Source organism: Chiloscyllium plagiosum, unplaced genomic scaffold, assembly GCF_037043375.1.
Source record: "Chiloscyllium plagiosum isolate Xiang-an unplaced genomic scaffold, Cpla_swu_hap1 HiC_scaffold_48, whole genome shotgun sequence".
Classification (NCBI taxonomy): Eukaryota; Metazoa; Chordata; class Chondrichthyes; order Orectolobiformes; family Hemiscylliidae; genus Chiloscyllium; species Chiloscyllium plagiosum.
Window position 1 is genome coordinate 39941898 of NW_028270186.1, and position 144179 is coordinate 40086076.

The window sequence follows — 144179 nt, forward strand, 5'->3', positions numbered from 1 at the left end:
AGAGAGAGGGGGTGTGAGAGATCAGAGTGGAAGGGAGAGGGGGTGAGGAAGAGAGAGGGTGTGAGAGAGAGACAGGCAGAGAAAGAGAGGGTGAGAGAGAGAAGGTGAGAGAGAGGTGTGAGGGGGGGGGATAAGAGAGAGTGGGGGAAAGAGGGATAAGGGTGAGAGGGTGAGACAGAGAGGGAGGATGAGAAAGATTGGGGTGGGGAGAGAGCGGGTGAGAAAGAGAAAGGGGGTGAGTGACAGTGGGAGAGAGGGGAGAGAGAGGGCGGGAGAGAGAGAGGAGTTGAGAGAGAAGGGGTGAGAGAGAGAGGGGGTGACAAAGAGAGAGAGTGAGTGAAAAAGATAGAGACTGTAAGTGAGAAAGAGAGAGAGTGAGTGACAAAGAGAGAGCAGGTGAGAGAGATGGGGTGTAACAGAGAGGGGGTGAGAGAGAGGTGTTGGGAGAGGGGGATGAGAGAGAGAGGTGTGAGAGAGTGAGAGGGGTGAGAGAGAGGGGTGTGACAGAGAGAGGGGTGTAAGAGAGAGAGGGGTGAGAGAGAGGGGTGAGAGAGAGAGGGGAGTGAGAGAGAAAGGGTGAGAGAGAGGGGGTGAGAGAGGGGGGGTGTGACAGAGAGAGGGGTGTAAGAGAGAGGGGGGATGAGAGAGAGAGGTGTGAGAGAGTGAGAGGGGTGAGAGAGAGGGGTGTGACAGAGAGAGGGGTGTAAGAGAGAGAGGGGTGAGAGAGAGAGGGGAGTGAGAGAGAAGGGGTGAGAGAGGGGGGTTGAGAGAGAGGGGGTGTGACAGAGAGAGGGGTGTAAGAGAGAGGGGGGATGAGAGAGAGAGGGCCTGAGAGAGGGGGTGAGAGAGAATGGGTGAGATAGGGAGAGGGATGTGAGAGAGAGCGGGGGTTGAGAGACAGGGTGAGAGAGAGGTGTGTAAGAGAGAGGGGTAAGAAAGACAGGGGTGAGAGAGAGAGGGGTTGAGAGAGACAGTGGGTTGAGAGAGAGGTGTGTGAGAGAGAGGGGGTTGTGAGAGAGAGGGGCTGAAAGAGAGGGTGGGAGAAAAGGAGTGAGAGACAGAGGGTGAGAGACAGAGGTGAGAGACAGAGAGAGGTGTAAGAGAGAGGGGTAGGAGAGAGAGAGGTGTGAGAGGGAGGGGTAATGAGAGAGAGGGTTGAGAGAGAAAGGGTGAAAAAGAGGGGTGAGAGAGTGGCGGGGTGTGAGAGAGAGACAGGCAGAGAAAGAGAGGGTGAGAGTGAGAAGGTAAGAGAGAGTCGTGAGAGAGGGGGTAAGAGAGAGAGAGGGGAAAGAGAGAGAAGGCTGAGAGAGTGTGAGAGAGAGAGGGGATGGGAAAGATCGGGGTGAGAAAGAGAAAGGGGGTGAGTGAGAGTGGGGGAGAGAAAGGGGGAGAGAGTGGGGGAGAGAGAGGGGTAAGACAGAGAGGGGGTGAAAGAAAGAGGGGTAAGAGAGAATGAGAGTGGTGAGAGTGGGAGGGGTGAGAGAGAATGAGAGTGGTGAGAGTGGGAGGGGTGAGAGAGTGAGAGGGCTAAGAAAGAGAGGGTGTGAGAGTGAGGGGGTGAGAGAGAGGGGAGAGAGGGAGGGGATGACAGATAGAGCGGGGTGAGGGAGAGAGGGGGTGAGAGAGAGAGAAGGGTGCGAGAAGGAGGGGTGTGAGAGTGAGGGGGTGAGAGAGGGGGTGTGTGAGAAAGAGGGGTGAAAGAGAGGGGTGTGTGACAGAGAGGGGATGAGGGGGGGTGAGAGGGAGTAGAGAGAGAGGGGTGAGAGAGAGGGGGTAAGGGGGAGGGGTGTGTGAGGGAGAGGGGTGTGTGTGAGAGAGAGGGGTGTGTGAGAGAGAGAGGGGTGTGAGAGAGAGGGGTGTGAGAGAGAGAGGGGTGAGAGAGAGAGGGGACCTGAGAGAGAGGGTATGAGAGAGAAGGGGGTGAGAGAGAAAGGGTGAGAGATAGAGGGGTGAGAGAGTGAGAGGGACTGGAAGAGATAGCCTGAGAGAGGGGGATGAGAGAGGCAGTGAGAGAGAAGTGGTGAGAGAGAGAGTGTGTGAGAGAGGGGGGTAAGAGAGAGGGGTGAGAGAGAGAGGGTTAAGAGGGAGAGGGGTGAGTGAGAGAGAGGGGTTAGAGAGAGAGAGGGTGAGAGAGAGAGAAAGGTGTGAGAGAGAGAAGGGGGTGAGAGAGAGGGTGAGAGAGAGAGGTGTGTGAGAGAGACAGAGGGTTGAGAGAGAGGTCTGTGAGAGGGGGTGTGAGAGAGAGAAGGGCTGAAAGAGAGAGAGACGTGTGAGAGAGAGGAGGTGAGAGGGAGAGGTAAGAGAGAGAGAGAGAGGGGTGAAAGACAGTGAGAGGGTGAGAGAGAGAGGGTCTGAGAGAGAGAGGGGTTGAGATAGAGAGAGGTGTAAGAGAGAGAGGCGTGAGCGAGAAGGTGAGTGAGAGAGATCAGGTTGGGAGAGACTGGGTAGAGCAAGAGGGTTCTGAGAGAGAGAGAGTGGTGTGTGTGAGAGAGAAAGAGGTAAGAGAGAGAGGGGTGAGAGAGAGAGGGGTGAGAGAGAGCGTGTGTGAGAGAGATCGGAGTGGAAGAGAGCAGGTGAGAAAGAGAGAGGGGATGAGAGAGAGACAGGCAGAGAAAGAATAGGTGAGAGAGAGAAGGTGAGAGAGAGGCATGAGAGAGGGGGGGTAAGAGAGTGAGAGGGCTAAGAAAGAGAGGGTGTGGGAGAGTGAGAGAGGGGAGAGAGAGAGAGGGGAGACAGATAGAGCGAGGTGAGGGAGAGAGGGGTGAGAGAGAGAGGGGTGAGAGAGAGGGGGTAAGAGAGAGGGCGTGAGAGAGAGGGGGTGTGAGAGTGAGGGTGGTGAGAGAGAGGGGGTGTGAGAAAGAGGGGTGAAAGAGAGGGGTGTGAGAGAGAGGGGGTGAGAAAGAGGGGGTGAGAGAGAGCGGTGAGAGGGGGCGGTGAGAGAGGGTATGAGAGAGAGAGGGATGAGAGAGAAAGATGTGAGAGTGAGAGCGGGATGAGAGAGAGGGGTGAGAGAGAGGGAGGTGTGAGAGAGAGAGGGGGTGTAAGAGAGAGGGGGTGAGAGAGAGGTGTGAGAGAGAGGGCCTGAGAGAGGGAGTGAGAGAGAATGGGTGAGAGAGAGAGAGAGGGTGAGAGAGAGAGGAGGGTGAGAGAGAGAGGGGTGAGAGAGAGAGGGTGAGAGAGAGAGGGGTGAGAGAGTGAGAGGGGCTGAAAGAGAGGGCCTGAGAGAGGGGTGAGAGAGAGGGGTGAGAGAGAAGGGGTGAGAGAGAGGTATGAGAGAGCGAGGGTGTGAGTGAGAGGGGGGTGATAGAGAGGGTGTGAGAGAGAGGTGTGTGAGAGAGAGAGGGGTAAGAGAGAGAGGGTGTGTGATAGAGAGAGAGGTGAGAGAGAAAGGGTGAGAGAGAGAGAGAAGGGTGTGTGAGAGAGGGGGGGCTGAAAGAGAAGGCCTGAGAGAGAGGGGGTGAGAGAGAGGGTTGAGAGAGAGGGTGAGAGAGAGAGAGAGAGAGAGAGGAGTGTGAGAGCGACAGAGGGTTGAGAGAGAGGTGTGTGGGGGAGGTGGGGTGAGAGAGCAATGGGCTGAAAGAGTGGGCTTGAGAGAGAGGGGCTGAAGAGAGTGAGAGAGAGTGGGATGAGAGAGCGAGAAAGGGGTGAAAGTGAGAGACGGGTGAGAGAGAGAGAAGCGGTGTGAGAGAGAGGGGTAAGAGAGTTTGAGGGTGTGAGAGAGAGGGTGTGAGAGAGGAGGTGAGAGAGAGGTGTGAGAGAGAGTGGGATTAGAGAGAAAGGGATGAGAGAGAGAAGAGCTGAGAGAGAGGGGCTGTGAAAGAGAGGGTGAGAGAGAAGGCGTGAGAGAGAGAGGTGTGTAAGAGAGAGAGATGGGTAAGAGCGAGAGACTGAGAGAGAGAGGAGTGAAAGAGAGAGGGGTGAGAGAGAGAGGGGGGTGAGGGAGAGAGAGGGGTGGAAGGGAGAGCGGGTGAGAAAGAGAAAGGGGGTGACAGAGAGACAGGCTGAGAGAGACAGGGGGTGAGAGGGGGGTGAGACAGAGCGGTGAAACAGAGCGAGAGGGGTGAGAGAGAGAGGGCCTGAGAGAGGGGGGTGCGAGAGAGGGGCTAACAGAGTAGGGGTGAGAGAGAGAGAGGGTGAGAGAGAGAGGTGTGGGAGAGAGGGTTAAGAGAGAGAGGGTTGAGAGAGGGGGGTTGAGAGAGAGAGTGGTGGAAGAGAGAGCGGGTGAGAAAGAGACGGGCTGACAGAGAGACAGGATGAGAGAGTGAAGGGGTGAGAGAGAGAGATGGTGAGAGAGAGTGTGTGAGAGAGATCAGGGTGGGAAAGACTGGAGTGACTAGGTGGGCTGAGAGAGAGAGGACTGAGAGAGAAGGGGTGACAGAGGGGTTGAGAGAGAGGGTGAGAGAGAGGGGTAAGAGAGAGGGGTGAGAGAGAGAGAATGAGAGAGATGTGGGTGAGAGAGAGGGGTGAGAGAGAGAGGGATCAGAGAGAGAGGGATGAGAGAGAGCGAGGGGTGAGAGAGAGAGGGACTGTGAGAGAGATCAGGGTGGGAGAGACTAGGGAGAGAGAGAGGGGCTGAGAGAGAGATGGGCTGCCAAAGAGAGGGAGAGAGAAGGCGTGAGAGAGAGAGGCTGAGAGAGAGAGAGGTGTGAGAGAAGAAGAGACGGGTTAGAGAGATAAGGTTGAGAGAGGGGGTGACAGATAGAGGGGTGAAAGAGAGCCAGGAGTGAGGGAGCGAGGGGGTGTGAGAGAGATAAGGGGTGAGAGAGAGAGACAGCCTGACAGAGAGAGAGGGTGAGAGAGAGAAGCGGTGTGAGAGAGAGGGGAAAGAGAGAGAGAGGGTGAGAGAGAGAGAAGGGTGTGACACAAAGAGAGGTTGAGAGAGAGGGTGCAAGAGAGAGAGAGAGGGCCTGAGATAGAGGGTGTGAGAGAGAGTAGGTGAGGGAGAAGGGGTGAGAGAGAAAGGGGTGAGAGAGAGGGTGAGAGAGAGAGGGGGGAGTGAGAGAAAGGGGGTTGAGAGAGGGAGGTGTGTGAGAGAGAGGGGTGAGAGAGAGGGGGGCTGAAAGAGATGGCCTGAGAGAGAGGGTGTGAAAGAAAGTAGGAGAGAGAGAAGGGGTGAGAGAGAAAGGGGTGAGAGAGAGGGTGTGAGAGAAAGAGAGGGGTGTGAGAGAGGGGGGTGAGAGAGAGAGGGGGGCTGAAAGCTAGGGCCTGAGAGAGAGGGGGTGAGAGAGGGTGCAAGAGAGATGGGGTGAGAGAGAGAGAGGGTGAGAGAGAGGTGAGAGAGAGAGAGGGGTGAGAGAGAGAGAGGGGTGTGTGTGTGAGAGAGAGAAGTGGTGTGAGAGCGAAGCGCTGAGGGAGAGTGAGAGAGACGTTTGAGAAGAGAGAGGGGTAAGAGAGAGAGGGTGAGAGAGAGAGACAGGTGAGAGTGAGAGAGGGCTGAGAGAGAGAAGCGGTGTGAGAGAGAAGCGCTGAGGGAGAGAAAGAGAGAGAGGTGTGAGAAGAGAGAGGGGTAAGAGAGAGAGGGGGTATGTGTGAGAGAGAAGGGGTAAGAGAGAGAGGGTGAGAGAGAGAGGGGTGAGAGTGAGAGAGGGCTGAGAGAGAGAGTAGCGGTGTGAGAGAGAAGCGCTGAGGGAGAGAGAGATAGAGAGGGGTGAGATAGAGAGAGGAGTGATAGATAGAGAGGACCACATCGGCTGTGTCCCGAACTGCACTCACCATGATATATCTCGGGATACTGGTGGTTAGGATTGTAAGCTGTAACAGATGGGTACGATCATGGTGAATAATACCTGGACACACCCCCAGGGGCTGGAAGGTAGATGGAACTCCCCGGGCGATCACCTTAGTTTCATTCATTTGCAGCGTTTGAGTGTTCCTGGCTGGGCCCAGTATTGATTGCCTGTCTGTAGCTGCTCGGGAGCTGGTTTTGGTGGTGAGCTGCCTCCTTGAACTGTTGCAGGTGGTGGACCCACAATGCCCTTCGGGAGGGAATTCCTGGAGTTTGAGCCAGCAGGTCTCATTCCCTTGCATTTATTCTGCTCACTGGATGTTGGCTATGCATCCCAATTCTGTATGGATTCTCTAAACGGAATATATTTTGTCGAAACAGTTAGGAGTGCCACAGTCGCTCAGTGGTTAGCACTGTTACCTCACAGCGCCAGGGTGGGTTTGATTCCACTCCTGAGCGACTGTCTGTATGGTGTTTGTACATTCTCCCTGCATCTGCATGGGTTTTCTCCCACTGTTCAATGGTGCACATTTTTGACAGATTGCCCATAGTGTCGAGGGATATTCAGGTTAGCTGGAATAGCCATGGGAAATGCAGGGTTTCAGGGATATCATCAGAGGATGAATCTGAGTTGGATTCTCTTCAGAGGGTCATTGTGGACTCGATGGGCTGAAGGGCCTGTTTCTGCTCTGTAGGAATTCTATGATATCACTTATCAGCCATATGACAATCGGTTTGACCAATGTACAAAATGGCTTTCGCTCAAACAGCAGGCTACTCTGACAACAAACATAACCAGCTTTTAAAATTAGGTTTGTAATTCATTGTATAAGCTTCTTTCCAGTCAAAAGACTGGGTGGGGGAGGGGGAATGGGTGAAGTGTTGCAGCCTCCTTGCTAAAACACAGATAGACAGCCAAGAGATGCTGTGTATATTGGACAAGTTATACTCCCAAACCACAAAAGCCAGACAGCAGCCAGATGGTTATCCCATCAGCATAATGTCAAAGGCAGCAGGTCCCCTGGGCAGGCATATCCCTAACAACGTCTCCACCAAACAAAGGAGGGCCCAGACAGGAAGGCACCAGGTCCTGCTACACAAAGAAACTAACATCCAAATGATCAGCAACACTTCAAACTATTAACTGATTCTCCGAATTGGCCAGAAGTATAGAAAGTTCTGGTTAACCATCCAGAAATGAACAAAACCAGGGATCACCTGCAGACTGATCTCTTGAATTTTCTGGAGGCTTTCTGAGGTGACCAACATGGCAAGGGACAGAGACCAGCTCACCATCCAGAGAGAGGGAGCGAGAGAGGGAGAGAGACAAGCTGAAGGAAACCTCAGGAGCATGGGAGAGAGGAAGTGTGAAAACCCATTGAGAGAGAGGGAGCTGGAACCAACTGGAATACTGAGTGTCCCCCCTTCAGTCTGTCCATGCTTCAACGCCTGTTTCTCTCAGTCTGACTTCCCCTTCTCTCTTTATCCTTCTCTCTCCCTGTCTGTCTCTTTCTCTCAATCTGCCTTTCTCTCACACCCTCCCTCTCACTGTCTGTCTCTGCCCCATCTTTCTCTCATCCCCTTCTCCATCCCCACTCTCTCGACCTCTCTCTCTTTTTCTCAACCTCCCTTTCTGTTTTTCTTTATTTCAGACCTGAAAGTGCTCACCTAATTTTGAATCCCCTAAAAACAATTGCCCATCATTTTCACTCTCCTCCCAAATTTATTCCCTTCCCCAAATACCTTCCCTCCAAAATACCTACCTCACCAACTGTGCCCCCCTCAAATATTTTGCTGCCCCCAACATTGCTGTGAGACCCACTCCCTGGGGCAGAGGGAGTTGAGTGGAAAAGTGTGGAGCTGGAAAAGCCCAGCAGGTCAGGCCTGAACCATCGACTCTCCTGGCTGACCTGCTGGGCTTCTCCAGCTCCACACTTTGTAACTCTGACTCTCCAGCATCTGCAGTCCTCACTTTCTCACACCGGTAAATGAGTCTGGGTTGACTGACTGGTCTGTGACTTATTTTAATGTACAGCAAGATCCCAGCCCGAGAATTACAGAAGGTTTGCATCACAGATGGAGTCCTTTCTGCCCATCATCCCCCTGCCCCATTAAATGATCCTGATCCGGTTCAGGATCCTCAGGATTGGCCCCTGAATGGCCTCATTGACTATCCTTCGTGTGGAGACCTCTTCTCCACCCTGTCTCAGACTTTGCATCACATGCTATCCCTCCCTTCATCTCTCTCGGGCAACAGCCCCTCCTTTCTCCACCAGCCCCAAAGCCCCATCAAACCCTCCCCCTGTCTCTCGCTGTCCCATCCCTCCGTGTCTCCCACTCTCCCCCTTCCCATGCAGACTCACAGCCCCTGGGCTGGAGGACATAGTGCAGACTCTAACTCACCTTTTGACTGACTGCTGTAATGCACAACAAGATCCCACTCTACAACCATCGCAAAGTACACACACTGTCCTTCTCCCTCCATATATGTCCTTCTCACTCTCTCTCTCCCTGTCTCTCTCACTCTGTCCTTTTCTCACTCCGCCTCCCTGACTCTTACTGCCCATTTCTCTCTCTCCACTTTCTCCATCTCAACTCTCTCTATGTCTCTTTCTCTTTTTGTCACTGTCCCTTTCTCTCTTTTTTTCTCTATTTCAGACTCACTCAGAAAAGTACTTCATGTTCCTCCCCTACAGTCGGGGTAAAACCTGAGAGAGACCAGGCACTGAGGCAAACTCTTCCCAATGCCCCTTCCCCAGTCACTGGGACAGAGCAGAGGGGTCCAGGGAGAAAGAGGGAGAGAAACTACAGAAAAGAAAGAAAGATGGACGGACAGACAGTGAGAGGGAGGGAGAGAACAAGAGAAAGACAGGCAGGCAGAGGTGGGGGGGGGGAGAGAAAGTGAGAAGAACTGAGAGAGAGCAGGAGAGAGACAGACAGAGAGAGAGAGACAGTGAAACTCCAGGAAGAGAAATACAATGTCAGACAGATGCAAGGTGAAAATGGGGAGAGAAAGACAGGGAGAGAAGTTCAGGCAGACAGCAAGACAGAAATCCCAGGGAGAGATATAGGACAGAGAGAGAGAGAGATGAGTTGCAACAGCAGAGAGATGGAGCTGAGAGAATTGGGTGGTGGTGGAGGCTGCTGTGATGTGGCTAGAAGGATGTACAGACAGGAATAGCAAGATCCCACCGAGCAGAGGGACAGATGCAGAGAGAGAAGAGCAAGGTGTTAGTTTTGTGAAAGACTGAATGATTAAGCATTCCTTAAAAATCTGGTGAGGTGACAAAGGAGGAAGGGAATCTACTGGGAAATGTAAACAGGACAGAGATGTGAAGGATGTTGAGAGATAGGGATTGAAGGAAAGATGTGGGAGAGAGAACTGGGAACACAAAAATAGACATGAGAGCCGCAGAGAGAGAGGGAAGCAGTGAAATCTGTGGGATCAGATCCCTCTCTAGCATTTTGCTCCTTTGTCTCTTTTGTCTCTCCCCGTTCCCACAGACGGCTTGAATCCCACAATTCGTGTGTGTGTGTGTGTGTGTGCGTGTTGTGTGTGCGTGTGCGTGTGTGTGTGTGTTGTGTGTGCGTGTGTGCTTTAGTCTGATGATTCCTCATGGCAGAATAATTTGATTCTCTGTCTCCGTATTGTCCTAGTTTCAGCTCCCAAATCGAATGTTGAATCATCCACGATCCTATTGAATACCAGAGCAGGCTCGAGGGGCTGAATGGTCTCCTCCTGTTCCTATTTCGGATGGTCTTATGTTGTTAACACTACCTCCCAGCTCTTGGCCCCCACACTGGAGGTTAGGACGACACAAGGGCCTGATCTGTAGAGTGCTGCCCTCTTCTGTGAGTCTCGGAGGGAACCAGCCTGATTTGGATTGGAGTTGCAGCCTCTCAGTGAGAAGTGAAATCTCCTTGAGGTTCCCCTCAGTCTCTCACTGTAAGGTGGAGCAGGGCAGTCACGGGGAAGCAAACAGCAGGCCAGATGTGCCCTGTCCTCCAGCTCCATTTCAGAATGCAACATGGGAGGGGCTTGTTTCCTTCATCAGCTTCCCGTGCTCTCCCTTCTGGGTTAGAGTGGGGCCGAATGGCCTTGCTCCTAGCTCCTAATAAGGTGCAGGCTGGCTATGATTGGGTTATACAGGGCATGCCCCTGGAGTGAAGTCAGTTAGCTCAGTTGGCTGGGCAGTTAGCTTACCACACTAGCTAGAGTTACTCTGAAGGACTTTTCTTCCCAACCTCTCCCCTCAGCCGGGCCATGGTGACCCTCTGTTTAAATCCCCACCAGACACCGTTCTGTAATGCGGAGCTGCCCCATGCTCTGGTAAGACTACGGTGACATTACATTGGTTTGTACCTTGGGCACTGTGTGCAGGATTAGTCACTGCATTGCCAGAGGGATATTAGTGTGTGGGGAAGGTTTACTGGATGAATCCCCACTGGACTGAACAGCACTCCCTTTCCCCCAGTTAAGTCACTCTTGCAGCTTTTGTGTCTTTGGAGACACAAGGACCAATTCACCTGAAACAGCTGCTGGATTTTATATTTATGGGCACCCAATAAGATTGGCTAGTTTACATACACACACATACATACACACACTCACACACACACACACAGACACACACTCCCTCAAATACAAACACAGACACACTCTCACAAACACATACACACAGGCACAACTTTCTCTCTCACACATACACACACAAGCACACACTTTCTCTCTCACACACATATACGCTCCCTCAAATACACACCTGGACACGCTCTCTCACACATACACGCAGACACACTCTCTCTCACAGACACACTCTCACTCACACACACAGACACTCTCTCTCACGCACACACAGACACACACTCTCTCTCACACAGACACACTCTCTCTCACACACACATACACACACGCTCTCTCATTTACACACACACTCTCACACACACAATCTCATTCTCTCACACACCCACTCACTCTCACGCACACAGACACACTCTCTCTCACACACGCACACTGTCTCTCACACACATACACACAGACACACGCTCCCTCAAACACACACAGACACACTCTCTCACACACACATAAACACACAGTTACTCTCTCTCTCACACACATACACACGCAGACACACGCTCCCTTAAACACACATAGACACACTCTCTCTCACACACACACACTGACACACTCTCTCACGCACACAGACACTCTCCCTCACACACACAAAAACACACAGTTACATTCTCTCTCACACACACGCAGACACACACTCCCTGAAATATACATAGACACACTCTCTCTCTCACACACACACATTGACACACACACACTCTCTCTCACACACACACATGGACACACAGACTCTCTCTCACACACAGACACACTCACTCTCACACACATGCACACACACACACTCTCTCACACACACATACACACTCTCTCTCACACAAGACACACTGTCATACACACCCATAGACACACAGACACACACACAACTAGACACACAGACACATTCTCTCACACACAGACACACTCTCTCACACACAGGCACACTCACACACACACATACACACAGACACACTCTCTCTCACACACCCTCACTCACACACATGCACACAGAGACACACACACCCTCAAACACACACACAGCCACTCACTCACATGAACATGCACTTTCTCTCTCACGCACAAATATACAGACACACAGAGATACACATGCATCTACTCTTTCACACACACAAACACGGGCAGTCTCTCTCTCTCTCTGTCTCTCTCTCTCTCTGTCTCTCTCTCTCTCACACACACACACACACACACATACACACAGCAGTAAAGGAATGGTTGAGGTTTTGATGGAGAAATGATTTCTCCGAGGACTGAGCCATGATCTCACATGATGACTGCTCCAGGGAGACAGGCAGCAGCTGCAGAGACTTGTTGGATCTTCCTGTGCACCACCTCTTGCATCGACAGCATTAGTCTGTTTGGGTGCTGCTTTTCTAAAATGTCTCCAAGCAACAAGTAACAATAGATTGATGAAAGTTTTCCCCCAAACCATGTTTCAGACACATGCTGCTGTTATTTTTCACTGATTGTGTAAAATGATCTGAATCTTCTGAAATGGGGAGTGGCTTCCATTTCAAACTACGACACCAGAGTGCCTCGGGGACCCTGAGGAAATGATCAGGGAATTGCATCTATTCCTTTCTATCCTCTGCACTCTGTACCAGGAGATAGTGCTCCCTCAGTACCTCAGATAGTGCTCCCTCAGTACCTCAGATAGTTCTCCCTCAATACCTGAGATAGTTCTCACTCAGTACCTCAGATAGTGCTCCCTCAGTACCTCAGGAAGTGCACCCTCAGTACCTCAGATAGTTCTCCCTCAATACCTCAGAAAGTGCTCCGTCAATACCGAAGAAAGCATCACTTTGATGTGTTTAACCCCCAAAGCCCCTCAGACAGTAGTTCCACAAAACATTCACATCCTCAACACTTCAGGGCTCAGCCCAGCTCCCCCCTCAGACTGTGTTCAAACCCCTTCAGACTGTAAGGACCCACATCCACCCCTGTCCAAGATTGGAGCCCAGGTCCCCAGAACATTACTTGTCTCTCTGGATTAATTTTAGAATTCCTACAGTGTAGAAGCAAGCCATTCCGTCCATTGGCTCCACACTGACTGTCTGAACAGCATCGCACCCAGACTCACATCCTCTACTCTATCCCTGTAATACTGCATTTCCCATGGCATCTTTGGGCGGTGGGAGGGAACTGGATCACCCTGAGGGAACCCGCACAGATACAGAGAGAATGTTTAAACTCCACATAGACAGTCACCGGGAGTTAGAATCAAACCACTGAGGCACCGTGCTGTCCTCTCTCCTTGGATGCCATCTCATCTAACCTTATACTAAGCAGTCTCCCATGTGAAACCTTCTCATCTGTCTCCATGGTCTACCCTTCAAAAGCTCTATCAAGTTGGGTACATCATTTCCACAAACAAAGCCAAGCTGACCATCCCTAATCAATTCTTGCTTTTCCAAATGCATGTAAGTTGTCTCTCAGAATGCCCTCCAACAGCTTACCCACCACTGCCATCAGGCTCACAGCTCCATAGTTCAATGGCTGTTCCTTGCAGCCTTACTTCAATAATGGCCCATCATTAATCACCCTCCAGCCTTCAGGGACCTCACCCGTTGTCACTGATCGGTCCATCTGACAAGGCCATCTCCATCCTTCTGTAACCTAAGGCTATCCTCCTCAGTATTTATCACCCAACCAATCCCCATATCATTCATGAACCCAATGATTAACCCTCCACCATTCAAACCTAAATCTTTTCTAACAACCACATCAGCAAGACCCCAACAGTGAGACATGAACAGACAGAGATTTCTAACTGGGCCATCACTGTCTGCTTCCTGCCACTCAGCATTCTGCACCAAATTCCTTGGATCTTGAGTTTTTATGTTCACTATCAGTTTCCCATATGGATCCTGATAAAAGCCTGACTGACCTCCAAGCAGACGACAGGAAAGTATTGCCCTTATTTACACACCTGGTCACCTCCTTAAAAAGTGCAATCCCATTGGTCAGACCTGCCCTCCCCTTAACACAACCATTCTGACTGTTCATCATGAACTCCAGTCTCTGTAAATGCTGATTAATTCTATCTCCCAAAATTGCTTCCAACAGACGTCCCACCCACGATATTAGCCTGACTGGCCTGTAGCTGCCTGGTATATCCCATGTTCCTACTTGAATAACAGTACCACATGGTCAGTCCGACGGCACCTCTCCTGTGGCCAGATGGGATTTGAAAATGTTTGCAAGTGTCCCTGCTACTTCCTCCATCCCCTCATTCGGTAAACCGAGATACATTTCCACCGTCTTTGGAGATTTATTGGGTTGTAAGCAGGCCAGACCACTCAGAACCATCTCTCTCTCTATATATGCTAATACATTTAATTGTATCACAGAGCATCTCCACGATTTCATACCGTCCCTGTCCCAATGAGCATTGACAAAATGCATCCATTCACTGTAGCCTCTGGGTCCATGCACAACTTCTCACTGTGTTCCACAACCTCCTCTTTCTCTCATTATCAATTCACCCTTAATGTCACTGTAAAGTCCTTTCAGATTTTTATTTCCTCTCTTAACACTCCTCGCTCCCAGGCAAATAGCCTGCGATACGATTTGGAGGAGTGTGGCATGTCAGTCTGGATGTGGATTAGCATTGGGAAGCTCAGAAATAAGGAACACACGACTGTGCTGAGTGTGGGGCAGTGGGATTCATTTGGGATGAGCAGACGGAAGCTGAGGAATGAGCCTCAGCCCTGTCGGCTGCAAAGGGACTTGGATATGATGCAGAGTTGGGCTGAGGAGTGGCAGATGGAGTTCTACCCTGCCAAGTGTGAGGTTGTCCATTTTGGAAAGACAAATAAGAATGCGGAATACAGGGTTAACGGTAAGGTTCTTAGTAAGGTTCTTAGTAAGGAGCAGAGGGATCTTGGGGTCTATGTTCATAGATCTTTGAAAGTTGCCACTCAGGAGGATAGAGCTTGTAAGAAGGCCTATGGTGTATTAGCGTTCATTAGCAGAGGGATTAATTCAAGAGTCGTGAAGTGATGTTACAGCTGTACAGGACTTTGGTTAGGCCACATTTGGAGTACTGTGTGCAGTTCTGGTCGCCTCACTTTAGGAAATATGTGGAAGCTTTGGAGAGGGTGCAGAGAAGATTTACCAGGATGTTGCCTGGAATGGAGAATAGGTCGTACAAGGATAGGTTGAGAGTGCTAGGCCTTTTCTAGTTGGAACGGAGAAGGATGAGGGGTGACTTGATAGAGGTTTATAATATGATCAGGGGAATAGATAGAGTAGACAGTCAGAAACTTTTTCCCCGGGTACAACAGAGTGTTACAAGGGGACATAAATTTGAGGTGAAGGGTGGAAGGTATAGGGGAGATGTCAGGGGTCGGTTCTTTACCCAGAGAGTGGGGGGTGGGGGGGGGGGGGCATGGAATGCGCTGCCTGTGGGAGTTGTAGAGTCAGAATCTTTGGTGACCTTTAAGTGGCAATTGGATAGGTACATGGATGGGTGCTTAAGCTAGGACAAATGTTCGGCACAACATCGTGGGCCAAAGGGCCTGTTCTGTGCTGTATTGTTCTATGTTCTATGTTCTATATCCTCTGACAGTGCAGCGCTCCCTCAGTACTGACCCTCTGACAATGCAGCTCTCCCTCAGCACTGCTCCTTTGACCCTGCAGCACACCCTCAGAAATGACGCTCTGACACAACAGCTTTCCCTCAGTACTGACCCTCTGACTCTGCAGCACTCTCTTTGTTCTGACATTTCCACTGTGCAGCATTCCCTCAGTACTGACACTCATACAGTGTGGCATCCCCTCAGTACTGACCCTCCGACAATGTGGCACTCCCTCAATACAGATGCTCTTACAGTGCAGCACTCCCTCGGTACTGACCCTCCGATAACGTGGCATTTTCTCAGTACCGACCCTCCGACAGAGCAGAACTCCCTCAGTACTGACAATCTGACAGTGCGGCACTGCCTCATTCCTGCACTTCTGATAGTCCAGCAATTCCTCAGTACTGACCCTTTGGCAGTGCAGCACTCCCTCAGTACTGACCCTTTGGCAGTGCAGCACTCCCTCAGTACTGACCCTCTGAAACAACACTCCCTCAGAACTAACACACTGACCGTGTAGCTCTCCCTCAGTAATGACCCTTTGAGTGTACATCAATCTCTCAGTACTGACCCCCTGGCAATGCAGCAATCACTCAGTACTGACTGTCCGACAGATAGCATGGCACTCCCTCAGTACTGACCCCTCACAGGGTGGTGATCCCTCAGTACTCATCCCCTCAGAGTGCGTTGCTCCCTCAGTTCTAACCCTTTTTTCAGTGCAGCGCTCCCTCAGTTGTAACCGTCTCAAAGTGCGACACTCTGACAGCATGGCCATCCATTAGTACTGACCCTCAGAGAGTGCGCACTTCATCATTACTGACCGTCTCCCTGCACAGCAATCCCTCCATCCTGACGTTCTGACAATGCAGCACTCCCTCCACACTGACCCCCTTACAATGCTGCACTCCCTCCATACTGACCCTCTGACAATGCTGCACTACCTCCACACTGACCCTCTGACAATGCTGCACTCCCTCCATACTGACCCTCTGACAATCCTGCACTCCCTCCACACTGACCCTCTGACAATGCTGCACTCCCTCCACACTGACCCTCTGACAATGCTGCACTCCCTTCACTTTGATCCTCTGACAATGCTGCACTCCCTCCATACAGACCCTCTGACAATGCTGCACTCCCTCCACACTGACCCTCTGACAATGTTGCACTCCCTCCACACTGATCCTCTGACAATGCCTTACACCCTCCACACTGACCCTCTGACAATGCTGCACTCCCTCCACACTGACCCTCTGACAATGCTGCACTCCCTCCATACTGACCCTCTGACAGTGCGGCACTCACTCAGTACTGACGCTCACACAGTGCAGAACCTCCTCAGTACTGACCATCTGACACTGTGGCAGTGCCCCCATACCGACCGTGTGACAGTGCGGTACACCCTCAGTACTGACCCTCTGGCAGTGCTGCTCTTTGACTGAGCAGCGCACCTTTAGTTCTGAAATTCTTACAGTGCAGCGCTCCCTCAGTACTAACTCTTTGAGAGTGCAGCACTCCCTCACTACAGACACGCTGACAGTGCTGCACTCTCTCAGTAATGACCCTCCGACAGTGCAACACTCCCTCAGTACTGACCCTCTGACAGTGCAGCACTACCTCAGTACTGAGCCTCTGACAGTGCAGTACTCCCTCAGCACTGACCCTCTGACAGTGCAGCACTCCCTCAGTACTGACCCTCTGACAGTGCAACACTCCCTCAGTACTGACCCTCTGACAGTGCAGCACTCCCTCAGTACTGACCCTCTGACAATGCTGCACTCCCTCAGTACTGATCCTCTGACAGTGCAGCACTCCCTCAGTACTGACCCTCTGACAGTGCAGCACTCCCTCAGTACTGATCCTCTGACAGTGCAGCACTCCCTCAGTACTGATCCTCTGACAGTGCAGCACTCCCTCAGTACTGACCCTCTGACAGTGCAGCACTCCCTCAGTACTGACCCTCTGACAGTGCAGCACTCCCTTAGTACTGATCCTCTGACAGTGCAGCACTTCCTCAGTACTGACCATCTGACAGTGCAACACACCCTCAGTACTGATCTTCCGACAGTGCAGCACTCCCTCATTACTGACCCTCTGACTGTGCACCGCTCCCTCAGTACTGACCCTCTGACAGTGCAGCACTCCCTCAATACTGACCCTCTCACAGTGCAGCACTCCCTCAGTACTGACCCTCTGACAGTGCAGCACTCCCTCAGTACTGACCCTCTGTCAGAGCTGCACTCCCCCAGTACTGACCCTCTGACAGTGCTGCACTCCCTCAGTACTGACCGTCTGACAGTGCAGCACTCCCTCAGGACTGACACTCTGACAGTGCAGCACTCCCTCAGTTCTGATCCTCTGACAGTGCAGCACTCCCTCAGGACTGACCCTCTGACAGTGCAGCATTCCCTCAGTACTGACCCTCTTTTCTTCTATTTCATAGAGTCTTGTGGAAATTTGGAGACATTGGGTCTGCAGATTCTGAGGAAGCCTGAGAGAGACACACAAACCAAACCATGTCTGAAACTCTCTGTAATAGACTATTCAGAGGCACAGAGTCACAGAGGTGCACAGCTTGGAACCAGTCCCTCCTGTCCAACTCGTCCATACCCACCTGATATTCTCATCTCAATTCATTCATTAGCTAGCACTTGGCTGATACCCCTCTAAACCCTTCCTATTCACATACTCATCCTGATGCCTTTTAAATATCACAATTGTACCAGCCCCCATCACTTCCTCTGGCAGCAACCTGCATGCCCTTGAATAAGTGCTCAAACATTCATACTGTCGATACAAACTCTAATAAACACCAACCTACGAAAGCTATCATTGTCAATTTCAACCCACCCTTGGCTTCTTCATTATGCTGATTTCAACACAGGGAAAGAAACAGAGTTAGTGACCATCCACCGTAACCCTGTTATAAAACTTATTTTCACATGTGGCTTGTATGTGATTCCCACACCCTCTAATAGTTGCCTGGAAGGTGGGGGGTGAGCTGTACTCTCCTGCTGCAGTCCTTGGGTGTCCCCCAGTGATGTTAGGGAGGGAGCTCCAGGATTTTGACCTGGACCACGTAAAGAGCTCTCTTACTGTAGTGCCCTTTTAAAGTTGGGAAGATATTATAGACCAGGAGGACCCGAGAGCTGCTGTCTTGTCAGAGAGAGAGGCCTGGTGGGTCACCTCAGGTGAGGGGCGATGTTGAGAAGCTGGGGCCTTCATGGTAATTTCAGACATGATAGAGATTGAGCCAACAATGTTGGCATCACGAACCTGTTAGCTGTGGGACGTGATCCTCCTTTGTAGCAGAGGGATTCAATCCCTTTAATCGACCAAGCTTGAGAATTCAACCCTAAAATCAATCTGTATGGACGCGCTGGAGACCTGAACCATCAATCCCGAGATTGCTGAAGAAACCTAACATGTCCGGCAGCATCTCTGAAGGGAGAGGGAGAAAGAGACAGAGACAGAGTTCACCTTTCAATCCAGTGATTTCTGCGGGAAGGTTCCATCAGAACAGACCGTTTGAGGAAGGGTCACTTGAAATGCGAATTGTTCCTCTCTCTCTTCACCGTTGCTACCTGCTGAATTCTGCTGAATTTCCCCACCATCTGTTTGCTTGAGAATTTGACCTGATCCAAGCGTCACTGAGTAATTCAGTCTGTGTTCAATGTCCTAAGGCTGCTCCTGTAGAAAGTTGACAAACAGGTTTAAGGCTTTGTAAGGTATTGTATTCGGAGGGCGGGGTACATGGGAGAACAGATACAGAACACAGACACTTCACAAAGATCCTTCTCAATGTAACTTTGTGATGTTAATTCAGAAGAAACAGCTCAGACCTAACATTTCAGTTTATCAGCCAAGGGGAGTATATATGTCATGGCAAAGACTTGTTTTAAAGACTGTACAGAACAGAACTTTAGTGACTATGTTTGTACGTAAAGTTTTTTTGTGAATAAAGTCTCTTTTTGAAATTGATATAAATATTTTTTCGAGGGGGACCAAGCATCTTGAGCTTGTGGAGGCATTGCCCTTGTCCCTAATCTTTCTTAAATAAACGCTAGACAAGTTCGATACTCCCCGGGTACAGACATCAAACGGTCATCAACGGGGAGGAGATGGTGGGATGGTCACGGGGGCTCAGTGTTGCCTCACCCCACCCGGGTTCGATTCCAGCCTTGGGTGACTGTCTGTGTGGAGTTGGCACATTCTCCCCGTGTCAGCCTCCGGGTGCTCCAGTTCCCACCCACTGTCCAAAGATGTGCAGGCTGGGTGGGTTCGCCAGAGGGAATGAAGGGATCCAGGGACAGAGAAGGTGGGTGGGATGCTCTGCCAAGGGTCAGTGCGAACCTGATAGGCCGAATGGCCTGCTTCCATGTTCTATGATCAATCCAGAAACTCAAATACTGTTCTGGGCCCTGGGCTCCAATCTTGGAGGTGGCTGTGGGTCATCACAGTGAGAACAGGTTTGGGAATGAACACGGTCCAAGGGGGCAACAGGTTTGCTTTCTGAGCTGTTGAGGGCATGAATGTTCTGTCGAGGTGCTTTGGGGATAAACATACTGAGGGGATGGTTTCTAAGGTATTGAAGGAGCACTATCTGTCAGTGCAGGGTGCAGATGGTCGAAAGGTCCAGATACACTTCACAGAACATAGAACAGTACAGCACAGAACAGGCCCTTCAGCCCACGATGTTGTGCCAAACATTGATCCTCATGTAAGGGAAACCTAAAGTATGAACACTCAAATTTCTGTGACCATATGCATGTCCAGCAGTCTCTTAAATATCCCCAATGACCTTGCTTCCACAACTGCTGCTTGCAACGCATTCCATGCTCTCACAACTCTCTGCTTAAAGAACCCGCCTCTGACATCCCCTCTATACTTTCCGCCAAACAGCTTAAAACTATGACCCATGGTGTTAACAATTTCTGCCTTGGGAAAAAACAGTCTCTGGCTATCAACTATATCTATGCCTCTCATTATCTTGTACACCTCAATTAGGTCCCCTGTCTTCCTCCTTCTTTCCACTGAAAAAAGTCCGAGCTCAGTCAACCTCTCTTTGTTAGATAAGCCCTCCATTCCAGGCAGCATCCTGGTAAACCTCCTCTGAACCCTCTCCAAAGCATCCACATCTTTCCTATAATAGGGCGACCAGAACTGGACACAGTATTCCAAGTGCGTTCTAACCAAAGTTTTATAGAGCTGCAACAAGATCTCACGGCTCTTAAACACAATCCTCCTGTTAATGAAAGCCAAAACACCATATGCTTTCTTAACAACCCTGTCCACTTGGGTAGCCATTTTAAGGGATCTATGTACCTGCACACCAAGATCCCTCTGTTCCTCCACACTGCCAAGAGTCCTGTCTTTAATCCTGTACTCAGTTTTCAAATTTGACATTCCAAAATGCATCACCTCCATTTATCCAGGTTGAACTCCATCTGCCACCTCTCAGCCCATCTCTGCATCCTGTCAATGTCCCGCTGCAGCATACAATAACCCTCTATACTGTCAACGACACCTCCAACCTTTGTGTTGTCTGCAAACTTGCTGACCCCTCCTTCAATCCCCTCATCCAAGTCATTAATAAAAATTACAAACAGTAGAGGCCCAAGGACAGAGCCCTGTGGAACACCACTCACCACTGACTCCCAGGCAGAATATTTTCCTTCTACTACCACTCGCTGTCTTCTGTAGGCCAGCCAATTCTGTATCCAGACAGCTAAGTTCCCCTGTATCCCATTCCTCCTGACCTTCTGAATGAACCTACCATGGGGAATCTTATCAAATGCCTTACTGAAGTCCATATACACCACATCCACAGCTCGACCCTCATCAACTTGCCTAGTAACATCCTCAAAGAACTCAGTAAGGTTTGTGAGGCATGACCTGCCCCTCACAAAGCCGTGTTGATTGCATTAAATCAAGCCATGCTCTTCCAGATGGTCATAAATCCTGTCCCTCAGAATCCTTTCTTACTCCTTACAGACGACAGACGTGAGAGTGTGTGGTCTGTAATTGCCGGGGATTTCCCTATTTCCTTTCTTGAAGAGAGGAATTATATTTGCCTCCCTCCAGTCCTCAGGTATGACTCCAATGGAGAGCGAGGATGTAAGGATCTTCGCAAGCAGCGAAGCAATCACATTTCTCACTTCCCAAAGCAGCCGAGGACAAATCTGGTTTGGCCCTGGCGACTTGTCAATCTTAATGTTTGTCAAAATGTTCAGCACATCAACTTCCTGAATACCTATCTGTTCCAGCATGATTACCTGCTCCTCAATGGTTTCATTCACTACAAGGTCCTTTTCTTTAGTAACGACAGAAGCAAAAAACTCATTTAGGGGGTTCCCCTGCCTCCTCAGACTCTACACACAAGTTCCCTATGCTATCCCTGAGCGGCCCTACTCTTTCTTTGATCATTGTCTTACTCCTCACATCCGTGTAAAATGTCTTTGGATTCTCCCTAATCCTTCCTGTCAAGCCTTTTTCCTGCCCCCTCCTGGCTCTCCTCAGGCCATTATTGAGCTCCTTCCTCGCCTGCCTGTAATCCTCTAGAGCTGAGCAAGACCCTTCCTTCCTCCACCTTACGTAAGCTGCCTTCTTTCTTTCGAAAAGAAGCTCCTCCGCTCTCGACATCCAAGGTTCCTTTATCTTACCCCTTCTTGCCTGTCTCAGAGGGACATATTTATGCATCACTCGCAACAACTGTTCCTTAAACCGTCTCCACACGTCTACAGTGGCCTTGCCATGGAATAATTGCTCCCAGTCCATGGTTCCCAACTCACGTCTGATAGTACCATAGTTTCCTTTTCCCCAATTAAATATCCTCCCATTGTGCCTGCTTCTCTCCTTCTCCATGGCCATATACAATGTGAGGCAGTTGTGGTCACTGTCACCAAAATGCTCTCCCACCGCAAGATCTGACAGCTGCCCCAGCTCAGTGCCGAGCACCAAAATCAAAATGGCCTCTCCCCTCGTCACCCGCTTCAATGTGCTGAGTTAGGAAACCCTCCTGAACACACCTTACAAAAATAGCTCCTTCCAAACCATCTGCTCGAAGGAGGTTTCCAATCTATATTGGGAAAGTTAAAGTCACCCATTACAACAACCCTATTACATTCACTCTTTACCAAAATCTGCTGACCTATGCTTTCTTCAATCTCCCTGCTGCTGTTGCGGGGGGGTGGGCCTGTAGTAAACCCCTAATAAGGTGACTGCTGCCTTACTGTTTCTAATTTCCACCAATACTGACTCAGTAGGCAGACCCTCCTCGACAATGGTAACTTCTGCAGCTGTGATACCCTCTCTGATTTCCTTTCTGAATTCATTGCATGTGGTGTCCCTCAAGGGTTGGCCAGCACGGTGGCTCAATGGTGAGAACTGCTGCCTCACAGCATCAGGGACCCAGCTTCGATTCCAGACTCGGGCGACTGTCTGTGTGGAGTTTGCACATTCTCCCAGTGTCTGCGTGGGTTTCCTTCGGGTGCTGCGGTTTCTCCCACAGTCCAAAGATGTGCAAGTTAGGTGAAATGGCCATGCTAAAGTGCCTGTAGTGTTAGGTGCATCAATCAGTGGTAAACGTAGGGGAATGGGTCTGGATGGGTTCCTCTTCGGAGGGTCGGTGTGGACTTGTTGGGCCGAAGGGACTGTTTCCACACTGTAGGGAATCTAAGGGTCTATCCTTGGACCCTACTTTTTCTCACCTACATACTGCCAGGAGGTGACATTGTCCGAAAGCACCGTGTTAGGTTTCACATATACACTGACACTGCCCAGTTCTCCCTCCCCATCATCCCTCTCCATTACTCCACTGTTACTCAGTTATCAAACTGCTTATACCGCTCCCACTACTCGATTAGCTGAAATTTTCTCCAATGGCTACACGGTGGCACAGTGGTTAGCACTGCTGCCTCCCAGCGCCAGAGACCCAGGTTCAGTTCCCGCCTCAGGCGACTGACTGTGTGGAGTTTGGACGTTCTCCCCATGTCTGCGTGGGTTTCCTCCGGGTGCTCCGGTTTCCTCCCACAGTCCAAAGATGTGCAGGTCAGGTGTATTGGCCATGCTAAAGTGCCTGTAGTGTTCGGTAAGGGGTAAATGTATGGGTGGGTTGCGCTTCGGCGGGTCGGTGTGGACTTGTTGGACCGAAATGCCTGTTTCCACACTGTAGGTAATCTAATCTAATCTAATTGTTATGGTTAAACCCATTGCCTTCAGTTGCTATTACAAATTCCTTTCCCTTCCTGCTGAGCCCCTCCCTCCCACTGGGAAATATCTGAGGTAGAACTCCATTCTTTCCAATATTGCTGTAATATCTGACCCCAAGGTGACCTTCTGATCAGACATCCACACAATCACAAACATCAGGAATTCCATTCTCTAAAATGTTGCTTGTCTCCCGCTCACCCCTGCTCCATTGCTACTGAAACCCCTTACCTGTGTCGGTGTTGCCTTAAACTTGATGAATCTGAAGCCGAACCCTTGATTCCGTGACTGACCCAGAATCTGCGAGCTTTCTGTGTTTCCTGCACAATTCCCCCTGGTCCCTTTGTGGTGCCACTTTCTACAGTTTCCACCATTTAAATAGCACTGTTCTTTTATTATCTCCCCCAAAATGACCAATTCCCATTTTCCCAAATTATACTCCATCTGGCAACTTGTTGCCCCCTTCTCCTGTGCATCTCTCTCTCTCTTCACAATCCTCTTAGACCTTTACAGTTATGCCTTTTCTGACAGATTCCCCCCACCCCCCAATTCTTCTAACCGTTTACTGGGAACCCTGGGCAGTGGGAAGCGTGCAGTGTTGCTCTGTTTTCCGTGAGACTCTATGGTATGACTGGGAGGAGCTTGCTGCCCATTGGTCAGAATGGAGACAACTTGCCCATCGAGCTGCATGAGCCTTTCACCCCCCATGTCTTATTGATGAGGCACAGCGGCAACATGGAAGGAAAGAAAAGGAAGGAAATCCTGCTCTCCGCATCTCACTGACTCTTGGATCATTCTGTCCCATGTGTAAAACATCTGCCCTGTTCAATCACATGAAATTCCAAGGTGGAAACTCCTAGAAAGCCACATAGATTTCCCCCTGAACTAACTGCTGACCTCCACAAGGGGTAATGTGTCCAGTCATCCTGGGCCAGGAGGAGGGGATGGTGTGAGTTTCTAACCTGAACTGACAGTGATGGATTTTATAAACTTGTATTACAGGATACTACACGTGGGTATTCAGATGGTAATCTCAGTCATTGTAACACCAAACTCTGATTGAATTAGTCAATTCATCAGGACCTGGATATTTGCATTGTGTGTGAGTATTGTATTCCATCTGAATCCCATTTGCTGCATAAAAGTTCTCCTTTCAATCATCCCATTCTCTCAATAGTTCTCCCCACACCTTCAATGTGTCCTGTAATCCTTGTATAATGAGCTGATGGGTGTCAGGTTTATTATTATAACGGGTAACTTTTGTAAACCCCTCTGTCACAGTTCCCCTCAATTTCCTTTGCTGCAAGGAGAGCAATCTCAGTTTCTCCAAACCCCTGATTCCCCAATGTCTGTTTGCTCTCTATAAGGTACACATCAGAGTTGTGTTGGAACAGTGTCCACTCACCTACATCAGTGCAGCCCCCCTCCCCCCCCCCCAGCAATGTTAAAGAAAGTGAACATCCTCCAGGACAAAGCACTGTGCCTGAGTGGTGTCCCATCCACCACCCTCAGCATTCCCTCTCTCTACCCCCGAGGTACAGTGACATCACTGTGTAGAGGCAAAGTCAGTAATGTCCTACCAGACCACAGGGCTGCTCTCTCATTAGGGAGAGATGACTGGTGGTGGTTTAACCTGAAGGTTACCCCAGCCCAGGCAAGGGGAGAGGTTGGGAAGGAGAGTCCATCTATTGTATATCGATATTATCTACCCAAAGTATCAGCAACAACTATATCATGCCAATGAATAATGTAAAATAATATCCAAAACATGCTACTACAATCCCCCATTCCTTGAACCATCCTGGTAAATACCCTGTGCCCCATCTCAGGGACCCTGCCATCCTTCCCAATGTGTGGGCGATCTCTGGTTTGCACAGACCCAGCTGCTCTGTGTTCCTGTGGGTGACGCCATCATCGAGCACCAGTTGCACTAAACCTCACTGTCTGGGAGGGTGGGAGACACAGAATTCCCAACAGCATTTAAGGCATATTTAGGTGCACACTGTGATACCAAGACAGATGGTGCGAATGACAGTGTATTGGAAAATGGATCAGGATAGTTTGGTTATAGTTTTCTTTACTGGCACAGACTCAATGGCCCACAGAGCCTTTTTCTTTGCTGTCAACCTCGAGACACTTAATATAGGAATATGACCGGCCACCTTTGAAACCAGGTCAGAAAAAATGATAGGAGAATAGATGACACATGATTGGTCAATGTGTTTGGTAGGAAAGTAAGATGGAGCGGTCTAGGAGGAAATTCTGGAGCTCGATGCAGGAATCTGAAAGGGCCGTCATCAAGTGAGAAATAAAAATGGGATATCCTCAAGGCTGGAATCAAAGAAAGGCACATATAGCACAGCTTTGAGAGACTGGAGGGGATTAGAGTTAGGGAGGTGTCTGAGGCTGGAGAGGAATTATTAGAGATAAGGAAGATGTTCGCCGAGCTGGAAATTTGTCTTGCAGACGTTTCGTCCCCTGTCTAGGTGACATCCTCAGTGCTTGGGAGCCTCCTGTGAAGCGCTTCTGTGATGTTTCCTCCGGTATTTATAGTGGCCTGTCCCTGCCGCTTCCGGTTGTCAGTTCCTGAACCACTATAAATGTCGGAGGAAATATCACAGAAGGGCTTCACAGGAAGCTCCCAAGCCCTGAGGATGTCACCTAGACAGGGGACAAAACATCTGCAACACAAATTCCCAGCTCGGCGAACAGAACCACAACAACGATCACCCGAGCTACAAATCTTCTCAAAAACTTGGAAGATAAGGAAGAGTTGTGAGGCTGGGTGAGGTGACAGAGATAGGGAGAGATGTGAAGAGGGAGGGATGCAGAGATAGCAAGAATTAGAGTCGTAATGTTATGTAGCATGGAAACAGACCCTGTGATCCAATCAATCCATGTCAAACATAATTCCAAACTGAGGTAATCTCACCTGCCTCCCCTTGGTCCACATGTATCCAAACATTTCCTATTAGGTGCCTGTCCAAATGGGTTTCCCGTAGAGTCACTGTGGTGTGGAAACTGGCCATTTCGAGTCAGAGTCATTGAGATGTACAACATGGAAACAGACCCTTCCATCCAACCCATCCATGCTGACCAGATATCCTAAGCTGAAAATGTGTTGTTGGAAAAGCGCAGCAGGTCAGGCAGCATTCAGGGAACAGGAGAATCAACATTTCGGGCATAAGCCCTTCTTCGGGAAGCTTATGAGAAAGGTGGTAAGGAAAAGTCAGCAAACTATAGACCGGTGAGCCTGTAGTCAGTAGAAGGCAAGTTGTTGGAAGGGCTTATAAGGGGTAGGATGTACATGTAATTGGAAAGACAAGAATGATTAGGGATAGTCAGCATGGTTTTGTGCACGGAAATCACTAACTTGGATTTCAGAAAGATGGTCAGCAAGGTTCCACATAACAGACGGGTTAGCAAGTTCATCACCATAGAATACTAGGAGATGGGGAGACTTGGATACAAAATTGGCTGGAAGGTCATAGAGTCATAGAGATATACAGCACAGAAATAGACCCTTCGGTCCAACCCATCCATGCTGACCAGGCATCCCAATCCATTCTAGTCCCACCTGCCAGCATCTGGCCCATATCCCTCTAAACCCTTACAAAGCATGTTCCCACCGACAGAGGAACCTCAATTATGTGAACGAGTTGGGTGGGCACTAATTCATTCGGACAATCAATGATTCGGTGAATTGATTAAATGCCTTTCCTCTGGGGCTCGGAGTTTTCAAAGTCTGCTCCCCATTCAGGAGACTGCAGCAGCACACAGCACGATTGCCCACTCACACACAGCCCCCAGCCTGACCCTCACTGCCATCCTCACACCGCCCCCAGCCTGACCCTCACTGCCGCCCACATACCACTACCAGCCTGACCCTCATTGCTGTCCAATACCTCCCCCAGCTTGACCCACACTGCCGCCCACACACCGCCCCAGCTTGACCCTCACTGCCGCCCACACACCAACACCAGCCTGACCCTCATCGTCGTCCAACACCGCTCCCAGTCTGACACTCGCTGCTAACAAGATTCCGCCTCCAGCCTGACCCTTACTGCCACCCACACATTGCCCCACAGCCTGACACTCACCGCTATCCACTCACCACCCCCAGCCTGACCCTCACTGCTGCTCACACAACACCCCCAGCCTGACCCTCAGCATTGTCGAACACCGCTCCCAGCCTGAACCTCAACACTGCCCACACATTGTCCCACAGCCTGACACTCACTACCGTCCACTCTTCGCCCACAGCCTGACCCTCACCATCATCCACCACCGCTCCCAGCCTGACCCTCAATGCTGCCCACACATTGTGCCACACCCTAACCATCACCACCCCCCGCCTAACCATCACCAGCATCCGCACACCACCCCAGTCTCACTCTCACCGGAATCCACATTGCCCCCAGCCTGATCCTCACTGCCATCCACACACCACCCTCAACCTGACCTTCTCCGCTGTCCACACATCGCCCCCAGCCTGACCTTCACCGGCATCCACACACCACCCCCAGCCTGACCCTCACTGCCATCCACACACCGACCCAGCCTGACCCTTACCACCGTCCACTGTCCGCACACCACCCCAGTCTGACTCTCACTAGAATCCACACTGCCCCCAGACTGACCCTCACTGCCGTCCACACACCGCCCCCAACCTGACCTTCGCCGCCATCCACACATCGCCCCAGCCTGACCTTCACTGGCATTCACACACCACCCCCAGCCTCACCCTCACTGCCATCCACACACCGACCCAGCCTGACCCTTACTGCCATCCACACACCGACCCAGACTGATCTTCACTGCCACCCAAACAATGCCCCCAAGACTGACCCTCAGCGCCATCCATACACCGCCCACAGCCTGACTCTCACCACCTTCCAAAGACCTCCCCCAGGCTGGCCCTCACTGATGCCCACACACCGCACTCAGCCTGACCCTTACTGCTACCCACAAACCACCCCATCCTGACCCTAAGCGCCATCCACACACTGCCAACAACCTGACCCTCACCACCATCCACACACTGCCCTCAGCCTGACTCTCAGCGCCGTCCACACACCGCCCCAACCTGACACTCACCACCCTCCACACATTAGCCACAGCCTGACCCTCACCACCGTCCACACCCTGCCCCCAGCCTGACACTCACCACCGCTGACACTCCACCCCCAGTCTGAACCTCACTGCCGTCCACACACCACTGCAGCCTGTCCCTCACTGCCGTGCACACACCGCCCCCAGCCTGACCCTTACCACCGTCCACACACCGCCACCTGCCCGACCCTCACCACCGTCCACACACCGCCCCCAGCCTGACCCTCACCACCATCCCCACGCTACCCCCAGCCTGACCCTCACCGCCCTCGACTCACTACCCCCAGCTGGACTCTCACCGCACCCTGCCTGACCTTACTGCCCCCAGCCTGTCCCTCACCGCCGTCCAACATTGCCCCCAGCCTGACCCTCACCGCCAGCCTGACTCTCACTGCCCTCCACACACCGCCCCCAGCCTGACCCTCACTGCCGTCCAACACCGCCCCCAGCCTGACCCTCACCGCGAACCACTCAACGCCCCTAGCCTGACCCTCAGCACCGTCCACACACAGCCCCCAACCATGCCCTCACTGACGCCCACACACCGCCCCCGTCCTGACCCTCACTGCTGTCCAACACTGCCCTCAGCCTGGCCCTCACTGCTGCCCACATACCACCCCAAGCCTGGCCCTCACTGCTGCCCTCATACCATCCCCAGACTGACCCTCAATGCCATTCACACACCGCTCCCAGCCTCACCCTCAGTACCATCCACACACTGCCCCCAGGCTGACCCTCACTGCCACCCACACACCACCCCCAGACTGACCCTGAATGTCATTCACACACCGCCCCCAGCCTGACCCTCACTGCCGCCCACACACCAATCCCAGCCTGACCCTCATCGTCGTCCAACACTGATCCCAGGCTGACACTCACTGCTAACGACATTCCGCCTCCAGCCTGACCCTCGCTGCCACCCACACATTGCCCCACAGCCTGACACTCACCGCCGTCCACTCACCACCCCCAACCTGATCCTCACTGCTGCTCACACAACCCCCCCAGCCTGACCCTCAGCATTGTCGAACACCGCTCCCAGCCTGAACCTCAACGCTGCCCACACATTGTCCCACAGCCTGACACTCACCACCGTCCACTCTTCGCCCTCAGCCTGACCCTCACCATCATCCAACACCGCTCCCAGCCTCACCCTCAATGCTGCCCACACATTGTGCCACACCCTGACACTCACCACCCCCCCGCCTAGCCATCACCAGCATTCGCACACCACCCCAGTCTCACTCTCACCGGAATCCACATTGCCCCCAGCCTGACCCTCACTGCCATCCACACACCACCCTCAACCTGACCTTCTCCGCTGTCCACACATCGTCCCCAGCCTGACCTTCACCGGCATCCACACACCACCCCCAGCCTGACCCTCGCTGCCATCCACACACCGACCCAGCCTGACCCTTACCACCGTCCACTGTCTGCATACCACCCCAGTCTGACTCTCACCAGAATCCACATTGCCCCCAGACTGACCCTCACTGCCGTCCACACACCGCCCCCAACCTGACCTTCGCCGCCATCCACACATCGCCCCAGCCTGACCTTCACCGGCATCCACACACCACCCCCAGCCTCACCCTCACTGCCATCCACACACCGACCCAGCCTGACCCTTACTGCCATCCACACACCGACCCAGACTGATCTTCACTGCCACCCAAACAATGCCCCCAAGACTGACCCTCAGCGCCATCCATACACCGCCCCCAGCCTGACTCTCACCACCTTCCAAAGACCGCCCCCAGGCTGGCCCTCACTGATGCCCACACACCGCACTCAGCCTGACCCTTACTGCTACCCACAAACCACCCCATCCTGACCCTAAGCGCCATCCACACACTGCCAACAACCTGACCCTCACCACCATCCACACACTGCCCTCAGCCTGACTCTCAGCGCCGTCCACACACCGCCCCAACCTGACACTCACCACCCTCCACACACTAGCCACAGCCTGACCCTCACCACCGTCCACACCCTGCCCCCAGCCTGACACTCACCACCGCTGACACTCCACCCCCAGTCTGAACCTCACTGCCGTCCACACACCACTGCAGCCTGTCCCTCACTGCCGTGCACACACCGCCCCCAGCCTGACCCTTACCACCGTCCACACACCGCCCCCTGCCCGACCCTCACCACCGTCCACACACCGCCCCCAGCCTGACCCTCACCACCATCCACACGCTACCCCCAGCCTGGCCCTCACCGCCCTCGACTCACTGCCCCCAGCTGGGCCCTCACCGCCCCCAGCCTGACCTTACCGCCCCAAGCCTGACCTTACTGCCCCCAGACTGTCCCTCACCGCCGTCCAACTTTGCCCCCAGCCTGACCCTCACCGCCGTTCAACACCACCCCCAGCCTGACCCTCACTGCCGCCCACACACTGCCCCCAGCCTGACCCTCAGCGCCGTCCAACACCGCCCCCGCCTGACCCTCACTGCCGCCCACTCACCGCCCCTAGCCTGACCCTCAGCACCATCCACACACAGCCCCCAACCATGCCCTCACTGACGACCACACACCGCCCCCGTCCTGACCCTCACTGCTGTCCAACACTGCCCTCAGCCTGACCCTCACTGCTGTCCAACACTGCCCTCAGCCTGGCCCTCACTGCTGCCCACATACCACCCCCAGCCTGGCCCTCACTGCTGCCCTCATACCACCCCCAGACTGACCCTCAATCCCATTCACACACTGCCCCAAGCCTCACCCTCAGTACCATCCACACACTGCCCCCAGGCTGACCCTCACTGCCACCCACACACCACCCCCAGACTGACCCTGAATGTCATTCACACACCGCCCCCAGCCTGACCCTCACTGCCGCCCACACACCACCCCCAGACTGACCCTGAATTTCATTCACACACCGCCCCCAGCCTGACCCTCACTGCCACCCACACACCACCCCCAGACTGACCCTGAATGTCATTCACACACCGCCCCCAGCCTGACCCTCACTGCCACCCACACACCACCCCCAGACTGACCCTGAATGTCATTCACACACCGCCCCCAGCCTGACCCTCACTGCCGCCCACACACCACCCCCAGACTGACCCTGAATGTCATTCACACAGCGCCCCCAGCCTGACCCTCACTGCCGCCCACACACCGCCCCCAAACTACCCTCTATATCGGCCACACCCCACCCCACAGCCTGACCCTCACCGCCCCGGATGCACTGCCCCCAGCCGGACCCTAACGCACCCAGCCTGACCTTACCGCCCCCAGCCTGACCCTCACCACTGTCCAACATTGCCATCAACCTGTCCCTCACCACCATTCAACACCACCCCAGCCTGACCCCCACTGTCGCCCACACACCGCCCCCAGCCTGACCCCCACCACCGCCCACACACCACCCCCAGCCCGACCCTCAGCGCCATCCACATACCGCCACCAGCCTGACCCTCAGCGCCATCCACATACCGCCACCAGCCTGATCCTCAGCACCATCCACACTCCGCCCCCAGCCTGGTCCTCACTGCCGCCCACACACCGCCCTCAGCCTGACCCTCAGCGCCGTCTACACACAGCCCCAGCTTGACCCTCACCACAGTCTACACACTACCCAAGCATTACCATCGCTGCCACCCACACACCACCCCTAGACTGACCCTCAGTGCCATCCATACACCACCCCCAGTCTGACCCTCGCTGCCGCCCACACACGGTTCTCAGTCTGACCCTCACCACCACGCAAATGCCGTCTCCAGTCTGATCCTTTCTGCCATCCACACATCACCCCCAGCCTGACCCTCGCCGCCGTCTACACTCCATGCCCAGCCTGACCCTCACAGGGTCCCTCACAGGGACAGCGGTGAGGGTCAGGCTGGGGGCCATAAGGTCAGGCTGGGTGTGGTGAGGGTCCGGCTGGGGGCAGTGCGTCTGGGGCGGTGAGGGTCAGGCTGGGGGTGGTAAGGTCAGGCTTGGGGCGGAAAGGTCAGGCTGGGTGCAGTGAGGGTCCGGCTGGGGGCACTGCGTCCAGGGTGGTGAGGGTCAGGCTAGGGGGTGGGGTGTGGTGGAGCAGTGAGGTTCTGGCTGGGGGTGGTGTGTGGACGATGGTGAGGGTTAGTTTGGGGGTGGTGTGTGGGCGGCAGAGAGGGCCAGTCTGGGGGCGGTTGGTGGTTGGCGGTGAGGATCAGGCTTGGATGGTGTTGAATGGCGGTGAGGGTTAGGCTGGTGGCGGTAAGGTCAGGCTGGGGGCGGTAAGGTCAGGCTGGGTGTGGTGAGGGTCCGGCTGGGGGCAGTGCGTCCGGGGCAGTGAGGGTCAGGCTGTGGGGTGGTGTGTGGCGGAGCATTGAGGGTCTGGCTGGGGGCGGTGAGTGGACGATGGTGAGGGTTAGTTTGGGGCGGTGTGTGGGCGGCAGTGAGGGGCGGTGTGTGGATGGCGGTGAGGGTCAAACTGGGGATGGAGTCTGGGCAGCAGTGAGGGTCAGGCTGGGGGCGGTTGTGAATGGCATTGAGGGTCAGTCTGGGGGTGGTTTGTGGGTGGCAGTGAGGGTCAGCCTGGGGCAGTGTGCGGATGGCACTGAGGGTCAGGCTGGGGGTGGTGAGTGGACGGCGGTGAGTGTCAGGCTGTGGGGCAATGTGTGGGCGACATTGAGGGTCAGGTTGGGAGCGAGGTTGGATGACGGTGAAGGTCAGGCTGGGGGTGGTGTGTGGGTGGCAGTGAGGGTCAGGCTGGGGGCGGTATTGAACGGTGGTGAGGGTCAGGCTGGGGGTGGTGTGTGGGTGGCAGTGAGTGTCAGGCTGGGAGCGGTATTGAACGGTGGTGAGGGTCAGGCTGGGGATGGTGTATGGGTGGCAGTGAGGGTCAGGCTGGGGCTTTTGTTGGACGGCGGTGAGGGTCAGGCTGGGGGTGGTGTTGGACATTGGTGAGGGTCAGGCTAAGGGCAGTGTGTGGATGGCAGTGAGGGCCAGCCTGGGGGCGGTCTTTGGAAGGTGGTGAAGGTTAGGCTGGGGGCAGTGTGTGGACGATGGTGAGGGTCAGGCTGGGGGGCGGTGTGTGGACAGTAGTGAGAGACAGGCTGGGGGTGCTGTGTGAACAGCATTGAGGGTCAGCCTGGGGGCGGCGTGTCGGCGGTGGTGAGTGTCAGGCTGGGGGCACTATGTGGACGGGGGTGAGTGTCAGGCTGGGGGCGGTGTGTGGATGGTGGTGAGAGTCAGGCTGTTGGCTGTGTGTGAGCGGCAGTGAGGGTCAGGCGGGGGGCAGTGTTGGATGGCAGTAAGAGTCAGGATGGGGTGATTTGTGGGTAGCAGTAAGGGTCAGGTTGAGGGCGGTGTGTGGGCATCAGTGAGGGCCAGCCTGGGGGCGGTCTTTGGAAGGTGGTGAGGGTCAGGCTGGGGGCGGTGTATAGATGGCGCTGAGGGTCAGTCTGGGGGCATTGTGTTGATGGCAGTAAGGGTCAGGCTGGGGGTGGTGTGTGGATGCCGGTGAAGGCCAGGCTGGGGCGATGTGTGGATGGTGGAGAAGGTCGGGTTGGGGGCGGTGTGTGGACGGCGGTTAGGGTCAGGCTTGGGGCAGTGTGGATTCTGGTGAGAGTCAGACTGAGGTGGTGTGCAGATGGTGGTAAGGGTCAGGCTGGGTCAATGTGTGGATGGCAGTGAGGGTCAGGCTGGGTTGGTGTGTGGATGGCAGAGAAGGTCGGGTTGGGAGCGGTGTGTGGACGGCGGTTAGGGTCAGGCTGGGGGCAGTGTGGATTCTGACTGGGGTGGTGTGCAGACGGTGGTAAGGGTCAGGCTGGGCGTGGTGTGTAGATGCTGGTGATGGTTAGGATGAGGGCGGTGAGTGTCAGGCTGTGGATCAATGTGTGGGCAGCGTTGAGGGTCAGGCTGGGAGTAGTTTTTGACAATGCTGAGGGTCAGGCTGGGGGTGTTGTGTGAGCGGCAGTGAGGGTCAGGCGGGGGGGGTGAGTCTACGGCGGTGAGTGTCAGGCTGTGGGGCAATGTGTGGTTGGCAGTGAGTGTCAGCCTGGGAGCGGTGTTGGACGACGATGAGGGTCAGGCTGGGGTTGGTGTGTGGGCGGCAGTGAGGGTCAGGCTGGGGGCGGTGTGTGGGAGGCAGTGAGGGTCAGGCTGGGGACGGTGTGTGGGACGCAGTGAGGGTCAGGCTGGGGACGGTGTGAGGGACACAGTGAGGGTCAGGCTGGGGACGGTGTGTGGGACGGAGTGAGGGTTAGGCTGGGGACGGTGTGTGGGATGGCAGTGAGGGTCAGGCTGGGGATGGTGTGTGGGGTACAGTGAGGGACAGGCTGGGGACGGTGTGTGGGACGGAGTGAGGGTCAGGCTGGGGACGGTGTGTGGGACGCAGTGAAGGTCAGGCTGGGGACGGTGTGTGGGACGCAGTGAGGGTCAGGCTGGGGACGGTGTGAGGGACACAGTGAGGGTCAGGCTGGGGGCGTTATTAGACAGCGATGAGGGTCAGGCTGGTGCTGGTGTGTGGGTGGCAGTGAGGGTCAGGCTGGGGGCGGTGTGTGGGAGGCAGTGAGGGTCAGGCTGTGGACGGTGTGTGGACAGCAGTGAGGGTCAGGCTGGGGGCGGTGTGTGGGACGGAGTGAGGGTCAGGCTGGGGACGGTGTGTGGGACGGAGTGAGGGTCAGGCTGGGGACGGTGTGTGGGACGCAGTGAGGGTCAGGCTGGGGACGGTGTGAGGGACACAGTGAGGGTCAGGCTGGGGACGGTGTGTGGGACGGAGTGAGGGTTAGGCTGGGGACGGTGTGTGGGATGGCAGTGAGGGTCAGGCTGGGGATGGTGTGTGGGGTACAGTGAGGGACAGGCTGGGGACGGTGTGTGGGACGGAGTGAGGGTCAGGCTGGGGACGGTGTGTGGGACGCAGTGAAGGTCAGGCTGGGGACGGTGTGAGGGACACAGTGAGGGTCAGGCTGGGGACGGTGTGTGGGACGGAGTGAGGGTCAGGCTGGGGACGGTGTGTGGGAGGCAGTGAGTGTCAGGCTGGGGACGTTGTGTGGGACGGAGTGAGGGTCAGGCTGGGGACGGTGTGTGGGAGGCAGTGAGTGTCAGGCTGGGGACGGTGTGTGGGACGGAGTGAGGGCCAGCCTGGGGGTGGTCTTTGGAAGGTGGTGAGGGTCAGGCTGGGGGCGGTGTATAGATGGCGCTGAGGGTCAGTCTGGGGGCATTCTATGGGCGGCAGTGAAGATCAGTCTGGGGCGGTGTGTGGATGGCGCTGAGGGTCAGCCTGGGGGCATTGTGTTGATGGCAGTAAGGGTCAGGCTGGGGGTGGTGTGTGGATGGTGGAGAAGGTCGGGTTGGGGGCGGTGTGTGGACGGCGGTTAGGGTCAGGCTTGGGGCAGTGTGGATTCTGACTGGGGTGGTGTGCAGACGGTGGTAAGGGTCAGGCTGGGTCAATGTGTGGATGGCAGTGAGGGTCAGGCTGGGTTGGTGTGTGGATGGCAGAGAAGGTCGGGTTGGGAGCGGTGTGTGGACGGCGGTTAGGGTCAGGCTGGGGGCAGTGTGGATTCTGACTGGGGTGGTGTGCAGACGGTGGTAAGGGTCAGGCTGGGCGTGGTGTGTAGATGCTGGTGATGGTTAGGATGAGGGCGGTGAGTGTCAGGCTGTGGATCAATGTGTGGGCAGCGTTGAGGGTCAGGCTGGGAGTAGTTTTTGACAATGCTGAGGGTCAGGCTGGGGGTGTTGTGTGAGCGGCAGTGAGGGTCAGGCGGGGGGGGTGAGTCTACGGCGGTGAGTGTCAGGCTGTGGGGCAATGTGTGGTTGGCAGTGAGTGTCAGCCTGGGAGCGGTGTTGGACGACGATGAGGGTCAGGCTGGGGTTGGTGTGTGGCCGGCAGTGAGCGTCAAGCTGGGGGCGTTATTAGACAGCGATGAGGGTCAGGCTGGTGCTGGTGTGTGGGCGGCAGTGAGGGTCAGGCTGGGGGCGGTGTGTGGGAGGCAGTGAGGGTCAGGCTGTGGACGGTGTGTGGACAGCAGTGAGGGTCAGGCTGGGGGCGGTGTGTGGGACGGAGTGAGGGTCAGGCTGGGGACGGTGTGTGGGACGGAGTGAGGGTCAGGCTGGGGACGGTGTGTGGGACGCAGTGAGGGTCAGGCTGGGGACGGTGTGAGGGACACAGTGAGGGTCAGGCTGGGGACGGTGTGTGGGACGGAGTGAGGGTCAGGCTGGGGACGGTGTGTGGGATGGCAGTGAGGGTCAGGCTGGGGATGGTGTGTGGGGTACAGTGAGGGACAGGCTGGGGACGGTGTGTGGGACGGAGTGAGGGTCAGGCTGGGGACGGTGTGTGGGACGCAGTGAAGGTCAGGCTGGGGACGGTGTGAGGGACACAGTGAGGGTCAGGCTGGGGACGGTGTGTGGGAGGCAGTGAGGGTCAGGCTGTGGACGGTGTGTGGACAGCAGTGAGGGTCAGGCTGGGGGCGGTGTGTGGGACGGAGTGAGGGTCAGGCTGGGGACGGTGTGTGGACAGCAGTGAGGGTCAGGCTGGGGACGGTGTGTGGGCGGCAGTGGGGTCAGGCTGGGGGCGGTGTGTGGGAGGCAGTGAGGGTCAGGCTGTGGACGGTGTGTGGGACGGAGTGAGGGTCAGTCTGGGGACGGTGTGTGGACAGCAGGGAGGGTCAGGCTGGGGGCGGTGTGTGGGCGGCAGTGGGGGTCAGGCTGGGGACGGTGTGTGGACAGCAGTGAGGGTCAGGCTGGGGGCAGTGTGTGGGCGGCAGTGGGGGTCAGGCTGGGGGCGGTGTGTGGGACGGAGTGAGGGTCAGGCTGGGGACGGTGTGTGGGACGGAGTGAGGGTCAGGCTGGGGACGGTGTGTGGGACGGAGTGAGGGTCAGGCTGGGGACGGTGTGTGCGACGCAGTGAGGGTCAGGCTGGGGACGGTGTGAGGGACACAGTGAGGGTCAGGCTGGGGACGGTGTGTGGGACGGAGTGAGGGTCAGGCTGGGGACGTTGTGTGGGATGGCAGTGAGGGTCAGGCTGGGGATGGTGTGTGGGGTACAGTGAGGGACAGGCTGGGGACGGTGTGTGGGACGGAGTGAGGGTCAGGCTGGGGACGGTGTGTGGGACGCAGTGAAGGTCAGGCTGGGGACGGTGTGAGGGACACAGTGAGGGTCAGGCTGGGGACGGTGTGTGGGACGGAGTGAGGGTCAGGCTGGGGACGGTGTGTGGGAGGCAGTGAGTGTCAGGCTGGGGACGGTGTGTGGGACGGAGTGAGGGTCAGGCTGGGGACGGTGTGTGGGAGGCAGTGAGGGTCAGGCTGGGGACGGTGTGAGGTACGGAGTGAGGGTTAGGCTGGGGACGGTATGTGGGAGGCAGTGAGGGTCAGCCTGGGGGCGGTGTGTGGGACGGAGTGAGGGTCAGGCTGGGGGCGGTGTGGGGGACGGAGTGAGGGTCAGGCTGGGGGCGGTGTGTGGGACGGAGTGAGGGTCAGGCTGGGGACGGTGTGTGGGACGGAGTGAGGGTCAGGCTGGGGACGGTGTGTGGGACGCAGTGAAGGTCAGGCTGGGGACGGTGTGAGGGACACAGTGAGGGTCAGGCTGGGGACGGTGTGTGGGACGGAGTGCGGGTCAGGCTGGGGACGGTGTGTGGGAGGCAGTGAGTGTCAGGCTGGGGACGGTGTGTGGGAGGGAGTGAGGGTCAGGCTGGGGACGGTGTGTGGGAGGCAGTGAGGGTCAGGCTGGGGACGGTGTGAGGTACGGAGTGAGGGTTAGGCTGGGGACGGTATGTGGGAGGCAGTGAGGGTAAGGCTGGGGGCGGTGTGTGGGAGGCAGTGAGGGTCAGCCTGGGGGCGGTGTGTGGGACGGAGTGAGGGTCAGGCTGGGGGCGGTGTGTGGGACGGAGTGAGGGTCAGGCTGGGGACGGTGTGTGGGACGGAGTGAGGGTCAGGCTGGGGACGGTGTGTGGGACGGAGTGAGGGTCAGGCTGGGGGCGGTGTGTGGGACGGAGTGAGGGTCAGGCTGGGGACGGTGTGTGGGACGGAGTGAGGGTCAGGCTGGGGACGGTGTGTGGGACGGAGTGAGGGTCAGGCTGGGGACGGTGTGTGGGAGGCAGTGAGGGTCAGGCTGGGGACGGTGAGTGGGACGGAGTGAGGGTCAGGCTGGGGACGTGTGTGGGACGCAGTGAGGGTCAGGCTGGGGAGGGTGTGTGGGAGGCAGTGAGGTTCAGGCTGGGGACGGTGTGTGGGACGCAGTGAGGGTCAGGCTGGGGACGGTGTGTGGTACGGAGTGAGGGTCAGGCTGGGGGCGGTGTGTGGGATGGAGTGAGGGACAGGCTGGGGGCGGTGTGTGGGAGGCAGTAAGGGTAAGGCTGGGGGCGGTGCGTGGGAGGCAGTGAGGGTCCGGCTGGGGGCGGTGCCTGGGAGGCAGTGAGGGTCAGGCTGGGGGCGGTGTGTGGGACGGAGTGAGGGTCAGGCTCGGGGCGGTGTGTGGGACGGAGTGAGGGTCAGGTTGGGGACGGTGTGTGGGACGGAGTGAGGGTCAGGCTGGGGACGGAGTGTGGGAGGCAGTGAGGGTCAGGCTGGGGGCGGTGTGTGGGAGGCAGTGAGGGTCAGGCTGGGGACGGTGTGTGGGGCGCAGTGAGGGTCAGGCTGGGGACGGTGTGTGGGAGGCAGTGAGGGTCAGGCTGGGGAGGTGTGTGGGACTGAGTGAGGGTCAGGCTGGGGACGGTGTGAGGGACGCAGTGATGGTCAGGCTGGGGACGGTGTGTGGGACGCAGTGAGGGTCAGGCTGGGGACGGTGTGTGGGACGCAGTGAGGGTCAGGCTGGGGACGGTGTGTGGGACGCAGTGATGGTCAGGCTGGGGACGGTGTGTGGGACGGAGTGAGGGTCAGGCTGGGGACGGTGTGTGGGAGGCAGTGAGGGTCAGGCTGGGGACGGTGTGTGGGACGGAGTGAGGGTCAGGCTGGGGACGGTGTGTGGGACGCAGTGAGGGTCAGGCTGGGGACGGTGTGTGGGAGGCAGTGAGGGTCAGGCTGGGGTCGGTGTGTGGGACGGAGTGAGGGTCAGGCTGGGGACGGTGTGTGGGAGGCAGTGAGGGTCAGGCTGGGGACAGTGTGTGGGACGCAGTCAGGGTCAGGCTGGGGACGGTGTGTGGGAGGCAGTGAGGGTCAGGCTGGGGACGGTGTGTGGGACGCAGTGAGGGTCAGGCTGGGGACGGTGTGTGGTACGGATTGAGGGTGAGGCTGGTGGCGGTGTGTGGGACGGAGTGAGGGTCAGGCTGGGGACGGTGTGTGGGACGCAGTGAGGGTCAGGCTGGGGACGGTGTGTGGTACGGAGTGAGGGTCAGGCTGGGGGCGGTGTATGGGACGGGGTGATGGTCAGGCTGGGCATGGTGTTTGGGAGGCAGTGAGGGTCAGGCTGGGGACGGTGTGTGGTACGGAGTGAGGGTCAGGCTGGGGTCGGTGTGTGGGACGGAGTGAGGGTCAGGCTGGGGGCGGTGCGTGGGAGGCAGTGAGGGTCAGGCTGGGGGCGGTGTGTGGGACGGAGTGAGGGTCAGGCTGGGGTCGGTGTGTGGGACGGAGTGAGGGTCAAGCTGGGGGCCGTGTGTGTGGGACGGAGTGAGGGTCAGGCTGGCGACAGTGTGTGTGACGGAGTGAGGGTCAGGCTGGGGACGGTGTGTGGGAGGCAGTGAGGGTCAGGCTGGGTACGGTGTGTGGGATGCAGTGAGGGTCAGGCTGGGGATGGTGTGTGGGACGCAGTGAGGGTCAGGCTGCGGACGGTGTGTGGGACACAGTGAGGGTCAGGCTGGGGTCGGTGTGTGGGACGGAGTGAGGGTCAGGCTGGGGACGGTGTGTGGGAGGCAGTGAGGGGCAGGCTGGGGGCGGTGTGTGCGACACAGTGAGGGTCAGGCTGGGGGCGGTGTGTGGGACGCAGTGAGGGTCAGGCTGGGGGCGGTGTGTGGGACGGAGTGAGGGTCAGGCTGGGGACAATGTGTGGGACGGAGTGAAGATCAGGCTGGGGACTGTGTGTGGGACGGAGTGAGGGTCAGGCTGGGGACGGTGTGTGGGAGACAGTGAGGGTCAGGCTGGGGACGGTGTGTGGAACACAGTGAGGGTCAGGCTGGGGACGGTGTGTGGGACGCAGTGAGGGTCAGGCTGGGGACGGTGTGAGGGACACAGTGAGGGTCAGGCTGGGGACGGTGTGTGGGACGGAGTGAGTGTCAGGCTGGGGACGGTGTGTGGGAGGCAGTGAGGGTCAGGCTGGGGACGGTGTGTGGGACGCAGTGAGGGTCAGGCTGGGGACGGTGTGTGGGAGGCAGTGAGGGTCAGGCTGGGGATGGTGTGTGGTACGGAGTGAGGGTTAGGCTGGGGACGGTATGTGGGAGGCAGTGAGTGTAAGGCTGGGGGCGGTGCGTGGGAGGCAGTCAGGGTCAGGCTGGGGGCGGTGCGTTGGAGGCAGTCAGGGTCAGGCTGGGGGCGGTGTGTGGGACGGAGTGAGGGTCAGGCTGGGGGCGGTGTGTGGGACGGAGTGAGGGTCAGCCTGGGGGCGGTGTGTGGGGCGGAGTGAGGGTCAGGCTGGGGACGTGTGTGGGATGCAGTGAGGGTCAGGCTGGGGACGGTGTGTGGGAGGCAGTGAGGGTCAGGCTGGGGACGGTGTGTGGGACGCAGTGAGGGTCAGGCTGGGGACGGTGTGTGGGACAGAGTGAGGGTCAGGCTGGGGGCGGTGTGTGGGACGGAGTGAGGGTCTGGCTGGGGACGGTGTGTGGGAGGCAGTGAGGGTAAGGCTGGGGGCGGTGCTTGGGAGGCAGTGAGGGTCAAGCTGGGGGCGGTGCGTGGGAGGCAGTGAGGGTCAGGCTGGGGGCGGTGTGTGGGACGGAGTGAGGGTCAGGCTGGGGGCGGTGTGTGTGACGGAGTGAGGGTCAGGCTGGGGACGGTGTGTGGGACGGAGTGAGGGTCAGGATGGGGACGGTGTGTGGGAGGCAGTGAGGGTCAGGCTGGGGACGGTGTGTGGGACGGAGTGAGGGTCAGGCTGGGGACGGTGTGTGGGACGGAGTGAGGGTCAGGCTGGGGACGGTGTGTGAGAGGCAGTGAGGGTCAGGCTGGGGACGGTGTGTGGGACGGAGTGAGGGTCAGGCTGGGGACGGTGTGTGGGACGGAGTGAGGGTCAGGCTGGGGTCGGTGTGTGGGATGGAGTGAGGGTCAGGCTGGGGACGGTGTGTGGGACGGAGAGAGGGTCAGGCTGGGGACGGTGAGTGGGACATAGTGAGGGTCAGGCTGGGGACGGTGTGTGGGACGCAGTGAGGGTCAGGCTGGGGACGGTGTGTGGTACGGAGTGAGGGTCAGGCTGGGGGCGGTGTATGGGACGGAGTGATGGTCAGGCTGGGCATGGTGTTTGGGAGGCAGTGAGGGTCAGGCTGGGGACGGTGTGTGGTACGGAGTGAGGTTTAGGCTGGGGACGGTGTGTGGGACGCAGTGAGGGTCAGGCTGGGGGCGGTGTGTGGGAGGCAGTGAGGGTCAGGCTGGGGACGGTGTGTGGGAGGCAGTGAGGGTCAGGCTGGGGACGGTATGTGGGAGGCAGTGAGGGTAAGGCTGGGGGCGGTGCCTGGGAGGCAGTGAGGGTCAGGCTGGGGGCGGTGCGTGGGAGGCAGTGAGGGTCAGGCTGGGGTCGGTGTGTAGGACGGAGTGAGGTTCAGGCTGGGGGCGGTGTGTGGGACGGAGTGAGGGTCAGGCTGGGGACGGTGTGTGGGACGGAGGGACGGTCAGGCTGGGGACGGTGTGTGGGACACAGTGAGGGTCAGGCTGGGGACGGTGTGTGGGACGCAGTGAGGGTCAGGCTGGGGACGGTGTGTGGTACGGAGTGAGGTTCAGGCTGGGGGCGGTGTGTGGGACGGAGTGAGGGTCAAGCTGGGGACGGTGTGTGGGAGGCAGTGAGGGTCAGGCTGGGGACGGTGTGTGGGAGGCAGTGAGAGTCAGGCTGGGGACGGTGTGTGGTACGGAGTGAGGGTTAGGCTGGGGACGGTATGTGGGAGGCAGTGAGGGTCAGGCTGGGGACGGTGTGTGGGAGGCAGTGAGGGTCAGGCTGGGGGCGGTGTGTGGGACGGAGTGAGGGTCAGGCTGGGGGCGGTGCCTGGGAAGCAGTGAGGGTCAGGCTGGGGGCAGTGCGTGGGAGGCAGTGAGGGTCAGGCTGGGGGCGGTGTGTGGGACGGAGTGAGGGTCAGGCTGGGGGCGGTGTGTGGGACGGAGTGAGGGTCAGGCTGGGGGCGGTGTGTGGGACGGAGTGAGGGTCAGGCTGGGGACGGTTTGTGGGACGGAGTGAGGGTCAGGCTGGGGACGGTGTGTGGGACGCAGTGAGTGTCAGGCTGGGGACGGTGTGTGGGACGGAGTGAGGGTCAGGGTGGGGACGGTGTGTGGGAGGCAGTGAGGTTCAGGCTGGGGACAGTGTGTGGGACGGAGTGTGGGTCAGGCTGGAGACGTGTGTGGGACGCAGTGAAAGTCAGGCTGGGGACGGTGTGTGGGAGGCAGTGAGGGTCAGGCTGGGGACGGTGTGTGGGACGCAGTAAGGGTCAGGCTGGGGACGGTGTGTGGTACGGAGTGAGGGTCAGGCTGGGGGCGGTGTGTGGGACGGAGTGAGGGTCAGGCTTGGGAGGGTGTGTGGGAGGCAGTGAGGGTAAGGCTGGGGGCGGTGCGTGGGAGGCAGTGAGGGTCAGGATGGGGACGGTGTGTGGGACGGAGTGAGGTTCAGGCTGGGGACGGTGTGTGGGACACAGTGAGGGTCAGGCTGGGGACGGTGTGTGGGACGGAGTGAGGGTCAGGCTGGGGACGGTGTGTGGGAGACAGTGAGGTTCAGGCTAGGGACGGTGTGTGGGACGGAGTGAGGGTCAGGCTGGGGACGGTGTGAGGGACACAGTGAGGGTCAGGCTGGGGACGGTGTGTGGGACGCAGTGAGGGTCAGGCTGGGGACGGCGTGTGGGACGGAGTGAGGGTCAGGCTGGGGACGGTGTGTGGGACGGAGTGAGGGTCAGGCTGGGGACGGTGTGTGGGACACAGTGAGGGTCAGGCTGGGGACGGTGTGTGGGACGGAGTGAGGGTCAGGCTGGGGACGGTGTGTGGGACACAGTGAGGGTCTGGCTGGGGACGGTGTGTGGGACGGAGTGAGGGTCAGGCTGGGGACGGTGTGTGGGAGACAGTGAGGTTCAGGCTGGGGACGGTGTGTGGGACGGAGTGAGGGTCAGGCTGGGGACGGTGTGTGGGACACAGTGAGGGTCAGGCTGGGGACGGTGTGTGGGACGGAGTGAGGGTCAGGCTGGGGACGGCGTGTGGGACGGAGTGAGGGTCAGGCTGGGGACGGTGTGTGGGACGCAGTCAGGGTCAGGCTGGGGACGGTGGGTGGGACGGAGTGAGCGTCAGGCTGGGGACGGTGTGTGGGACGCAGTGAGGGTCAGGCTGGGGACGGTGTGTGGGATGGAGTGAGGGTCAGGCTGGGGACGGTGTGTGGGATGGAGTGAGGGTCAGGCTGGGGACGGTGTGTGGGACGGAGTGAGGGTCAGGCTGGGGCCGGTGTGTGGGACGGAGTGAGGGTCAGGCTGGGGGCGGTGTGTGGGACGCAGTGAGGGTCAGGCTGGGGACGGTGTGTGCGACGCAGTGAGGGTCAGGCTGGGGACGGTGTGTGCGACACAGTGAGGGTCAGGCTGGGGACGGTGTGTGGGACGGAGTGAGGGTCAGGCTGGGGACGGTGTGTGGGAGGCAGTGAGGGTCACGCTGGGGACGGTGTGTGGGACGGAGTGAGGGTCAGGTTGGGGACGGTGTGTGGGACGGAGTGAGGGTCAGGCTGGGGGCGGTGTGTGGGACACAGTGAGGGTCAGGCTGGGGGCGGTGTGTGGGACGCAGTCAGGGTCAGGCTGGGGACGGTGTGTGGGAGGCAGTGAGGGTCAGGCTGGGGGCGGTGTGTCGGACAGAGTGAGGGTCAGGCTGGGGACGGTGTGTGGGACGGAGTGAGGGTCAGGCTGGGGACGGTGTGTGGGACAGAGTGAGGGTCAGGCTGGGGGCGGTGTGTGGGACGCAGTGAGGGTCAGGCTGGGGGCGGTGTGTGGGACGGAGAGAGGGTCAGGCTGGGGACGGTGTGTGGGACGCAGTGAGGGTCAGGCTGGGGGCGGTGTGTGGGATGGAGTGAGGGTCAGGCTGGGGACGGTGTGTGGGACGGAGTGAGGGTTAGGCTGGGGACGGTGTGTGGGACGCAGTGAGGGTCAAGCTGGGGACGGTGTGTGGGACGGAGTGAGGGTCAGGCTGGGGGCGGTGTGTGGGACGCAGTGAGGGTCAGGCTGGGGGCGGTGTGTGGGACGGAGTGAGGGTCAGGCTGGGGACGGTGTGCGGGACGCAGTGAGGGTCAGGCTGGGGGCGGTGTGTGGGATGGAGTGAGGGTCAGGCTGGGGACGGTGTGTGGGACGGAATGAGGGTTAGGCTGGGGACGGTGTGTGGGACGCAGTGAGGATCAGGCTGGGGGCGGTGTGTGGGACGGAGTGAGGGTCAGGCTGGGGACGGTGTGTGGGACGGAGTGAGGGTCAGGATGAGGGCGGTGTGTGGGACGCAGTGAGGGTCAGGCTAGGGGCGGTGTGTGGGACGGAGTGAGGGTCAGGCTGGGGGCGGTGTGTGGGACAGAGTGAGGGTCAGGCTGGGGACGGTGTGTGGGACAGAGTGAGGGTCATGCTGGGGACGGTGTGTGGGACGGAGTGAGGGTCAGGCTGGGGGTGGTGTGTGGGACGGAGTGAGGGTCAGGCTGGGGGCGGTGTGTGGGACGGAGTGAGGGTCAGGCTGGGGACGGTGTGTGGGACAGAGTGAGGGTCATGCTGGGGACGGTGTGTGGGACGGAGTGAGGGTCATGCTGGGGACGGTGTGTGGGACGGAGTGAGGGTCAGGCTGGGGGTGGTGTGTGGGACGGAGTGAGGGTCAGGCTGGGGACGGTGTGTGGGACAGAGTGAGGGTCAGGCTGGGGACGGTGTGTGGGACGCAGTGAGGGTCAGGCTGGGGGCGGTGTTTGGGATGGAGTGAGGGTCAGGCTGGGGGTGGTGTGTGGGACGGAGTGTGGGTCAGGCTGGGGACGGTGTGTGGGACGCAGTGAGGGTCAGGCTGGGGACGGTGTGTGTGACGGAGTGAGGGTCAGGCTGGGGACGGTGTGTGGGACACAGTGAAGGTCAGGCTGGGTACGGTGTGTGGGACGGAGTGAGGTTCAGGCTAGGGGCGGTGTGTGGGAGGGAGTGAGGGTCAGGCTGGGGACGGTGTGTGGGAGGCAGTGAGGGTCAGGCTGGGGACGGTGTGTGGGACGCAGTGAGGGTCAGGCTGGGGGCGGTGTGTGGACAACAGTGAGGGTCAGGCTGGGAACGGTGTGTGGGACGGAGTGAGGGTCAAGCTGTGGACGGTGTGTGGGCGGCCGTGAGGGTCAGGCTGGGGGCGGTGTGTGGGACGCAGTGAGGGTCAGGCTGGGAACGGTGTGTGGTACGGAGTGAGGGTCAGGCTGGGGACGGTGTGTGGGACGGAGTGAGGGTCAGGCTGGGGACGGTGTGTGGGAGGCAGTGAGGGTCAGGCTGGGGACGGTGTGTGGGACGCAGTGAGGGTCAGGCTGGGGGCGGTGTGTGGACAACAGTGAGGGTCAGGCTGGTGGCGGTGTGTGGGAGGCAGTGTGGGTCAGGCTGGGGACGGTGTGTGGGAGGCAGTGAGGGTCAGGCTGTGGACGGTGTGTGGACAGCAGTGAGGGTCAGGCAGGGGGCGGTGTGTGGACAGAAGTGAGGGTCAGGCTGGGGGCGGTGTGTGGACAGCAGTGAGGGTCAGGCTGGGGGCAGTGTGTGGGACGGAGTGAGGGTCAGGCTGGGGACGGTGTGTGGACAGCAGTGAGGGTCAGGCTGGGGTCGGTGTGTCGGCGGCAGTGGGGATCAGGCTGGGGGCGGTGTGAGGATAGCAGTGAGGTTCAGGTTGGGGACGGTGTGTGGGACGGAGTGAGGGTCAGGCTTGGGACGGTATGTGGGAGGCAGTGAGGGTCACTGTGTGGGTGGGCATTCGTGCTGTGTGCTGTTGCAGTCTCCTGAATGGGGAGCAGACTTTGAAAACTCCGAGCCCCAGAGGAAAGGCATTTAATCGATTCACCGAATCATTGATTGTCCGAATGCATTAGTGCCCACCCAACTCGTTCACATAATTGAGGTTCCTCTGTCGGTGGGAACATGATTTGTAAGGGTTTAGAGGAATATGGGTCAGGTGCTGGCAGGTGGGACTAGAATGGGTTGGGATACCTGGTCAGCATGGACGGGTTGGCCCGAAGGGTCTGTTTCTGTGCTGTATATCTCTATGACTCTATGACCTTCCAGCAAATTTTGTATCCAAATCTCCACATCTCCTTGTATTCTATGGTGATGGACTTTTATACCCGTGTGTTATGTGAACCCTTGCTGAACGTCTTTCTGAAGTCCAAGTAAGTGATTTCCATGCACAAAACCATGCTGACTATCCCTAATCAATCTTGTCTTTCCAATTACATGTACATCCTGCCCCTTATAAGCCCTTCCAACAACTTGCCTTCTACTGACTACAGCCTCACCGGTCTATAGTTTGCTGAATTTTCCTTACCACCTTTCTCAAATAAGGGCACCAGTCTTCCAGCAACTAGTCCAGAACCAGAGGGCATAGGTTTAGGGTGACAGGGTAAAGATATAAAAGAGACTGAAGGGGCAACTGTTTCACACAGAGGGTGGTACGTGCATGGAATGACCTGCCAGAGGAAGTGGTAGAGGCTGGTACAATTGCAACATTTAGGAGGCATTTGGATGGATATATGAATAGGAAGGGTTTGGAGGGATATGGGCTGGGTGCTGGCGGGTGGGACTAGATTGGGTTGGGATACCTGGTCAGCATGGATGGGTTGGATGGAAGGGTCTGTTTCCATGTTGTACATCTCAATGACTCTGACTCGAAATGGCCACTTTCCACACCACAGTGACTCTACGGGAAACCCATTTGGACAGGTACCTCATAGGAAATGTTTGGATCCATGTGGACCAAGGGGAGGCAGGTGAGATTACCTCAGTTTGGAATTATGTTTGACATGGATTGATTGGATCACAGGGTCTGTTTCCATGCTACATAACATTACGACTCTAATTCTTGCTATCTCTGCATCCCTCCCTCTTCACATCTCTCCCTATCTCTGTCACCTCACCCAGCCTCACAACTCTTCCTTATCTTCCAAGTTTGTGAGAAGATTTGTAGCTCGGGTGATCGTTGTTGTGGTTCTGTTCGCCGAGCTGGGAATTTGTGTTGCAGATGTTTTGTCCCCTGTCTAGGTGACATCCTCAGGGCTTGGGAGCTTCCTGTGAAGCCCTTCTGTGATGTTTCCTCCGACATTTATAGTGGTTCAGGAACTGACAACCGGAAGCGGCAGAGACAGGCCACTATAAATACCGGAGGAAACATCACAGAAGCGCTTCACAGTAGGCTCCGAAGCACTGAGGATGTCACCTAGACAGGGGACGCAACGTCTGCAAGACAAATTCCCAGCTCGGCGAACATCTTCCTTACCTCTAATAATTCCTCTCCAGCCTCCGACACCTCCCTAACTCTAATCCCCTCCAGTCTCTGAAAGTTGTGCTATATGTGCCTTTCTTTGATTCCAGCCTTGAGGATATCCCATTTTTATTTCTCACTTGATGACGGCCCTTTCAGATTCCTGCATCGAGCTCCAGAATTTCCTCCTAAACCGCTCCATCTCACTTTCCTCACAAACACATTGACCAATCATGTGTCATCTATTCTACTATCATTTTTTCTGACCTGGTTTCAAAGGTGGCCGGTCATATTCCTATATTAAGTGTCTCGAGGTTTACAGCAAAGAAATAGGCTCTGTGGGCCATTGAGTCTGTGCCAGTAAAGAAAACTATCACCAAACTATCCTGATCCATTTTCCAAAACACAGTCATTGGCAGCATCTGTCTTGGTATCACAGTGTGCACCGAAATGTGTCTTAAATGCTGTTGGGAATTCTGTGTCTCCCACCCTCCCAGACAGTGAGGTTTAGTGCAACTGTTGCTCGATGATGGCGTCACCCACAGGAACACAGAGCAGCTGGGTCTGTGCAAACCAGAGATCGCCCACACATTGGGAAGGATGGCAGGGTCCCTGAGATGGGGCACAGGGTATTTACCAGGATGGTTCAAGGAATGGGGGATTGTAGTAGCATGTTTTGGATATTATTTTACATTATTCATTGGCATGATATAGTTGTTGCTGATACTTTGGGTAGATAATATCGATATACAATAGATGGACTCTCCTTCCCAACCTCTCCCCTTGCCTGGGCTGGGGTAACCTTCAGGTTAAACCACCACCAGTCATCTCTCCCTAATGAGAGAGCAGCCCTGTGGTCTGGTAGGACATTACTGACTTTGCCTCTACACAGTGATGTCACTGTACCGCGGGGGTGGAGAGAGGGAATGCTGAGGGTGGTGGATGGGACACCACTCAGGCACAGTGCTTTGTCCTGGAGGATGTTCCCTTTCTTTAACATTGCTGGGGGGGGGGGGCACTGATGTAGGTGAGTGGACACTGTTCCAACACAACCCTGATGTGTGCCTTATAGAGAGCAAACAGACATTGGGGAATCAGGGGTTTGGAGAAACTGAGATTGCTCTCCTTGTAGCAAAGGAAATTGAGGGGAGCTGTGACAGAGGGGTTTACAAACGTTACCCGTTATAATAATAAACCTTACACCCATCAGCTCATTATACAAGGAGTACAGGACACATTGAAGGTGTGGGGAGAACTATTGAGAGAATGGGATGATTTAAAGGAGAACTTTTATGCAGTAAATGGGATTGAGCTGGAACACAATGTTCACGCACAATGTGAATATCCAGGTCCTGATGAATTGAGTAAGAGTTTGGCGTTACAGTTACTGAGATTACCATCTGAATACCCACCTGTAGTATCCTGTAATACAAGTTTATAAAATTCATCACTGTCAGTTCAGGTTAGAAACTCACACCATCCCCTCCTCCTGGCCCAGGATGACTGGACACATTACCCCTTGTGGAGGACAGCAGTTAGTTCAGGGGGAAATCTATGTGGGTTTCTAGGAGTTTCCACCTTGGGACTTCATGTGACTGAACAGGGCACATCTTTCATAGATGGGACAGAATGATCCAAGAGTCAGTGAGATGTGGAGAGCAGGATTTCCTTCCTTTTCTTTTCTTCCATGCTGCCACTGTGCCTCATCAATAAGACATGGGGGGTGAAAGGCTCATGCAGCTCGATGGGCAAGTTGTCTCCATTCTGACCAATGGGCAGCAAGCTCCTCCCAGTCATCTCATAGAGTCTCACGAAAAACAGAGCAACACTGCACGCTTCCCACTGCCCAGGATTCCCAGTAAACGGTTAGAAGAATGGGGGGTGGGGATATCTGTCAGAAAAGGCATAACTGTAAAGGTCTAAGAGGATTGTGAAGTGAGAGAGATGCACAGGAGAAGGGGGCAACAAGTTGCCAGATGGAGTATAATTTGGGAAAATGGGAAGTTGGTCATTTTGAAGGGGATAATAAAAGAACAGAGTGCTATTTAAATGATGGAAACTGTAGAAAGTTGCACCACAAAGGGACCGGGAGGCAATTGTGCAGGAAACACAGGAAGCAGCAGATTCTGGGTCAGTCATGGAATCAAGGGTTCTGTTTCAGATTCGTCAAGTTTAACGTAACACCGACACGGGTAAGGGGTTTCAGTAACAATGGAGCTGGGGTGAGGGGGATGTGGGATATTGGTAAATTAATGTTATTTCTGCAATTATAATTTCTGATACAAGGTAAATGAACTCACACCAGTGTGTAATTGTTTCAGCCAAGAGCTGAGTCATCAAGAATGGAAACTATGTGGAGGAAATATACAATTGTTTTTGTATTAGCTAGCATTGTATGTCAGCATGAAACGTGATTGCAGAACAATGGTAGATTTTATGGGCAAATAGATAAGATGTTGTGAGGGGATGCAGTCAAGTTCGAAAGCCTGTATAAACAGTAGGTTTTCCATTTTTACAGAGACACAGGGACAAAACCTAACTAAAGAGGTCATAGAGATCAGAGTGTTCTCGGGAGAGGCCCAGATGGAAATAGTAGATACTGATGAAGAAAGAATATGCCTAACAATGACCTGCAGTGGGATGAGGTCAAACGGCCTTGTGAGGCCAGAACTAAGCATTTTTTCACAGACAAGGCCGGATGAGCAGGAGTGATGGGATCAGTCTTCGGGAAGTGGAGGATGTAAACGGGGGGGGGGGGGGGGGGGGGGGGGGGTGGGTGGGGGGGGGAAGGGGGGAAACAATGAAATAAGAAACCCTATGGAGGAACCAAATTATACAAATATCGAAAGTTTGTTGAATTTGGTGTGTGTATGTCCTCTGCCTTGCCTGGCACTGGACATCACACCCAATTGCAAGTGTAAAAATCAAGGACACTACTGATTCCGATCTTGTCTCAGACTGCAATGATTGAAGTGTGTGAGCTTTGTTTCTCACAGGGAGACAAGCAACGTTTAACAGAATGGAATTCCTGGTGTTTGTGATTGTGTGGATGTCTGATCAGAAGGTCACCTTGGGGTCAGATATAACAGCAATATTGTGAAGAATGTAGTTCTACCTCAGATATGTCCCAGTGGGAGGGAGCGGCTCAGCAGTAAGGGAAAGTTATTTGTAATAGCAACTGAAGGCAATGGTTCTAACCATTACAATGTTTCACTGGAGAAAATTGCAGCTAATCGAGTAGTGGGAGCGTGGTAAGCAGTTTGATAACTGAGTAACAGTGGAGTAATGGAGAGGGATGATGGGGAGGGAGAGTTGGGCAGTGTCAGTGTACATGTGAAACCTAACACGGTGTTTTCGGACAATGTCACCTCCTGGCAGTATGTAGGTGAGAAAAAGGAGAGTCCAAGGATAGACCCTTAGATTCCCTACAGTGTGGAAACAGTCCCTTCGGCCTGTAAAGTCCACACCGACCTCTGAAGAGGAACCCATCCAGACCCATTCCCCTACGTTTACCACTGATTGATGCACCTAACACTACAGGCACTTTAGCATGGCCATTTCACCTAACCTGCACATCTTTGGACTGTGGGAAGAAACCGCAGCACCCGGAGGAAACCCACGCAGACACGGGGAGAATGTGAAAACTCCACACAATCGCCCGAGTCTGGAATCGAACCTGGGTCCCTGGTCCTGTGAGACAGCAGTGCTCACCATTGAGCCACCGTGCTGGCCAACCCTTGAGGGACACCACTTGCAATGAATAAAGAAAGGAAATCAGAGAGGGTATCACAGCTACAGAAGTTACCATTGTCGAGGACGGTCTGCCTACTGAGTCAGTATGGGTGGAAATTAGGATCAGTAAGGGAGCAGTCACCTCAGTAGGGGTTTACTACAGGCCCCCCCCCCCCCCCCCCACCCGCCCCAACAGCAGCAGGGAGATTGAAGAAAGCATAGGTCAGCAGATTTTGGTAAAGAGTGAATGTAATAGGGTTGTTGTAATGGGTGACTTTAACTTTCCCAATATAGATTGGAAACCTCCTTCGAGCAGATGGTTTGGAAGGAGCTATTTTTGTAAGGTGTGTTCAGGAGGGTTTCCTAACTCAGCACATTGAAGCGGGTGACGAGGGGAGAGGCCATTTTTATTTTGGTGCTCGGCAATGAGCTGGGGCAGCTGTCCGATCTTGCGGTGGGAGAGCATTTTGGTGATAGTGACCACAACTGCCTCACATTCTATATGGCCATGGAGAAGGAGAGAAGCAGGCACAATGGGAGGATATTTAATTGGGGAAAAGGAAACTATGGTACTATCAGACGTGAGTTGGGAACCATGGACTGGGAGCAATTATTCCATGGAAAGGCCACTATAAACATGTGGAGACGGTTTAAGGAACAGTTGTTGCGAGTGATGCATAAATATGTCCCTCTGAGACAGGCAAGAAGGGGTAAGATAAAGGAACCTTGGATGTCGAGAGCGGAGGAGCTTCTTTTCGAAAGAAAGAAGGCAGCTTACGTAAGGTGGAGGAAGGAAGGGTCTTGCTCAGCTCTAGAGGATTACAGGCAGGCGAGGAAGGAGCTCAAAAATGGCCTGAGGAGAGCCAGGAGGGGGCAGGAAAAAGGCTTGACAGGAAGGATTAGGGAGAATCCAAAGACATTTTACACGGATGTGAGGAGTAAGACAATGATCAAAGAAAGAGTAGGGCCGCTCAGGGATAGCATAGGGAACTTGTGTGTAGAGTCTGAGGAGGCAGGGGAACCCCCTAAATGAGTTTTTTGCTTCTGTCGTTACTAAAGAAAAGGACCTTGTAGTGAATGAAACCATTGAGGAGCAGGTAATCATGCTGGAACAGATAGGTATTCAGGAAGTTGATGTGCTGAACATTTTGACAAACATTAAGATTGACAAGTCGCCAGGGCCAGACCAGATTTGTCCTCGGCTGCTTTGGGAAGTGAGAAATGTGATTGCTTCGCTGCTTGCGAAGATCCTTACATCCTCGGTCTCCATTGAAGTCGTACCTGAGGACTGGAGGGAGGCAAATATAATTCCACTCTTCAAGAAAGGAAATAGGGAAATCCCTAGCAATTACAGACCAGAAACTCTCACGTCTGTCGTCTGTAAGGAGTTAGAAAGGATTCTGAGGTACAGGATTTATGAGCATCTGGAAGAGCATGGCTTGATTTAATGCAATCAACACGGCTTTGTGAGGGGCAGGTCATGCCTCACAAACCTTACTGAGTGCTTTGAGGATGTTACTAGGCAAGTTGATGAGGGTCGAGCTGTGGATGTGGTGTATATGGACTTCAGTTAGGCATTTGATAAGGTTCCCCATGGTAGGTTCATTCAGAAGGTCAGGAGGAATGGGATACCGGGAAACTTATTTGTCTGGATACAGAATTGGCTGGCCTACAGAAGACAGCGAGTGGTAGTAGAAGAAAAATATTCTGCCTGGAAGTCTGTGGTGAGTGGTGTTCCACAGGGCTCTGTCCTTGGGCCTCTACTGTTTGTAATTTTTATTAATGACTTGGATGAGGGGATTGAAGGAGGGGTCAGCAAGTTTGCAGACGACACAAAGGTTGGAGGTGTCGTTGACAGTATAGAGGGCTGTTGTTGGCTGCAGCGGGACATTGACAGGATGCAGAGATGGGCTGAGAGGTGGCAGATGGAGTTCAACCTGAATAAATGGAGGTGATGCATTTTGGAAGGTCGAACTTGAAAACTGAGTACAGGATTAAAGACAGGATTCTTGGCAGTGTGACGGAACAGAGGGATCTTGGTGTGCAGGTACATAGATCCCTTAAAATGGCTACCCAAGTGGACAGGGTTGTTAAGAAAGCATATGGTGTTTTGGCTTTCATTAACAGGAGGATTGTGTTTAAGAGTCGTGAAATCTTGATACAGCTCGATAAAACTTTGGTTAGAACGCACTTGGAATACTGTGTCCAGTTCTGGTCGCCCTATTAAAGGAAAGATGTGGATGCTTTGGAGAGGATTCAGAGGAGGTTTACCAGGATGCTGCCTGGAATGGAGGGCTTATCTAACAAAGAGAGGTTGACTGGGCTCGGACTTCTTTCAGTGGAAAAAAAAAAGGAAGACAGGGGACCTAATTGAGGTGTACAAGATAATGAGAGGCATAGATAGAGTTGATAGCCAGACACTTTTTTTCCCAGGACAGAAATTGCTAACACGAGAGGTCATAGTTTTAAGCTGTTTGGAGGAAAATATAGAGGGGATGTCAGAGGCGGGTTCTTTAAGCAGAGAGTTGCGAGAGCATGGAATGCGTTGCAAGCAGCAGTTGTGGAAGCAAGGTCATTGGGGATATTAAAGTGACTGCTGGACATGCATATGGTCATAGAAATTTGAGGGTTCATACTTTAGGTTTCCCTTTCATGAGGATCGATGGTCAGCACAGCATCAAGGGCTGAAGGGCCTGTTCTGTGCTGTACTGTTCGATGTCCTATGTTCTCTGTTCTATGAAGTGTATCTGTACCTTTCGACCATCTGCACCCTGTACTGACAGATAGTGCTCCCTCAATACCTTAGAAACCATCCCCTCAGTATGTTTATCCCCAAAGCACCTCGACAGAACATTCATGCCCTCTACACCTCAGAAAGCAAACCTGTTGCCCCCTTGGACCGTGTTCATCCCCAAACCTGTTCTCACTGTGATGACCCACAGCCACCTCCATGATTGGAGCCCAGGGCCCCGAACATTATTTAGGTTCTGGTTTGATCATACAATCCCTAAGATGTGGAAGCAGGTCATTCGGCCTATCAGGTTCACACTGCCCTCGGCAGAGCATCCCACCCTACCCCCTCTATCCCCGGATCCCTTCATTTCCTCTGGCTAACCCACCCAGCCTGCACATCTTTGGACAGTGGGTGGGAACTGGAGCACCCGGAGGCTGACACGGGGAGAATGTGCCAACTCCACACAGACAGTCGCCCGAGGCTGGAATCGAACCCGGGTGGGGTGAGGCAACACTGAGCCCCGGTGACCATCCCACCATCTCCTCCCTGTTGATGACTGTTTGATGTCTGTACCCGGGGAGTATCGAAATTGTCTAGCGTTTATTTAAGAAAGATTAGGGACAAGGGCAATGCCTCCACAAGCTCAAGATGCTTGGTCCCCCTCGAAAAAATATTTATATCAATTTCAAAAAGAGACTTTATTCACAAAAAACTTTACGTACAAACATAGTCACTAAAGTTCGGTTCTGTTCAGTCTTTAAAACAAGTCTTTACCATGAAATATATACTCCCCTTGGCTGATAAACTGAAATGTTAGCTCTGAGCTGTTCCTTCTGAATGAACATCACAAAGTTACATTGAGAAGGATCTTTGTGAAGTGCCTGTGTTCTGTATCTGTTCTCCCATGTACCCCGCCCTCCGAATACAATACCTTACAAAGCCTTAAACCTGTTTGTCAACTTTCAGCAGAAGCAGCCTCAGGGCATTGAACACAGACTGAATGACTCAGTGACGCTTGGATCAGGTCAAATTCTCAATCAAACAGATGGCTGGGGATATTCAGCAGAATTCAGCAGGTAGCAACGGTGAAGAGAGAGAGGAACAATTCGCATTTCAAGTGACCCTTCCTCAAAACGGTCTGTTCTGATGGAACGTTCCCGCAGAAATCACTGGATTGAAAGGTGAACTCTCTGTCTGTCTCTTTCTCCCTCTCCCTTCAGAGATGCTGCCGGACATGCTGAGTTTCTTCAGCAATCTCTGTATTGATGTTTCAGGTCTCCAGCGCGTCCGTACAGATTAACTTTAGTGTTGCATTCTCAAGCTTGCTCTATTAAAGGGATTGAATCCCTCTGCTTCAAAGGGGGGTCACTTACCACAGCTAACAGGTTCGTGATGCCAACACTGTTGGCTCAATCTCTATCATGTCTGAAATTACAATGAAGGCCCCAGCTTCTCAACCTCACCCCTCACCTGAGGTGTGTGACCCACCAGGCCTCTCTCTCTGACAAGACAGCAGCTCTCGGGTCCTCCTGGTCCATACTAACTTCCCAACTTTAAAAGGGCACTCCAGTAAGAGAGCTATTTCCATGGTTCAGGTCAAAATCCTGGAGCTCCCTCCCTAACATCACTGTGGGACACCCAAGGACTGCAGCAGGAGAGTACAGCTCACCCCCCACCTTCCAGGCAACTATTAGAGGGTGTGGGAATCACATACAAGCCACATGTGAAAATAAGTTTTATAACAGGGTTACGGTGGATGGTCACTAACTCCGTTTCTTTCCCTGTGTTGAAATCAGCATAATGAAGAAGCCAAGGGTGGGTTGAAAATGACAATGATAGCTTTCGTAGGTTGGTGTTTATGAGAGTTTGTATCGACAGTAAGAATGTTTGAGCACTTATTCAAGGGCATGCAGGTAGCTGCCAGAGGAAGTGATGGGGGCTGGTACAATTGTGATATTTAAAAGGCATCAGGATGAGTATGTGAATAGGAAGGGTTTAGAGGGGTATCAGCCAAGTGCTAGCTAATGGGATGAAATGAGATGAGAATATCTGGTTGGTATGGATGAGTTGGACAGGAGGGGCTGGTTCCAAGATGTACACCTCTGTGACTCTGTGCCTCTGAATAGTCTATAACAGAGAGTTTCAGACAGGGTTTGGTTTGTGTGTCTCTCTCATGATTCCTCAGAATCTGCAAATGCCATGTCTCCAAATTTCCACAAGACTCTATGAAATAGAAAAAAAGAGGGTCAGTGCTGAAGGATTGCTGCACTGTCAGAGGGTCAGTGTTGAGGGAGTGCTGCACTGTCAGAGGGTCAGTACTGAGGGAGTGCTGCACTGTCAGAGGGTCAGTACTGAGGGAGTGCTGCACTGTCAGAGGGTCAACACTGAGGGAGTGCTGCACTGTGGGAGGATCAGTACTGAGGGAGTGCTGCACTGTCAGAGGGTCAGTACTGAGGGAGTGCTGCAGTGTCAGAGGGTCAGTACTGAGGGAGTGCTGCACTGTCAGAAGGTCAGTACTGAGGGAGTGCTGCACTGTCAGAGGGTCAGTACTGAGGGAGTGCTGCACTGGCAGAGGGTCAGTACTGAGGGAGTGCTGCACTGTCAGAGGGTCAGTACTGAGGGAGTGCTGCACTGTCAGAGGGTCAACACTGAGGGAGTGCTGCACTGTCGGAGGATCAGTACTGAGGGAGTGCTGCACTGTCAGAGGGTTAGTACTGAGGGAGTGCTGCACTGTCAGAGGGTCAGTTCTGAGGGAGTGCTGCACTGTCAGAGGGTCAGTACTGAGGGAGTGCTGCATTGTCAGAGGGTCAGTACGGAGGGAGTGCTGCACTGTCAGAGGGTTAGTACTGAGGGAGTGCTGCACTGTCAGAGGGAGTGCTGCACTGTCAGAGGGTCAGTACTGAGGGAGTGCTGCACTGTCAGAGGGTCAGTACTGAGGGAGTGCTGCACTGTCAGAGGGTCAGTACTGAGGGAGTGCTGTACTGTCAGAGGGTCAGTACTGAGGGAGTGCTGCATTGTCAGAGGGTCAGTACTGAGGGAGTGCTGCACTGTCAGAGGGTCAGTACTGAGGGAGTGCTGTACTGTCAGAGGGTCAGTACTGAGGGAGTGCTGCATTGTCAGAGGGTCAGTACGGAGGGAGTGCTGCACTGTCAGAGGGAGTGCTGCACTGTCAGAGGGTCAGTACTGAGGGAGTGCTGCACTGTCAGAGGGTCAGTACTGAGGGAGTGCTGCACTGTCAGAGGGTCAGTACTGAGGGAGTGCTGTACTGTCAGAGGGTCAGTACTGAGGGAGTGCTGCATTGTCAGAGGGTCAGTACGGAGGGAGTGCTGCACTATCAGAGGGTCAGTACTGAGGGAGTGCTGCAGTGTCAGATGGTCAGAACTGAGGGAGTGCTGCACTGTCAGAGGGTTAGTACTGAGGGAGTGCTGCACTGTCAGAGGGAGTGCTGCACTGTCAGAGGGTCAGTACTGAGGGAGTGCTGCACTGTCAGAGGGTCAGAACTGAGGGAGTGCTGCACTGTCAAAGGGTCAGTACTGAGGGAGTGCTGCACTGTCAGAGGGTCAGTACTGAGGGAGTGCTGCACTGTCGGAGGGTCAGTACTGAGGGAGTGCTGCACTGTCAGAGGGTCAGAACTGAGGGAGTGCTGCACTGTCAGAGGGTTAGTACTGAGGGAGTGCTGCACTGTCAGAGGGAGTGCTGCACTGTCAGATGGTCAGTACTGAGGGAGTGCTGCACTGTCAGAGGGTCAGTACTGAGGGAGTGCTGCACTGTCAGAGGGTCAGTACTGAGGAAATGCTGCACTGTCAGAGGGTCAGTACTGAGGGAGTGCTCCACTGTCAGAGGGTCAGTACTGAGGGAGTGCTGCACTGTCAGAGGGTCAGTACTGAGGGAGCGCTGCACTATCAGAGGATCAGTCTGGGGGATACCTGCATTGTAAGAGAGTCAGTACTGAGTGCCACTCTATCAGATGAACTGAATGGCCTAATTTATGCTCCGATGTCTTGTGGTCTGAGAAGAACATGTGGAATTGTTCAGTCCATTTCTGCCTCTGCTTCCTACAGACCCTGCTCAGTAATGATTCCCACGTCCAGGTTCCAGAGACTGTGTTCTAACAGACTGTCTTCATTTGGTGACCACCCTCTTTTCCCAGGGATCAGGTTTTCGTTTCACGTGACTGACCTGCCAGCTCAAAGGGATATTTTCATGCTGCAGGGCTGAGGTTTATTCCTCAGCTTCCATGTGCTCATCCCAAATAAATCTCACTGCCCCACACTCAGCACTGTCGTGTGTTCCTTATTTCTGAGCTTCCCAATGCTAATCCACATCCAGAATGACATCCCACACTCCTCCAAATCGTATCGCAGGCTATTTGCCTGGGAGCGAGGAGTGCGAAGAGAGGAAATAAAAATCTGACAGTACTTTACAGTGACATTAAGGGTGAATTGATAATGAGAGAAAGAGTCGGTTGTGGAACACAGTGAGAATTTGTGCAAGGACCAAGAGGCTACAGTGAGTGGATGCATTGTGTCAATGCTCATTGTTACAGGGTTGATATGAAATCGTGGAGATGCTCTGTGATACAATTTAATGAATTAGCATATATATAGAGAGAGAGAGATGGTTCTGAGTGGTCTGGCCTTCTTACAGCCCAATAAATCTCCAAAGACAGTGGAAATGTATCTCAGTTTACCGAATGAGGTGATGGAGGAAGTAGCAGGGACACTTGCAAACATTTTCAAATCCCCTCTGGCCACAGGAGAGGTGTCGTCGGACTGACCATGTGGTCCTGTTATTCAAGAAGGAACATGGGATATACCAGGCAGCTCCAGGCCAGTCAGGCTAATATCGTGGGTGGGACGTCTGTTGGAAGCAATTTTGGGGAGATAGAATTAATCAGCATTTACAGAGACTGGAGTTCATGATGAACAGTCAGAATGGTTGTGTTAAAGGAGCTCAGGTCTGACCAATGGGAGTGCACTTTTTAAGGAGGTGACCAGCTGTGTAAATAAGGACAATACTTTCCTGTCGCCTGCTTGGAGGTCAGTAAGGCTTTTATCAAGACCCAGACTGGAAACTGATAGTGAACATAAAAACTCAAGATCCAAGGAATTTGGCGTAGAATGCTGAGTGGCAGGAAGCAGACAGTGATGGCCCAGTTAGAAATCTCTGCCTGTTCATGTCTCACTGTTGGGGTCTTGCTGATGTGGTTGATAGAAAAGATTTAGATTTGAATGGTGGAGGGTTAATCATTGGGGTCATGAATGATATGGGGATTGGTGGGGTGATAAATACTGAGGAGGATAGCCTTAGGTTACAGAAGGATGGAGATGGCCTTGTAGGATGGACCGATCAGTGACAACGGGTGAGGTCCCTGAAGGCTGGAGGGTGATTAATGATGGGCCATTATTGAAGTAAGGCTGCAAGGAACAGCCATTGAACTATGGAGCTGTGAGCCTGATGGCAGTGGTGGGTAAGCTGTTGGAGGGCATTCTGAGAGACAACTTACATGCATTTGGAAAAGCAAGAATTGATTAGGGATGGTCAGCTTGGCTTTGTTTGTGGAAATGATGTACCCAACTTGATAGAGCTTTTGAAGGGTAGACCATGGAGACAGATGAGAAGGTTTCACATGGGAGACTGCTTAGTATAAGGTTAGATGAGATGGCATCCAAGGAGAGAGGACAGCACGGTGCCTCAGTGGTTTGATTCTAACTCCCGGTGACTGTCTATGTGGAGTTTAAACATTCTCTCTGTATCTGTGCGGGTTCCCTCAGGGTGATCCAGTTCCCTCCCACCGCCCAAAGATGCCATGGGAAATGCAGTATTACAGGGATAGAGTAGAGGATGTGAGTCTGGGTGCGATGCTGTTCAGACAGTCAGTGTGGAGCCAATGGACGGAATGGCTTGCTTCTACACTGTAGGAATTCTAAAATTAATCCAGAGAGACAAGTAATGTTCTGGGGACCTGGGCTCCAATCTTGGACAGGGGTGGATGTGGGTCCTTACAGTCTGAAGGGGTTTGAACACAGTCTGAGGGGGGAGCTGGGCTGAGCCCTGAAGTGTTGAGGATGTGAATGTTTTGTGGAACTACTGTCTGAGGGGCTTTGGGGGTTAAACACATCAAAGTGATGCTTTCTTCGGTATTGACGGAGCACTTTCTGAGGTATTGAGGGAGAACTATCTGAGGTACTGAGGGTGCACTTCCTGAGGTACTGAGGGAGCACTATCTGAGGTACTGAGTGAGAACTATCTCAGGTATTGAGGGAGAACTATCTGAGGTACTGAGGGAGCACTATCTGAGGTACTGAGGGAGCACTATCTCCTGGTACAGAGTGCAGAGGATAGAAAGGAATAGATGCAATTCCCTGATCATTTCCTCAGGGTCCCCGGGGCACTCTGGTGTCGTAATTTGAAATGGAAGCCACTCCCCATTTCAGAAGATTCAGATCATTTTACACAATCAGTGAAAAATAACAGCAGCATGTGTCTGAAACATGGTTTGGGGGAAAACATTCATCAATCTATTGTTACTTGTTGCTTGGAGACATTTTAGAAAAGCAGCACCCAAACAGACTAATGCTGTCGATGCAAGAGGTGGTGCACAGGAAGATCCAACAAGTCTCTGCAGCTGCTGCCTGTCTCCCTGGAGCAGTCATCATGTGAGATCATGGCTCAGTCCTCGGAGAAATCATTTCTCCATCAAAACCTCAACCATTCCTTTACTGCTGTGTGTATGTGTGTGAGAGAGAGAGAGACAGAGAGAGAGAGAGACAGAGAGAGAGAGAGACTGCCCGTGTTTGTGTGTGTGAAAGAGTAGATGCATGTGTATCTCTGTGTGTCTGTATATTTGTGCGTGAGAGAGAAAGTGCATGTTCATGTGAGTGAGTGGCTGTGTGTGTGTTTGAGGGTGTGTGTGTCTCTGTGTGCATGTGTGTGAGTGAGGGTGTGTGAGAGAGAGTGTGTCTGTGTGTATGTGTGTGTGTGAGTGTGCCTGTGTGTGAGAGAGTGTGTCTGTGTGTGAGAGAATGTGTCTGTGTGTCTAGTTGTGTGTGTGTCTGTGTGTCTATGGGTGTGTATGACAGTGTGTCTTGTGTGAGAGAGAGTGTGTATGTGTGTGTGAGAGAGTGTGTGTGTGTGCATGTGTGTGAGAGTGAGTGTGTCTGTGTGTGAGAGAGAGTCTGTGTGTCCATGTGTGTGTGTGAGAGAGAGTGTGTGTGTGTCAATGTGTGTGTGTGAGAGAGAGAGTGTGTCTATGTATATTTCAGGGAGTGTGTGTCTGCGTGTGTGTGAGAGAGAATGTAACTGTGTGTTTTTGTGTGTGTGAGGGAGAGTGTCTGTGTGCGTGAGAGAGTGTGTCAGTGTGTGTGTGTGAGAGAGAGTGTGTCTATGTGTGTTTAAGGGAGCGTGTGTCTGCGTGTGTATGTGTGTGAGAGAGAGAGTAACTGTGTGTTTATGTGTGTGTGAGAGAGTGTGTCTGTGTGTGTTTGAGGGAGCGTGTGTCTGTGTGTATGTGTGTGAGAGACAGTGTGCGTGTGTGAGAGAGAGTGTGTCTGTGTGCGTGAGAGTGAGTGGGTGTGTGAGAGAATGAGATTGTGTGTGTGAGAGTGTGTGTGTAAATGAGAGAGCGTGTGTGTATGTGTGTGTGAGAGAGAGTGTGTCTGTGTGAGAGAGAGTGTGTGTCTGTGTGTGCGTGAGAGAGAGTGTCTGTGTGTGTGAGTGAGAGTGTGTCTGTGAGAGAGAGTGTGTCTGCGTGTATGTGTGAGAGAGCGTGTCCAGGTGTGTATTTGAGGGAGCGTATATGTGTGTGAGAGAGAAAGTGTGTGCTTGTGTGTGTATGTGTGAGAGAGAAAGTTGTGCCTGTGTGTATGTGTTTGTGAGAGTGTGTCTGTGTTTGTATTTGAGGGAGTGTGTGTCTGTGTGTGTGTGTGTGAGTGTGTGTATGTATGTGTGTGTATGTAAACTAGCCAATCTTATTGGGTGCCCATAAATATAAAATCCAGCAGCTGTTTCAGGTGAATTGGTCCTTGTGTCTCCAAAGACACAAAAGCTGCAAGAGTGACTTAACTGGGGGAAAGGGAGTGCTGTTCAGTCCAGTGGGGATTCATCCAGTAAACCTTCCCCACACACTAATATCCCTCTGGCAATGCAGTGACTAATCCTGCACACAGAGCTCCAGGTACAAACCAATGTAATGTCACCGTAGTCTTACCAGAGCATGGGGCAGCTCCGCATTACAGAACGGTGTCTGGTGGGGATTTAAACAGAGGGTCACCATGGCCCGGCTGAGGGGAGAGGTTGGGAAGAAGAGTCCTTCAGAGTAACTCTAGCTAGTGTGGTAAGCTAACTGCCCAGCCAACTGAGCTAACTGACTTCACTCCAGGGGCATGCCCTGTATAACCCAATCATAGCCAGCCTGCACCTTATTAGGAGCTAGGAGCAAGGCCATTCGGCCCCACTCTAACCCAGAAGGGAGAGCACGGGAAGCTGATGAAGGAAACAAGCCCCTCCCATGTTGCATTCTGAAATGGAGCTGGAGGACAGGGCACATCTGGCCTGCTGTTTGCTTCCCCGTGACTGCCCTGCTCCACCTTACAGTGAGAGACTGAGGGGAACCTCAAGGAGATTTCACTTCTCACTGAGAGGCTGCAACTCCAATCCAAATCAGGCTGGTTCCCTCCGAGACTCACAGAAGAGTGCAGCACTCTACAGATCAGGCCCTTGTGTCGTCCTAACCTCCAGTGTGTGGGCCAAGAGCTGGGAGGTAGTGTTAACAACATAAGACCATCCGAAATAGGAACAGCAGACCATCCAGCCCCTCGAGCCTGCTCTGGTATTCAATAGGATCGTGGATGATTCAACATTTGATTTGGGAGCTGAAACTAGGACAATACGGAGACAGAGAATCAAATTATTCTGCCATGAGGAATCATCAGACTAAAGCACACACACACACACGCACACACAACACACACACACACGCACACGCACACGCACACACAACACGCACACACAACACGCACACACAACACGCACACACAACACGCACACACACGAATTGTGGGATTCAAGCCGTCTGTGGGAACGGGGAGAGACAAAAGAGACAAAGGAGCAAAATGCTAGAGAGGGATCTGATCCCACAGATTTCACTGCTTCCCTCTCTCTCTGCGGCTCTCATGTCTATTTTTGTGTTCCCAGTTCTCTCTCCCACATCTTTCCTTCAATCCCTATCTCTCAACATCCTTCACATCTCTGTCCTGTTTACATTTCCCAGTAGATTCCCTTCCTCCTTTGTCACCTCACCAGATTTTTAAGGAATGCTTAATCATTCAGTCTTTCACAAAACTAACACCTTGCTCTTCTCTCTCTGCATCTGTCCCTCTGCTCGGTGGGATCTTGCTATTCCTGTCTGTACATCCTTCTAGCCACATCACAGCAGCCTCCACCACCACCCAATTCTCTCAGCTCCATCTCTCTGCTGTTGCAACTCATCTCTCTCTCTCTCTGTCCTATATCTCTCCCTGGGATTTCTGTCTTGCTGTCTGCCTGAACTTCTCTCCCTGTCTTTCTCTCCCCATTTTCACCTTGCATCTGTCTGACATTGTATTTCTCTTCCTGGAGTTTCACTGTCTCTCTCTCTCTGTCTGTCTCTCTCCTGCTCTCTCTCAGTTCTTCTCACTTTCTCTCCCCCCCCCCCCCTCTGCCTGCCTGTCTTTCTCTTGTTCTCTCCCTCCCTCTCACTGTCTGTCCGTCCATCTTTCTTTCTTTTCTGTAGTTTCTCTCCCTCTTTCTCCCTGGACCCCTCTGCTCTGTCCCAGTGACTGGGGAAGGGGCATTGGGAAGAGTTTGCCTCAGTGCCTGGTCTCTCTCAGGTTTTACCCCGACTGTAGGGGAGGAACATGAAGTACTTTTCTGAGTGAGTCTGAAATAGAGAAAAAAAGAGAGAAAGGGACAGTGACAAAAAGAGAAAGAGACATAGAGAGAGTTGAGATGGAGAAAGTGGAGAGAGAGAAATGGGCAGTAAGAGTCAGGGAGGCGGAGTGAGAAAAGGACAGAGTGAGAGAGACAGGGAGAGAGAGAGTGAGAAGGACATATATTGAGGGAGAAGGACAGTGTGTGTACTTTGCGATGGTTGTAGAGTGGGATCTTGTTGTGCATTACAGCAGTCAGTCAAAAGGTGAGTTAGAGTCTGCACTATGTCCTCCAGCCCAGGGGCTGTGAGTCTGCATGGGAAGGGGGAGAGTGGGAGACACGGAGGGATGGGACAGCGAGAGACAGGGGGAGGGTTTGATGGGGCTGGTGGAGAACGGAGGGGCTGTTGCCCGAGAGAGATGAAGGGAGGGATAGCATGTGATGCAAAGTCTGAGACAGGGTGGAGAAGAGGTCTCCACACGAAGGATAGTCAATGAGGCCATTCAGGGGCCAATCCTGAGGATCCTGAACCGGATCAGGATCATTTAATGGGGCAGGGGGATGATGGGCAGAAAGGACTCCATCTGTGATGCAAACCTTCTGTAATTCTCGGGCTGGGATCTTGCTGTACATTAAAATAAGTCACAGACCAGTCAGTCAACCCAGACTCATTTACCGGTGTGAGAAAGTGAGGACTGCAGATGCTGGAGAGTCAGAGTTACAAAGTGAGGAGCTGGAGAAGCCCAGCAGGTCAGCCAGGAGAGTCGATGGTTCAGGCCTGACCTGCTGGGCTTTTCCAGCTCCACACTTTTCCACTCAACTCCCTCTGCCCCAGGAGTGGGGCTCACAGCAATGTTGGGGGCAGCAAAATATTTGAGGGAGGCACAGTTGGTGAGGTAGGTATTTTGGAGGGAAGGTATTTGGGGAAGGGAATAAATTTGGGAGGAATGTAACGTTTACACAGATAGGGGTCTAAGAGCTGAAAAAGGTTATGGAGATGATTAGATTGGTGGGGAGACTGGAGAAGCTTACATTGACAGGGCTGGTGATAGCGACAGGAGGATGTTACATAGATAGCCAGTCTTGTAGAAACTGATCGGGAAAGTCACAAGCATTGGAGTTGTTTCCACAGATCGGGGGTTTTACAGGGACCTGAGAGGTTTACGCAGATAGGGAGGTTTGTAGGATGTCCACATTTTCAGAGTGTTTCAGAAATGGAAAAGGTTACACAGTGAAGGAGGGATGTTGGAGCTGTGGGAGTTCACAGAGTCTTGAGGTGTGAAGGGTTTGGGACTGTTTATGGATAGAGGGATATATTTAGGACAGTAATATGGAACGCAGAGGGAGAGTTTAGATTAGATTCCCTACAGCATGAGAACAGGTACTTTGGCCCAACAAGTCCACACCAACTCTCCAAAGAGTAACCCACACAGACCCGCTTCTCTCCGACAATTTACCTAACACTATGGGCAATTTAGCATGGCCAATTCCCCTGAGCTGCACATCTTTGGACCGTGGGAGGAAACCGAAGCACCCGGAGGAAACCCACGCAGACACGGGGAGAATGCGCAGACTCCACACCGACAGTCACCCGAGGCTGGGGTCGAACCTGGGTCTCTGGTGCTGTGAAGCACTATTGTACCCCACTGAGCCACCGTGCTGCCCCAAATTGCAGAATTACGCAAACAGAGAGTGTTTGAGGTGCTGGGAGGACTGTAGGGAGTGGACGAACAAACAGAGATGTGGCCTGCTGTTGTGGCTTGAAAAAGGTCTGGAGGTGTTTATACAGATAAGGAAGGTGGTAGGGATGGGAGAAGGTTACTGAAATCGTGTGGTGCTAAAGGCCAAGATTCAGGAGTGTGATCGGAACTGCAGAAGGTTACAGTGACATCATGTTCTCTTGGGGCTTGAGGAAAGTACACACGTGGGTATTTTGGTCCCGGTTGGATGATTTTACAGAGATGGGGGCACTGTAAGTATTGTGCAAAACTACAGAAATAGGAATTATTGTACTGGGTGCAGGATGAGATTATTGAGATTGGCATGTTATCGACATGGGAGCAATTTACACATAGGGAGTGTTGTCAGCATCGGAGTAGGTTTCAAATATACAGCGGGAATATGATAGTGGTGGAGGTTACAGAAATAGGAAAAATTCTGGGAATTACAAGCATTCAAGACATTGGCACAAACAAGTCGGACCGAAAGGCATGTTTCCTTGCTGTATGACTCTATCACATGACAAGAGACAGCGTGAGGAGGGAATATAGAACGGAAAGATCCCAGGATTCAATACCATCACCTTGAGGAAGGCCTGCTTTCCCCTCTATTGTATAGATCCTTACTAAGACAGCACAGGCCTGGATTGACACAGGAAGGCTCAGTACAGCAGAGTTAAAAATTAACAAGAGGGGGGTGTTTGAGCCTGGGACCATCATGCACTGTGTTCCTTCTTCAACACTGTATCTATGTCATGTCTTCTAGACCAAAGTTCGATCCCTTAAATACACTCTGCTCTGTTCACTGTGAGTGATCTTACAGATCTGCAGGGTTTTTTGAAGGCTCCATATGTCTCTCTTCATCTCTCTGGCTGACCGATTGTCTTCAATGTGGTGATGAATGAAACAGGAATTGGGAATTCTGCTGAGTCAGGAGCATCCTGAATACTTACAGGAGTCAGAGAAATGAACAGAATGGGACATTAGACTGATACAGTGAGGGTTACACATGGAGAATGGCACTGAGTCCCACAGAGACCTGGAAAATCCAGTCTCCATCCCTGGCCTGTGCTGCTGCGTCTCCCTGGAGTGGAGAATACTGTTGGGTCAGGATCTGGAATAACAGCAAAAGGTGCAGCCACGGGCAGCAATTATACCCTCACAGTGACAGATACCACATGGAGAGATACTGAGTGATAGCACGAGAGTGCTGAAAGGTATCAGGATCAAATCACGGTCAGGACGAAGGTGCACTGGGAGCAGTACTCAGGGATAAGTGAGCAATCAGTGGGCTAGGCAATGGCCTCGTGTTACCCTCAATCGATTCCTCATCCAGAATTTAACGCCAGTAGCAGGGATACCCATCTAACTTACTTAATACCCTTTAAGTAAGGAAATCTGTTATGGACTGCCGGTCTGGCCTACATATGAATCCAGACCCAGAGCAAGGATGTTGACTCTCAACTGCCCCCTGAAATGATCGGGAAGTCACTCGCTAAACGGCAGCTTGGGTGTGGTCATGAAATGCTGGCCAGCCAGAGACAGCAACATCCCATGAGTGAATTAAAAACAACACTACTGGGAGCAGTGTCCTGGCCAAACATTTCAGTGGGTTTCTGGACAGGGCTTTCAACTGACAGAGAGGATGCAGGGACAGAGTTCAGGTGAAAGGAGCTTTCCAAATCCAAAGTGAGAAGGTGACGCATCAGGACAGCATGGCGATGTGACTGAAGACAAGCAGAAAGGAACAGGAACGGACAGTGAATTAGGCTCTGACAGGAAATTCTAGGAAAAAGTCAATTTCAGTTTTTTTTTGGAATTGTCAAAGTATCAGCAAGGTTTGGTCACCAGAAAGATGTGGTGACAGGAGAAACTGTGCTGTACTGTTCTGTGTTCCAAACAGGGTGGGTTACAATGGCAGGAAGAGGTTTCACGAGGCTGAACGGGATCAGATGTGAATGAATAGACACAATTAGGAAGGTTTTCTCGGAGTGCCAGAGGTAACAGAAACACCAGTGGCCTGATCTGAAGCAGATGACCCAGACTGGGCTGGGTGTGGGGATTGGAGGTGGTTTCACAGGGAAGGAGGACCATAGAGCCATAGGAGAGAACAGAAATGCGGAGAGCTGTAGGGCCTGCAGGATTTCAGGGAGATGGAGAGGTTGGGAGGGATGGGCCAGGTGACAGGGATAAGGACGTTGATTGGATGGAGCGGTTTATACAGGCAGGAATGTTTCAGGCGAATCGAGCAGATTACAGTGATAAAGTGGGTTGTATAGACTGGAGGAACAAATAGAGATATGGAGGGTAGTCATGGCTGAAGATGTTTATAGATACAGGAAGGTTTAGGCTCTGCAGGTGAGCCAGATATGAAGGGTATGGTGTCTGACAGATTTACCAGAAGGGCAGTAATTTTGGTTGAAGACAGTTTCACAGATAAGGGAGCATTAGTAACCATCTCCAGAATGGTCAAAGTGGGAAGGGTTGTAGGGTATTTTCCCTTCACACTAACAGGGACATACTGGATTCTTGAGATCACACTTTTAAAAGCCTCCCATTTGCCAGTTATTCCTTTTCCATCAAACAGACTCACCCATGATTTGGACGTGTCGGTGTTGGACTGGGATCGGCAAAGTTAAAAATCACACAACACCAGCTTACAGGTGCACTAGGTCTATTTAGAAGCACTGGCTTTCGAAGCACTGCTTCTTCATCAGGTGGTTGTGGAGCACAGTCATAAGACACAGAATTTATAGTAACTGGATGGTAGTGTCATGGAATGAAATATTAAACAAGTTTTGATTAAGTCTTTCATCTTTTGAATGATCACCAGTGCTTCTAAATCTAATGCTTCCAAACACAGTGGGTCATCGATTATCCAAATATCAATTGTCTGAATATCGGATTATCCAAAGGAGATCTCGAGGTCCCGATAGAAACATTACATCAAAGAGCTGCTTGAACCCTGACTGTGTGTTTTTTTGTTCACACTGATTAAAACAGATCTCAGCTACTGAAATACTGCTGAGATATTGAGCCCAGGTTACATCTCCAAATGACTGACCTCCCATCCTCTCTGGCTCTCCAGACTTAGACTGGAGTTCTGCATAGGGCTAAATCCTAAATCCCCCTTCCCCAGATATTCTCTCGAACATTGTCCTGCACAGGGCAGACGTGTAACTTTTCAAAATGTTGAAGGAAAAGTTGTGTGTAGCTATGTGTGCATGTGCACGTGCGTGTATGTGTGCATGTGCGCGTGCGCTATTTGGAGACTTACCCACCTGTCTTACTGTTGGTGTCCGTTCTGGCTGCCCAGGAGGGGGAGGAGATGATAGGGCAGGGGCGCACGGGGGGGCGGGGCAGCTGGGGGTATGGGAACACATGGTAGGTGGGGCGGGCAGGGGGTGTAATGTTGGATGGGTTTGGGGCCGGGTGGGGGGGCGCTTTTAGAGGCGGGCGGGGCAGTATTTGACAGGTTTGTGGGAGCTGAGGGGGAGGTTGGATGGGTTTGGAGGCAAGCGGGGTGATCTGTTGGAGACAGGCGGAGGGGGATGTTGGATGGGTTTGGGGGCAGGTGGGGTGCTCTGTTGGAGGCGGGCGGAGGGTGATGATGGATGGGTTTGGGGGCAGACAGGGTCTCTGTTGGAGGCGGGCAGAGGGTGATGTTGGATGGGTATGGGATGGATAGGGTGATCTGTTGGAGGCGGGCGGAGTGTGGTGTTGCATGGGTTTGGGGCGGGTGGGGTGCTCTGTTGGAGGTGGGCAGAGGGTGAAGTTGGATGGGTTTGGGGGCAGGCAGGGTGCTCAGTTGGGGCGGGCGGAGGGTGATGTTGGATGGGTTTGGGGGCGGGCAGGGTGCTCAGTTGGGGCGGGCGGAGGGTGATGTTGGAGGCGAGCGGAGGGTGATGTTGGAGGCGAGCGGAGGGTGATGTTGGATGCGTTTGGGGCAGTTGGGGTGCTCTGTTGTAGGCGAGCGGAGGGTGATGTTGGATGGGTTTGGGGGCAGACAGGGTCTCTGTTGGAGGTGGGCAGAGGGTGATGTTGGATGGGTTTGGGATGGATAGGGTGATCTGTTGGAGGCGGGCGGAGTGTGGTGTTGCATGGGTTTGGGCCGGGTGGGGTGCTCTGTTGGAGGTGGGCGGAGGGTGATGTTGGATGGGTTTGGGGGCAGGCAGGGTGCTCAGTTGGGGCGGGCGGAGGGTGATGTTGGATGGGTTTGGAGGCGGGCAGGGTGCTCAGTTGGGGCGGGCAGAGGGTGATGTTGGAGGCGAGCGGAGGGTGATGTTGGAGGCGAGCGGAGGGTGATGTTGGAGGCGAGCGGAGGGTGATGTTGGATGCGTTTGGGGCGGTCGGGGTGCTCTGTTGGAGGCGAGCGGAGGGTGATGTTGGATGGGTTTGGAGGCGGGCGGGATGATCTGTTGGAGGTGGGCGGAGGGTGATGTTGGATGGGTTTGGAGGCGGGCGGGATGATCTGTTGGAGGTGGGCGGAGGGTGATGGGTTTGGGGGCGGGCGGGATGATCTGTTGGAGGTGGGCGGAGGGTGATGTTGGATGGGTTTGGGGGCGGGCAGGATGATCTGTTGGAGGTGGGCGGAGGGTGATGTTGGATGGGTTTGGGGGCGGGCGGGATGATCTGTTGGAGGTGGGCGGAGGGTAATGTTGGATGGGTTTTGGGGCGGGCGGGATGATCTGTTGGAGGTGGGTGGAGGGTGATGTTGGATGGGTTTGGGGGCGGGCGGGATGATCTGTTGGAGGTGGGCGGAGGGTGATGTTGGATGTGTTTGGGGCGGTCGGGGTGCTCTGTTGGAGGCGAGCGGAGGGTGATGTTGGATGGATTTGGGGGCGGGCGGGATGATCTGTTGGAGGTGGGCGGAGGTTGATGTTGGATGGGTTTGGGGGCGGGCGGGATGATCTGTTGGAGGTGGGCGGAGGGTGATGTTGGATGGGTTTGGGGGCGGGCGGGATGATCTGTTGGAGGTGGGCGGAGGGTGATGTTGGATGGGTTTGGAGGTGGGCGGGATGATCTGTTGGAGGTGGGTGGAGGGTGATGTTGAATGGATTTGGAGGTGGGCGGGATGATCTGTTGGAGGTGGGCGGAGGGTGATTTTGGATGGATTTGGGGGCGGGCGGTGTGCTCTGTTGGAGGTTGGCGGAGGGTGATGTTGGATGGACTTGGGGGCGGGCGGGATGATCTGTTGGAGGCGGGCGGAGGGTGATGATGGATGGGTTTGGGGACAGACAGGGTCTCTGTTGGAGGCGGGCAGAGGGTGATGTTGGATGGGTATGGGATGGATAGGGTGATCTGTTGGAGGCGGGCGGAGTGTGGTGTTGCATGGGTTTGGGCCGGGTGGGGTGCTCTGTTGGAGGTGGGCGGAGGGTGATGTTGGATGGGTTTGGGGGCAGGCAGGGTGCTCAGTTGGGGCGGGCAGAGGGTGATGTTGGATGGGTTTGGGGGCGGGCAGGGTGCTCAGTTGGGGCGGGCGGAGGGTGATGTTGGAGGCGAGCGGAGGGTGATGGTGGAGGCGAGCGGAGGGTGATGTTGGATGCGTTTGGGGCGGTCGGGGTGCTCTGTTGGAGGCGAGCGGAGGGTGATGTTGGATGGGTTTGGAGGTGGGCGGGATGATCTGTTGGAGGTGGGCGGAGGGTGATGTTGGATGGGTTTGGAGGTGGGCGGGATGATCTGTTGGAGGTGGGCGGAGGGTGATGTTGGATGGGTTTGGGGGCGGGCGGGATGATCTGTTGGAGGTGGGCGGAGGGTGATGTTGGATGGGTTTGGGGGCGGGCGGGATGATCTGTTGGAGGTGGGCGGAGGGTGATGTTGGATGGGTTTGGGGGCGGGCGGGATGATCTGTTGGAGGTGGGTGGAGGGTGATGTTGGATGGGTTTGGGGGCGGGCGGGATGATCTGTTGGAGGTGGGCGGAGGGTGATGTTGGATGTGTTTGGGGGCGGGCGGGGTGCTCTGTTGGAAGCGAGCGGAGGGTGATGTTGGATGCGTTTGGGGCGGGCGGGGTGCTCTGTTGGAGGCGAGCGGAGGGTGATGTTGGATGCGTTTGGGGCGGGCGGGGTGCTCTGTTGGAGGTGGGCGGAGGGTGATGTTGGATGGATTTGGGGGCGGGCGGTGTGCTCTGTTGGAGGTGGGCGGAGGGTGATGTTGAATGTGTTTGGGGTGGGCAGGGTGATCTGTTGGAGGTGGGCGGAGGGTGGTGTTGGATGGGTTTGCGAGCGGGCGGGGGAGCGATGTTGAGGGGTGGGGGGGCGGTGCTGGAAGAGTTTGGGGGCGAGCAGTGGGAAGTTTTGGGGGGCTGATGGGGCGTGAGGCCTCACGCATGGTTTGCTGCTGCCTAGTCACCTCAACGGGGACTAGGCATTACCGAAAACTCTGAGCCCTCAACGAACGACATGCAATCGATTATTCGAATAACCAATTATCTGAATGTACTATTGCCCGCCCATCTCGTTCAGATAATCAAGGTTCCTGTGTAAACAGCTGGATGTTAACCTGGTGTTGTGTGATTTTTCCCTTCACCCAATCAACCCTTGCTTGATCCTTCTGAATGGCCCCAATATTGACCCTGTTCCAGTTTAAGACCTGAATCTGTGGACCTGTCTGATCTTTTTCCATAACTATGTTAAAACAAAGACAGTTGTGGTCACTGGACACAAAGTGCTCTCTGACTGACACTTCAGTCACTTGCCCAACCTCGGTTTCTGACGGGAGGTCCAGTGTTGCATCCGTCTGAGTAGCGTGGAACCCTCTATATCTTGGTTTAGGAAACTTTCTTAGACGTATTTGACAAATTCCACCTCGTATGGTCCTTTTACAATGTGGGTGACCCAGTCAATCCATCGTAAGTTAAAATCTCCAACCAATACTACTCTATTATTTTTATACGCATTTTCTCCTCTCGTATCTGCTGGCTATTTGGGCATCTAGAACACCAACCCAGCAGACTGACCATCCCCTTTTTGTTTCTAACTTTTGAAAATATGGCCTCATTTAATGACTGCTCAACAATACTGTCTCTCAGCACTGTTGTTCTGTCCTCCCTAATCAGAGGGAGAACTTCCCCTCCTCACTTACTTGTCCTTCTGTCACGCCTGTAGCTTCTGTATCCTGGAACCCTGCTCTGCCAGTCCTGCCCTTCTCTCAGCTATGTTTCTGTTGTGGCTATAATATCCCAGTCCGCAGAGCTAATTCATGGTCTGAACTTGTCTGCCTTACCAGTCAGGCCTCGTGCATTGAAATTAATGTATTGAAAACCATAATTCTTTTCCCTTCCTATTCTGTGCCCCGGATATCCTGGATAGGAAACATGCTCTCGATGGCTGATGTATTTTCCCCTGACGAGTTGATGGCCCCTGTCTTATTCAGAGTCTCAACTTCCTGCCAAAATAGTTTAAATTCTGCAAGGTAATACAAGCAAATCTCCTCCCTGGGATGCTGGTGCCCCTCTGCATCCAGTGCCTTTCATCCTCTGGTACAGGTCACCTCTACCCAAGAAGTGATCCCAATGTCCCAATTCTGAGGGACAGTTTGAATTAATAACTGGAAAGGTAAGGATTGATTAGGGATAGTCAGCACGGATTTGATACAGGAATATCTTGTCTGATGAAATGGTGTCTGAAAATATTAATGAGGGCAGTGCAGATGATGTGGATACCATGGAGTTCATTAAGGCCTTCGACAAGGTCCCACAAGGAAGGCTGGTCCAAAAGGGAAGATCCTATGGGATTGAAGGCATGTTGGCAAATTGGCACCACAATTAGTGGAGGGTTGTTTTTGTAATTGAAAGCCTTTGTCCAGCAGGTGTACCACAGGGATCTGTGCAGGACCCATTGCTGTTCCTAATGGACATTAATCACTCGGAAGTGAAAGCAGAAGGTATCATTATCAGGATTTCAAAAGACAGGAAAGATGAGGGTGTTGTCTACAGAGAGGGGGACGGTCTCTGGCTGCAGTCTGAAGGTTGAGGCTGGGACAGAATTTCAACAAAGTAATTTCAATTGATAGCCAGGCAAGAGCACAGCAGGCAATGAGGGAATACTCATCAATTAAATTACATTTACTTTGATGTAAAATGCCTGACAGGTAAGGCAGATGAACGCACGGCATGGATGCGAAGATGGGACTGGGAAATGACAGGAATTACAGATACACAGCTGAGGGAGGGACAGGACTCGCAGATCATTGTTCCAGAGGACAGATTCAACAGGATGGATAGATGGGGAGGCAAGGGAGGAGGGGGAGTGGAGTTTTTGATCAGTGAAAACATCACTGCAGCACTGAGACAGGATATTCCTGGGGATCGCCCACTGAAACTATGTAATGGAACTGAGAAATAAGAATGAATAATCAGTTTGATATGACTGTACTACAGGCCTGCAGTAGTCAGCAGGAAATTGAACAGCAAATATGTCAGAGATCTCAGATATCTGTAAGAAGGATGGGTTGTAATGGTGGGGGATTTTAACTTTCCAAACCTAGACTGGGACTGCCAGAGTATTCCATAGGTTGGATGGGAGGGATTTGTTCAGTGCGTTCAAGAAAACTGTCTCAATCAGTATGTGACTGGCCCGACTGGAGAAAGGGATAAAACCTGACCTCCCCTTGGGAAATAAGGTTGTGAAAGGGGCTGAAGAGTTTGTGGGGGAGCACTTTTGCAAAGTCACCACAATTCTATTAGTTTGAAAATAGCGATGGAAAAGGACACGCCTGGTCCGCAAGTGAAACGTCAAAACTGGCCTTGCTGCAATCTAGAAGGTATTAGACAAGACTGTCTAAAAATTGCAGATAAAGGGACGTTGGTCAAGTAGGATTCTTTCAAAAGAGAGATAAATTAAGATTTCAGGGGCAGCATATTGCTGTTAGTGTGAAGGACAATGCTGACACCAGTGGGAAATACTGGATGACTTGGGATGTTGAGGCTCTGGTCAAGGCAAAAGGGGGTACATATCCTATATAGCCAGCTGGATTAAGTCAATACTTTGAAGAAAATTGTGGGTGTCGTAATGCTCTTAAGAGGAAAACCATGAGGGCCTAAAGGGGAACTGACAGCTTTGGCAGAGAAGGTTCAGGAAAACCCAGAGAGATTCTACAAGTATATTAGCAACATAAGATTATCATTAACTCTGAACAGAATGTGACTCCTTAAAGATTAATGAAGCCATCCATGTGTGAACCCATAGGAAATGGGTGAGATCCAAGACAAAACTTCACGTCAGAACTTACTGTGGAAGACACACTGGAGAAGCAGGGAAATAAACAGTGATGTTTTCAAAAGAGTCCACATTGGAGGACAGGAGGTGCTGAAGGTTTTCAAACACATTAAAATTAGACAACTCCCTGGGAACTAATCAAGTTTTTCCTAGGACATTGGGGTAAGTTCAGGAAGAAACTTACAATGATATTTCTATCACTGACAGCCACGGGTGATGAGCTCGGAGCCTGGAGCTTGCCTAATGTTGTGCCAATATTTAGGAAAGGCTGCGACGAAAAGCTAGGGACATAAACACCAATTAGCTTGGTGTCAGTGGTGCCAATGTTGTTGGAAGCGATTCCACGGGACAGGACTTACATGCATTTGGAAAGGCAACGATTGATTAGGGATAGTCAGCATAGCTTTGTGCATACAAAGTCGTGCCTCTCAAACATGATAGAGTTTGTTGAAGAGGTGACCAAGAAGATGGATGAAGGCAGAGCAGTAGACGTCCCTATCCTGACTTCAGAAGACCTTAGACAGGGGTTAGCGTGGTGCACTGGTTGGTAAGGTTAGATCACATGGGATCAGGGAGAGCGAGACAAACGGACACAAAATTGGCTTGACAGTAGGAGACAGAGGATGCTAGGAGAGGGTTGTTGTGCAGACTGGGGGCCTCTGACCAGCGGTGTGCCATAAGAATTGGTGTTGGGGCCACGCATGTGCATTATTGACATAAACTAGAATATATGAATTATTGTTAGTAAGTTTGTCGATAGTAAAATAAGTGTTATAGTGGGCAGTGATTACAGTTATCAAAGGTGATCTGAACCAACTGAGCCAGTGGGTCAAGAAATGAAAGATGGAGCTGAATTCAGGTGTTGGATTTTTTTAAGACAAACCAGAGACGACTAATACAATTAATGGCAGAGCTCTGGACAGTGTCGTTGAACAGAGAGAGACCAAGGGGTGCAATTACATTGTTCCTTGAAAGTGGCGTCACAGGTGGACAGGGCAGGGAAAGCGGTTAGGCACACTAGCCCTCATGGGTCAGAGCATTCAGTACCTGAGTTGGTCCATCATGATACGGCTGTATCAGACATTGCTGGGTCTCCAGTTGGAGTACTGTGTAGAATTCTGATCCTCCTGCTTTAGGAAGCATATTCTGAAACTGAAAATGGAGCAAAGATTGATGAAGATGTTACTGATACTGGAGGATTTGACAGAAACAGGGAGGCTGGATAAACTGGAAAGCAACATGGGTGGAATGAGATAGATTTGGCAAATAAGGTTAGGGATAATTCAAAAATATTCTTCAGCATACAAGTACAAAAAAGCAACTAGAGAGACAATAGAGCCCGTCAAAGATCAATGAGGCATCCATGCCTGGAACAACAGGATATGGTCGCGACCCAAAATGAATATTTCATGTCAGAAAGTACTGTGGACAAAGATTATGAAACAAAAGAAAGAAACAGTGATGTATTGAAAAGAGTCCCCATTACAGAAGAGTTGGTGCTGGAAGTCTTTGAACACAAATGCGGAGAAAGCCCTAGATCCTGAACAAGTGTATCTCAGAACATTGCAGCAAAGTCGCAGTGGGGACCGTGGCAGAGATATTTGTATCAATATCCTTCGTATTTCCATTGGGTGTAGGTGGCTGAGGGGTGACCTTATAAAGGTTTATAAAAAACATGAGGGGTATACGTAGGGTGAATAGTGAAGGTCTCTACCCCAGGGTAAGGGAATCCATAACTAGAGGGCAAAAATATGAGGTGGGAGAGGAAATACTTAAAAGCGACCAGAGGAGCACATTTCCACACAGAGAATGGTGCACATTTTGAATGAGCTGCCGCTGAAGTGGTAGAGAAATGTACAATTACATCATGGAAAAGACATTTGGGCAGGTACATGCAGAGGAGAAGGTTTGACGGAATAGGGACCAAACGCAGGCAAATGCGACTCGTTCAGGAACCGTGGTCAGCATGGACTAGTTGGATCGAAGGAACCGTTTCTGTTCTGCGTGGCTCTTTCTCCAGTTATTGGAGGAGGAGACTACTGAGATAAGGCATGCTATAGGCACTGAAGCAAGTTACAGCGATACAGATGGTACTCTGGAATGCAGTATATTTCAAACATGTGGCGGGACTATCAGGAATGGAGGAGGTTACAGGGACAGAAACTGTTATAGGAGTTAAAAAGTATTGAAGACACTGGTCCAGGAGACATTGTATATGTACAGTGTTGGAGGGGGAACACAGAACAGAAAGATCCCAGGCAGCATTCCCACACACTCATGGGAAGTCTGCTTTCACCTCTGTTATACTGATGTTCACTAAGACCTCACAAGCCTGGATGGATAACTGTGACACTCCGATGCTGTATCAGTACAACAAAATTTACAGTAAGGGTGGTGATTGTCTTAGGGTGTGTCAGTACTGTGCTCCCCCTCCAGCACTGTATCAAAGTCGTGTCTTGTTAGCTGATGTTTGGAGCCCTCTCATTGATCTCTGCTCTGCTCACTGTGAATGATCTTACCTCACTGCAGGATTTACTGAAGGCTCCAGATCTCCCTGCCCTTTCTCTCTCTGGCTGGCCAACAATCTTCAATGTGGCGATGGACGAGATACCCAGGAGTTGGGAAGTCTATTTTTCCCGATTACCTGCAGGAGACAGAGAAATAGGCAGGATGGGAAATTAGACTGATGTAGTGAGGATTACACATGGAGAATGGCACTGAGTCCCACAGAGATCTGGAAAATCACAGTCTCCATTCCTGGCCTGTGCTGTTGTGTCACCCTGGAGTGGAGAATTCTGTTGGCTCAGGATCTGAAGTAGCTGTAAGAGTGAGCGACACTGACAGAGGCAGAAATTGGACCCACACAATGAGGAATACCACATGGAGAGATACTGAGTGATATCACCAGAGTGCAGGAAGGTATCAGGATCAAACAATCATGAAGCAAAAACAGGTGTGGCTCCATGATGCACTGGTATCAGTGTTCAGGGATGAATAGCTTGTGAGCAGGTGAAGTGATGGCCTAGTGGTATTATTGCTAGAGCATATATCCAAACCCTCAGCTAATGTTCAGGGGAGGCAGGTTTGAATCTCACCAGCTGAAATGGTGGAATTTGAAATAAATTATTTTTAAAATCGTAATTGACAATCAATACATACCATTACTGCGGTACAATAAATTCAAACACTTCTCCTTTCGAGATGGACATCTGCCCATCCTCACGTAGTCTGCACGACGTCCCCACAGCAAAGTGTTTGCCTCTTAATTACCCTCTGAAATGACCGAGCAAGTTAATCAGCTTTAGTGCAGCTAGGTCTGAGCAAGAAAGGCTGGTCAGCCAGAGACACCCACATCGCATACCAGATTTTAAAAAAAAATCCATTCGGATGGCCCCACTGGAACCATGCAGGGAGCAGTGTCCTGGCCAATCATGTCAGTATGTTTATGGACAGGGCTTTAAACTGACAGAGAGGATGCAGGGACAGGGTTCAGGTGAAAGGAGCTTTCCAAATCCAAAGAGAAAAGGTGACGCTTTGGAACTGCAAGGGGATGTGGCTGAAGACAAGCAGAAAGGTACAGGATGAGTCAAAGTTTAACTAAATCTGTACATCAGTGAATCGATTTGTGACAGGAAATTGTGGGAACGAGTAAATTATGTTTTTATTGGAATGGACAAATTGTCTGCGATAAGATAGACTGATTTGTGACGCAGAGATTTAGACACCAGGGACACGTGGTTATAGGGCGAACAAAAGTTGTAACATAAATATTCAATGGATCACAAGCTTGCGGAAACTCAGTCAAAATGGGCAACACGAACAATAAGGATAACAAAGGTATTACAGAGAAAGCATTTGGTCTCAGATCATGAAATAGAGTCAGTCTGAATGTAATTCTGGCTGCTACTTGCCAAGGACACAAGCAGCAGAACAGTTTTAGCCACTGAACAGCATTGCATTGCTTATCACTGCATTAAGCAGGAACTCATTGGAATTTTTAATAAGAGCATTGTGATAATTCAGTGCAACTTCAATATTCATATAATCTTGACAATCACACTGACAAGAGTGATATTCGAAGAGGAGATTGTAGAATTTTTTCAGTGTTCCTTTAAATAACACATTGTGCAACTGGCGAGGGACGTAACTATCTCAGAGCGACCGTTGTGTGATAGAACTTAGTGAATGAGTAATGTCACCTGGAGAGATCCTCTGGGAAATTGTGAGTAAGTGCAGTTTAAAGAAATATAAAGTTTTAAAGTGAATTACAAATACGACAAGATACAACTAGAAACAAAAACAGCCAATTACATGAGTGTGAGAGAAGAACTGACCAAGGTAAACAGGCTAAACAGACTGAAACATGTGTCTGTAAATGAACAGTGGAAAACATTTGAAGGAACAGTGTAAAAAACACTCAACAAAAGGACATCCTATTGAAACAGAAAATCCTCAGCAAGAAATTCACACCATTCACTCACTGAGGACAAAATGGATCATATTAGATTATGAGGCTTACAAGATCACTACAAAGTATTTAAAATCCTGAAATCAGAGAGAGTTTAACCAGTAAGTGTTAAAGGTATTGCAAAGGGGCTGCTAACATGAGGAGAGCAGTGGGAAGGGGAATCATTGTCAGGAGCTAATGACACTACAGGAACAGGGAGAAATGAAGTTGCTGAAGGTGGTGAGAGTGTTACAGAGAGTGGTCAGGGCCTGAACGGTGTTACAAAGCCAGTATGGATTGCTGCAGCTGGAGGTGTTTGCAGAGGTAGTGAGGAGCATATACATATTTATTCATGGGATGAAGTTGTCATTGATTAGACCAGCATACTTTGCCCCACAGTTAATTGTCCAGAGGGCAGTTAAGAGGCAGCCATATTGCTGTGGACTGGATGCACATGTCAGCCAGACCAGGTTAGAATTTCAGATGTCCTTCCCTCAAGGAGGTAAGTGAACGAGAGGAGTTCTTCAGACTGATCAACAATGCTTTTATAGTGGCCTCACCAATGTCTTGTACAGCCACAACATGACATCCCAACTCCTACTCTCAATGCTCTGCCCAGTCAAGGTAACCATACCAAAGGCCTGCTTCACCAGCCTGTCTACCTGTGACACCACTTTCAAAGAACTGTCTACCTGCATCCCTGGGTCTCTGACTGACAACACTACCCAGGGTCCGAGCATTAACTGTACAAGTCCCACCCTGATTTGTTTCACCAAAATGGAACACTTCACATTTATCTAATTAAACTCCATCTGCTATTCTTCACCCACTATCCCAGCAGTACTGTTCATCCTGTTGAATCAGATAACCTCCTTCACTGTCCACTTTACCACCAATTTCAGTACCACCCAAAAAAACTTACCAGGAAACCAGTACTCCCATCCAAACCATTTATCCACATCACAACAACTCTGCAGCCACTGCACCGCTGGTCCCATATCTCCAGTCAGAAAAACATGTCTGCCACCGCCTTCTGCCTCCAACCATCAAGCCAATTTTGTATCTAGTTGACTAGCTCCTCCTGAATGCCATATCCTTTTAGATTGACCTGAGCTTATTACTCAGTTTACCATACGGGACGTAGAACACAGAACAGTACAGCACAAGACCCCTAAGCCATGATGCCATGCCAAACTTTATCCGACGGTAAGATCAAACTAACCTACATATCCTTCATTTTACTGCCATCCATGTGTCTATCCTAGAGTGTATTAAATGTCCCGAATGTATCTGACTCTCCTACCACTGCTGGCAGTGCATTCCACCCATCTAACAGCTTTTTTGTAAAGAGCCTATCTCTCCTTAACCATCCACCAATCACCTTAAAATTATGCCTGCTCATAATAGCCATTTATGCTATGGTATAAAGAAGTGTCTCACTATTCACTCTCTCTGTGTCTCACATCATGTTGTTCACCTCTACCAAGTCGCCCCTCACCCTTCTTCACTCCAATGAGAAAAGCCTTACCTCCCTCAAACTTTCTTCATAAGACATGCCCTCCAGCACAGGCAGCATCCTGGTAAATCTCCAACTTAACCTCCCTAAAGCTTCCACTGTCTTCCTGTAATGAGGGGACCAGAACTGAACACAATATTCCAAGTGGGGTCTAACCAGGGCTCTATCGATCTGCAGCATAACCTCACAGCTTTAAAACTCAAACCCCCAGCTAATGAAAGCCAACACAACATATTCCTTCTTAACAACCCTGTAAGCTTGGGTGGCAACTTTGAGGGATCGATAGACGTGGAACCCAAGATCCCTCTGTTCCACAACACAACCAAATATTCTGCATTTAACCCATTCAACTTTGATCTTCCCCCAATGAATCATTTCACAATTTTCCAGATTGAACTCCATCTACCACTTCTCAGTCCAGCTCTGCATCCTGTCAAAATCCGGCTGCAACCAACAACAGACCTCCACACTATCCACCACTCCACCAACCTCCATGTCATTGGCAAAATTACTAACCCACTCTTCCACACCCACATCCAAGTCATTTAAAAAGAAAATCACAAAAAGCAGAGGTCCTGGAACCGGTCCCTGCAGAATACCACTGGTCACCGAGCTCCAGGCTGAATGCTTCCCATCTATCATTCCTCTCTGTCTTCTATGAGCCAGGAATTCTGTATCCAGACAGACAGCTTTCCTGTATCCCATGCCTCTGTAATTTCTGAATGAGCCATAAATGTGTTTTATCACATTCTCAAAGGATTCAATAAGATTTGTGAGGCACGATCTGGCCCTACCAAAGCCATGCTGACTATCTGTAACCAAACTATGGTTTTCCAAGGAGTCATAAATCCTGTCTCTCATAGTCCTCTCCAATAATCTGCACACCACAGACATAAGAACATGATGTCTGTAATTCCCAGGATTATCCTTACTCCCTTTCTTGAACAAGGGAGTAACATTTGACACCCTCCAATCATCTGGTATGACTCCGGTGGACAGTGAGGGTGCAAAGGTCATCGCCAAAGGCGCAGCAATCCCTTCCCTTGATTACTGCAGTAACTTTGGGTACATCCCGTCTGGTATATACCTATCCTTATGTTTAGAAAACATACAGCACATCCTCCTTCTTAACATCAACCTGTTCACATATATCAGTCCTTTTCATGCTGTCCTCACAAATGACAAGGCCCCTCTCAGTATGAATCCTGAAGCACAGTATACATTAAGGAACTCCCCTACCTCCTGTGACTCCAGGCACAAGTTCCCTCCACTATCCCTGACCGGCCCTACCCCCACTCTGGCCATCCTCTTGTTTCTCACATAAGTGGAGAATGCCTTACGGTTTTCCTTAATCCTTCCCAACAAAGCTTTTTCATGCCCCCTTCGGGCAGTCCTAAGTCCATTCTTCAGTTCCTTCCTGGCTACCTTCAGAGTCCCCAGAGTGTGGAAACAGGCCATTTGGCCCAACAACGCTATACCGACCCTCTGATGAACATCCCACACAAAACCATTCCCCGACCCTATTTCTCTCCATGTACCTTAACTAACGTGTCAATACTACACATCCCTGAACACTATGGATAATTTAGTATGGCTGATTTGGGCTGTGGGTGGAAACTGGAGCCCCTGGGGGAACCCCACGCAGACATGGGGAGAATGTACAAACTCCACACGGACAGTCGCCCGGGGCTGGAATTGAAATCGGGTCCCGGGTGCTATAAGGCAGCCGTGCTAACTACTCAGGCATTGTGCCGCTCCCATATAACCCTATAGAAGTCTAATGATCCTTGCGTCCTTAACCTTATGTAAGCTTCCTTCTTCCTCTTGACTAGATGTTCTACACGTTGGAACCTTGTCAAATGCTTTGCTGAAGTCCATGTGGACAACGTTGACTTTCTGCCTTCATCTATCTCTTGGCCACCTCCTCGAAGAGTCAATCCAGTTTGTGAAATACGGTTTCCCACTCACAAATCCATGCTGACCATCTGTAATCAGCCCTTACCTTTCCAAATATGCGTAGCTCCTTTCTCTCAGAATCTCCACCAACAACGTCCCCATGACTGGGCTCACTCCTGGCTTTTCCCTGCAGCCCTTAAGTGATGGAACAACATTAGCCACCCTCCAGTCTTCCTGTAACTCACTGTGTCTGTTGATAATATACATATCTCTGTTAGAGACACGGCAATCTCTTCCCCAGCTTCCCATAATATTCGAGGATAAACCGAATGAGCTACTGAGGATTGATCTATCTTTATTTGTTTTAAGATTCCAGTACTTTCCCTTCTCTGTTGAGGATTCTTTCCAAGACATCACTATTTATTTCCCCAAGCTCCTGATCTTCCATGTCTTTCTACATAGTAAATTCAGACAAGATTTTTTTTTGTTTAAGATCTCACTCATCTCTTCTGGTTCAACACATAGGCGACCTTATTGATATTGAAGGGGCCCTATTCTCTTCCTAGTTATTCTTAAGCCCTTACGGAAACTTGCATAAAGGCTTCTGTAAATTCAAATAGCACATTTCCCCCATACCGTCACCCACCACACCCTTATCTATTCTGCCATTCATATTCACACCAACATTTAAAATCCAACAGGCTCAAAAACACATTCTTCTTTATAAAATGTGTTTCTAAGGGTCCAGTTATTTTTTATTGATAGGTACTTTCTCACTCATTTCAGCATGCTCCTCACTTACTGTCAGGCAAACATTGTTTGGTTTCAGACTGACAGCAGAAAGGGTTGTACGAGTTCTTGTTTATCAATCTGAAAAAGGTAACTTACAGGGTCAGCAGGTCATAGAGAAGGCAAATCAAATGCTGCCACTTATTAGAAAGGGAATGGAGTCTAAAAATAGGAAGGTCTTGCTAAAACTATGCAAGGTACAAGTCAGACCACACCCAGAATACTATGAACAGTGTGAGTGCCCGAAGGAATGATATTCTTCTATTGGAGGCAGGTCAGAGAAGGGTCGCTTGGCTGATCCTGGAAATGGATGAATTTTCCAATAAGAGGTGGATTAGATTGAGTTTGCACCCAACTGATGTTTAGAAAACATGACAGAAAAATTGAATGCAAGATTCAAGATTCGGAAGAGCTTTGATCAAGTACATGCTGGGAAGTAGGAAGTTAGAAAGTACAGCACAGCAATAGGCCCTTCGGCCCACCATGGCTGTGCCGACCATGATGATATTCTCAACACATGCCACCTGCCCCGACATGGTCCATATCCCTCTATTCTCTGCCTGTTCAATGATGTTATCGTAAACAATCTAGTACACAATCCAGGATGCTATCTAATACAGCACTGACACTTATTAGTTATCTAGTGTGGATGGAGACCACTGTCACACACAGTTGCTGTACTACCCTTGCTGTAAGTATATTCAGTGTTCTGACTGTAACCACATTTGCATTCCCACCACTGGTTGGTCCCTATAAAAGAATTCCGGCCAATGATTGTTGCTGCTTGTTTATTCCCAGCTCCATCCAATAGCCTCCAAATTTTGGATTTCAGTTCCACGTCGCAATTTCATTAAAGCATTAAGCTCATCCTTTCTTCACTCCTTGGTGGCTTTTTGCCAAGCCTGCCTCGATCCCAACAAACCTTCAATATTTCCTTCCCAGCAATTATCATTCTGTTTTTACATCGCCAGAATGACAGTTCCATCATATCTGCTCTCTGTCATTCCATCTGCCTTATGTCGAATGCAGGGAGTCATTCCTCAGTAGTGTGAGGTTGAACAGATGGTACAGGTTACAGAGATAGTGAGGCTTACAGGGGCTGGAGGATGTTAGAGTTAAACAAAGTTACATCTGGTCAAGAATGTCAGTGGGACAAAGGAGTTTGGGGATTGGAGGAATTTATACGGATAGATGGAGCTGGATTAGCTTCTGGAGATAGGGATAGGGATGGATATAGGGAGAGGCAGGCAGACTGTGAGGCACAGACAGGTGGTGTTTCAGAGAGAAGAGTTTTGTGTGTATAACAGAGATATGGAAGGTTATAGCGACTGAACACGTTCACAGATATAAGAAGGCTTCTAGGTTCAGGAAGGCTCCATAGATCGGAAGGCAATGGAGAATGCCAGGTTACGGGGTTGGAGACAGTAACACAGATGGGGAGGGTTGCACAAATTGGAAGAGGTTCCTGTGGTCAGGCGGGTTGGTGGAGACAGGGTGAAGTTTATGTAGATTAAGATTGAAGGTTTGGAGAACGATAAGGAAGTTACGATTTTTTTCACAGAAAAGGATGGGTTGTAGGAGCTGGAGAAGTTTACCCAGATAGGGATGGATGGAGAGGTTAAAGGCAAATACATAGACATAGAGAGTGGTTTTGTTATGAGGGGCTTACAGGGACAGACAGGACTGTGAGGTTTACAGGGATGAAGGAATTTAGTATCCACTGGAGAAGTTTCGGGATAAGGGTGTTAGGGATTGGAGAACCTGACAGAAACAGAGAGCATTGTGTGGACTAGAAGAGCTTCCAAACAGAGGAAGGATTATCGGGACTGGAGGATATTACAGAGATCACTAGTACAACATGGGCCAGGATTGATGCTTGGGGCTTCTGTGCTGTCTCTGTGAGGACCAGTACAGCAAAGGTGAATGCAGGACCCTGACAAGATGATGTGAATGAAGCCTAGAATGTTGCTGTTCCTTGCCCAGTTCTGTGTCTATATCCTATCTTCCGGGTCTGAATACAGAAGGCCACAAACTCCTCCCTGTGCTGTTTACTGTGAGTGATCTTACCGGCTGCAGGATTTACTGAAGGCTCCAGACCTCCCTCTCCATCTCTCTCTGGCTGACTAAGCATCTTCAATGAGGTGATGGATGAGAGAGGAGTTAGCAACATCCTGATTACCTGCATGAGACAGAAATAGACAGAATGGAAAATTAGACTGATGCAGTGAGGATAACTCATCTAGAGTAGCACTGAGTCCGGCAGAGATCACGAAAATCCCAGTCTCTGTCCCTGGTCTGTGCTATTGCTGATCAGAGGATTATTTTGGATCAGGATCTCAGACCAGCTGCAAGAGTGAGAGGAGCTGACAGAGGCAGCAATTAGAACCACACAGTGAGGGATACCACATGGAGAGATAATGAGTGATATCACCAAAGTGCATGAAGGTGTCAGGATCAAACAACAGTCATGGTGAAAGGGTTTCGATTCATGGTGCACGGGGTCAGTACTCAGTGATGGGTGAACTACGAGTGGGACAGGTGATAACCTCAGGTTATTCTCACCCGACTGTTCATCCAGAATTTAATGCCGATGTCAACTACACCAATCTAACTGATTAATATCCTTTAAGGAAGGAAATCGGTTATCGACAGCAGGTCTGGCCTACATGTGACTCCAGACGCAAAGTAACGAGATTTACTCTCAACTGTCCCCTGAAGTTACCTGGCAAGCAACTCAGCTCTAGGGCAGCTCATGGGGTGGGCATGAAATGCTGGCCAGAAAGAGACAGCAACATCCCACGATGGAATTAAAAACAACCGTGCTGGGAGCAGTGTCCTGGCCAATCGTGTCAGTAGGTTTATGGACAGGACTTTAAACTGACAGAGAGGATGCAGGGACAAGGTTCAGGTGAAAGGAACTTTCCAAATCCAAATAGAAATGGTGAAGCATCGGAACAGCACGGGGTTGTGACTGAAGACAAGCAGAAATGAACAGGAAGGGACAGAGTTTAACTATAACTGTACATCAGGGAATTAGGCTGTGACAGGAAATTGTGGGAAAAAGTCAATTACAATGTTCTTTCTTTGGAATGGACAAAGTACCTGCCATAAGGTAATAGACTTGTGACACCGAGATAAATAATATTCGGTCACCAGAAAGGTGTGGTTATAGGAGAAACAAAAGGTGGAACATAAATATTGAATTGTACACATCCTTGAGGGGTCTCAGGGAGTGCAGGATGGGTAACCCTGACAGTAATGGGTAACAAAGGCATTACAGAGAAAGACTTTGACATCAGATGATGCAGCTGAATCAGCCTGAATGCAGAATCTGGGTAACATGTGTCAAAAACACAAGGAGGAGAACAGTTTTGAGGCGGCCTGACAATATTTCATTGCTCAACACTGTTACACATTCCAATGAATTCCTGTGTAATGCAAAGGCACTGTGATAATTTTGGGAGACTTCAATGTTTGTCAAAAATGATATTCTCCGAACTCCTCTCCGAATGTTTTTGTCAGTGTTTCTTTAAATAACACATTGAGTAAATGGCCAGGGATATGATTATCTCAGATCGACCATTGGGTGATGAAGCTGAGTGAAGGAGTAATGTCACACTGAGATATCCGCGGGGAAATTGTCGTGTAGTGGAATTCAAAGGGCTGATGGATTTTTAAAGTGACCATAAAGCACACCCTGCAATCACAACCAAAGCCATTTACATGTATTTGAGAGGAAAACTGACCAAGGTAAACAGGGGAAATAGTGAAGTGTATGGCTGGAAATGGACAGTGGAAAACATTCAGTCATGGAGGTGTACAGCACAGAATCAGGGCCTTCGGTGTCCAACTCGTTCATGCCACCCATATATCCTAAAATAATCTCGTCTTATTTGCCAACACTTGGCCCTAATCCCTCTCAACCCTTCCTGTTCGTATACCCATCCAGATGCCTTTTAAATGCAGTCATTGTACCAGTCTCCACCACTTCCTCTAGCAGTTCATTCCATACACACATCACCCTCTGCCTGAAAACATTGTCCCTTAGGTTCCTTTTATATCTTTCCCCTCTCACCCTGAAGCTAGGCTGTCCGGTTCTGGGCTCCACTACCTCAGAGAAAAGACCTTGTCTGTTAAACCTATCCATGCTTCTCTTGTGGGCGGCACGGTGGCACGGTGGGCGGCACGGTGGCACAGTGGGCGGCACGGTGGCACAGTGGTTAGCACTGCTGCCTCACAGCGCCTGAGACCCGGGTTCAATTCCCGCCTCAGGCGACTGACTGTGTGGAGTTTGCACGTTCTCCCCATGTCTGCGTGGGTTTCCTCTGGGTGCTCCGGTTTCCTGCCACAGTCCAAAGATGTGCAGGTCAGGTGAATTGGCCATGCTGAATTGCCCGTAGTGTTAGGTAAGGGGTAAATGTAGGGGTATGGGTGGGTTGCGCTTCGGCGGGTCGGTGTGGACTTGGTGGGCCGAAGGGCCTGTTTCCACACTGTAATGTAATGTAAAAAAAAATAATGTAATGAGTTTATAAATCTCTGTATGGTCACCCATCAGCCTCAAATACCCCAGCCCATTTAACCTCTCCCTAAAGCACAAATCTTCCAATCCTAGCAACATCCTTGCAAATCTTTTCTGAAACCATTAAATTTACAAAAAATCCTTCCGATAGGAAGGAGACAAGTATTGCACACAATATTCCAAAAGTCACCTATCCAATGTCCTGTACAGCCAGAACATGACCTCCCAACTCCTCTAGTCAATGCTCTGATCAGTAAAAGCAAACATACCAAACACCTTCTTCACTATCCTATCTACCTGCGACTCTATTTTCAAGGAGCTATGAATCTGCATTCCAAAGTTTCTTTGTTCAGCAACACTCTCTAGGAACATACCATTAAGTGAGTAAGTCCTGCTGAGATTTTCTTTCCCAAAATGCAGCACCTCACATTTATCTAAATTAAACTCCATCTGCCACACCTCAGCCCATTGGCCCATCGGATACAGATCCCGTTGTAATCTGAGGTAACATTCTTTGCTATCCACAACACCTCCAATTTTGGTGTCATCTATAAACTTACTAATTACACCTCGTATGTTCACATCCAAAACATTTATATAAATAACAAAAATAGTGGATCCAGCACCGATCCTTGTAGCGCTCCACTGGTCACAGGTCTCCAGTCTGAAAAACAACTTTCCACCACCACCCTCTGTCTTCTACCTTCGGGCGAGTTCTGTATCCAAATGGCTGGTTTTCCTTGTATTCCATGAGATTTAACATTGCTCACCAATTTCACATGTGGAAACTTTGCGAACACCTTATTGAATTCCATACCGCTCACATTGACTGCTCTGCCCTCATCAATCCTTTTTGTTATTTTTTCAAAAACCTCAATTCAATTTCTTGAGACATGATTTCCCATGCATAAAGCAATGCTGACTATCCATAATTAGACACTGACTTTCTAAACACATGCAAATCCTGTCCCTCATGATTCCCTCCTTTAACGTGCCCACCACTGACGTCAGGTGAACCGGTCTGTAGTTCCCTGGCTTCTTCTTACCACCTTGCTTAAATAGTGGCACCACGTTAGCCAACCTCCAGTCTTCTGGCACCTCACCTGGGACAATCGATGATACAAATATTTCAGCACGGGGCCCAGCAATCACTTCCCTTGCTTCCCACAGAGTTCGAGGGTACACCTGATCAGGCCCTGGTAAGGTCCGAAGGAGTGTTGCAGAACAAAGAGTCCTTGGAGTGCAGGTTCATAGCTCCTCGAAAGTGGAGTTGCAGGTAGATAGGATAGTGAGGAAGCGTTTGGTATGCTTTCCTTTATTGGTCAGCGTATTGAGTACAGGAGTTGGGAGGTCATGTTGCGACTGTACAGGACATTGGTTAGGCCACTGTTGGAATATTGCTTGCAATTCTGGTCTCCTTCCTAACCGGAAGATGTTGTGAAATTTGAAAGGGCTCGGAAAAGCTTTACAAGGATGTTGCCAGGGTTGGAGGATTTGAGCTCTAGGGAGAGGCTGAACAGGCTGGGGCTGTTTTACCTGGAGCATCGGAGGCTGAGGGGAGACCTTATGGAGGTTTACAAAATTATGAGGGGCCCGTATGGGATAAATATACAAAGTCTTTTCCCTGGTGTCAGGGAGTACAGAACTAGAGGGCATAGATTTAGGGTGCGGGGGAAAGATATGAAAGAGACTGAGGGGCAACTTTTTCACACAGAGGGTAGTACGTGTATGGAATGAGCTGCCAGAGGAAGTGGTGGAGACTCAGGTGGTACTAGATTGGGTTGGGATATCTGGTCGGCGTGGATGGGTTGGACTGAAGGATCTTTTTTCATATTGTACATCTCTATGACCTGATAAGGTCCTGAGAGTTTATCCATCTTTATGCATTTCAAGACATCCAGCACCTCCTCCTCTGTAATATGGACATTTTGCAAGTTGACACCATCTATTTCCCTACATTCTATATCTTCCATGTCCTCCCCACAGTAAATACTGATGTAAAACACTTGTTTAATATCTCCCAATCTCCTGCAGATCCACGTGCAGGCTGCCTTGCTGATCTTCAAGGGGCCCTATTCTCTCCCTAGTTACCATTTTGTCCTTTATATTTTTATAAAAACCCTTTGGATTCTCCTTAATCCTATTTGCCAAAGCTATCTCATGTCCCCCTTTCGCCCTCCTGATCTTCAGCTTTAGTATACGCCTGCTGCCTTTATATTCTCCTAAGGATTCACACTCTCTCCTGAGATATGTTTACTTCTCTCTTAACTTAAACCTCAATTTCTCTCCTCATCCAGCATTCCAAACACCTACTGGCCTAGCCTTTCACCCTCACAGGAATATGTCTCCTGCCTCCAAACTGCTGTTCTCATTTTAGAAGGCATTCCAATTTCCAGTGATAAAGGTGTCATTCTCTCAAAATGGAAACTTCCCAGTTCCTGCATCTCATGAAATGTTTGCTGGAAAATAATGACAAAACAAAGAACTTTCCAAAGAAAGGCTTCGACAAGGCGAGCTCTGATCAGTTACATAGATCTGGAGGTTACCAAATGCACGGAGAGTGCTTTCTACCAGAGCAGCACCAGGTCAGTATCAGGCATACAGACAGAATGGGCAAATAGATTCACATCTGAACTCCCATCTCCCGGCCTGGGAACCTGAAGGGTGCATAGCCATTCTACAGAGTTATGCAGATATCTGGAATGTTGCTGTGGCAAAAAGAGGTTTCAGTAATTTTGAAGGTTTATGCTAATAAATGAGGTTACAGAGGTAAGGGGGATTATCGGGACTTTAAGAGGTTTCCCAGTTTATGATGTTGGAGGGATTGGAGGAAGTTACCAAGATAGGGTGGGTTTAAGATTGAGGAATTCCGCGGACAACCTTTACAGGGAGAAAGGCAGTATTTTTGACAGTGTGGAGGAACAGAAGAATCTTGGGGTCCACATCCATTGATCCCTCAAAGCTGCTACTCAAGTGGTTAGCCTTATTCAGAATGCATGTGGTGTGTTGGCTTTCATTAGCAGAGAGATTGAGTTTAAGAGCGATGAGGTTATGCTGCAGCTCTATCAAGACAAGTGTGGTTAGACAACACTTGGTATATTGCGTTCAGTTCTGGTTGCCTCATCATCAGAAAGATGTAGAAGCTATAGAGAGGGTGTAGAGGAGATTTACCAGATGCTGCCTGGACTGGAGGGGAGATCTTATGGAGAAAGGTTGAGGGAGTTAGGGCTTTTCTTTTTGGAATGAAAAGGGACAAGAGATGACTTACTGGAGGTGAACGAGATGATTTGAGGCTTAGATAGAGAGGATAGCCACATACTTTTCCCATTGCAAAAATGGAAATAAGAAGGGGACATAAAGTGAAGGTGATCAGAGGAAGATTTACAGGAGATATCAGGGGTGGGTTCTTTACACACAGTGTAGCAGGTGCGTACAATGCACTGCCAACAGTGGTAGTAGAGTCAGATACATTAGGGACATTTAGTGAACTCTTAGACAAGCAAATGGCTGATAGTAAAATGTAGGGTCAGTAGGATAAATGATCGGCACAACATTGAGGGCCAAAGGGCCTTTCGCTGTGCTGTACTGTTCTTCGATCTAAATAGGGAGGGTTACAATGGCACAAAGAGGTTTCAGAAAGCTGCAGAGGATGGGATCTGAATGAAGAGACACAAATAGGAAGGTGTGCTCGGATTGTCAGAGGTAACACAGACAGCAATGGTCTGATCTGGAGCAGACAACCCAGACTGGGGGTGCTGTGGGGACTGGAGGTAACTTCACAGGGAGGGAGGACCATAGAGCCACAAGAGGTTACAGAGCTATAGGGCCTGCAGGAGTTCATGGAGATGGGGAGGTTGGGAGAGATGGAGCAGTTTACACAGAAAAGGATGTTGGTAGGATGGGATGTTTCACACAGACAGGAGTGTTTGAGGTGAATGGAGCAGATTGTGGAAATCAAGACGATTTTATAGATTAGAAGAACACACAGCTATGTGGATAGCAGTCGCGACTGAAGATGTTTATAGTTATAGAAAGGCTAAGTTTCTGCAGGTTATTTAGATATAGAGGATGTGGAGTTAGACAATTTTACCAGGAGGAAAGCACAGCAATTTTGGTTAGAGACAGTTTCACGGATGAGGGAGCATTAGTAACCTCCTCCAGTTTGGTCAAAGTGGGAAGGGTTGTAGGGGAGGGTGACGTTTCCACAGATAGGGGTGTTAGAGCTGGAGATGGTTCTGGAGATGAGTAGATGGATGGAGAGACTGGAACAGCTTGCATTGACAGGGTGGGAGGATGTTACACATATAGTGAGTCTTTTTGGAAGTGGATCAGATAGTCACAGGCATTGGAGTGAGTTCTACAGATCAGGGATGCTGCACGGACCCGAGAGGATTGTACGGTCTAAAAAATTGATTGTATCTTTCGGTCTGGAAAAAGATACAAATAACTTAAAGTCAATGTATGGGTGGATGATGAACAGACTGGAAGACCTGACATTGACAGGATGGGTGATAGGCAAGGGAGGATGTTACACAGATAGTGAGTCTTTTTGGAACTGGATCAGATAGTCACAGTCATTGCAGTGAGATCTACAGATCAGGAGTGCTGCAGGGACCTGAGAGGATTGCAAGGTCTCCACAGATTGATGATATCTTTAGGACTGGAAGAAGATACAAATAGCTTAAACTCTATGTATACTGTTTTCTTTTTCCTGAACAGAGCCTCAATATCCCTCAGCAGCCAGGGATCTCTGAACCTGCCAGATTCTCCCTTCACTGGAACACACTGGCCCAGGATTCTTGAGATCACCCTTTTAAAAGCCTCCCATTTGTCAGTCATTCCTTTTCCTTCACACAGACTCACCCAATCGATGGTAATCATAATGTAGAGGAGACGTTGTTGGACTGGGGTGGACAATGTTAAAAATCACACAACACCAGGTTCCAGTCCAGCAGGTTTATTTGGAGGCACTAGGCTTCAGAGCACTGCTTCTTCATCAGGTGGTTGTGGAGCACAGTCGTACGGCACAGAATTTATAGCAACAGGATGGCAATGTCATGGAACGTAATATCAAACACATTTAATTTCTGCCTTTCACTTTTAGGATGACCACCTGCGCTTCGAAAGCTGGTGCTTCGAAATAAACCTGTTGGACTATAACCTGGTGTTGTGCGATTTTTTAATTCACCCGATCAACCTCTGCTCGAATCTGCCAAATAGCCCCAAAATTGGCCCTACTCCAGTTTCACACCTTATTCTGTGGACCTGTTTGATCTTTTTCCATAACTATGTTAAAACTAAGACAGTTGTGGTCACTGGACCCAAAGTGTTCTCTGATTGATTATTCAGTGACTTGCCTGACCACGCTGTCTGAGGGGAGGTCCGGTGTTGCACCCACCTGAGTAGCGTTAGGCCTTGTTCGAGTTACATCTTGATTTCAGAAAAATTCTTGGACACATTTGACAAATTGAATTCCGTATGGGCCTTTTAGTCTGTGGGTGGCCCAGTCCATCCAGGGGAAGTTAACATCTCCAACCAATACTACATTATTATTTCATTAGGTACCTGCAATCTCTCTACACATCTGTTCCTCTCACATCCGCTGGCTATTTGGGAATCTTGAAGACTGTCAGAACAGAGTGCACACCCCCTTTTTGTTTCTAACGTCTAAACATATGGCCTCATTTGATGACTCTTAAAGAGTATCCTCTCGAAGCGCTGTTGTTCTGCCATCCCTTATCAAAAGGGCAGCTCCCCCTCCTCACTTAATTGTCCTTCTGTCACGCCTGAAGCATCTGTATCCTGGAACACTGAGCTGCCAGTCCTGCCCTTCTCTCAGCCATGTTTCTGTTATGGTTATAATATCCCAGTCCCCAGAGCAAATCCACGCTCTGAGCTCGTCTTCCTTACCAGTCAGGCCTCGTGCATTGAAATAAATGCATGTTAAACCAAAAGTCTTTTCCCTACCTTGGCTGTGCCCTTGGATATCCTGAATAGCAAACTTGTTCTCGATGGCTGATGCATTTTTCCGCTGACTGGTCGATAGGCCCTCCCTTATTGAGAGTCCCTGCCAAACCTTTTTAAACCCTCCCCGAATAACACTAACAAATCTCCCCGCTGGGATACTGGCGTCCCTCTGGTTCAAGTCAAACCCATCATCTTGTATAGGTCACCTCTACCCCAAAAGAGATCTCAGTGATCCAAACCTTAACCCCACCCCCACCAGCTCCTCAGCCACACATGTATCTGGCCTATCTTTCTATTTCTATCCTCACTGGGGCAGGTGGCACTGAGAGCAATCTGGAGATCACTTCCCTTGAGGTCCTGCTTTTTAACTTCGTACCTAACTCCTGATACTCATTTCACAGGACCCCATCCCATCGTCTACCTCTGTCATGTGGACCGATGTGCACAATGACCTCTGGATGTTCATCCTCCCCTTCAGAATGTTCAGTAACCGCTCAGAGACATCCTTGACCTTGGTTACCAGGAGGCAGCACACCACCTGGGGTCTCTTCTGCGGGCACACAGTTTCCTGTCTGTCCCCCTCACAACTGAGTCTCCTATCAGTATCTCTTTCTTCGAGAGGTTCTGGCAAACATATACTGGGAAGACTATCTGCAGTTTGTCCATATTTGGAAAGTGGGAGTATGTTAAAGTGATACAGTGAGAATTCAGGGACAGTGTGTTCCTGACGAGGGAATAGTAAAGGCAGCAAATCCAGTAAATACTGATCAAGCGACATCGTGAGTTTTAAAAAGAAAACACAGTGCAATAAAACCAGGTGAAGCCATTCAAAAGTGTAGGGACTGCAAGGATATCCTTAGAAATGAGGGACACACAATGACCATAAAATATCCTTGTCAGATACTATTAAGGAAAAGTCACAAGGTATCTTATCAATATGTTTAGAATAAGAGGATTACTGAGGAAGTAATGAGGCCTGTTAGAAATAAAAGAGACAATCTGTGCATGTAGGTGAGGTCTTCAATGAATAATTCTCATCTGTATTCACACAGGAGCCAGGGATTTTAGTTGGGATGGTGAGGTTCGAGAACATGTTAAGATCAATACGGAGGAGGTATTAAATGTTTTCATAGGCATAAAGCTGGAGAAATCCCCAGTGCCCAATAAAATGTATCCCAGGCTGCTATGGGAGGTAAGGGAGGAGGTTGCTGGGGCCCTGGTGGATATATTTAATAGTTTTCTGGTCACAGATGAAGTGCCGAATGACTGGAGGATCACTAATGTGGTTCCTTTGTTCAGGAGCAGCAGGGATAGGCCAGGTAATTACAGAGCAGATAGTCTGACAGCAGGGGGAGGGACATTATTGGAAACAATTCTGAGGACAAATCAACACTTAAAAAGGTAAAGATCATCTCGGCTCAATCCTCACGGATTTGGGAGAGGAGGATACTGTCTGAGAAAGTCAGTGGAGTGTTTTGAAATGGTGTCTAAACGTATTGATGAGGGCAATGCAGATGTTACATGGAATTGAATAAGGCCTTTGACAAGTTCACACACGGAAGGCTGATCCAAAAGTAAAAAGCCATTGGGTTCCAAGGCAAGTTGGTAAATTGGATCCACAATTGGTGGACAGACTGCTTCGTGTTTGAAATTCCTTCACCAGTGGGTGTACCACAGGGATCTGTGCAGGAACCATTGCTGTTTATAATGGGCATTAACAACTCGGATGTGAAAGCAGAATGAACCATTAGTAGGCTCGCAAATGACATGAAAGGTGAGGTTCTGTCCACAGTGCGACGGTTGATCTCAGTCTACAGTTCAATGTCTTTCAGATGATAATTTGAGCAGGGTTTAGAGTGATCGAAGTGAGATAATACCCTGTGGGAGGAATGATAAGCGACAGACAGACATAATGAATGTTAGGTCCTTGTGGAGTGCTGAGGAATACAGGGACCTTGGTGGACAAGTCCATAGATCCCTGAAGGGGTTAGCACAGGGAGACAGGGTGGGGAATGGACCTGACCTTTTTTAGATTACTTTTTTTAGATTTTTAGATTACTTTTAGATTACTTACAGTGTGGAAACAGGCCCTTCGGCCCAACAAGTCCACACCGCCCCGCCGAAGCGCAACCCACCCATACCCCTACATTTACCCCTTACCTAACACTATGGGCAATTTAGCATGGCCAATTCACCTGACCCTGCACATCTTTGGACTGTGGGAGGAAACCGGAGCACCCGGAGAAAACCCACGCAGACACGGGGAGAATGTGCAAACTCCACACAGTCAGTCGCCTGAGGCGGGAATTGAACCCGGGTCTCTGGCGCTGTGAGGCAGCGGTGCTAACCACTGTGCCACCGTGCTGACCTGGGGGTGGGATGTGGACCAACATTCTGGTGGGGCAAATTAGAGAAGCGGCTTGAGAGTGTATAAACTAGTGGACCTTAAACTGTCACAAAGACAGAAAGAAGATTGAGACTGTTACACAAGTTAAAGAGAGCAATTCCAACAGACAAGGCAGGCAAGAACATAGCAGGGAATAGGGAAAAACTGATGATTAACCTGCATTTATTTCAATGCAAGGGGCCTGACAGCTAAGGAAGATGAACACGGGGACGGATGGGTATATGGGACTTGGAGATTATAGTTATCATTGTGCTACTATCTGTGTGGAATATGCACATTCTCCCCGTGTCTGCGTGGGTTTCCTCCGGGTGCTCTGGTTTCCTCCCACAGTCACAAAGATGTGCAGTTTAGGTGAATTGGCTATGCTAAGTTGCCCGTCATGTTTGGTGAAGATGTAAATGTAGGGGAATGGGTCTTGGTGGGTTGCTCTTCGGAGAGTCAGTGTAGACTTTTTGGACCAAAGGGCCTGTTTCCACACTATAAGTAAACTAATCTAATCAAATCATTACAGAAACACTGCTGAGGGAGGGATAGGACCAACAAATCATTGTTTCAAGGTAGAGAGACCACAGGAAGCATGGAAGGGTTGGCAAGAGAGGAAGGACACGTGGTGGTGGGTTTTGAGTGCATGAACCATCACAGCAATACTTAGAGAGGACATTCTTATGGGATTGGCCACTGTGTTAGTGGAACTGTGAAATAAGAATGGGTCATCAATTTGATACGAGTGTACAGACCCTGAATAACCTGTGGCAGACTGAGGAACAAATATGTTGGGAGACCTCCTGTCTGTATCTGACATATAGGTAAAAACAATGACTGCAGATGCTGGAAACCAGATTCTGGATTAGTGGTGCTGGAAGAGCACAGCAGTTCAGGCAGCATCCGAGGACAGGCAAAATCCGAGTACAGGCGATTTTGCCTGTCCTCGGATTTTGCCTGTCCTCGGATGCTGCCTGAAGTGCTGTGCTCTTCCAGCACCACTAATCCTGTATCTGACATATGCTTACTTCTTTTTCTGAAATAAAACCTCAAATTTTCTAATCATCCAGCATTCCCTACACCTTACCAGCCTTTCCTTTCACCCTAACAGGAATGCTGGATACTGTCTCTGGACTGCCGTTATCTCATTTTGGAAGGCTTCCCAATTTCCAATGGTAAAGGTTTCATTCTCTCAAAATGGAAACTCCCCAATTACGGCATCTTGCGGAATTGTCACTTGAAAATAATGAAAAAAATAAAGAACATTCCAAACAAAGGCTTGGATGTGGTGAGCTCTGGTCAGTCACGTAAATATACACGGAGAGTGCTTTCTACCTGAGCAGCACCAGGTCAGTGTCAGGCACACAGTCAGAATGGGCAAATAGATTCACATCTGAGCTCACATCTCCCAGCCTGGCAATCTGAAGCTGTGCACAGCCATCATGATAAATATCTGCATAAATAGTCCAATCAAAAAGAGTCAGTCATTTAAATTGTAATATCCTTCAGGTTCCACAAACCATTCTCGGTACCATCCTGTAGGTTCTATGAATCCTGCTCCCTCTAGCCTCCTCAGGATCCACGTCCCTTCATACATTTGTACCATCCTCCAGATTCTGCAGCCCTTCTTACTTCTGTAACATGACCCGGACTCTACAACCCTTCCTTTACTCTGCAATATTCCCCAGAGGGGACTAGAGGGTGATGGGGTTGCAGAGACAGTGAATGAGATCAGGATGAGACGGTATTGCAGATATTAGGAATACTGCTGTGGTAAAAAAAAGGAGGCTTCAGGACTTTTGAGGGCAGATGCTAATAAAGGAGGTTACAGAGCGAAGGAGGATTGTCGGGATATGAAGAGGTTTCACTGTTTGCGAGAGTTGTAGGGATCACAGGAAGTTACCAAGATAGGGAGGGTTTAAGATTGCAGGATTCCACAGACAACCTTTACAGGGTGAAAGGCAGGATTCTTGACAGTGTAGAGGAACAGAAGAATCTTGAAGTCCACGTCCATAGATCCCTCAATGTTATCACTCAAGTTGATTGCCTTGTTCAGAAGGTGTTTGTTGTGTTGGCTTTCATTAGCAGCGGGATTGAGTTTAAGTTCCATGAAGTTATGCTGCAGCTCTATCTGGTTAGAGAACATTTGGTATATTGTGTTCAGTTCTGGCTGCCTCATTATCAGAAAGATGTGGAAGCTTTAGAGAGGGTGCAGAGTAGATTTATCAGGAGTGGAGGTCTAATGAAGGTAGGTTGAGAGCATTTGGGCTTTTCTCATTGGAATGAAAAAGGATGAGGAGTGACTTGATAGAAGTGAACGAGATGATTTGAGGCCTCGATAGAGAGGATAACCAGATACTTCTCCCATTGCAAAAATGGCTATAACGAGGGAACATAAATGGAAGGTGATTGGAGAATGTTTAACGGGAGATGTGATAGGGTTTTTTTTTTTTTACACACAGAGTGGCAGATGCATGGAATGGACCGCCAATATTTGTAGTGGAGACCAATACATTAGTTACATAAGCAACACTTAGATAGGCACTTGGATGATAGTAAAATGTGGGGCCTTTAGTTTAGTTTAATCTGAGAGTAGGATAAAGGGTCAGTGCAACATCGAGGGCCGAAGGGCCTGCTCTGTGCTGTACCGCTCTATATTCTAAATAAGGAGGCTCACAATGGCACAAAGAGGTTTCAGAAAGCTGGAGAGATGGGATCGGAATTAAGAGACACAAATAGGAATGGTTGCTAGGATTGTCAGGAGGTAACAGACACAGCAATGGTCTGACCTGGAGCAAACGACCCAGACTGGGAGGGGTGTGGGGACTGGAGGTGGTTTCACAGGGAGGGAGGACCAGAGAGTCACAGGGTGTTACAGAAATGTGGAGAGCTGTAGGGTCTACAGGAGTTCATGGAGATGAGGAGGTGGGGAGGGATGCAGCAGTTACAGGCATAAGGATGTTGATAGGATGGGGTGGTTTGCACAGACAGGGGTGTTTTATGTGAATGGAGCAGATTACAGAAATCTAGACGGTTTTATAGATTAGAAGAACAAACAGACATGTGGAGGGCAGTCGTGACTGAAGATGTTTATAGTTATTGAAAGGCTTAGGTTCTGCAAGTTATTTAGGTATAGAGGGTGTGGTGTCTTACAATTTTAGCAGGAGATAAGGACATCCATTTTGGTGGGAGGCAGTTTCACAGATAAGGGAGCATTAGTAACTCCTGCAGTTTGGTCAAAGTGGGAAAGTTTGTAGGGGAAGGTGACATTTACACAGATAGGGGTGTAAGAGATGGAGAAGGTTATGGAGATGAGTAGATGAGGGACAGAATGGAAGACCTGACATTGACAGGATGGGTGAAAGGCAAGGGAGGATGTTACACAGATAGTGAGTCTTTTCGGAACTGGATCAGATAGTCACAGGCATTGCAGTGAGTTATAAAGATCAGGAGTGCTGCAGGGACCTGAGATTGATCATGTCCTTAGGACTGGAAGAAGATATGAATAGCTGAAACTCTATGTATGCTGTTTGCTTTTTCCTGAACAGAGCCACAATATCCCTCATCAGCCAGGGATCCCTGAACCTGCCAGATTTTCCCTTCACTCTAACAGGGACATACTGGCCCTGGATTCTTGAGATCACACTTTTAGAAGCATCCCGTTTTCCAGTCATTCATTTTTCTTCAAACAGTCTTGCCCAATCGATGATAGTCATAATGTGGAGGAGCCGGTGGTGGCTGGGATGGGCAAAGTTAAAAATCACACAACCCCAGCTTCCAGTCCAGCAGGTTTATTCGGAGGCACTAGGTTTCGGAGCGCTACTTCATCAGGTGGTTGTGGAGCACAATCTTAAGGCTCAGAATTTATAGCAACATGATAGCAGTGTCATGGAATGTAATATCAAACACATGTTGTCTAAGCCTTTCATCTTTTAGGCTGATCACCTGCGCTTTGAAAGCTAGTGCTTTGAAATAAACCTGTTGGACTATAACTTGGTGTTGTGTGATTTTTAATTCACCCAATTCACCTCTGCTCAATCCTGCCTCATGTCCCCAAATCTGGCCCTGCTCCAGTTTCACACCTTAATCTGTCAATCTGCCTGATCTTTTTCCATAACAATGTTAAAACGAAGACAGTTGTGGTCACTGGACCCAAAGGATAGGCCAGGTAATTACAGAGCAGACAGTCTGACAACAGGGGGAGGGAAATTATTGGGAACAATTCTGAGGGACAGTTTGAATCAATAACTGGAAAGGCAGGAAGCAATTAGGGATATTCAGCATGGATTTGGCAAAGGAAGATCCTGTCTGATGAATTCAGCTGAGTTTTCTTTGAAATTATGATTGAAAAATCTTGATGAGGGTAGTGCAGATGATGTGGGTTCCATTGGGTTCAGTACTGCCTTTGACAAGGTCCCACATGGAAGGCTGGTCCAAAAGGGAAGAGCCACTAGGATCCAAGGCAAGTTGGCAAATTGGATCCAACACTGGTGGAAGGTTGTTTCGGTGATGAGGAGCCTTTCACCAGCGGATGTACCACAGGGATCTGTGCAGGAACCATCGCTGTTTATTATGTACATTAATGAGTTGGATGTGATAGCAGAAGGTTTACAGATGACATGAAGGGTGAGGGTGTTGTCCACAGTGAGGGGGATTGTCTCAGGCTAGAGACTGAAGTTTGAAGTTGGGACTGAATTTCAAAGAGTCATTTCAAGCGATAAGGCAGGCAAGAGCAGAGCAGGCAATGAGGGAAAACCGATCAATAAAACTGCACTGACTTTGATGTAAAAGGCCTGACAGTTAAGGCAGATAAGCGCATGGCATGGATGGGAACATGGGACTGAAAATTCACAGGTATTACAGAACAACAGCAGAGGGAGGGAGGGGACCGGCAGCACAATGTTCCAGGGGACAGATGCTGCAGGAAGGACAGAAGGGGAGCTGAGAGAGGAGGAGAGCTGCTGGTTCTGATTGGGTGAAACATCCCAGCAGGACTGACAGAGGATATTCCTGCGGGACCGCCCAGTGAGGACAAAAAGGGGACATGACATAGCTTTGGCAAATAGAATTAAGGAGAATGCAAAGGGTTTTTACAAATATACTAAGGACAAAAGGGTAACTGGGGAGAGAATAGGGCCCCACAAAGATCAGCAAGGCGGCCTTTGTGTGGAGCCACAGAAAATGGGGGAGCTACTAAATGAATATTTGCATCAGTATTTACTGTGGAAAAGGATATCGAAGATATAAACTGTAGGGAAATCGATGATGACATCTTTCAAAAAGTCCAGATATACAGAGGAGGAAGTGCCGGATATCTTGAAATGCTTAAAGGTGGATAAATCCCCAGGACTTGGTCAGGTGTACTCGAGAACTCTGTGAGAAGCTAGAGAAGTGATTGCTGGGCCTCTTGCTGAGATAGTTGTATCATCGATAGTCACAGGTGACATGCCGGAAGACTGGAGGTTGGCAAAAGTGGTGCCACTGTTTAAGACGGGCGGTAAAGACAAATCAGGGAACTATAGACCGGTGAGCCTGACCTCGGCGGTGGGCACGTTGTTGGAGGGAATCCTGAGGGACAGGATGTACATGTATTTGGAAAGGCAAGGACTGATTAGGGATAGTCAACATTGCTTTGTGCGTGGGAAATCAAGAAGTAACAAAGTAACAAAGACGATTGATGAGGGCAGAGTGATAGATGTGATCTGTATGGATTTCAGTAAGGCATTCAACAAGGTTTCCCCATGGGAGACTGATTAGCAAGGTTAGATCTCATGGATTACAGGGAAAACTAGCCATTTGGATACAGAACTGGCTCAAAGGTAAAAGAGTGGTGGTGGAGGGTTGTTTTTCAGATTGGAGACCTGAAACCAGTGGAGTGCCACAAGGATTGGTGCTGGGTCCTCTACATTTTGTCAATTACATAAATGATTTGGATGCGAGCATAAGAGGTACAGTTAGTAAGTTTGCAGATGACACCAAAATTGGAGGTGCAGTGGACAGCGAAGACGGTTTCCTCAGATCTGGAACAGGTGGGCCAATGGGCTAAGTGGCAGATGGAGTTTAATTCAGATAAATACAAGGTGTTGCATTTTGGGAAAGCAAATCTTAGCAGGACTTAGACGTAATGGTAAGATGCACGGGAGTGTTGCTGAACAAACAGACCTTGGAGTGCAGGTTCATAGCTCTTTGGCAGTGGAGTCACAGGTAGATAGGATAGTGAAGAAGGGATTTTGTATGCTTTCCTTTATTGGTCAGAGTATTGAGTACAGGAGTTGGGAGGTCATGTTGCGGCTGCACAGGACATTGGTTAGGCCACTGTTGGAGTATTTTGTGCAATTCTGGTCTCCTTGCTATTGGAAAGATGTTGTGAAACTTGAAAGGGATCAGAAAAGATTTACAAGGATTTTGCCTGGGTTGGAGTGTTTGAGCCAGTGGGAGAGGCTGAACAGGTTGGAGCTGTTTTCCCTGGAGTGTCGGAGGCTGAGGGGTGACCTTACAGTGGTTTACAAAATTATGAGGGGTATGGATAAATGGATGATAGGATAAATAGACAAACTCTTTTCCCTGGGGTTGGGGAGTGCAGAACTAGAGGGCATAGATTTAGGGTGAGAGGAGAAAGATATAAAAGAGACCTAAGGGGCAACTTTTTCACACAGAGAATGGTACGTGTATGGAGTGAGCTGCCAGAGGATGTGGTGGAGGCTGGTACAATTGCAACATTTAAGAGGCATTTGGATGGGTATATGAATAGGAAGGGTTTGGAGGGATATGGGCCGGGTGTTGGCAGGTGGGACTAGATTGGGTTGGGATATCTGGTCGGCGTGGATGGGTTGTTTCCATATTGTACATCTCTATGACTCTATGACTCATGGGGGTTATAGAAATAAACTGCGTGGTTGCATCTGGAGGAGATTAAAGGCATAGAGGTTTGCAGTTTCTGAAGGAAATTACATGAAGCGGGACCAGCAGAGTTTACAGAGACTGAGTGCGTTTTAGAGACAGGAAGAGTTCATAGTCATCATTAGAAATGTAGAAACCAATTTATGAGAGAAGCAGAGTCACTCTGCTTTGTGTCCAGAGACAAGGAGGAGTCTAACAGCTGGTGGAGTTACGAAGATACAGAACTTTTTTGTTGTCGTGACTGGAAGGTTACAGAGATCATGAAGGTAATAGGAGTTCAAAAAAGTCACAAAGACAGGGAAGTTTTTCAGGTCTGGAAAGGGCTACACTGACAGGGATGGCTTAAGGAACTGACAAGTTGTTTTTCACAGTTAAGGAGAGATGTGACAGAACCCGGGATTAAAGGCAAAGGCAGAAACTTGGAGAGTTTTACTGATATGAGGAGCTTACAGGGATAAGCAGGATTGTAGGGGCTGATAGAGATAGGGGAAGTGGTATCGATGAAACAGACAGCAGAGATACTGACAGACATAGGGAGGGTTCTGTGGAACAGATGAATTTACAGACAAGATGGTGATAATGAAGCCTGAGAATTTTCTCATGTTCCTTGCCCAGCATTGTTCCTACATCATGCCCTCAGGGTCTGAATTAAAGTCCACTAACTCCTCCCTGTGCTGTTTACTGTGAGTGATCTTACCGGCTGCAGGATTTACTGAAGGCTCCAGATCTCACTCTCCATCTCTCTCTGGCTGACCAACTGTCTTCAATGTGGTGATGGACGAGACAGGAATTGGGAATTCTGTTGAGTCAGGGACATCAGGAATACCTACAGGAGTCAGAGAAGTAGACAGAATGAAAAATTACATTGATGCAATGAAGGTTACACATGGAGAATGGCACTGAGTCCCACAGAGATCTGGAAATTCCCAGTCTCCATCCATGGCCTGTGCAGTTGCTTCCCTCTGGAGTGGAGAATGCTGTTGGCTCAGGATCTGGAATAGCTGGAAGAGCGAGAGACACTGACAGAGACAGCAATTAGACCCACACAGTGAGGGATACCACATGGAGAGAGACAGTGATATCAGCAGAATGCAGGAATGTATCAGGATCACACAACGGGTATTATCAGAAGTGGTTCTGACCAGTGAGCACTGCTACCAGTACTCAGGGAGGACTGAGCTATTTTATTGGGATAGGCTCCTCTGGTACCAGATTATGCAGTGTGTTATAAATGGACACAGATGAGGAGGGGGACAGGTCTGAGGTGAATGGAAATTCCCAAGTCCAAAGAGAAAGGTTGAAATATTGGAACACCATGGAGATGTGAATGAAGACCAAAAGAAAGAAACAGTAAGGGACTGAGTTTAATTGAAATATGACATTGTCAAACAGATTGGTGACAGGAAATTATTGGTTAAAATAAAGTAAATGCCTTTTCTGCCCCTCACAATTCCTCATACACCACAAGTGACATCACTTCCTGAAGAAGGGCTAATGCCCGAAACGTCGATTCTCCTGTTCCCTAGATGCTGCCTGACCTGCTGCGCTTTTCCAGCAACACATTTCCATCTCTGACATCACTTCCACCCCTCACATCATCGCTGATGTCACACACGCAGTGATTTCCACGCTCCCCCACTGCCGTGTTTGCCACCACTTCCGCCCACATCAACGCTACTCACCTGCATTCTGCTGACACCCCCCCCAGGTCCCGTCACCATCCCCGCCCCCAGAACCCTGAGGGGAACACCGCCCCTGCTCATGACTCCATCCCCATTCCCCCTAACACCACACCCACTCCAGTTACAGGCTCCATCGCCTCCTCTACATTGGGGAGACTGGACACCTCCTAGCGGAGCACTTTAGGGAACATCTCTGGTACACCCGCACCAATCAACCCCACCGCCCTATGGCCCAACATTTCAACTCCCCCTCCCACTCTGCCGAGGACATGCAGCTCCTGTGCTTCCTCCACCACCACTTCCTTACCGCCCAACGCCTGGAGGAAGAACGCCTCGCCTTCCGGCTCGGAACACTTCAACCCCAGGGCATCAATGTGGTCTTCACCAGTTTCCTCATTTCCCCTTCCCCCATCTCACCCCCCTCCAGCCTTCCAGCTCAGCACCACACTCATGACCTATCTCCCTTTCCACCTATCCATTCCACCCTCGCACCCCCATCCCCACCCCCATTCACCCATTGTACTCTTTGCTACCTTCCTCCATCCTCCACTCTGACCTATCACCTTCTTCCCCACCCCATTCACCTATTGTGCTCTATGCTACTTTCTCCCCATCCCCACTCCCCTCTCATTTATCTCCCCACTCTGCTGGCTCCCGGCATCTGTTCCTGATAAAGGAAACATCAATTTTCCTGTTCCTGGGATGCTGCCTGACCTGCTGAGCTTTTCCAGCACCACTCTAATCTAGACTCTGGTTTCCAGCATCTGTAGTCCTTGTTTTTACCTTATTGGAGGAGCAGACTACCGAGGTAAGGCATGTTGTAGACACTGAAGCAAGTTACAGCGATAGGGCTGGTAGTCTGGAATGCAGTACATTTCAAGTATGTGGAGGGAGTATCGGGAAGGGAGGAGGTTACAGCGATAGGATCTGTTATAGGAATTAAATATTATTGAAGACACTGGACCACAAGACATGCCATAGATACACTGTTGCAGAGTAGTGAGTTTTAATATGACAGAACTTACATTGGGGTGGTGATTGAGCCTGGAGTCTGTGTGTGTGTGTACTGTGCTCCCCCTCCAGCACTGTATCTATGTCATGTTGTGTTAACAGATGTTTGGAGCCCTCTCATTGTTCTTTGCTCTGTGCACTGTGGGTGACCTTACTTCACTACAGGATTTATTGAAGGATCCAGATCTCCTTTCCCTTTGTCTCTCTCTGGCAGACCAACTGCGTTCCATGTGGTGATGGACGATCCACCCAGCAGCTGGGAAGGCTATTGAGTCAGGACTTTCCTGAGTAACTACAGGAGACAGAGAAATAGACAGAATGGGAAATAAAACAGATGCAGTGAGGGTTACACATGGAGGATGGCACTGAGTTCCACAGAGGTCTGGAAAATGGAGCGATATTAAGTAATAGTCCCAGATTGCTGGAAGGTGTCAGGATCACACAATTGTGTCGGAAAAATGGGTTTAGCTTCATGATGCCCTGGTATCAGTGCTCAGGGATGAGCACCCAGTGAGCAGGCGAAGTGATGGCCGAGTGGTATTATTGCGAGAGAATGTATCCAAAACCTCAGCTCATGTTCAGGGGAGGCAGGATTGAATCCCGCCATCTGAAAAGGAGACATTTGAAATCAATAATTTTAAAAATAATAATTAACAATCCACAAATAAGTATGAAACCATTGCTGATATACAACAAATCCAAACACTTGTCCTTTCGAGAAGGACATCTGCCCATCCTCACGTGGTCTGCACAACATCCCCACAGCAAAGTGTTTGCCTCTCGATTACCCTCTGAAATGGCCGAGCACGTTACTCAGTTCAAGGGCTTCTAGGACAGGGGAAGAAAGGCTGGTCAGCCAGAGACTCACACATCCAATACCTGATTTAAAAATCTATTAGGATGGTCCCCCTGGAACTGTGCTGGGACCAGGGTCCTGGCCAATCATGTCGGTAGGTTTATGGACAGGGCATTAAACTGACAGAGAGGATGCAGGTGAAAGGAGCTTTCCAAATCCAAATAGAAAAGGTGAAGCAATGGAACAGCATGGGAATGTGGCTGAAGACAAGCAGAAAGGAACAGGAAGGGATAGAGTTTAACTAAAATTGTACATCAGCGAATAGATTTGTGACAGAAAATTGTGGTAGAGAGTATGTAATTTTTTTTTGAATGGACAACGTTGCAGCAAAAAGGTCAATGGATTTGTGACACAGAGATAAAAGAGATTTAGACACCAGGGAGACATGGATACAGGGTGAACAAAAATATTCAGTGGTTCAGTCTTGTGCAAACTCAGGCAAAATGGGTAACACTAACAATAATGGTTAACAAAGGCATTACAGAGAAAGCATTTGGCCTCAGATCATGAAGTAGAGTCAGTCTAAATTCTGGCTACTACTTGCCAAGGACACAAGCAGCAGAACAGTTTTAGCAACCGAACAGCATTCCGTTGCTCATCACTGCATTAAACAGGAACTCATTGGAATTTTTTAACAACGGCATTGTGATAATTTTGGAAAACTTCAATATTTGTATAATCTGGGACAAACACACGGTCAACATTGATGTTGAAAGGAGTTCGGAGAATTTTTTTTCAGTGTTTCTTTGAAAAACACATTGTGCAACTGGCTCGGGACATAACTATCGCAGAGCGACCGTGTAATGAAACTTAGTGAATGAGTAATGTCACCTGCAGAGATCCTTCGGGAAATTGTGATAAAGTGCAGTTTAAATAAATATAAAGTTTTAAAGAAAGGACAAGCTACAACTAGAAACAAAAATAGCCAATGACATGAGTTTAAGAGGAGAACTGGCCAAGGTAAACAGGCTAAACAGACTGAAATATGTGCCTGTAAATGGACAGTGGAAAACATTTGAAGGAACAGTGTAAAAAACACTCAACAAAAAGACATTCCACTGAAACAGTAAAAACCTCAGCAAGAAATTCCCACTGATCCCTCACTCAGGGCAAAAGGAATCATACTAGATTATGATGCTGAGAAGATCACCAAAAAGTACTTAAAATCCTGAAGTGAGAGTGTGTTTTAGGAGTAAATGTTAATGCATTGCAATGGGTCTGCTCGCAGGAGGAGGGCTGTGGGAAGGGAAGCCACGGTCAGGGTTCATTGACACAATAGGAACAGGGAGATGTGAAGGTGCTGGAGGTGGTGAGAGTGTTACAGAGAGTGGTCAGGGTGTTACAAAGCCAGGACGGATTGCTGCAGCTGGAGGAGTTTGCAGAGGTAGGGAGGGACATATGTATTTTTATATATTCATTCATGGGATGTGGGTGTCACTGCCTGGAACAACATTCTTTGACCCCACTGCTAATTACCCAGAGGGCAGCTCAGAGTCAGTTGTATTGCTGTGGGTCTGGAGTCACATGTCGGCCAGACCAGGTTAGAATATTTGATGTCCTTCCCGAAAGGAAGTTAGTGAACTAGATGAGTTCTTCCTACTGCTCAACAATGTTTTTATGGTGGCCCCACCAACGTCTTTTACAGCCACAACATGACATCCCAACTCTTACTCTTAATGCTCTCCCCAATGAAGGTAACCATCCCAAACGCCTGTTTCACCAGCCTGTCTACCTGTGACACCACATTCAAAGAACTGTGTACTTGGGTCACTGGGTCTCTGACTGACAACACTACCCAGTGCCCGAACATTAACTGTACAAGTCCCACCCTGGTTTGTTTCACCAAAATGGAACACTTCACATTTATCTAATTAAACTCCATCTGCTATTCTTCAGCCCACTACCCCAACTGTACTGTTCATCCTGTTGTATCATATATAACCTTCTTCACTGTCCACTTTACCACCAATTTCAGTGTCACCCAAAACAATTACTTACCAGGAAACCAATATTTCCATCCACACCATTTATCCAAATAACAAAAACCAGTGGACCCACGACACCGCTGGTCACATGCCTCCAGTCAGAAAAACAACATGTCTCCCATCACTCTCTGTCTACAACCATCAAGCAAATTTTGTATCCAGTTCACTAGCTCCTCCTGAATGCCATATCCTTTTTACACTGATCTGAGCTTATTACCCAGTTTACCAGACAGAACATAGAACACAGAACAGTTCAGCCCAAAACCCTTCGACCATGATGCTATGCCAACCTTTTATCCGACTGTAAGATCAAACTAACTTACATACCCTTCGTTGTACTATTATCCATGTGTCTGTCCAAGAGTCTATTAAATGTCCCAGATGTGTCTAATTTTACTACCACCATTGACAGTCCATCCAACCACCTACCATTCTCTATCCTCTGATCCATCCTCCATTCACCTTAAAATTACACCCCCTTGTAATAGCCATTTATGCCATAGGAGGAAAAGTCTCTGACTATTCACTCTCTCTGTGCCTCTCATCATCTTGTTCACCTCCACAAAGTCACCCCGCCCCCTTCTTCACTCCAATGAAAAAAACCTTAGCTCCCTTAACCTTTCTTCGTAAGAATTGCCCTCCATTCCAGGCAGCATCTTGGTAAATCTCCTGGGTACGCTCTCTAAAACTTGCACATCCTTCCTGTAAACAGGGGACCAGAACTGAACACAATATTCCAAGTGTGGTCTCACCAGGACGCTATAAGTATGCAGTGAAACCTCACGGCTCTTACAGTCAATCCCCTTGCTAAGGAAAGCCAATGCAAAATATGCCTTTTTAACAACCCTACCAACGTGCGTGGTGATTTTGAGGGATCTATGGACAAGGACCCCATGATCTCTCTGTTCCTCCGCACTGCCAAGTATTCTGCCTTTCACCCTGTATTCTGTATTCAAATTCGACCTTCCAGAATGAATAACTTCACACTTTTTCCAGATTGAACTCCATCTGCCACTTCCAGCCCAGCTCTGCGTTCTGTCAATGTCCCATTGCAACCTACAACAGCCCTCCACATTCCCCACCACTCCACCAACCTTCATGTTATTGGCAAACTTACTAACCCACTCTCCAACATCCACATCCAAGTCATTTACAAAAATCACAAAGAGCAGAGTCCCAGAGCCGATTGTTACAGAACACCACTGGTCACTGAGCTCCAGGCTCAATACTGTCCATCTGCTGCCACCCTCTGTCTTCTCCAGGCCATCCAATCCTGTATCCAGACAGACAGATTTCCCTGTATCCCAATTTTCCTTCTTTTCTGAATGAGCCATCAACATATTCTGCCATATCCTCAAAGAATTCAATAAGGTTTGTGAGGCATGACCTGACCCCTCACAAACCCATACTGACTGTGGCTAATTTAACAATGGTTTTCCAAGTAGTCATAAATCCTGTCTTTAGAGTCCTCACAAATAATCTGCACACCACAGACATTCGACCAAATCTGTAATTCCAAGGATTCTATCTCCGTAACATGGCTCGGACTTCACAAATCTTCCCTCCTCTGCCATGTTCCCCAGAAGGACACTGGAGGGTGGTGGGGGTTAAGGAGACAGAGATAAATATCAGGACTGGAGGATTTTGCAGACATTAGGAGGTTTGCAGTGCCAAAAGGAGGCTTCAGTAATTGTGTGGTTTGATGGTGATGAAGGCATTTGAGGAGGGAGGGGGGAGGATTGTAGGGAAATGAGGGGTTTCACAGTTTAGGTGTTTTGTTAGGGCTGCAAGTGGTTACTGAGTTGGGGAGGGTGTAAAGCACTGATGGATATTACATAAACATGTGGTTTTGGTTGCAATGCAGAAAGAGAATTCAGGAAGCTGGAGAGTATGGGATCTGAACGAGGTTACACAAATGGGAAGAGTTGTCAGGAGTGGAGGTGTTTACAGAGACAGCAATGGTCTGATCTGGAGCAGAGGACCCAGATTGGGAGGGATGTGGGGACTGGAGGTGGTTTCACAGGGAGGGAGAACCATAGACCCACAGGAGGTTACAGAAATGTGGAGAGTTGTAGTGCTGACCGGGGTTCATGGAGATGAGAATGTTGGGAGGGATGGAGACGTTTACAGGGATAAGGATGTTTGTAGGCCAGGGCTGGATCACTGACAGGGAGTGTTTTAGGGAGCTGAGCAGATTACAGAGATAAAGGTGTTTGTATCGACTGGAAGAACAAACAGAGATATGCAGGGTAGTCGTGACTGAAGATGTTTATAGACATAGAAAGGCTTAGGTTCTAGGGGTTATGGAGGCTGTCGAATCTGGATTTCTTTTCAGAGACTGGGATAACAATTTTGGTCAGAGACAGTTTCACAGATAAGGGAGCATAGCACAAACAGGAGGAAGTTGTAGAGGAAGGTGACGTTTAAACAGATAGTGGTGTAAGAGCTGGACAAGGTTATGAAGATGGGTAGATGGTGGAGACACAGGAGGAGCTTACATTGGCATGGGGGTGATAGTGACAGGAGGGTGTTAAATAGATAGTGGGTTTTGTAGGGACTGGATTGGGAGAGGCACAGGCATAGAGTGAGTTCGACAGATCAGGAATACTGCAGAGACCTGAGAGGATTGCACTGATAGGGATGGAGGTCGGGTCTCCACAGACTTGGTGTTTAGGGACTGGAAGAGATTTGGTAGATAGGGAGGGATGTAAGAGCTGCAGGAACTTATGGAGAGTTGAAGAGTTGGAGCAATTTGCAGAGAGAGGTTTCTCAGACAGGAGTAGGTTATAGATAGTGAGGGTTGTGTGGTCTGAGTAAGTCAAAAAGGAGGATATTCGTGCCTGGAAGAGGTTACACTGACAGGGACAGTTGAAGAGACTGAAGCAAAAATGCATGGAGAAGGTTACACAGATAGGGAGGTAAGTAGGGACTGAAGGTGAATACACAGACATGGAGGGTTGTATTGTTAGACGGAGCTGAGAGGGACAGGGACTGGTGTAGGGATTTACACAGATAGGGAAGGTTGTGTTTTTGGAGAAGGTTACAATGATACAGACAATGTTAGGGAGTGTTTAGTGGACTACAGAAGAGCTCAGAGAGAATGTATTATGGGGACTGGAGGAGATTACAGACACAGAGATGGCTGTCGGGTTGAAAAGAGCTTCTACAGATCCTCAGTGCTGTAAGGCTGGAGGGAGGTTATAACAGTGAGTGTTGCCAAGAGTTAATTACTTCACTGATATAGAGCAGGTCTCAGCACGTAACTGTCAAAGGGAAGTTGAGACATTCCAGTTGGGTTTTCAGAGATACAAATGTTTATGGGAGTTTCAAGAGGGAACAATGATTGGGAGTGCTGTACCAAATGGTAATAGTTATAGGGAGGGTTCTAAAAGCAGGAAGAGGTGATGGACATATCGATCTTTGTAAGGACTGGAGAAGGTTACATCGCCAAGGAGGGTTTTAGAGTCTGGAGGAGATTACAGTGTTAGGGAGAATATTGGGGATAAGGCCAGGTGTAAGAGACGGGGATGGTTGACAGGGCTGGACAATAACCTGAATAGAATTGCCATCGTGTGTAACCAGGCCATTCGGCCCAACCAGTCCATTCCAAACCTCTGAAGAGCATCCTACCCAAACCCACCCCTCTACCTGTACATTAAATACTGCATTTCTCGTGGTGAACTTACTTAAAGCACACATTCCTGAATACTACAGTCTATGATGGCCAATTCACTGATGGTGCAAATTTTGGACACACACACACACACTCAGCAATGGAGCGACACGCAAACACAGTGAGGGAGGGACACACACACACACACACACACACACACACACACACACACACACACACAGCGAGGGAAGGACATGCACACACACACACAGTGAGGGGGATACACACAGACACACAGCGTGGGAGGGACATGCACACACACACAGCGAGGGGGACACACACTCCCACAGTGAGGGAGGGACACGCACACACGAAGCGAGGGAGGGACACGCACACACGCAACGAGGGTGGGACACGCACACAGCGAGGGAGGGACACACACAAATACAGCGAGGGCGGGACACACACAGCGAGGGAGGACATACACACACAGTGAGGGTGGGACACACACACAGCGAGGGTGGGACACGCACACAGCGAGGGTGGGACACGCACACAGCGACGGTGGGACACGCACACAGCGAGGGAGGACATACACACACAGTGAGGGAGGGACACTGACACACACAGCGAAGGGGGGGGACATGCATCCGCACACACACACACACACACATACATATACACACATACAGAGCAAGGGAAGGACACGCACACACAGTGAGGGGAGTACATGCACACACACAGCGAGGGAGGGACACACACACACAGCGAGGGAGGGACACGCTCACACACAGCGAGGGAGGGACACGCACACTCACAGCGAGGGAGGGACACGCACACTCACAGCGAGGGAGGGACACGCACACTCACAGCGAGGGAGGGACACGCTCACTCACAGCGAGGGAGGGACACGCTCACTCACAGCGAGGGAGGGACACGCTCACTCACAGCGAGGGAGGGACACGCTCACACACAGCGAGGGAGGGACACGCTCACACACAGCGAGGGAGGGACACGCTCACACACAGCGAGGGAGGGACACGCTCACACACAGCGAGGGAGGGACACGCTCACACACACAGTGAGGAAAGGACACACACACACAGCAATGAAGGGACACTCACACAGACAGCGAGGGAGGGACACATAGCGAAGGAGGGACAAGCACACACACCGCAAGGGGGAGGGCATGTGCACACAAATTGAGAGGGGGCACACACACACAAAGCGAGAGAGGGACGCGCAAAGACACACACAGAGAGGGGAATACAGACAGACAGACGGCAAGGGAGGGACACACACACACTGCAAGGGACGGGGACACACAGCGCGAGGGAGGAACACGCACATACACACAGCGAGGGACGGGGACACACACACGTAAAGCGAAGGAGGGACACGCGCACATACACACACACATAAACACAGAGCAAGGGACAGACGCACACACAGCGAGGGAGTGACAAACACACACACTTATGGTGAGGGGAATAGACGCAGACACACTGCAAGGGAGGGATACGCACACATCGTGAAGGAGGGACAAACACACACACATGTCGAGGGGGAGGGCATGTGCACAGAAATTGAGAGGGGGCACGCACACACAGCGAGACGGGACACACAGACATGGCAAGGGTGGGACACACGCACACAGCAAGCTGGTCACACACTCACACACAAAGGACGGACACACACACACACACACAAACGCAAAGCGAGGGAGGGACACACAGATACACACACACACACAGAGCGAGGGAGGGACATGCACTCACACAGCGAAAGAGAGACACATACACAACGCGATGGAATGACACACACACAAACAGCGAGTGAGGGACACGCAGTGAAGGGGGGACACACAAGCACATACTGTGACGGTTTGACACGTACACACACACAGCGAGGAAGGAACACACAGACACAGCGAGGGAGGGACGTGCTGAGACACGCAGCGAGGGAGGGTTACACGCACACACAGCGAGGGAGGGACACACACACAGGGAAGGAGGGACAAGCAGACACACGGCGAGGGGGAGGGCATGTGCACAGAAATTGAGAGGGTGCACGCACACACAGCGAGAGGGGACACGCGCAGGCACAGTGAGGGAGGGACACACGCACACACAGCAAGGGGGGACATGCACTCACACACCGAGGGGAGATGCGCACACACAGTGAGGGGGATATACACAAAGAGCAAGGGAGGGACGGACACACACAAGGGACGGACACACACAGACAGCAAGGGAGTGATACGTGCACACACATCCAGGGAGGGACATGCACACACAACGAGAGAGAGACACACACAAACACACACACACTCACACAGAGCTACGGAGGGAAGGACATGCACAAACAGTGTGGGAGTGACATGCACACACAGCGAGGGACGGACATGCACATACACAGCGAGGGAGACATACACACACACACACACACACACACAGCGAGGGAGGGACAAACACACAGAGCGAGAGAGGGACACACACACACAGGAAAGGAGGGACAAGCAGACACATGGCGAGGGGGAGGGCATGTGCACAGAAATGGAGAGGGGGCACACACACAGCGAGAGGGGACACGCACAGACATGGCGAGAGAGGGACACACGCACACACAGCAAGGGGGGACAGGCATTCACACAGCGAGGCGCGATGCGGACACACAATGGTGGGGACATGCACAAAGAGCAAGGGAGGGACACACACGCATATAAGGGACGGACACACACTCACAGAGCGACGGAGTGACGCGCACACACAAGGCAAGAGGCGCACACACACGCACAAAGCAAGGGAGGGACACGCACACATACACACAGACACACAGCGAGGGAGGGACACGCATACACACACATACACGCAGCGAGGGAAGGACACTCACATACACTGTAAAAGGGTCACACATACTCATAGCAAGAGGGGACACGTACACAAAACGAGGGATGAACACGCTCATGCTCAAGCACACAAACACAGACACACAGCGAGAGAGCGGCACGCGCACACACAGCCAGTGAGGGACGTGGACACACACAAACACACAGCAAGACAGGGACACGCGCACAAACAGCGAGGGGGGAGACACATGCTCACACAACGAGGGAGGGCCAAGCACACACACGCACACCAAGAGGGACACACACACACATACACAGAGCAAGGGGGGGAAACTCACACATACACAGCAAGGGAGGGACATACACACACAGTGAGGAAGGGATACACCCACAGACAGACACACACACACACACATACAGAGCAAGGGAGGTACACGCACACACACACACACGCACAGCGAGGAAGGGACACACACACAGCGAGGGAGAGACACCCAGCGAAGGGACACAGACACAGCGAGGGAAGGACATGCACGCGCACATACACAGTGAGGGAGGGGCACACACATACACAGTGAGGGAGGGGCACACACATACACAGAGAGTGAGGGACACACACACACAGTGAGGGAGGGGCACACACACACACAGCGAGGGAGGGGCACACACACACACACACACACAGAGCGAGGGAGGGACACGCTGAAACACGCAGCGAGGGAGGGAGCATGGACACACACAGCGAGGGAGGGACACGCACACACAGCGAGGGAAGGACACACAGCGAAGGAGGGACAAGCACACACACCGTGAGGTGGAGGGCATGTGCACACAAATTGAGAGGGGGCACACAAATGTAAAGCGAGGGAGGGACACGCACAAATATACACACACACACACACAGCGATAGAGGGACACGAACATACACACAGTGAGGGGATACACGGCGAGGAAGGGACACACACACACACACACACACACACACATACTGCGAGGGACGGGGACACACACATGCAAATCGAAGGAGGGTCACGCAAACACACACACAGTGAGGGGGATACAAGCAGACTCACAGCGAAGCAGGGACACGCACACACAAACACAGACACACACACAGAGAACAAGAGAGGGACACTCGCAAACACAGCGAGGGGTAAGACACATGCACACACAAGAGGGAAGACCACAAACACGCGTGCACATCTAGAGGGACACACACACACACAGCCAGGGAGGGACATGCACACACAGCGAGGGAGGGTCACACACAAACACACACACGCACACACAGCGAGGGGGCCACGAACACACACGCACAGCAAGAGGGACAAACACACACACACAGCAAGGGGGAATCTCAAACATACACAGCGAGGGAGGGACATGTACACACACAGCAAAGGAGGGACACGCACACACACAGGGAAGGAGGGACAAGCAGACACACGGCGAGGGGGAGGGCATGTGCACAGAAATTGAGAGAGTGCAGGCACACACAGCGAGAGGGGACACGCGCAGTCACAGTGAGGGAGAGACACACGCACACACAGCAAGGGGGGACATGCACTCACACACCGAGGGGAGATGCACACACACAGTGAGGGGGATATACACAAAGAGCAAGGGAGGGACACACACACACACAAGGGACGACTGTGTTCCCGAGCAACAGCCAGTGAAGCCATCTTCACACTGTTACCACACTGTAAGTAATCTAATCTAATCTAATCTAATCACACACAGCGAGGGAGTGACATGCACACGCAGCAAGAGGGACACACACACACACACACACACACACACAAAGCGAGGGAGGGACACGCACACATACACACAGTTAAGGGGATATATGCAGATACACAGCGAGGGCGGGACACACACACACAGGCACACACACACAGTGAGCGAGGGACACACAAACAGCGAGGGAGTGAAACGTACACATACAGAGTGAGAGAGTGACACACACACACATACCCACAGCAAGGGAGGGAAGGACATGCACACACAAAGCGATGGAGGGTCATACACAAACACACACACACAAACACACACACATGGAAGGAGGGACAAGCACACACACGGCGAAGGGGAGGATATGTGCACAGAGGGAGGCACGCACACACAGTGAGAGGGGACACGCACTGACACGGCGAGCGAGGGACACACACTCATACAGCGAGGGAGCAACACGCACACACATAGCGAGGGAGAGACACATAGCGAAGGAGGGACAAGCACACACACCGCGAGGGGGAGGGTATGTGCACACAAATTGAGAGGGGCACACACACGCAAAGCGAGGGAGGCACATGCACAAATACACACACACGAGGGAGGGACATGCACATGCACACAGTGAGGGGGATACATGCAGACACACGGCGAGGGAGGGACACACGCAGTGAGGGACAGGGACACACACACGCAAAGCGAAGGAGGGACACGCAAACACACACACGATGAGGGGAATACACGCAGACACACAGCGAGGGAGGGACACACACACTGCGAGGGACGGGGACACACACACGTAAAGCGAAGGAGGGACATGCGCACATACATACACACACGCACAAACACAGAGCAAGGGAGAGACGCGCACACACAGCGAGGGTGGGACAAACACACACACTTACGGTGAGGGGAATACAAGCAGACACACCGAGGGAGGAACATGCACATACACTGCAAGGGAGGGACACGCACACACCGCGAAGGAGGGACAAGAACACACATGTTGAGGGGGAGGGCATGTGCACAAAAATTGAAAGGGAGCACACACACACAGCGAGAGAGCACACACATAGACACGGCAAGGGTGGGACACGTGCACATGGCAAGCTGGTCACACACACAAGGGACGGAGACATACACGCAAAGCGAGGGAGAGACGCATACATACATACACCACACGAACACACAGCAAGGGAAGGGACATGCACACACGCACACATGCACACAAGAGACGGACACACACACGCAAAGCGAGGGAGGGACACGCACACATACACACACACACACACACATAAACAAAGAGCAAGGGACGGATGCGTGCACACACAGCGAGGGAGCGACATACAAACACACACAGTGAGGGGGTTACCTGCAGACACACAACGAGGGAGGGATACACACACAAACACACACACACACACACACAAGGGACGGACACACACAAAGCGAGGGAGGGACACACACACACACACACACACACACACACATAAACACAGAGCAAGGGATGGACGCGTGCACTCATACAGCGAGTGAGCGACATACAAACACACACAGTGAGAGGGTTACCCGCAGACACACAGCGAGGGAGGGATACACACACAGAGCGAGGTAGGGACACACACACACACACACACACACCGAATGAAAGGACACACACATGTCAAGGGGAGGGCATGTGCACAGAAATTGAGAGGAGGCACACAGACACACAGCGAGAGGGAACACACACAGACATGACAAGGGTGGGACACACAGACACAGCAAGGGTAGGACACACGCACACAGCAAGGGGGACACACACACTCACACACACAAGGGACAGACACGGACACACAAAGCGAGGGAGGGACATGCACACATACACACACACATACACACAGAGCAAGGGAGGGACATTCACACGCGCACACACACACACACAAGGGACGGACAGCCACACGCAAAGCGAGGGAGGGACATGCACACATACACACACAAACACAGAGCAAGGGAGGGACATGCACACACGCATATACACACATACACACGGGACGGAAACACACACGGGACAGAAACACACACGCAAACCGAGGGAGGGATATGCACACATACACACACACACAAGCACAGAGCAAGGGAGGGACACATGCACACACAGCGAGCGTGGGATACACACAGCGGGAGGGCAACACGCAAACACACACAGTGAGGGGGTTACCTGCAGACACACAGCGAGGAAGGGACACACACACACACACTCACACACAGAGCGAGGGAGGGACACACACACACACACACACAGACACAGCGAGGGGTGAGACGCACACACACAGCAAGGGAGGGACACGCACACACACAGCAAGGGAGGGACACGCACACACACACACACACAGGGAAGAACACGCACACACAGCGAGGAAGGGGCAGACACACAGCGAGGGAGGGACATGCTCACACACGCACACACATACAAACACTCAGAGTGAGGGAGGGACACGCAAACACAGCGAGGGAAGGACATGCCCACACAGTAAGGGAGGACCATAGACAAACACACACAGCGAAGGAGGGACACGCTCATACAAAGCAAGGGAGGAACACCCACACAAACACACACAGGGAAGGAGGGACAAGCACACACACGGCGAGGGGGAGGGCATGTGTACAGGAATTGAGAGGGGACACACACACACAGCAAGAGGGGACATGTAAAGACACAGCGAGGGAGGACATGCACTCACACAGCGAGGGGAGAAGTTCACACACAGTGAGGGGGATATACACAATGTGCAATGGAGGAACACACACAAGGGACTCACACACACACAAAGACCGAGGGAGTGACACGCGCACACACAGCCAGAGGGACACACACACACAAAACAGGGGTGGGACACGCACATAAACTGCAAGAGAGACACACATACGCACAGCAAGAGACACACACACACAGAGCAAGGGAGGGACATGCGGATGTGCAAGCACACAAATAGAAACACACACAGCGAGAGAGAGAGACCAACATACACAGCCAGGGAGGGTCATGCACACACAGCGAGGGAGGGACACACATACAGACACACACACACACATACACACACAGACACAGATACACATAGAGCAAGAGAGGGTCACTCGGAAACACAGGCGAGGGGGAGACACATGCACACACAGCGAGGGAGGGCCACGCACGCACAGCAAGAGGGACACACACACACACACCGCAAGAGAGGGATACGTGCACACACAGCGAGAGAGGGCCACGCACACACACGCACACACACAGCAAGTAGGGGAAACTTACACTTACACAGCGAGGGAGGGGCACACACACACACACACACACACAGACAGCGAGGGTGGGACCACACAAACACACAGAGCGAGGGAGGGACACACACACTCACATACACACACATACACAGAGCGAGGGAGGGACACACACACACACACAGACAGACACACGCAGAGCAAGAGAGGGTCACTCGCAAACACAGCGAGGGGGAGACACATGCATACACAGCGAGGGAGGGCCACGCACGCACGCGCACAGCAAGAGGGAGGGACACACACACACACACACACACACACACACACAGCAAGAGAGGGACACGCGCGCACACAGCCAGGGAGGGACATGCACACACAGCGAGGGAGGGACACACACAAACACACACACGTATACACACACACACACACAGAGCAAGAGAGGGATACGCACACACACACTGAGGTGGAGACACATGCACACGCAGCGAGGGAGGGCCACGCACACACACGCACAGACACACACACACCAAGAGAGGGACACTCGCACACACAGCCAGGGAGGGACAAGCACACACAGCGAGGGAGAGTTACACACACACAAACACAGAGCAAGAGAGGGATACGCACACACACAGTGAGGTGGAGACACATGCAGACGCAGCGAGGGAGGGCCACGCACACACAGCAAGAGGGACACACAGACACATACACAACAAGTAGGGTAAACTCACACACACAGAGCGAGGGAGGGACACACATACACACACACACACACACAGAGGGAGGGACAAGATGTAAACACACACACAGAGGGAGGGAGGGAGGGAGGGAGGGATACGCACACACAGCGAAAGAGAGAAACATACACACAATGCGATGGAGTGACACACACTCAAACAGCGAGTGAGGGACACGCAGAGAAGGTGGGACACACAAACACATTCAGTGAGGATGTGACACGTACACACAAACAGCGAGGAAGGGACACACAGACACACACACATTGCCACACAGCGAGCGAGGGACTTGCTGACACACGCAGAGAGGGAGGGATGCGCGCACACACAGCGAAGGAGGGACAATCACACGCACAGCGAGGGAGGGATAAGCACACACACAGGGAAGGAGGGACAAGCAGACACACAGCGAGGGGGAGGGCATGTGCACAGAAATTGAGAGGGACACATGCACACACAGCGAGAGAGGACATGCACAGGCACAGCGATGGAGGGACACGCACACACACAGAGCGAGGGTGAGACAGTAAGTGCGGGACACGCTCACACACAGCGAGGGAGGGCCACGCGCACACAGTGTGGGGGACACGCACACACTGCAAGAGTGAGAGACATGCACTCACACAGCGACGGAGGGACACGCACACACAGCGAGGGAGGGACACGAACATACACAGCGAGGGAGGGACACACACACACACACACACTGCGAGGGAGGGACACGAACATACACAGCGAGGGAGGGACACACACACACACATACACAGCGAGGGAGGGACACACACACACACACACACTGCGAGGGAGGGACACACACACACACAGCGAGGGAGGGACACACACACACACACACACACACCGAGGGAGGGACACACACACACACACCCCGAGGGAGGGACACACACACACACACACCCCGAGGGAGGGACACACACACACACACACACTGCGAGGGAGGGACACGAACATACACAGCGAGGGAGGGACACACACACACACATACACAGCGAGGGAGGGACACACACACACACACACACTGCGAGGGAGGGACACACACACACACAGCGAGGGAGGGACACACACACACACAGCGAGGGAGGGACACACACACACACACACACACAGCGAGGGAGGGACACACACACACACACACCCCGAGGGAGGGACACACACACACACACACCCCGAGGGAGGGACACACACACACACACACACCCCGAGGGAGGGACACACACACACACACACCCCGAGGGAGGGACACACACACACACACACCCCGAGGGAGGGACACACACACACACACACCCCGAGGGAGGGACACACACACACACACACACAGCGAGGGAGGGGCACGCACACACAGCGAGGGAGGGGCACGCACACACACACACAGCGAGGGAGGGGCACGCACACACTCACAGCGAGGGAGGGGCACGCACACACTCACAGCGAGGGAGGGGCACGCACACACTCACAGCGAGGGAGGGACACGCACACACTCACAGCGAGGGAGGGACACACACTCACAGCGAGGGAGGGACACACACTCACAGCGAGGGAGGGACACACACTCACAGCGAGGGAGGGACACACACTCACAGCGAGGGAGGGACACACACTCACAGCGAGGGAGGGACACACACTCACACACACACACAGCAAGAGGGACGCGCGCACACACACACACACACACAAACACACAGCGATGAGGGACACACAGACACACAGTGATGATACGCATACACACACATACAGAGCGAGGGGAGGACACCCTCACACACTGCAAGAGGGCACACACACTAACAGCCAGAGGGGCACACACAGCTAGAGGGGCACACACACACACACACACGAGGGTGGGACACGCAGACACGGCGAGGGTGGGACATGTGCTCAGAAAGCGAGGGGACACACACACACAGAGTGAGGGGACACACATACACAAAGTGAGGGAGGGTGACACGCAGACATATGCACACACAAACACACACACAGTGAGGGAGGGACACGCACACACACACAGTGAGGGATGGAATATGCTAACACACACAGTGAGGGAGGTACAAACACACACAGTGAGGAGAGTTACACACACAGCGAGGGAAGGGGACACACACACACACACAGAGAACAAGGGAGGGACACGTGCACACACAGTGATGTGTCTCCTCGGACGTGTAATCGTCCAGCTCTCACTCCAGTCTGCTCCCTCACAGGGTCACCGTCTCTGTGACCCCCAGGTACAACTAGGCCTCGATCCTCAGTGCTGATTTATATTCTCCCAGATGTGAGTCAGCCTCAAGCTCCTGCTCCAAGTTGCTCCCTCACACGGTCAATCCCTCTGTGACTCGGTGCTGATTTCGAGCCTCCTGATCTGCTTTTTATCCAAATCCAAGTCCCAGTCGGCCTTGACCCTCGCTGCTGATGTATATTCTCCCGCTCTGTGCTGCCCTCTCTCAGGTTCTCTCCCCTTGTGACTCCCAGGTAATGGTCGGCATCAAGCCTCAGCTGCGATTTATAACATCCCGTTCCGCACTGCTCTCTTACAGGATCGCCGCTGTGCCTGAAGTGGGGAAAAGAAGGATTAGACTGAGCAGAGGGTGTTATAGTGACTGAGGGAGCTGTAGTGGATGAAACAGGTTATCTGGGGAGCTAGGCAGACCTGCAGTAACTAAAGAACGTTACTGGAAGATACAGCGAGAGTTGCAGACACTGAAGAAGGCAAAGGAAATAGAGAGATGGTGGCTTGTTCAGTCTAAAGGGCTTCAAAGTTTGAGAGAAGATTTGTAGCTCGGGTGCTCATTGTTGTGGTTCTGCTCGCCGAGCTGGGAATTTGTGTTGCAGACATTTCGTCCCCTCTCTAGGTGACATCCTCAGTGCTTGGGAGCCTCCTGTGTAGTGCTTCAGTGATCTTTCCTCCGGCATTAAGAGTGATTTGCATCTGCTGCTTCCAGTTGTCAGTTCCAGCTGTCCGCTGCATGGTCGGTATATTGGGTCCAGGTCGATGTACTTATTGATTGAAACTGTGGATGAGTGCCATGCCTCTAGGAATTCCCTGGTTGTTCTCTGTTTGGCTTGTCCTATAATAGTAGTGTTGTCCCAGTCGAACTCACATTGCTTGTCATCTGCGTGTGCGCCTACTAAGGATAGCTGGTCATGTTGTTTCGTAGCTAGTTGGTGTTCATGGATGTGGATCGTGAGCTGTCTTCCTGTTTGTCCTATGTAGTGTTTTGTGCAGTCCTTGCATGGGATTTTGTACACTACATTGGTTGTGCTCATGCTGGGTGTCAGGTCCATCATCCTGATGAGTTGTTGTTTGAGAGTGGCTGTTGGGTTGTGTGCTGTTATGAGTCCTAGTGGTCGCAGTAGTCTGGCTGTCAGTTCGGAAATGTTCTTGATGTATGGTAGTGTGGCTAGTCCTTTGGGTCGTGGCATGTCTTCTTTCCGTTGTCTTTCCCTGAGGCATCTGTGGATGAAATTGCGTGGAGTTAGACACCACCCCGCAGCTCACCAATAAAATAAACAACACACTGAGAAACCTACAAAAAAAAACGGACAGATAACCAGGTTTGACCTATAGAGAATGAAAAATGAAAGCAATGGCACCCTCAGATTTTATGGACTACCTAAAGTGCACAAACCAGATATCCCACTCAGACCCATAGTATCACTACCAGGGACACCATCACACAAACTGGCTAAAGAACTACAGCAGAAACTGAAACACCTGATCAGCGGATCCAGACACTCTAATCAGTCAACACAGGAATTCTTGGACACCATCAGAAATAACACACATAGACAAGGAAGAAACCATGGTCTGATTCGATGTAACGGCATTGTTCACCTCTATCGACAAAACCCTAGCCAGAGAAACAATAGCCAACCTGCTGGACATACAGAACAGACAACAGGACGGTGAACCTATCAACAAAGACGGCATACTCAAACTACTGGACCTGTGCCTCACAACACACTTCACATTCAACAACCAAATATATGAACAAATCAACGGCACACCCATGGGCTCACCCATCTCTGGACTCATAGCAGAAGCGGTAATGCAAAGATTAGAACAAACAATCTTACCGCAAATTCAACCCAAACTCTGGGTCAGATATGTGGATGACACCTTTGTAATCATTAAAAACACAGAAATAGAGAACACACACCGGATCATCAATGCCACACTCACAGGAATCCGATTCACTAGAGAGGAAGAAAAGGATAACCAACTCCCATTCCTAGATGTGACGGTACAGAGAACATCTAACGGAGAATTCACCACTAAGGTAAACAGGGAAGCCACACACACAGACCGAGTCCTGAACTACGAAAGCAATCACCCCAACACACACAAAAGAAGATGCATCAAGACACTGTTCAAAAGGGCCACAACACACTGCGGTACACCAGAACTGCAAAAAGAGAAAGAAGAACACCTATTCAATGTATTCGCCAAAAATGGATACCCCCGCAATTTCATTAGGGATTATCTGTATGGATTTGCTAGATGACTGTCCTCTGACATTGATACTGGATCAATGGTGCTGGAAGAGCACAGCAGTTCAGGCATTTTTTACCTTTTTACCCTTTGATATTGATGAGGGCAGTGCAGATGATGTGATTTATATGGAGTTCATTAAGGTCTTTGACGAGGTCCCACATGAAAGGCTGGTCCAAAAGGGAAGAGCCCATGGTATCCAAGGCAAGTTGGCAAATTGGGTCCTCAATTGGTGGTTTTTGTGATTGAAAGCCATTGTCCAGCAGATGTACCACAGGGATCTGTGCTGGAACCATTGGTGGCTGTTACATACATTAATAACTTGGATATCAAAGCAGAACGAATCATTAGTAGGTTTGCAGATAACATGAAAGGTGAGGGTGATGTTCACAGTGAGGGGGATGGACTCAGGCTGCAGTCTGATATCGATCTGATGATAAACTGAGCAGAGTAATGTCAGACAGAGTCTACTTCTGATCACTGTGGGAAGCCTAATAAATGAATGATATACATCATGAATGGTAGGTCCTCATGGAGTACTGAGGAACACAGGGACCTTGGTGGGCAAGTCCCTGGATGTCTGAAGGTGTCAGCACAGGTAGACAAGGTGGGGAATACACCTGAACTGGGAGCAGGAGGGGGACCCACATCCTGTTGGGGAACGTTTCTGGAGCTACCCGAGAGGATTTAAACTCGTCTGGCAGGGCTGTGTGACCCCAAAGAGTCGTAAGGCCAGAAAGAAAGTTGAGGCTGGTACAAATGTTCAAGAGAGCAATATAAGTAGACAAAGCAAGCAAGAGCATAGCAGACAATGAGGGAAAACTGGTGGATTAACCTGCAGTTATTTCAATGCAAAGAGCCAGACAGATAAGGCAGATGAACCCAGAGCATGGATGGGAACATGGGATTGGGATACCATAGGTATGACAGAAACACAGCTGAGGGAGCAACAGGACCAGTAACTCAATGTTCCGGAGACAGATGCTACAGGAAGGATAGAACAGGAGGCAAAACAGGAGGAGAGCTGGTGGTTTTGATTGGGGGAAACATCCCAGCAGTACCTTGAGGGAGTATTCATGCAGAATCGCCCAGTTAAGCGATATTAGTGGAACTGAGAAATAAAAATAGGCCATGAGTTTTCTACAGTCGGACGACAGTGATAGGCAATGGGAGATAAAGGAGCAAATATGTCAGGAGATTTCAGATATCTCTTAGAATAATAGGGTTGTAATGATAGGGGATCTTAACCATTCCAAACCTGGACTGGGATTGCTACTAAGTTAAGCATTTGGATGGAAGGAATTTGTTAAGTGTGTTCTGAAAACTCCCAGTCATTATGTAAGTGGCCCAACTGGAGAATGGGGCTAAACCTGACCTCCCCTTGGGAAACAAGGTCGGGAACGGGACTGAGGTGTTAGTGGGGGAGCACTTTGGAAAGTTACCACAATTGTATTAGTTTGAAAATAGCGATGGAAAAGGACAGGCCTGGTCCACAAGTTCAAGTTATTTAATGGAGCAAGATAGTGTTAGACATGAATTTTTAAAGTAGATCTGGGGAGGCTATTTGCAGATAAAGGGAAGTCTGGCAAGTAGGAATATTGTAAAACCGAGATAAAAGGAGCCTTCAGCGCCAGCGTGTTCCTGTTAGTGTGCAGCTCAATGCTGACTGAATTAGGAAACACTGGCTGGGTTTCAAGGCTGGTCAAGATAAAATGGGTCAATGTCAGATATAACTGGCTGACTCAAGGGAATCCCTTCAGGAGCATCGGGGCTGTAGAAATACACTAAGGATGGAAATCAGGAATGTAAAAAGGGGACACGAGATAGCTTTGGCAGATAAAGTTAAGGAGAATCCAAAGAGACTCTACAAGTGTATGAAGAGCAAAAGAAGAGCTCGGGACAAACCCGGTATCCTTAATGATCAATGAAGCCAACGATGTGTGAAACTACAAGATCCGAAACAAATATTTCACTTTGGAACTTACTGTGGATAAAGACTGGGGCGCTCAGGGAACTAAACAGTGTTTGGCCTGACTACTATTGGAATACTGTGTGCCATTCTGGTCTCAATGCCATCGGGAGGATGTTGTAGAACATGAAAGGGTTCAGAAGAAATGACCAAGGATGCTGCCAGGGTTGGAGGGTTTGCGCTTCAGGGAAAAGCCTGAATAGGCTGGGGCTGTTTTCACTTGAACATGGGAAGCTGAGGAGTTAACCGATAAAAGGTATTTAAAATCATGATGGCCATCGACATGGTCAATAGACAAGGTCATTTCCCCAGGCGAGGGAAACTTTTCAAAGGGATCTAAAGGACAACTGGCTCCCGCAGAGTGCATGGAATAAGCTGCCAGAGCAATAGTGGAGGCTGATAGAAATACATTTAAAAGGCATGTGGATGGGTGTATGAATAGCAAAGGTTCAGAGGGATATTGGCAAAATTGTGGCAAATGTGACTAGAAACGCCATGCAGACGTTGGTCCGAAGGGCCTGTTTCCGTGCTGTACATCTCTATGACTCAATGTTTTGAAATGAGTCCACATTATAGAAAAGGAGGTGCTGGAGGTTTTAAAACACAAAGGTAGATAAATCCCCAGGACCTGATCAAATGTATCTCAGGACATTATGGGAAACTGGTGAACAAATTGTAGGGCCCCTCGCAGAGATACGTGTACCATAGAGACCTACGTGTGATAGGCTGGTGGACTGGAGGGTGGCATTGTGGACAGTGAAGAAGGATTTCTGAGATTACAAACGGATCCTGATGAAATGTGTGAATGGCTGAGAAACTGTCGATGGAGTTCAATCTGAATAAATGCGAGGTAATGCATTTCGTACAACAAACACGGGCAGGGCTTATACAATTAATGGCAATACCTACAGTGGTGTTGTAGAACAGAGTTGCCTCAGGGTTCAGCTACATAATTCTTTGAAGTTTGCAACATGGAGAGACAGGATAGTTTAAAAAAAGGTGCTTGCCTCACTTGCTTTCATTGCTCAGTCCTTTGGATACAGGAGTTGGGAAGTCGCATTGAGATAGTACAGGCCATTGGTGAGTCCTCTTCTGGAATACTGTGTCGAGTTCTGGTCGCCCAGTTATAGGAAGGATATTATTAAGCTGGAAAGGGTCGGGAGGAGATTTACTGGGATGTGGTTTTGTACGAAAGGCTTCAGTATAAAGAAAGGCTGAATAGGTTGGTATTTTTCACTGAAACCTGAATGTTGAAAGATGACCTCATAGAAGTTTATAAAATCATGAGGGGGATAGATAGAGTTAATGGGAGTTGCCTTTTCCCATGGACAGGGGAGTCTCAAGACAAGGCACTACATTTTGAAGTTAGAGGAGAGACATATAAAATTAAAGACATGAGAGGCACATTGTTACACAGAGGGTGGGTTGTGTGTGAAATGAACTTCCCAAGGAAGGGGTGAACATGGGGACAATTACCATGTTCAGAAGACATTTGGATTAATACAGGAATAGGAAAGTTTGAAGGGATATGATCCAGGAACAGGCAGGTGGAATGAGATCAGTTTTAGAGTATGGTTAGCGTTAACCAAACAGTGCGGTATAACTCTGACTATGATTATAATTTTGTGTCATCAATTAAGAAAGGCTGCAAGAGAAAGCCAGGGAACTACAGACTGATGAGCGAGACATCATGGTGGGTCAGTTGTTGGAGGTCATTCTGAGAGGTAGGCCTTACATGCATTTGGAAAGATAAGGCCTGTTTACGGACAGCCAGCATGGCTTTGTGCATGGGAAAACATGTCCCACAAACTTGACTGGAGTTTTCTCAAGATGTGACCAAAAAGATAGATGAAAGCAGAGCAACAGACATTGTTTCTGGCTTCCGCAAACCCTTGTTCAGGATGTAGCATGATACATTGGTTAGTAGGGGTAGATCACAAGGGATCAGGGAGAGCTTGCCAACTGGATACAAAATGGAATGACAGTGGGAGACAGAGGGTGGTGGGAGAGGGTTGTTGTTCAGGCTGGAGGCCTCTGACCAGCAGTGTTCTGTAAGGATTGGTGCTGGGACCACTGTTGTGCACCACTTTCATAAACAATTTGAGTGAAAATATTGGAGTCCCTGTTAATATGTTTATAGATACCAAGATTAGTGGAAAGGTGGGCAGGGAATATAGTTATCGAAGGGGATGTTAATCAACTGGGCCAAGGAATGAAAGATGGAGTTTAATTCAGGTGTTGGATTTAGTTCAGACAAACCAGGGAGGACTAACACGGGTAATGGTTGGGCCCTGGACAGTGTTGTAGAAAAGAGAGAGACCAAGGGGTGCAGTTACATTGTTCCTTGGACTGGCATCACAGGGCGACAGGGTGTTGAAAGCAGCAATTGGCACACTTGTCTTCATTGGTCAGAGCATTGAGTACATGAGTTGGAGATATTGGTAACACTGTCGTCAATATTTCTCCTGGGCAGAGGAGACCACGGGGTGACCTTATAAAGGTTTATGAAACCATGTAGGGTCTAAGTAAGGTGAATTGCCAAGGGTAGGTGAGTCCAAAGCTAGAGGCATAAACGTGAGGTGAGAGCAAGGATTTGAAGAGGGAGCTGTGGGGCAACATTTTCCACAGAGGATGGTGCCTAGACGGAACGGGCCACCAGAGGAAATGGTAAAAACAAGTACAATTACAACATGGAAAAGACACTCGGGCAGGTACGTGGAGAGGAGAAGGTTTGAAGGGATATGAGCCAAACACAGGCAAACGCAACTCATTCCATTTAGGAAACCTCGGCCGAAGAGTCATGCCGCACAGAAACAGACCCGATGTCTCCAGTTATTGGAGGAGGAGACTATCGCGACAAGGCATGTTGTAGAGACTGAAGCAAGTTACAGCGATAAGGATGGTCCTCTGGACTGGAGGTTTCAAATATGTAAAATAATTGTTGAGGGGGAGGAGATGACAGAGATAGGAACTGTTATAGGAGTTAGAATGATTGAAGACACTGGTCCTCAATAGAAGCCATAGATACAGTGTTGAAGAGGGAATAGGGAACAGAAAGATCCCAGGCAGCATTCCACCCTCTCGTGGAGGGCCTGCTTTCCCCTCAGTTGTTCTGATGCTCCCTAAGAAAGCACAGGCCTGGACTGATAACTGGGAACTCCTGATGCTGTCTCATTACAACAAAACTTGCAGTAGGCGTGGTGATTGAGCCTGGGGTGTATCTGTACTATGCTCCCCCTCCAGCACTTTCTCTATGTCATGTCTTGTTAGCTGATGTTTGGATCCCCCTTATTACTTTCTGCTCTGTGCACTGGAATGATCTTACCTGGCAGCAGGATTTATTGAAAACTCCCGACCTCCTTGACTTTGTCTTTCTGGCTGACCAACCATCGTCCCAACCAACAGTTGGAGAGCCTATTGAGACAGGAACTCCATGAGTACCTGTAGAAAACGCAGAAATAGGCAGAATGGGAAATTAGACTAATGCTTTGAGGGTGACACATATAGAATGGCACTGAGCCCACAGAGATCTGGAAAATCCCAGTCTACATTCCTGACCTGTGCTGCCTCATCTCTCTGGAGTGGAGAATTCTGTTGGCTCATGATTCAGAGTAGCTTCAAGAGTGAGAGACGCTGACAGAGGCAGCAATTAGACCCACACAGTGAGGATACCACATGGAGAAGTACTGAGTCACATCACCAGAGTGCCAGGTCAAACAATTGTGCAGGAAGCAAGACTTTTGATTCATGTTGCACTGGGATATACAAACTGTGAGCAGGCGAAGTGATGGCCTAGTGGCATTATTGTGTGACAATTTATCCAGAAACTCAGCAAGTGTTCTCTGGACACAGGTCCAAATCCCAGCATTGCAAATGATTGAATGTGAAGTAAATGCTTCAAAAACGATGTAATTAAAAACCTGTAAGTGAATATTAAACAATTGCTGATGTTAAGAAAAATCCATCGGGTGCATTCCTGTCTTTAGTGAAGTAACCTAAGATGGGACTGGGATATCACAGGTATTACAGAAACACAGCTGAGGGAGGGACAGGACAGGCAGCTCAATGTCCCAGGGGACAGATGCTGCAGGAAGGACAGAAGGGGAGCTGAGAGAGGAGGAGAGCTGCTGGTTCTGACTGGGTGAACCATCCCAGCAGGACTGAGAGAGGATATTCCTGCGGGACCGCCCAGTGACGCTGTGTCCGTGGGATTATTCAGTAACAATGGGTCTTCCCTTTCCTCTGATTGTTCTACAGACCCCGAGAGACCCGCCCTCCTGCACCTTGACCTTCTCAAGATGGCGGCCCCCAGGCCCGCGCTCCCTCTTCCCTCAAACAAATGGCGGCCGTGACCCTGGGCCGCTTCCCTGATCAGAGACCGCCGCCTCCTTACCCGGGCCTGGAGGGCGTTTATCGAGTTATTTTTAAACTTTATCCGGGATTTGTGAATTCTCTCCGCTCCTTTCTCCCAGCGAGGCTCCCACACACCGGCTCTGAGCGCCGCTCTCTGAAGCCGATCGCAGCCGCTGCCGGAGAAAGCAGCTCCATATCTCTCTGTGTGTGACCTGACCAATGTGACACTGCGCATGCTCCACATGGAAACCAAACTGCGCGTGCGTCTGAGTTATCAGTGAGTTTATAGAGAATATTCATATCTGCACAGGATCATGGGTGAAATATTAGTCATTAACAATTGCTCTGTCGAGTTACAGTCATTGAGATGCTTACTATGCAAATAGATTGTTCGTTCCAACTTAACCATACCGGCCAGGTGTGTAAATTACCAATCGTTCTGGGAGTTTGAAAATGTTTCTTACTCGAGTTGTGAATTATTCTCAGCTCGTCCCCCTACATTATTGCAAAATCACCCATGTGTTTATCTAACGATTGTTTAAATCTCCCTAATGTACGTTCTCAGATTTACATCTCAACTATTTCTTAAAAATCTCACATTGATTCATGGGAGAGGTTTAATGCTCCACTATGTAGTGAGAATGACCAATCCTGCAAAATAGTTTGCTTTCTGACCAATCCTGAAGCGTTCACTCCCCGAGAATGCTTTGGCCCCGGTCCTCACTCACTCTGGTTGGCGGACCGGCCGCTGCTCGGTCCTCCTGTTCCGCCCCTTCCTCCCAATTGCGGAGTTGATTCAGGCGCGACTCAGCAGGCTGAGAGACAAGGGAAGTTAGAGTCGATGCCTTGTGATGTGAAAATATCCCGAATCTTGGATCGAGACGCCTGAGTTCATTTCACAGCTTGTTCGGGTGTGTGTAATGACAACTTTATTAAGAGAAAGACTCATGATGCACTTGTATAAGACTCTGGTGCGGCCGCATCTGGAATATTGTGTGCAGTTTTGGTCGCCATACTATAGGAAGGATGTGGAGGCACTGGAACGGGTGCAGAGGAGGTTTACCAGGATGTTGCCTGGTATGGAAGGAAGATCGTATGAGGAAAGACTGAGACACTTGGGGCTGTTTTCATTTGAGAAAAGAAGGTTTAGGGGTGACTTGTTTGAGGTGTACAAGATGATTAGGGGGTTAGATAGGGTTGACAGTGGGAACCTTCTCCCGCGTATGGAGTCGGGTATTACAAGGGGGCATAGCTTTAAATTAAGGGGGGTAGATATAGGACTGAAGTTAGGGGTAGGTTCTTCACTCAGCGAGTCGTAAGTTCATGGAATGCCCTGCCAGTAGCAGTGGTGGACTCTCCCTCTTTATGGGCATTTAAGCGGGCATTGGATAGATATATGGAGGATAGTGGATTAGTATAGGTTAGGTGGGCTTGGATCGGCGCAACATCGAGGGCCAAAGGGCCTGTACTGCGCTGTATTCTTCTATGTTCTAAAACAAGGGAAGGCAGGAACAGAGTAAAAACAATAGAACATGCACACAATGTGGTGGGGCTCTCAATGCTCTGGTGATTTTAGTCTTTACCATGTGTTTCAGGGCGCCAGGGCATCCCAGTACAGACTATGCCACTCCTCCTTGTGCACAGCCAGATACCACGATTGTGGGGCAAAGTGATGTGGTGGGGTACAGATTCTGGATTAGTGGTGTTGGAAGAGCACAGCAGTTCAGGCAGCATCTGAGGAGCAGTAAAATCGACGTTTCAGGCAAAAGCCCTTCATCAGGATTAAAGGCAGAGAGCCTGAAGCGTAGAGAAATAAGCTAGAGGAGGATGGGGGTGGGGAGAAAGTAGCATAGAGTACAATAGGTGAGTGGGGGAGGGGATGAAGGTGATAGGTCGGGGGCGGTCGGAGGATGGAGTGGATAGGTGGAAAAGAAGATAGGCAGGTAGGACAAGTCAGGACAAGTCACGGGGACAGTGCTGAGCTGGAAGTTTGGAACTGGGATGAGGTCGGGAAAGGGGAAATGAGGAAACTGTTGAAGTCCACATTGATGCCCTGGGGTTAAAGTGTATCGAGGCGGAACATGAGGCGTTCTTTCTCCAGGCGTCTGGTGGTGAGGGAGCGGTGGTGAAGGAGGCCCAGGGCCTCCATGTCCTCGGCAGAGTGGGAGGGAGAGTTGAAATGTGGGCTACAAGTCAATGGGGTTGATTGGTGTGGGTGTCCCGGAAATGTTCCCTAATGCGCTCTGATAGGAGGTGTCCAGTCTCCCCAATGTAGAGGAGACCGCATCGGGAGCAACGGATACAATAAATGATATTAGTGGATGTGCAGGTAAAACTTTGATGGATGTGGAAGGCTCCTTTAGGGCCTTGGATAGAGGTGAGGGAGGAGGTTTGGGCGCAGGTTTTGTAATTCCTGCGGTGGCAGGGGAAGGTGCCAAGTTGGGAGGGTGGGTTGTAGGGGGCGTGGACGTGACCAGGTAGTCACAGAGGGAACGGTCTTTGCGGAAGGCAGAAAGGGGTGGGGAGGGAAATATATCCCTGGTGGTGGGGTCTGTTTGGAGGTGGCGGGAATGTCAGCGGATGATTTGGTTTATGTGAAGATTAGTGGGATGGAAGGTGAGCACCAGGGGCGTTCTGTCCTTGTTACGGTTGAAGGGGTGGGGTCTAAGTGTGGAGGTGCGGGATGTGGACGAGATGCGTTGAGGGCATCTTTAACCACGTGGGAAGGGAAATTGCAGTCTCTAAAGAAGGAGCCCACCTGGTGTGTTCTGTGGTGGAACTGATCCTCCTGGGAGCTGATACGGCGGAGGCGGAGGATTTGGGAATACAGGATGGCAATTTTGCAAGAGGTAGGGTGGGAAGTGGTGTAATCCAGGTGGCTGTGGGAGTCGGTGGGTTTGTAAAAAATGTCAGTGTCAAGTCGGTCGTCACTAATGGAGATGGAGAGGTCCAGGAAGGGGAGAGTGGTATCAGAGATGGTCCAAGTAAATTTAAGATCAGGGTGGAATGTGTTGGTGAAGTTGATGAATTGCTCAACCTCCTCGAAGGAGCACGAGGTGGCGCCAATGCAGTCATCAATGTAGCGGAGGAAGAGGTGGGGAGTGGTGCCGGTGTAATTACGGAAGATCGACTGTTCTACGTAGCCAACAAAGAGACAGGCATAGCTGGGGCCCATACGTGTGCCCATGGCTACTCCTTTGGTCTGGAGGAAGTGGGAAGATTCGAAGGAGAAATTGTTTTGGGTGAGGACCACATCGGCCAAACGAATGAGACTTTGGTGGAAGGGTATTGTTGGGGATGTCGGGAGAGGAAAAAACAGAGGGCTTGGAGGCCCTGGTCATGACGGATGGAGATGTAGAGGGATTGGATATCCATGGTGAAGATGAGGCGTTGGGGGCCGGGGAAACTCAAGTCTTGGAGGAGGTGGAGAGCGTGGGTGGTGTCTCGAACGTATGTGGGGAGTTCCTGGACGAGGGGGGATAGGACAGTGTCGAGGTAGGTAGAGATGAGTTCAGTGCGGCAGGAGCATGCTGAGACAATGGATCGGCCAGGGTGGTCAGGCTTGTGGATCTTGGGAAGGAGGTAGAACCGGGCAGTGCGGGGTTCCCGGACTGTGAGGTTGGAAGCTGTGGGTGGGAGATCTCCTGAGGTGATGAGGTTCTGTATGGTCTGGGAGATGATGGTTTGGTGAGGGGGTGGGGTCATGGTCGAGGGGCGGTAGGAAGAGGTGTCCTCGAGTTGGGGTTTGGCTTCAGCGGTGTAGAGGTCAGTGTGCCAGACTACCACTGCACCCCCTTTATCTGCAGGCGAAATGGTGAGGTTGGGATTGGAGCAGAGGGATTGGAGGGCTGCGTGTTGTGAGGGTGAGAGGTTGGTGTGGGGGAGGGGGGTAGACAGGTTGAGGCGGTTAATGTCCCAGCGGCAGTTGGAAATGAAGAGGTCGAGGGCAGGGAAAAGGCCAGTGCGTGGTGTCCAGGTGGATGCAGTGTGTTGGAGGTGGGCGAAGGGGTCCTCGGAAGGTGGGCAGGAGTCCTGATTGTGAAAGTAAGCTTGGAGACAGAGGCAACGGAAGAATTGTTCAACGTCACGGCATGTATTAAATTCATTGATGCGTGGACAGAGGGGATGAAGGTGAGGCCTTTGCTGATAACTGATCGTTCGTCCTCAGTGAGGGGAAGGTCTGGAGGGATGGTGAAAACTCGGCAGGGCTTGGAGCTGGGATCTGGTGTGAGTGTGGAGCTGGGAGTGGGGGTGGAGCCTGTAACTGGAGTGGGGGAAATGGAGGTGGATTCATGAGCAGGGTTCCACCCCCATTCCCCCCACGCTGATGTCATCATCTTCGTAAAAATATTTCCATTGTCTACCTTTCTAATCCTCTGATCATCTTGTATGTCTCTATCAAATCCCCTCTAGCCTTATTCTTGCCAATGAGAAGAGTTTCAAGTCTCTCAGCCTTTCCTCACAAGACCTTCTCTCCAGACCAGGCAACGTTCTGGTAAATCTTCTCTGCACCTTTTCCAATGTTTCCAGATCCTTCTGAAAATATGGGCACCAGAACTGAACACAATATTCCAAGTGTGGCTGCACCAGCGTTTTGTATAGTTGCAGTATGGTATTTCAACTTCAGAACTCAATCCCTCCACGAATGAAACCTAACACACCGTTTGCCTTCTTAACAGTGCTATCAACCTGGGTGGCAACTTTCAGGGATCTATGTACATAGACTCAAAGATCCCTCTGCACACCACACTACCAAGAATTTTTCCATTGACCCAGTATTCAGCCTTCCTGTTATTCTTCTCAAAGTGCATCACCTCACATTTAGTTGCATTGAACTCTATTTGCCACATCTCAGCCCAATTCTGCAGTTTATCCAAGTCCCCTTGCAACCTGTAACATTCTTCTACACTGTCCACTACTATACCGACTTTAATGTCGTCTGCAAATTTCCTAATCCATTCACCTATACCTGCAGTGGTCCCAAAACAGATCCTGGTGGCACGTGTCTCGTAACTGGACTCCAGGCTGAATATTTTCCATCAACCACCACTCGCTGCCTTCTTTCAGAAAGCAAGTTTCTAATCCAAACTGCTAAATCACCCTCAATTCTATGCCTCTGCATTTTCTCCAACAGCCTACCATGTGGAACCTTGTCAAAGGCTTTACTTTTGTCCATGTATACCACGTCAAATGCCCTACCCTCATTTACAAGCTTGGTGACCTTCTCAAAAACCTCAATGAGATTTGTGAGACATGACCTGCCCTTGACAAAACCAAGTTGACTATCTGAAATCAAATTGATGTTTGCCAGATGATTATAAATCTTATCTCTTATAATCCTTTCCTAAACCATTCCTACAACAGAAGTAAGGCTCACTGGTCTATAATTACCTGGGTCATCTCTACACCCTTCTTGAACAAGGGCACAACATTTGCAAACTTCCAGTGCTCTGGTACCAAATCTGCAGACAATGACAACTCAAATATCCAAGCCAAAGGCTATGCTACCTTCTCCCGAGCTTCCCAGAGAATCGTCGGTTAAATCCCATCCAGCCCAGGGCTCTTGTCTATTTTCACTCCTTCCAGCATTGATAACACCTGTTCGTAACTAACCTTGATAATTTCTAGTCTAATATTTCATTCCTCATTCTCCTCCTCTACAATATTCTCCTTTTCTGGAGTGAAAACCGATGAGAAATGTTCATTTAGCATCTCTCCGATCTCCACAGGGTCAACACTTATCTTCCCATTCTGTCTGTGATTGGCTCTATTCCTACCCTAATCATTTTTTTTTTATTCCTCACATTCCTATAGAAGGCTTTCGGGTTCTCCTTTATTCTATTTGTTAAAGACTGCTCGTGTCCTCTCTTTGCTCTTCTTAACTCTCTCTTTAAATCCTTAGCTGATCTGTAATTCGCCATCGCCTCATCTGAACCATCTTACCTCATCAACACCTAAGCCTCCTTCTTCTTGGTAACAAGAGATGCAGTCTCCGCAGTAAACCAAGGTTCCCTTACCTTATCACTTCCTCCAGCCTGACAGGGACATACCTATCAAGGACACGCAATATCTGTTCCTTAAACCAGCTCCACATTTCCATTGTCTGCATCCCTTGCATTTTGCTACCCCATTCTGTGCATCTAAATCGTGCCTAATAGCATTATAATTGCCCTTGCACCATCAATAACTCTTGACCTGTGGTATGCACTTGTTCCTTTCCATCACTAAACTAAACTTAACTGAATTATGGTCACTCTCTCCAAAGTGCTCACCTACAACTAAATCAAACACCTAGTCTGGTTCATTACCAAGGACCAGATCCAATGTGGCCTCCCCTCTTGTCGGCCCTTCAACATATTGTGTCAGGAAACCCTCCTGTACACATTGGATAAAAACCGATTCATCCAACGTATTAGAGTTATAGCATTCCAGTCAATTTTGGGGAAGTTAAAGCCCCCATAATGACCACCCAGTTACTTTCACTCCTGTCCAGAATAATTTTGCTAATCCTCTCTTCCACCTCCCTGGAACTCTGCGGAGGCCGATTTAAAAAAAAAAACTCCAAGCAGTGTGACCTCTCCTCTTCTGTTTCTAACCTCAGCCCACGCTACCTCAGGAGACCAGTCCTCATCAAAAGTTCTCTCAGCCACCGTTATACTCTCCTCGACTAACATGACATGTGTGGACCCATTGCAGAGCTTCAAACTCCATGAGGCAGCCATACTCTCTGACGGACAGACTCAGTCTGGAACCTCCTCTGTCCTTAAGACCTTATGCACTGCCTGTGCTCCTCCATTTCCCCTTTGCACATTCCCTTTCCAACCCACCCCACCTGCATCACTCCATGAATGGTGCTGTCAAGGGCAGAAGTCTGTGGAACAGCCTCCCTAACCTTCTCTATCCTCCTTGAAGATGTATTTTAAAATCATTCTCTTTAATTAACGTTTTGATCATCCACGAAGCACCTTAGGAGATTTGCCATTGTGAAAGATTCCATACAATGCAAGTAGTTGTTGTTATTGCTGTACATTAGGAGAAACGGGAAAGATGCATTCAAAATTCTAACAAGAAAGTCACTGACAGGTGTAGTGTGCAGGCCACCAAATAATAACATCACATTGGGATGGGCAATAAACAAAGAAATAACTCTATTGCCTGTAAAAATGGTATGGCTATTATCATGGGTGATTTTAATCTACATGTAGATTGGTCGAACCAGCTCAGTCAGGGTAGTCTTGAGTTTATTCAGTGTATCCATGAGAGTTTTTTTGACCAGGATGAAATGGAACTGACAAGGGAGCAATCGATCCAGCATCTGGCCTTGTGCAATAAGACAGGAATAATTAATGACCTCAGAGTGAGGGATCGTCTTGAAAGAAGTGATCACTGTATGGTTGAATTTAGAATACATATGGAGAGTGTGAAGATAAAATCTACTACCTGGGTCCTGTGCTTCAACACAGGGAACTACAATAGAATGAGGGAGAACCTGGATAAAGTAGACTGGAAACAAAGATTTTATGGTGGGACGGTTGATGAGCAGTGGAAGATTTTCAAAGGCACTTTACAAAGTGCTCAGCAATGGTATATTTCAGTGAAAAGGAAGGACTGTAGGAAAAGGCATACTCTGCGATGGGTTTCTAAGGAAAGCGATCAAATTGAAAGAAAAGGCATACAAAGTGGCCAAAAACAGTCTGAAACTAGAACTGGGAAAACTTTAAAGGTCAACAGAAAGCCACAGAAGAGCTATAAAGAAACGTAAGATAGAAGATGAGAAAAATAAACTAGTACAGACTATAAAGACAGATAGCAAAATTTTACATTGAATGAGAAAAGAGTGGTTAAAGTAAATGTTGGTCCTTTGGAAAATGAGAAGGAGCATTTAATTATGGGATATCACAGTGGAGGACACTAATATCTTGTCAATAATTAGCAAAGAGACAAAGATAGGTGAGGATTTGGAAACTATCATTATTACGGAACAGCTAGTGTTGGACTGTTGGAGTTAATTGAGCTAATGACAGAAAAGTCTTCTGACCCTGATGGAATGCATCCCAGGGTACTAAAGAAGATGCCAGGAGAAATAGCAAAGGCACTGGCAGTAATTTTCCAACATTCACTGGACTCTGTGGCAGTCCCAGCAGATTGGAAAGCAGCAAAAGTGATGCCATGTTTTTAAAAAGGTGGACAAAAGGTGGGGAATTATACACCAGTTAGCTTATTCTCTGTAGTGGGAAAGATGCTTGGGTCTATTATCAAGGAAGAAATAGCAGGGAATCTAAATAGAAATTGTCCCATTGGACAGACAGAGCATGGGTTCATGTAGGGCAGGTCATGCTTCACAAATCTTTTGGAATTCTATGAAGACATTTTGAGCAAGGTGGACAATGGGGACCCAGTGGATGCGGTGTACCCGGATTTCCAAAAGGTCTTCAACAAGGTGCTGTGCAAGAGGCTGTTGCATAATATAAAGGCACATGGCGTTAGGAGTAGAGTATTAGCATGGATAGAAGATTGGTTGACTAACAGGAGGCAAAGTGTGGGGATAAATGAGTACTATTCTGGCTAATCAGTGACTAATAGTGTGCCTCAGGGATCAGTGTTGGGACTGCGATTATTTAGAATTGATACAGATGATTTGGAGCTGGCGACCACATATAGGGTGTCAAAGTTTGCATATGACACTAAGATGAGTAGCAGAACAAAGTGTGCGGAGGACTCTGAAACTTTGCAGAGGAACATAAATACATTGAGTGAGTGGTCAATGGTCTGGCATTTGGAATAGAATGTTCATAAATGTAAAGTCCGACTGTTTTGTTGAAGTAACATTAAAAAGAGATTATTACTTAAATTTGAAAAAAGTTGCATCACTTGCTATGCAGGGGCACCTGAGTAACCTTCTGCATGAATGTTGGTCACCAGGTACAACAATCAATTCAGAAAGCAAATGGAATTTTGGCCTTCATTGCTGAAGGGATTGTATTTAAAACCGGAGGTTATGTTCCAGCTATATTGGATGCTGGTGAGGCCACACCTGGAGTACTGCATGCAGTTTCTGTCTCCTCACTTGCTCAAGGATGTATCAGCTCTAGAGGGGGTGCAGAGGAGGTTAACTAGGTTGATTCCGCAGTTGACGGGGTTAGCTTAACAGAGACTGAGTAGATTGGGATTATATTCATTGGAAATCAGAAGAATGGAAACATATAAAATAATGAATGGAATGGATAAAACAGAAGTAGAGAGAAATTTTCCATTGGCAGATGAAGCCAGGACAAGAGGGCATCACCTCAAGATTACAGGCAGCAAATTTAGGACTGAATTGAGAAGGAACTTCTTGACCTCTATGGAATTCATTGCCCAGGGAAGTAGATGATGCTAGTTCAATACACGTTTTTAAAGCTAAGGTAACTTTTTTAAAAAGAAATAACTAATTAATTAAGGGATATGGTGAGAATATTAGTAAATGGTTCTGCGTCCACAAAATGATCAGCCATGATCTTAATGAATGGCAGAGCAAGCTCAAAGGGCAGGACGGCCTTCTCCTGTTCCTCGTTCTTTTGTTGTTATATTTTGCATTCCTCCCGCACTCTTGACTTTCAGGTGCTGGTGTTGGATTAGGATGGACAAAATTAAAATTCACAGAACACCAGGTTATAGTCCAACAGGTTTATTTGGAAGTACTCGCTTTGCAGCTTCTTCCTCAGATGGTTGTGTGATTTTTAACTTTTGTGTCTCACTCTTGTAACTGATAAACAGCAACAAAAGCCATGAAGCAGTGCGCATGCTCCAGGTAACAATGGGCCCCTGGTGGTTGATGTCAGCGGAAGACCAATGGAAAGGCAGGGGCAGGGCTGGAGGACCTGGCGGGGCATTTGGTCCTCCGACCAATCAGAGTAAATGAGGGACGGGACCAGAGGACACCACGTGATCATCCTCACGGGCGCGGATGTGCGAGACGTGTGGATGGAGAGCTGTTGGTAAGGAAAGAAATAAATAAACAGCAGGAAGTGGGAGGGAAATGGTGTTGGTATGGGCTGAGAGGTTTTACAAACATTTGGTGCACATCGGAAAATACAATTTGAAACTTACAGTCCCGTTTTTGCAGTAAACTGGAAAATAACCTCATCGTGTTATTGCCGCCATCTTTATTCGGGGCAAAGATTCACTGGACACGAGCGCGGCCGCCAGCTTTGTTGGGGGCAAAGTTCAGAGGTGTGTACGTGCAGCCCTCCCTGGTAGAGAGTCATAGGGCAGGATTTACACAAAGCACATTCAAACCCAGAGAAATGAATGGGTTTTTTTTTCAGGATTTGTTTCTTCATCCATTTAAATGATTTGGATGTGAGCAGAGGCGGTACAGTTAGTAAGTTTGCAGATGACACCAAAATTGGAGGTATTGTGGACAGTGATAAAGGTTGTCTCAGAATACAATGGGATATTGATCGATGGGCCAATGGGCTGCGGAGTGGGAGATAGGGTTTAATTTAGATAAATGTGAGGTGCTGCATTTTAGAAAGGCAAATCAGAGCAGCACTCACACTGAATTGTAAGGTCTTGGAGAGTCTTGCTGAACAAAGAGACCTTGGAGTGCATGTTTATGGTTCCTTGAAAGGAGAGTCACAGGTAGATAGGATAGTGAAGAAATTGTTTGGGATTCTTCCCTTCGTTGGTCAGAGCATTGAGTAAAGGAGCTGTACAGGACATTGGTTAGGCCACTTTTGGAGTATGGTGTGCAATTCTGGTCTCCCTCTTATCAGAAAGAGGCACTGAAACATGGAAGGTTTGAGAATTGGTTTTTTAAGGATGTTGCCAGGGTTGGAGGATTTGAGTTGCAGGGAGAGGCATAATAGGCTGGGGCCATTTTCCCTGGAGTGTCATAGGCTGATGTGTGATGTTGAAGAGGTTTATAAAATCGTGAGGGGCATGGATAGCGTAAATAGACAAGGTGTTTACCCTGGGGTGGTGGAGCCCAGAACTAGAGGATACAGGTTTAGGGTGAGAGGGGAAAATTCAAAAGGAGCCTAAAGGGCAACCAAAATTGTAACATTTAAAAGGCATTTCAATAGGAAGGGTTCAGAGGGATGTCAGTCAAGTGCTGGCAGATGGGAATAGTTTAGGTTAGAATATCTGGTTTGCATGGATGGGCTGGACTGAAGGTTGGACTGATTTTGTGATAGACATCTCTGACTGTGGGATCATAAAAGTGAACACGGCTCTGATTCACCTCTGGGCTCCTTGATGTCCATTGTTTGTTATGTAGCTTCCTCAGTCTCACATGAGTGTATTTTTGCCATGTTTATTATTTTTCTACTACGTTCACAGACCTTTTTGTAAATGGATTGTCCACTGCTGCCTGACTCTTGACCGTATGCTGCTCCATTATCAGGTTATTTTTTCCACACTATCTTTGACAGTCAAGAATTCTTTTTTCCAACAGTGAGTGGATTTTTCTTCCATTTCTGACAGTCAAATTCCACAGATACCAGTGATCATTGCCAAAGCCCTGTTGCCTGTGGAGAGGGTGATGTTTGACTTCCTTGTACAGCTGCAGTTTGAATGGTGAAGGAGCTCCCACAACGTGGTTGGGTAAGAGACATTACAGATTATTCACTCAGCGATAGTGAAAAGTAGAAGATATCTGTACAAATCAACAAGTTTTTAATTTCACAAAAATATTGAGAACTTTTGACATAAGGCCACAGCTGGAGAATATTATGTCCAGTGACCAAAACCATTGCCAAATTAGCAATTTTTCAGGAATGCCTTAAAGGGAGAAAGCAGATCTTAGAGGGTGGGAATTCCAGACCATGTTGCCTTGGAATCTATAGACACAGTCACACAGCTGGAACTCAAAAATAAACACATCATTGGGAGTCTAAACTAAAATGAGTTATTGAGATATGAAAGGGTGTGTGGTGCAGGAAGATAGGAATGATTACAGCCAGGAATTAAGTCGAGGGTGTGAAAGTAAATTATTTTTGCTTATAAATGGGAGCCTTTTGATGGATCAGCAAGTTCTGGTACACGTGAGCACTTGGGTAGTAGAGTTTTCAATATTCTGGAGATTATAGGGAGGGTGATTGTGGGATGCCGGCCAGGAGTGGGTTTGGATAATGAAATCTACAGTTAACAAAATGAATGAGAGTTTCAGTAAAAAAGCTGAGACTGTGGTGAGGTCAGGT

The 144179-nt window shown here is 50.6% G+C and overlaps 1 long non-coding RNA gene across 2 annotated transcripts; it reads right to left on the reverse strand.

The window, feature by feature from the left end:
- Positions 1 to 18419: 18419 nt before the first annotated feature.
- On the reverse strand, positions 18420 to 106723 carry LOC148135882 (uncharacterized). 2 transcript variants are annotated; one of them, XR_015754887.1, is made up of 6 exons: positions 106302 to 106723; positions 104151 to 104279; positions 85746 to 85857; positions 77550 to 77674; positions 76078 to 76182; positions 18420 to 18622 (listed from the first exon to the last, which is right to left on the reverse strand). It is a non-coding gene; the product is annotated as an uncharacterized LOC148135882 (long non-coding RNA). The 2 variants fall into 2 exon arrangements; XR_015754888.1 differs by lacking the exons at positions 18420 to 18622; positions 85746 to 85857; positions 104151 to 104279; positions 106302 to 106723 and adding an exon at positions 82996 to 83077 and having other exon boundaries at positions 75945 to 76182.
- Between the last annotated feature and the right edge of the window lie 37456 nt (positions 106724 to 144179).